The 144,179-nt window shown below is 40.3% G+C and overlaps 1 long non-coding RNA gene across 1 annotated transcript; it reads left to right on the top strand.

Moving 5' to 3' along the window:
• Positions 1-28,453: 28,453 nt before the first annotated feature.
• On the top strand, positions 28,454-105,028 carry LOC122673619. The gene is made up of 3 exons (XR_006334752.1): positions 28,454-28,562; positions 64,832-64,971; positions 104,917-105,028. It is a non-coding gene; the product is annotated as an uncharacterized LOC122673619 (long non-coding RNA).
• The last annotated feature ends 39,151 nt before the right edge of the window (positions 105,029-144,179 follow it).

Below are 144,179 nucleotides of genomic sequence, written 5' to 3'. Positions count from 1 at the left end.
TTTAAGCCAGGAGTCCCAACTTTAAACATTAGAGTTTAAAAAAAACGTCAAGCCACGTGACCACAATTTAGTTAGAATATCTGTGATGTGGATTTTTTAAATGTTCTGATTTTAAGAACAGCTTGGGTTGAAAGATGACTAATTTAATTCATCAACAAATCCAGCAGTCAGTTCTAGAAATAGGCAGGTTGCCAGCATCCTTTCACTTTGTACTGTCTTAGATTTGGAAGTTTTGTCTGATGTGGAGTACCTGTTGAGAGATACATTTCATGACTTTCTCATGCTCCTACACATCAGAAATACAAGGCCATGAGGACTGTTTAACTGGGCCATTTCTTAGGGTTTTATTTTCACGGAGTAATCTTGAGGAATAAAGTAATGTTCCTCTGAAACAAAGAGTAGCATTCCTTAACTCTTGCTATGAAAGGGTGGTTTCTCCAACTGGCTTGCTTAAGGCTCCATCTGAGCCCTCCTCCACATTGCTGTACTGAGACTGGCAAAGCAAGGCAAATGGATGCTCGTGTTGCTTCCTGTGCTATGTGTAGTAAAGTCTTTTATTCCTGACTCAGAAATCCTGTATCTCTACCAATATTTATGAAATCCTTTCAGGTGAACTTACTAAGTTGTAACTAGGGTAATATTCCAATCCCAGACCTGAAGTATGCTGTATCAATCTATTTCTATTACTCTAGCCTCTTTCAATTAGATCTTGTTCTTTAGACCGTAATCGAGTATTTCTGTCCCAATGAGTCATAGATTTCATTCTAGCCTGTATTTGGGTTTCTTCATCTTGTTATTATTCAGCTTTATCCCACTCAGGATAGTGCCCCTCTTTTGGCAACCTTACTCCAGGTCAGCATCTCCCTGGGATACAACTAAGCCTATCTAAGCTCCAGAAGAGGACCAGATTTTAATATGTTAAAGCACGTACATCTCTGTAATAGTAATAATAGCATCATGCATTTGTATAACATGTCATCACTGTCAGTGTGCTTTTATAAAAATCATTTTACATAATTTATTTTTATTTTTTGTTTAATAACTAGACTAGTACATTGCATGTAGTAGGCATTCATTATTTATTTCTTTAAACAAATGAGTGGAAATACTCATGAACTTAAAATAGATGAAGAGAAGAAAACATCCTGTTTGTAGATGTAGGTGATGTACCTTACCTTTCTGATAAAAGTGCCTGAATCATGTTAACCATTCTGATCATCATCTTCCTTGTGATTATCATCATCATCATTTGTATTAAGTAAACTCACACATTGTTTTAGTTTGATAGAATGGTTTATTTTCTTCTCCTTAAAGAACCTTGGTACTAAAAAGACAAATGTATTAGTATATTATCAAGTCAGTTAACAGTCTTTATTGACTTTCTCGTCTAATTCATGTATGGCTTGTTGTCTCATCCTTGTAGAGTGTCTTCTCAGCCTTTTAATTTGGATAGTTAATCTGTCCTATAACTTACTGTGCTGTGCTGTGTCGCTTAGTCATGTCCTACTCTTTTTGGCCCCATGGACTGTTGCCCTCCAGGCTCCTCTGTCCATGGAATTTTCCAGGCAAGAATACTGGAGTGAGTTGTCTTTTCCTACTCCAGGGAATCTTTCTGACCCAGGGATCAAACCCTGTCATTGGCTACCTGGGAAGCCTAAGTATGTTAGAAAAATGTACAAAAAGTGCATTTTGGGAACACGAATTCCATACTGTGAAGGTGAAGGGGCAGGATGAAAAAGTATTGTCCACATTACAATGAGCATAAAATAATTTCAGTGGTTGGAAGGGATATTTTATTTATGAGAATATCATGGAATCTTAATTTATTACTTATAGGGTTTGGGGAGACTCTGTTTTATGTTAAACACTTAGGAAAACAGTCTCACTAGAAATATAAGAGTTTGTATAATCTTTCTCCATTATGCAGTACAGGAGCAGATAACAAGATGAGTGGCTTCCAAAAACAAACAGAAAGATTGCACTAGCTCTTATAGAGAAACACAGAGCACCTACAGGTAGAACAAAAAGAGGAACTGAAAGTTGTGTACCTCACTGATAGAGGCAGCCTTTCTTACATGTGAGCAGCTGCCGCAAGAATTTACCACACATTCAGGGTGGGATCAGCAGAGAAATAACTCCAGAAAGAATGAAGAGATGGAGCCAAAGCAGCAACACCACGCAGTTGTGGATGTGACTGGTGATGGAAGCAAGGTCCGATGCTGTAAAGAGCAATATTGCATAGGAACCTGGAATTTTAATAAGTCCATGAATCAAGGCAAATTGGAAGTGGTCAAACAGGAGATGGCAAGACTGAATGTCGACATTCTAGGAATCAGTGAACTAAAATGGACTGGAATGGGTGAATTTAACTCAAATGGCCATTATATCAGCTACTGCGGGCAAGAATCCGTTGGAAGAAATGGAGTAGCCATCATAGTCCACAAAAGAGTCCGAAATGCAGTACTTGGATGCAGTCTCAAAAATGACAGAATGATCTCTGCTCATTTCTAAGGCAAACCATTCAATATCTCAGTAATCCAAGCCTATGCCCCAACCAGTAATGCTGAAGAAGCTGAACAGTTCTATGAAGACCCACAAGACCTTCTAGAAACACCCAAAAAAGATGTCCTTTCATTATAGGGGACTGGAGTGCAAAAGTAGGAAGTCAAGAAATACCTGGAGTAACAGGCAAATTTAGCCTTGGAGTACAGAATGAAGCAGGGTAAAGGCTAATAGAGTTTTCCAAGAGAGCACACTGGTCATAGCAAACACCCTCTTCCAACAACTCAAGAGAAGACTCTACACATGGACATCACCAGATGGTCAACACCGAAATCTGATTGATTATACTCTTTGCAGCCAAAGATGGAGAAGCTCTATACAGTCAGCAAAAACAAGACCAGGAGCTGACTGTGGCTCAGATCATGAAGTCCTTATTGCCACATTCAGACTTAAATTGAAGAAAGTTGGTAAAACCATTGGACCATTCAGGTATGACCTAAGTCAAATACCTTATGATTATACAGTGAAAGTGACAAGTAGATTCAAAGGGTTAGAACTGATAGACAGCGTGCCTGAAGAATTATGGATGGAGGTTCGTGACATTGTACAGGAGGCAGGAATCAAAACTATCCCCCCAAAAAAAGAAATGTAAAAAGGCAAAAGAGTTGTCTGAGGAGGCCTTACAAATAGCTGTGAAAAGAAGAAAAACAAAAGGCAAAGGAGAAAAGGAAAGATATACTCATTTGAATGCAGAGTTCCAAAGAATAGCAAGGAGAGAGAAGAAAGACTTCCTCAGCGATCAATAAAGAAATAGAGGAAAACAATAGAAAGGGAAAGAGTAGAGAGATAGCTTCAAGAAGATTAGAGATACCAAGGGAACATTTCCTGCAAAGATGGGCACAATAAAGGACAGAAATGGTATGAACCTAACAGAAGCAGAAGATATTAAGAAGAGGTGGCAAGAATACACAGAAGAACTATAGAAAAAAGATCTGCATGACTCAGATAACCACGGTGGTGTGATCACTCACCCAGAGCCAGACATCCTGGAATGCAAAGTCAAGTGGGCCTTAGGAAGCATTACTATGAACAAAGCTAGTGGAGGTGATAGAATTCCAGTTGAGCTATTTCAAATCCTAAAAGATGACGCTGTGAAAGTGCTATGCTCAGTATGCCAGCAAATATGGGAAACTCAGCAGTGGCCATAGGACTGGAAAAGGTGAGTTTTCATTCCAATCCCAAAGAAAGGCAATGTCAAGAAATGCTCAAAGTACCACACAATTGCACTCATCTCACACGCTAGCAAAGGAATGCTCAAAATTCTCCAAGCTAGGCTTCAATAGTACATGAACCGTGGACTTCCAGAGGTTCAAGCCAGATTTAGAAAAGGCAGAACAACCAGAGATTATGCTGCCAACATCCTTTGGATCATTGAAATAGCAAGAGAGTTTCAGGAAAAACATCTACTTCTGCTTTATTGACTATGCCAAAGCCTTTGACTATGTGGATCACAACAAACTGTGGAAAATTCTTAAAGAGATGGGAATTCCAGACCACCTGACCTGCCTCCTGAGAAATCTGTATGCAGGTCAGGAAGCAACAGTTAGAACCGGACATGAAACAATGGGCTGGTTCTAAATTGGGGAGGGAGTACATCAAGGCTGTTTATTGTCACCCTGTTTATTTAACTTATATGCAGAGTACATCATGAGAAATGCTAGACTAGATGAAGCACAAGCTGGAATCAGGATTGCCAGGAGAAATGCCAATAATCTCAGATAAGCAAATGACACCACCCTTATGGCAGAAAGCAAAGAACTAAAGAGCCTCTTGATGAAAGTGAAAGAGGAGAGTGGAACAGTTGACTTAAAACTCAACATTCAGAAAACTAAGATCATGGCATCTGGTCCCATCACTTCATGGCAAATGGTTGGTGAAACAATGGAAACTGTGACAGAGCTTGTTTTTGGGTGCTCCAAAATCACTGCAAATGGTGACTGCAGCCATTAAATTAAAAGACACTTGCTCCTTGGAAGAAAAGCTGTGACCAACCTAGATAGCATATTAAAAAGCAGAGACATTACTTTGCCAACAAAGGTCCATCTAGTCAAAGCTATGGTTTTTCTAGTAGTCATGTATGGATGTGAGAGTTGAACTATAAAGAAAGCTGAACACTGATGTATTGATGCTTTTGAACTGTGGTGCTGGAGAAGACTCTTGAGAGCCCCTTGGACTGCAAGGAGATCCAACCAGTCAATCCTAAAGGAAATAAGTCCTGAATATTCATTGGAAGGACTGATGCTAAAGCTGAAACTCCAATACTTTGGCCACGTGATGTGAAGAACTGACTTATTTGAAAAGACCCTGATCCTGGGAAAGATTGAAGGTGGGAGGAAAAGGGGACGGCAGAGGATGCAATGATAGTATGGTATCACCAACTCAATGGACATGAGTTTGAGTAAACTCCGGTAGCTGGTGATGGATAGGGAGGCCTGGCGTGCTGCCGTCCATGGGTTCGCAAAGAGTTGGACACGCCTGAGCAACTGAACTGAACTGATAGGATAGGAGGGAAGCTCTTTAACTTCTATACAATTAAGAACAGATTTCAAAAGCTATGGAATTGTTTATGGTAAACCTTAACCTAAGGATTTTTGGTTCTTATTTCAATTCATGATTTAAATAAAAATTGCAGTTTAGGAAGTCTTTTATTAGATAACAAATGGTGTGTAATGCAGAGGAAGTTGTTTATAGTAAAATCCCTGGGCAGTTAAATAAAAATTTACTTTTAAAACAATTTCTTAGCCCCTGCCTGAGATTAGATGTAAAACCTGTTCCTTAGGTTGAATTCAGGGAAAAATGGAAGAGTCACACACACAATATTCATTGTAAGATTTTGGCCTATTTGTAATCATTCAATAGCTTGGATTCAGTCAGTATGGATGTTTCAGCTTGGGATTTTTACAAAGGATAGGCAGAATTCCTTTGAGTATTTCAGATAAAGAAATTGAGTAAAACCAGTTCAATCAAGATTTGTACCCAGAGTTGTCAGAAATAGTAAGTCTTCCCCTCAGTCCTCTCCTGAAAGTTGGGAGGGGCTTGACTGTCCATTCCTGTAAGACTGTGCTGCTTCTTTGCCTAACTTTTCTCAAAGCAAGTTGTATTTGCCTGTGTTTAAAAGGCTCTTTTCAGTCTTCAAATTCTTCATATCTCATATAATTACAGATTTTTTTCTATTTTTAAAAAATTATTTATTTATTTATTTCATTTATTTTTATTAGTTGGAGGCTAATTACTTCACAACATTGCAGTGGGTTTTGTCATACATTGACATGAATCAGCCATGGAGTTACATGTATTCCCCATCTGTCAGGGAATGTTTGACGGGAGGATTCCTACATGCTGTCTCTCATGAGTCCTTTGTCCCTCTTCAAGCGGAACAGCACGCTGCTCCCAGGGTCTGAGGTCATTGTGTGAGACAAGCATGAGTCTCCTTTAGTAAACATTCTCCTTAGGACAAAACAGCTTAATCTCCTTCCCCTTTCTTGAGATACGGATTGTCTCCCGACCTTGTGACTAACATTACCCCTTGTTCCCTTGGTAACGGTTGCTGCACATTTGGTTTTCTGATCTCTGTCATTCCCGAAAGAAGTTTCTTGTACTGCAGCCTATATATACTCATAGAAAAATCATTAAAGCACCTTTGCTCCATCAGAGCTTAGGTCACTGGGTCTTTTTTGTCTCTTTCTCTCTCTTTCTCTCTCTCTCTCTTTCTGGCTGACTCTCTGGAGCGTGGAGACCCGTCGTGCTCACTTTTCTGCCCGGGCTTCTAAGACCCCCTCGAGAGGGCGCCTGGTGCCTTCGTGAGCGATGCAAGTCCTGTATCAAGGACTTTATTGGTCCTCTGCATAAACCAAGGGATATCAGCCTCTTTCTCTCTTTCACTTTCTTATCGTCGACTCTGTACCACAAGGTTCCGGTCCATTAAAGGACCCCAACACCGATCCCGATCCCCCCTCCCACCTCCCTCTTCACCTGATTCCTCTGGGTCTTCCCAGTGCACCAGGCCTGAGCACTTGTCTCATACATCCCACCTGGGCTGGTGATCTGTTTCACTTTAGATAATATACATGCTGTTCTCTCGAACCATCCCACCCTCGCCTTCTCCCACAGAGTCCAAAAGTCTGTTCTGTACATCTGTGTCTCTTTTTCTGTTTTGCATATAGGGTTATCATTACCATCTTTCTAAATTCCATATATATGTGTTAGTATGCTGTAATGATCTTTATCTTTCTGGCTTATTTCACTCTGTATAATGGGCTCCAGTTTCATCCATCTCATTAGAACTGATTCAAATGAATTCTTTTTAATGGCTGAGTAATATTCCATGGTGTATATGTACCACAGCTTCCTTATCCATTCGTCTGCTGATGGGCATCTAGGTTGCTTCCATGTCCTGGCTATTATAAACAGTGCTGCGATGAACATTGGGGTGCACGTGTCTCTTTCAGATCTGGTTTCCTCAGTGTGTATGCCCAGAAGTGGGATTGCTGGGTCATATGGCAGTTCTATTTCCAGTTTTTTAAGAAATCTCCACACTGTTCTCCATAGTGGCTGTAGTAGTTTGCATTCCCACCAACAGTGTAAGAGGGTTCCCTTTTCTCCACACCCTCTCCCGCATTTATTGCTTGTAGACTTTTGGATAGCAGCCATCCTGACTGGCATGTAATGGTACCTCATTGTGGTTTTGATTTGCATTTCTCTGATAATGAGTGATGTTGAGCATCTTTTCATGTGTTTGTTAGCCATCTGCATGTCTTCTTTGGAGAAATGTCTGTTTAGTTCTTTGGCCCATTTTTTGATTGGGTCATTGATTTTTCTGGAATTGAGCTTCAGGAGTTGCTTGTATATTTTTGAGATTAATCCTTTGTCTGTTTCTTCATTTGCTATTATTTTCTCCCAATCTGAGGGCTGTCTTTTCACCTTACTTATAGTTTCCTTTGTAGTGCAAAAGCTTTTAAGTTTCATTAGGTCCCATTTGTTTAGTTTTGCTTTTATTTCCAATATTCTGGGAGGTGGGTCATAGAGGATCTTGCTGTGATTTATGTCGGAGAGTGTTTTGCCTATGTTCTCCTCTAGGAGTTTTATAGTTTCTGGTCTTACATTTAGATCTTTAATCCATTTTGAGTTTATTTTTGTGTATGGTGTTAGAAAGTGTTCTAGTTTCATTCTTTTACAAGTGGTTGACCAGTTTTCCCAGCACCACTTGTTAAAGAGGTTGTCTTTTTTCCATTGTACATCCTTGCCTCCTTTGTCAAAGATAAGGTGTCCATAGGTTCGTGGATTTATCTCTGGGCTTTCTATTCTGTTCCATTGATCTATATTTCTGTCTTTGTGCCAGTACCATACTGTCTTGATGACTGTGGCTTTGTAGTAGAGGGTGAAGTCAGGCAGGTTGATTCTTCCAGTTCCATTCTTCTTTCTCAAGATTACTTTGGCTATTTGAGGTTTTTTGTATTTCCATACAAATTGTGAAATTATTTGTTCTAGTTCTATACTTACAGTTTTAAGCCATCAGTTTCCAATTTCACATGATGCTGTGTTATAAGGATATCTTTCACATCCTTTAAATACTTCTTGTGTCTTCAGTGAATAATTAAACATAATTTCCTGTTCAGTTTTGATGGTTGCTGGTATATTTTCATTAGAACTAAGTGATGGTAATAGTTTTTCTTAAAATTTTTGTGTAAAAATCTGTAACTTTTATAGATTAAAAAGCTGTTCAGAATATGATGCTCCATGGTGCAGTGTGCCAACTTAAAAGAAATGAGTTGGCCTCAAAGATACAAATTTTCAGGGCATCAAGATCATACTAACCATATAAAGGTGCTGTTGTATTTTACTTTCAAAAAAGTGACAGACTAGCATTTTAGAATAAGAATTGGTAAGAAACTGATATCTGAAGAAGAAGTTACTTAGTATCTTATTGTAACTGGATGTTAGGAAGAAACTTAGAGATGGTGTGGGACCAACACTTGACGTTTTCAGGTTACATACAGGAAAGTAAATTCTAACAAATATGAAAACTGTCTTTTAAAATCTTTGTTTTTGAAGCAAAGACATATATTCTTTAATACAATCTCTACTAATAATAGAAAGGAACCAAATGATATTTGGTTTAAGATTATACCTGAAGATTTATATTTGAATTAAATGTTTTATTATTTAATTTTAATAAGTAAACTTTGAAACTGTATCCTCCATTAATACCTGTTTCATTTTAATCACATCTCCTATTTATTAATAGTTTGTTTTTTAGCGTTTATTGAGTATCTATTATGCATGGTTACGGAGAAGGCAATGGCACCCCACTCCAGTACTCTTGCCTGGAAAATCCCACGGACGGAGGAGCCTGGTAGGCTGCAGTCCATGGGGTCGCGAAGAGTCAGACATGACTGAGCGACTTCACTTTCACTTTTCACTTTTATGCATTGGAGAAGGAAATGGCAACCCACTCCAGTGTCCTTGCCAGGAGAATCCCAGGGATGGGATCGCACAGAGTCGGGCACGACTGAAGGGACTTAGCAGCAGCAGTATGCATGGTTAATGCTAGTTTTTCAGGGGTCCAAAAATAAGCATGATTCCTGTCCTCCAAAGAGATAGAAAGGGACTTCCTGCCTGTCTAGTGGTTAAGACTCCATCTTTCAGTGCAGGAAGTGAGGATTCAGTACTTGGCTGTGAGGCTAAGATCCCACATATCTCAGAGCCAAAAAACCAAAGCATAAAACAGAAGCAATATTGTAACAAATTTGATAAAGACATAAAAATGTTTAAAAAAAAAGAGAGGAAAATATATGAACCTTCAATTGAGCTAATTAAGTAAATTGCTCAATTTTTAAAAATTATCAGGACTCCTTTTGACTCTTAAAAAATTGTTGAGGATCCCAAAGAACTTCTGTTTATATAGCTAATATTAGTATTTACCACATTGGAAATTAAAAATTAAAAGTGAATAAACTTAAAATACAAACATACAATAATAATACCTTTCTTTAGCTATCAGGATGATAATCTTATCTCATGTTGTTTAGCCTGTGGAAAACTCTACTGTCTGTACACTTGAAAGAAAATGAGAATGAAAAGGGCAAATAATGTCTTAGCAATATTGAGAAAATGTTCTGACTTTATGAAGCCTCTAAAATCAGGGTCTTGAGGACCCCCCAGATGCCAAACAGATAAAGAGAGGAAGAGCAATTTATGTCAAGTAGTGCTGAAAACCATTAACTAACACATTAACTTGAGTCTTCATTATTTAATATTGAGTGTAAACTTTAATAAAAAAGCAAACTAGTAGCACTGATTTTTCCAGTAAGCTTGGTTCAGAAATGAAGGCACTCCTCTGCCCCTGGTGGCAGTCTATCCCCGTTAGGGGCTGAGAGGGTTTGAGTGGTGCACAGTCACCGTGTGTCTTAGCTGGGATTGTGAGGCTCTGAATGTGGACTCTGCCTTTCAGACACTGAGATGCTATACTTGGAACCTCTGAAACATGCTAACTTATACCCTAAACATTTCCACAATGAAATAAAAGCAACTAAGTTAAAATCCATCTGTGTTTTAAAAAACCAGTAACCGTACATTGAATACAGTTGATGCTCAATATTTCAGTTGGGCAGAAAAAGGAGCTTTCTTTGTTTTTCTTGACTGCATGGTCTTATTACCTAGGGTAAATAAAGAGACAGCAAGACAGGTGTACAACCCCTACCACATTCAGTTATGCACGCCACCGCCCCCCCCACCCCATTTTAGTTTAGAACATTGTTTTTCAGCAGGAAGATTAAGAATAGATTTTATCCTTTTACCGAGGTAGTTCTGAGCTTTTGTGAATCAATAACCTAATAACTCAAGATTTTTCATTAGCTTTTAGCCTCCCTCCCAGTATTTAGAAGTACAGTATATCATGGTGTAGCGGTCATCTCCCTGGGAGAATGGGAAGACTTTCCAAGATACCTAAGCTTGAATGGTCTTATAGCAATAAATTTTCTGACACTTTATTTTCATGTGAAGTTTTCCCTGAAAACTGATGTCAGAAAACACTCCTACTTCATAAGAGCCTGTCTTTATAGAGAATATGAAATTTCCTCAGTCACCTTATTTCTTACCTGAGTGTATTGCCTGAAGAGTAAACCTCTCTGGGTATCTAACGAAGGTGAAGCCTCTGGCAATGACTAATCACAACACTATGAACCTACAGGGCTTTGAGTCTTTCCTAAATTTGCACATATTTCTCTTAAGGAGAAAGCCTAATGATAGAAACTTCTATTTCTGCCACTTAAAAATGAGGTGAATTCACACATGTGGTATAGAGGGTAAGAAACTAACACCAATTTTTATTTACTCAACTTTGCTTTTTTCATTTCCAAAGAATTCATGGCTTCCATGAAAGAGTCCATTGAGGAAAAAATATTACTAACAAATATTAAATGCTTAAAAATGATCTTTTCTGCATACTTCAATTATGGAAACCCTTTTCCGATTGTCTCAATATCATTCTTTGGTATCTGAAATCAAGTAAGAACAGTCAAAATATGGAGAAGGAAGCTTTTTAAGCAATGCAATTGTATGTTTTCTGGACATATGAAAATTTTCAAAACATATTGGAAACATTAAAAAAAACTTTAATGTGGTTTCTTTTAGATTTAATATATATCATCAACTAAAGTAATTAAAATCTATTTTTTCTAAGTCAGGTCATATAAAGTGAAAGTGAAAGTCGTTCAGTCCTGTCTGACTCTTTGTGACCCCATGGAATACACAGCCCGTGGAGTTCTCCAGGCCAGAATACTGGAGTGGGTAGCCGTTCCCTTCTCCAGGGGATCGTCCCAACCCAGGAATCGAACCCAGGTTTCCCACATTGCAGGCGGATTCTTTACCAGCTGAGCTACCAGGGAAGCCCATGTCATGTAAATTTATTCTAATTACCAGTACTCCTCACCTTGTTTGAATAAAAAATTAAATGCTTTCTATGTCCTATGACAGAAGGTAACATTGTAGACTAGCTGTTAGATCAGTTACCACCTGAGAGAAGCCAATACTCTGACACAGCAGAGAGGGGACAGGGAAGAAATTACTCTGACCTAAATCCCCTCCCTCAGACCTGAAGATGTGCCTCTCATTGGCTGAACATACTTGGATGTAAAAGGATCTTATGGGTCAAGCTCCCAGAGAATAGAAGAAAGTGAAAAATGGTTAAGTGAGAATGCAGAAGAAGATTTGGGAAACACCTAGAAATGCAGATAATGAATGACTCTAATGAACACCTGAACAACAACAGAAAATGATTGTATATCTTAGCTGGGTCCTTTAAAAAATGAATCTGAAGGCAAAGAGTAAAAGACTGCTTTTTGGCAGCTAATCATCCATGGTGTTTCTACACAACTGTGACAGCTTTTGTCCAAGATTATGTTTTGAAGGATGTTTGTGTAGCAGACAACCTTGGAAGATAGGAATGTCATGATAGTAAAGATAATTTTTAACTTATATGTTTACTTAACTTCTATGCAGAGTACATCATGAGAAATGCTGGACTGGATGAAGCACTAGCTGGAATCAAGATTGCTGGGAGAAATACCAATAACCTCAGATATGCAAATGACACCACCCTTATGGCAGAAAGCAAAGAGCTAAAGAGCCTCTTGATGAAAGTAAAAGAGGAGAGTGAAAAAGCTGACTTAAAGCTCAACATTCAGAAAACTAAGATCATGGCATCCGGTCCCATCACTTTATCGCAAATAGATTGGGGAAACAGTGACAGACTTTATTTTTTTGGTCTCCAGAATTACTGCAGATGGTGACTGCAACCATGAAATTAAAAGATGCTTGTTCCTTGGGAGAAAAGCTATGACCAACCTAGACAGCATATTAAAAAGTAGAGACATTACTTTGCCAACAAAGGCCCGTCTAGTCAAGGCTATGGATTTTCCACTGGTCATGTACGGATGTGAGAGTCGGACTATAAAGAAAGCTGAGCACCGAAGAATTGATGCTTTTGAACTGTGGTGTTGGAGAAGACTCTTGAGAGTCCCTTGGACTGCAAGGAGATCCAACCAGTCCATCCTAAAGGAGATCAGTCCTGGATGTTCATTGCAAGTACTCATGTTGAAACTGAAACTCCAATACTTTGGCCACCTGATGCAAAGAACTAACTCATTGGAAAAATCCCTGATGCTGGGAAAGATTGAGGGCAGGAGGAGAAGGGGGCAACAGAGGGTACGATGGTTGGATGGCATTACTGACTCAATGGACATGAGTTTGAGTAAACTCTGGGAGTTTGTGATGGACAGGGAAGCCTGGCGTGCTGCAGTCCTTGGGATCGCAAAGAGTCAGACACGACTGAGCAACTTGCTTTTTCTCAGCTGTGCCACAAATATTCTGTGTGCAGAGTGTCTGCATGTGGCTTGGTTGGCAAGGGGAGCATATAACCATAGAGATCCTGTTGCCTGCTGTGATAATAAAGTCTTTTGTGTCCCACCAAGGCCCTCATGCCTTCCCTCAGCATCTGTGTAACCATGGCAGGTTCACTTGTTAGCTCACAAGCAAGGTAAGACCCTTCGCAGTTCTTCGGGCTAATACTGTATTTGGGAAGTACAAGCCTAAGACAGTGGAGGTAAGGGAAAAGGAGCAGTGAGGCAAAGACATGTGTGTTGCCTTGCTCTTTCCTATAAAGAACCACAAAGGAGACATTATTAGTCACTGTTCACTCAGTGTTGTAGACTTTTCTAGAAAGATTGAAAGAAGGAACTTCCACTCAAAGTAGACCATAAGAAAAAGTGAAAGGAGGGGGACAATTTCTCCTTGACCTCTTCCCATATCCTCTTCCCCTTGGTCAAGGTTTACCTCGATTATGATCTCACTTCTTGGTTGCATTTCAGTGGCTGCTCAGAAAACCAGGTTCCATGCCTTGCAGTGTAGTATTTCATCCAAATACGAAAGTGGAGGACTGACTTTATGTAAGTAAAGTGTTGACCAAGGCATGGAAAGGAGGAAGTAGACAAGAGAATTTGAGACGGTACATATGATTTATATTTTAGTATAATGGGTAAAAGTGTATTTGCATATCAAACAGTTCCTAACATTTTGCTTTCCATAAAACTGAAGGGGAACCTAATTGAGCTTTTAGCTTATTGCTTAAAAAAAGAGGACCCTTTAGTAATAGATTATGTGATTTTTTTTTTTTTTGATCATGAAGTTAGAAGTAGTTCAAAGAAATATGAGCCAATATTCTAACAGAACTTCTATTTTTATCTACTTGTGTTGGTTTTTTAAAAATAATTTTATTTATGTATTTTCAGTTGTGCCGAGTCTTCCTTGCTGTGCATAGGCTTCCTCTAGTTGCTGTGCTAGCAGGCGCTCCTTTTGTTTCCATGCACAGGCTTCTCACTGTGCTGGCTTCTTTTGTTGCAGAGCACAGACTGTGGCATATGGGCTTCAGTAGTTGCAACATGTGGGTTCAGTAGTTGTGGCCCACAGGCTTTGTAGTTCCTGATCTAGCGATTGAACCAGCGTCCCCTGTGGCCCTTGCACTGGCAGGCACATTTTTTTTTTTTTAACCTCTGAGCCACCTGGGAAGCTGCAGCTAAGGTACTTCTTTTATGTCCACCTCCTGTTGACTAAAAGGCATTTGTAAGAGAATGAAGAAGAGACGTGACAAATGGGTTAAAGTCACAAACTTGGGAATAATGTGATTCTTTGTTACAAGCTTACTGTGGTAAGGACACGTAACATGAGACCGTAGCAGTGTTAACTGCTGACTACGGGCACTGTGTTGTACAGCGGTTCCCCAGAACCTGTTCATGCAGCACAACTCAAACTCTATCTCCCCTGAACAGTTCCCTGTTTCTGCCTCCTCCCAGCCCCTAACAACTGCCATTCTGCTCTCTGCTTCAATCACTTTAATTATTTTGGATCTCTTTTATAAATGCAACCATGAATTGTCCTTCTCCGTCTAGCTTATATAATAATATATAACTAGTATTAGTATAATATTCTCTAGGTTTGTCCACATTGTTGGATATGGCAGAATTTTCTCCTTTTTTCAGGATGAATAATATTTCATTGTATGTGTGTATATGTGTATAAACATACATACATACCACTTTTCTTTATCCATTTATCTGTTGATAGACATTTAAATTGGGCTTTCCCAGTGGCTCAGCAGTAGGGAATCAACCTGCAATGCAGGAGACGCAAGTTCGATCCCTGGGCCAGGAAGATCCCCTGGAGGATAGCACGGCAACCCACTCTGGTGTTCTTGCCTGGAGAATCTCATGGACAGAGGAGCGTGACAGGCTATAGTCCATGAGGTTGCAAGGAGTCAGACGTGAATGAAGCAACCGAGCACATACACACCCCCACATAATAGATATTTAAGTTACTTCCATCTCCTGGTTGTTATGAATAATGCTGCAGAGGACATGGGAATGTAAGTATCTCTTTAGGATGCTGATTTCAGTTCTTTTGAGTATATACCTAAAAGTGAGATTGCTGGATTGTATGGTAGTTCTATTTCTAGTTTTTTTTAGCAGCCTCTATACCATTTTACCTTCCATGATAGCTCAGTTGGTAAAGAATCTGCCTGCAATGTGGGAGACCTGGGTTCAATCCCCTGGAGAAGATCTTCCCCTGCTGGGAAGGTCCCCTGGAGAAGGGAAAGGTTACCCATTCTAGTATTCCGGCCTGGAGAACTCCATGCACTGTATAGTCCATGGGGTCATAAAGCCTGAGCGACTTTCGCTTTCACTTTCATACCAATTTACCTAGTGCTTGTACCATTTTACATTTCCACCAATAGTGAACACGGGTGCCTGTGCCTCCCCACGCTCTCTGGCACTTGGTATTTTTTTGTATTTTTGATAATAGTCATCCTAACAGGTATGAAGTGGTAACTCATTTGGTTTTGGTTTGTGTTTCCCTAATGATCAGTGATTTTGAGCATGTTTTCACACATCTGTTCATAATTTGTCTGTTTTGTTTTTAAAGTTGTTCAAGTCCTTTGTCCGTTCTTCATTCAGGTTACACTCACATGTAAGAGCTAGGGAAAAGAGAATTCAGTGAAGTACAGAGAGGCATTTCCCACAACGGGGAAAGTGTTTTAATTTGAAATCCAGCATGGAGACAGTATTGGAATCGAGGAGTTGACTTAAAGTTATTTTTTCCAGTATTTCACATGTGTTTACCCCTTACAGGTAGTAGATAAAATATTCTTCATTTTCCTGATTCCAAGTTAGAAGGTAAAATTCATTTAAGATATGCATAACTGGTTGTTTTGTGGAAGGTCTTTTATGTTTTGGGTTTTTGTTTAAATCTTTATGTCTCTATCTACCAAGGAAGGTTGTTATTTCCTCCCTTGCTTCTGAATCTGTATTTCATAACTGGATGTCTATAAATAGTACCAGGCAGTACAGTAATTATACCATTACTAAAGGTCATTGTTAGTATGAACATATTTCATTTAGATGCAGACTTTTACTGCTGTATCACAGACATTTGAGAAATACACTGATTCACACTAGAAATGGCACTACTGACTCGAAGAGTTTGAGCAAAATCCAGGAGCTGGTGATGGACAGGGAAGCCTGGCGTGCTGCCGTCCATGGGTCACAAAGAATTGGACATGACTGAGCAACTGAGGTGAACTGAACACTAGGAGTTAGCATGGATTTACCACAGGTTGATACCAGAGGTTTACAATTTGTCTAAAAATATTTCTTTGTCATTTGTTGCCAAGGGGACAATAATTGCAATCTCTGTTTCAAGAAAGACTGTGTAGTATAATCCTATACTGCATAGATGTGTTTATGTTTGGATGTAACAGAGCAGTGGACACAACAAGTTAAAGCCCTTCTTCTTCTGTTTCTTAAATATTATACTTGGGCAGGTTGATTCAGTTTATTTCAACAAATTCTTTACTGAATTCCTGCTATTACCAAGTACCAGAGAAACAAAGCTCAATGAAATACAGTCCCAGAGAAATATAGATGTACATCGAATATTTTGAAATAATGTGAGAGAAGTCTTAATATATACAGGGTACTGTGAGTTTGAAAGAGATTCTCCTTATTTGGCTTGAGCAATAAAGGGTGGGCACGGCTTCTGAAGGAGGAGATGTCTAAGATGTTCCTTAAGGGAGGAACATGTGTGGCCAGGTTTGGGTGGAGAGAAGGTAATGACTGGTCAGAAGATGGTTCCTGCCATAGAGAGCATAAAGGTAGTGCTGAATGAACAACAGGGTGAGTGGGGGGAACCCTATATTATCCTGTATTAATAGTAAAATATGAGGTGTTAGGTTTCTGGGAGCTTGAGCAGGGCTAGCTCTGGAGGGCTTCATAGGCTGCTGTATTTGAAGACTTGAAGTATGCAGAGAACAGCATTCATAGTCCAATTGACACTCATGTAACTCTGGTGGCAGTGTGGAGGGTGTATTTAAAGGAAGCAAATCCAGAGGCATTTTTAATGCTTCAGTCAGGCATGAGTGGAACTTGGCGATGATAGAGTTAGGGAGAGGGAGGGCACAATTAGGAGAGAGTAAGGAGGCATCTATTTATGACAGTGCTTTTGTTGAACCAGAAAAAGTACAGCTTGAAGGGTGAGAAAGACCTGAATTTGAACTCCAGCTTCATCACTTCAGGATTTGAGCTGTTTACAAGTTATAATGTTCTGTATTTCTGAAAGTGAGGGTGACACTTCCTCATGTTATCATGGGGATTAGACTTGACCTGAAACAGTGCTTGAATAGCATGTCAGTAAATGTTACTAGTGTTACTGTTAAAATCTTCAAGACTTAGTCTCCTCTCCTGCATTATAGATTTGTTGTGATGTTATAGCAAGACAATATGTGTTAAAGGTGCCTAATCTTTTGGATAAAGAATTTTTTCAGGAAAAATTTTATGTGTTACTTTCCCCCAATTGAAAGAAAAATAGATTTGAACCTCATTTAAAAATACTATTTTTGTAGCCAGTGCAATTTACTGTTTTATGAATAAAAGCAAACCAGTGAGACCTTTGGCCACGGAAATGCTAGTAAGGATCAACCCTGAGAATTAGCTGTATCATTGCATCATCGTGATTGAGAACATAAGAGCAACGATCAGACTGACGGCTGATTGTGTGTCTTTAAGCAAATTAGCTTGCCTCTCTGTGCCTCAGTTTCCTGATTTCTAAATGTCTATAGACCCTAAAATATGTACGAGGGTTAAGTGAGATAATCACTCATGTAAACTGCTCAGCTGTATGCTGGGTACATGCTAAAGACCTCCCAAATAATGACTATTATTTTTTGGAGGGCAGTGTTCAAAAGAATGACTTTACATGCACTGGCTCTTTGTGGATGTTACTAGCGGGCCCCACTGGCAGACGGGGAATGCAGACTGAGAGCTGAGTTATGCTGCCGCAGGTCACACAGCAGGGAGGCACTAGAGCTGAGGCTAGAATTACTTCGTCCTCTTCAGTGTTGTATTTCCCGAGTCTGTTGTGTCTCCTACTAGGGCTTAGTTGGTGACCCTTTCTTGCCACTCCAATCCAAACTAGGTCTTCCTCTCTCCAAGGTTGAAAGATAACCTCTGCTTTATCAGAATGCAACAGGAGCTCTATAACATGGGCTCTGGTTTTCTGGAAGGGTGACCACTGCTTCACTCTGCACTGACGCTGGAGGGCCCAGCCTACGGAGGGTCTCAGCTGCTGTTTGGCTCCTCCTCCTATGGGCGAAGGATACTCTTAGCGAGTCCCCAGCTTCCCACTTGCACCAGGACCTGCTAAACTTGAGTGCACCTTCCCAGAGTCAAGGAATTTTAGTGATGCTCCTCTCAGGATCCCTAGGTCTCTCCTTCCTTCCACCTGAATAGCCTCCTTCTCTGTTTTGTGTGAACGGATAGGCTAGACTTAATTGCCATTTGAGTAGCGGCATGGGTTTCTTATTGGTGGTCACTGTGAAAACATTTTCAAGCCAAGATATCGATATATTTGTTATAAACTATGATAGTTGGGAATTCCCTGTTGTACAGTGGTTAGGATCCTGTGAGTTCCCTTTTGAGGGTGTGGTTTTGATCCCTGATTGGGAGACTTAAGATCCCACAAGCTACTCAATGTGGCCAAAACAAGCAAAACATACATAATAACAATTAAGAAGCGGTCTGGTGGGCCCAGGTGGCACTCGTGGTAAAGAACTCACCTACCAATGCAAGAGACATCAGAAACAGGTTTGATCCCTGGGTCAGGAAGATCCCCTGGAGAAGGAGATAGCAACCCACCCCAGTATTCTTGCCTGGAGAATCCCATGGACAGAGGAGCCTGGTGGGCTACAGTCCATAGGGTCATAGAGTCGGATGCAGCTGAAGCAACTTGGCACACACCACACACAAGCAGTCTGGGAGATAACACCTGGAAGAATCTCATCTGTGAGTGGATATGCTCACTTAAGGGCAGACTCTACTTTTAAAGGTGTCAACTTTTCCCTTTGACAGATAAGGACAGGTAGAGAAAAACATGGAATTTGATTTGCTTTTCAGGTAATATATACATACCCACCTCATATTCAAAAATAAAACTTAGGAGAGTTGTTGAGGGCTTCATTAGAAGAAGTAACAATTTCCCGATCTCAACTTCTCCAGTGCATTTGAGCTCCTTCCTTATGTTCCATGATTTTTTTAACAGGCCTGTAGTCCAGTGAACAATGCAAAGAAATAGAGGAAAATGACAGAATGGGAAAGACTAGAGATCTCTTCAAGAAAATTAGAGATACCAAGGGAACATTTCACGCAAAGATGGGTTTGATAAAGGACAGAAATGGTATGGACCTAAGAGAAGCAGAAGATATTAAGAAAAGGTGGCAGGAGTACACAGAAGAACTGTACAAAAAAGATCTTCACGACCCAGATAATCACGATGGTGTGATCACTCACCTAGAGCCAGACGTCCTGGAGTGTGAAGTCAGGGGGGCCTTAGCAAGCACCACTATGAACAAAGCTAGTGGAGGTGATGGAATTCCAGTTGAGCTATTTCAAGTCCTGAAAGATGATGCTGTGAAAGTGCTGTACTCAATATGCCAGCAAATTTGCACAACTCAGCAGTGGCCACAGGACTGGAAAAGGTGAGTTTTCATTCCAATCCCAAAGAAAGGCAGTCCCAAAGAATGCTCAAACTAAAGCACAGTTGCACTCATCTCACACACTAGTAAAGTAATGTTCAAAATTCTCCAAGCCAGGCTTTAGCAATATGTGAACCATGAACTTCCAGATGTTCAAGCTGGTTTTAGAAAAGGCAGAGGAACCAGAGATCAAATTGCCAACATCCGCTGGATCATCAAAAAAGCAAGAGAGTTCCAGAAAAACATCTACTTCTGCTTTATTCATTATGCCAAAGCATTTGACCGTGTGGATCACAATAAACTGTGGAAAATTCTGAAAGAGATGGGCATACCAGACCACCTGACCTGCCTCTTGAGATACCTGTATGCAGATGAGGAAGCAACAGTTAGAACTGGACATGGAACACCAGACTGGTTCCAAATAGGAAAAGGAGTACGTCAAGGCTGTATATTGTCACCCTGCTTACTTAACTTATATGCAGAGTACATCATGAGAAACGCTGGGCTGGAAGAAGCACAAGCTGGAATCAAGATTGCCGAGAGAAATGTCAATAACCTCAGATACGCAGATGACACCACCCTTATGGCAGATAGTGAAGAAGAACTAAAGAGCCTCTTGATGAAAGTGAAAGAGGAGAGTGAAAAATTTGGCTTAAAGCTTAACATTCAGAAAACTAAGTGCGCGGAGCCGGCCTGACTGCTCAGGCCCCTTCTCGGCCCTGAGAGAGATCAAGAGGTCCCTCTCTGTCCCGCCACCCCTGATTTATTAAAGTGCAAATTGGCCTTTCTCACCTCCCTCAAGGAAATCGCTGCAGCCACCATTTGCCCATTTTCCTGACTCTGATAAGATTATCGGGCTCCTGTGAATGGCTTATGTCTAGGTAGTCTTTACCTGATTGTAAGACGCTGGTGCCATGCTCTGCTGGAGTTAAGATAAAACTCCTGAGCTAAAACTAGTGTCTGCAGTTCTGCACGTATGCAAGTCTTTGATCTAAAATTTGGTGAATCCTGTTAGCATATATATGTATGTTACCCCTCAATAAAGTCGTCGGAATCAGTCACAAGCTGACTCCATCCCTCTCAACCCCATCTTTCCTAGTCTTTTATTTCTCAGGTGCTCTGGTGATTGCGTCCTCGACCTGTTCGTTTTGCCGGCAGGCCCGGCAAGTGGCGCCCGAACAGGGACGTGGGCGGATCCCAGCGCACAGCCACCCGAAATATTGAAAGTGATCCCGGGAGAAAACCTCATCTATTCAGGTATCGTTGAAAAACTGTGGGTGGAGAGGGTATAGTTGAGAGTAAAAATTATGGGGCAAAGTAATAGTAGGCAGTTCTTTGTTTCTATGTTAAAAACTATGCTAAAAGCTAGAGGAATTTCTGTGTCTAAACAGAAACTAGAAAGATTTCTTGTCTTTGTGGAGGAAACTTGTCCTTGGTTCCCAGAGGAAGGAACTGTTAGCCTTGAAACTTGGGTAAAGGTGGGAGAACAAATTCGAACAGTTTATACCCTCTGTGGACCAGAGAAAGTTCCTCTTGATGCTTATTCTCTATGGACTCTAATAAGAGATTGTTTAAACCCAGAACACGAGAGTAGGAAACTTGAAACAGCCTTGAAACTTATAACACCCAAGTGTTCAGGTGCCCCCCAATGGGTAGCGGAGCACATATATGACTCCCCAATTGTTTCAGGTTCCAGAAAAAATGATAATGAGACTACTGCTTTCGAACAAGACTCAGATTCGGAACTTTCTCCTGATGAGGAAGACAATTTAAAAGAGCAGGCTTTTGAGCATGACAAAGAAGGATGGGATGCCTTTATAGTAACTCAACAAAAGAATAAAGACCAAGGCTCCCCTTTTTCTGAACTTAGAGAGATGCTAACATCCATATCTCAGAGAATGGAACAACTAGACTTATCGCCCATAAATACAACTAAGCCGTTGCATTCTAAAACGCCATCTGTTATAGCCGGTTTAGCTCCTGACCCGCTGCCGCCGCCCGTCCCACTCCCTCCCCCTCCTCTCGCAGAAGCGCCTTTGATTCCAACAGCGCCTCTATATGTTCCATCTAGCCTAAAAAGGCCAGTACTTTCACCACTACAAATGGCTGTGAAAACAGCCCGAGAACAGGGTGAAAATCTTGAGGGATATTCCATGATTTTCCCTGTCTTTCAAGATGCTAATCATCGGAGGTATCATGAGCCCCTGCCTTTTAAACAACTGAAAGAACTGAAACAAGCTTGCGCTCAATACGGGCCTACTGCGCCGTTTACTCTAGCCGTAATTGAAAGTCTTTCATCTCAATACTTGCCTCCTAATGATTGGAAGGCTGTTGCGCGAGCCTGTCTCTCAGGAGGTGATTATCTCTTGTGGCACTCAGAATACGGCGAGGTCTGTAACATCATTGAAGACCGTAACCGCCGTAATGGGCTGCAGGTTACTTTTGACATGCTAATGGAGGAAAGACAATTTAGAGACCTTAATCAACAACTGACCCTTCCTCCCCTAAAATACTAAACAATGAGGGGCGAGCTGCTCTGGCACTAGTTGAAAAGGCCCTCTCTCAACATTTTGCTACCTACTGTGATTTTTCTCAACCGTGGGGACTATATGTGTTTCCCTCTAAACATACCCCGACGGCAGTGTTATAGCAAAATGCTCCCTTACAGTGGATCCATTTACCTGTATCACCTTCAAAAGTTCTTACTCCTTTTTTTGATTTCATTAGCCTCCTCATTGCCAAAGGAAGGCGTCTTTCCAGAGAAATGTTGGGAGCCGATCCTGCTTACATTTATGTGCCCTATACCAAAGAACAGCAGGAATGGCTTTTTCAGTTTAATGACTCGTGGACTTTGGCCTTTTCCTCCTTTACAGGTCAAATTATTAATCATTTACCATCTGATAAACTTTTGCATTTTGTCAGCCAGCATTCATTTATTTTTCCAAAGAATGTTTCTAATGTTCCTATTCAAGATGCTCTTACGATCTTTACTGACGGATCCTCCAATGGAACCGCTGCCTTTGTGGTTAATGATACCCCTTTCTCCTGGCAGACAAACTATACATCGGCTCAAGAAGTAGAACTTTCAGCCGTTCATAAAGTATGCTCACGATATTCCTCACAGTCTTTTAATTTGTTTACTGATAGCAAATACATTGCTCATGCTTTGCAATATATAGAAACCATTCCCTTTATTTCTACTGTGAATTCTAACATTCAACATTTGTTACGTTCAATTCAGTCTCTGCTGCAACAGCGCACCTTACCCTGCTTCTTTGGACATTTACGTGCCCACACTGGGCTTCCTGGACCTCTATCTATGGGAAATCAGATGGCTGATTCTCACACTAGAGTTTTTCTTTCACAGGTGGAAGCAGCACAGCAGTCACATGCACTACATCACCAGAATAGTAATACTCTTCGTTTGCAATTTCAAATTCCTCAAGAGACTGCACGACAAATTGTTAAATCTTGTTCTGTTTGCCCTAAGTTTCTCCCAGTTCCACATCTTGGCGTTAATCCTCGCGGGCTTCTACCGAATTATCTTTGGCAAATGGATGTCACTCATGTCCCTTCCTTTGGTCGTTTAAAGTACATTCATGTATCTATTGACACCTTTTCAGGATATATTGTGGCATCCTTACAGACTGGTGAGGCCGCAAAACATTCTATCACATTGTCTTTATGCTTTTTCCGTTTTAGGCACGCCAAAGATTATAAAAACTGATAATGGCCCCGGCTATGTCTCCTCTGCCTTCAAAAATTTTTGTTCCTCTTTTTCTATCACCCTAAAAACAGGCATTCCTTATAATCCACAGGGTCAAGGCATCATGGAACGTGCTAATCAAACTTTAAAACTACAGCTTCAAAAAATACAGAGGGGGGAGCTCTACCCCCTTCTACCCAGAAATTACCTTAATCACGCTTTATATTTTTTAAATTTTTTAATTTTAGATAAAGAAGGACATTCAGCCACGCAGAGATTTTGGGACCCTCAGATTTCCAGCAGGAAGCCGATGGTCTTGTGGAAAGACCTGCTGGATAATAACTGGCATGGCCCAGATCCCGTGTTAATTTGGGGGAGGGGTCATGTATGTGTTTTTCCACAGGATGCCAAAGCACCGCGCTGGCTCCCGGAAAGGCTGGTACGCCAGACGGAGGAGATTACTGAATCAGCAATTAGGTCGGCTGACTTTAGAGCAGAAGAATCTTCTCCCGACAAATCAGCAGATACATGAGTGTTAATGCGTACTTATATTACAAAAATAGATCTGTTTCTTCTCCTAATGATTTTAATCGATTTGAGGGTGACTACTACCAAGTTTGGGATGAATATTTCTGGATGACCCCTGAAAAAGGACAGCTACTGACCCCTGCTGACATTTGCTGGGAGCAAAAGACTCATGTACCAACATTTGGAGGCCGAGAATTTCCAGGATATCACATGAAACATATGGGACTATTGCCTACCCACAAATGTAAGACTGTGATGGATGTAACGTTTATTGTCAACAAGTCTGTTATGTGGCCGGGGACAGATTGGGAAAATAGCCCTGGTATAAGATGGGTAGCTCCAAATAACACTCGATGGATTTGTGGATACAACCTTTGGCCCTGGCTCCCTGTAGGATGGGTGGGGAGATGTACCCTAGGGTTTGTGTTTGCCCCTGGGAGAATTCATAAGCAAAAAATTAGTCAACCTGTTAATTTACCTTATGTTAAAGCCTGGTGGTCACGCTCTGTTTTTCATTGGTATGATTATTTAGCCTCAATTTTTGTGCCCTCTTTAGGAGCCACTGATATTATGCTCAGGGTAGAGGCTCTGAACAATTTTACAAAACAAGCTTTGACAGATACTAGAAGAGCTTTAGAGGCTCTTAATGAAGAACAAACACAGATGAGAAAAGCCGTTCTACAAAATCGTATGGCTTTAGATATTCTAACAGCCTCTCAAGGGGGAACATGTGCCTTAATAAAAATGGAGTGTTGTGTATATATTCCTGATTATTCCTCAAATGTTTCTGATGCTTTAGAAGATATGAAACAACAAGTAGCCGCTATGGATTTTTCTGACTCCAGCATTTGGAGTCAGATATCTGCCTGGTTTCATAGTGATTGGTGGAAATCTGTAATTTTTATCATTATATGCATATTGTTATTGCTGTGTTTTGGCCCTTGCATTTGTCAATGCTTATCTGAGATGATAAATAAAAGATTGCTGATGTGTTCCCATTTGCAAACGCGGCCATTTCCTTCGAGGGAGATATAATGGCCATTAGTCAAAAGAAAAGGGGGAGATGCGGGGAGCCGGCCTGACTGCTCAGGCCCCTTCTCGGCCCTGAGAGAGATCAAGAGGTCCCTCTCTGTCCCGCCACCCCTGATTTATTAAAGTGCAAATTGGCCTTTCTCACCTCCCTCAAGGAAATCGCTGCAGCCACCATTTGCCCATTTTCCTGACTCTGATAAGATTATCGGGCTCCTGTGAATGGCTTATGTCTAGGTAGTCTTTACCTGATTGTAAGACGCTGGTGCCATGCTCTGCTGGAGTTAAGATAAAACTCCTGAGCTAAAACTAGTGTCTGCAGTTCTGCACGTATGCAAGTCTTTGATCTAAAATTTGGTGAATCCTGTTAGCATATATATGTATGTTACCCCTCAATAAAGTCGTCGGAATCAGTCACAAGCTGACTCCGTCCCTCTCAACCCCATCTTTCCTAGTCTTTTATTTCTCAGGTGCTCTGGTGATTGCGTCCTCGACCTGTTCGTTTTGCCGGCAGGCCCGGCAACTAAGATCATGGCATCTGGTCCCATCACTTCATTGGAAATAGGTGGGGAGACAGTGGAAACAGTGTCAGACTTTATTTTTTTGGGCTCCAAAATCACTGCAGATGGTGATTGCAGCCATGAAATTAAAAGACACTTACTCCTTGGAAGGAAAGTTATGACCAACCTAGAGAGCATATTAAAAAGCAGAGACATTACTTTGTCAACAAATGTCCATCTAGTCAAGGTTATGGTTTTTCCAGGGGTCATGTATGGATGTGAGAGTTGGACTGTGAAGAAAGCTGAGCGCCGAAGAACTGATGCTTTTGAACTGTGGTGTTGGAGAAGACTTTTGAGAGTCCCTTGGACTGCAAGGAGATCCGATCAGTCCATCCTAAAGGAGATGAGTCCTGGGTGTTCATTGGAAGGACTGATGCTGAAGGTGAGTTTACTCAAACTCATGCCCATCGAGTCAGTGATGCCATCCAGCCATCTCATCCTCTGTTGTCCCCTTCTCCTCCTGCCCCCAATCCCTCCCAGCATCAGGTCTTTTCCAGTGAGTCAACTCTTTGCATGAGGTGGCCAAAGTATTGGAGTTTCAGCTATTTCCCCACCTATTTCCAATGAAGTGATGGGACCAGATGCCATGATCTTAGTTTTCTGAATGTTAAGCTTTAAGCCAACTTTTTCACTGTCCTCTTTCACTTTCATCAATAGGCTTTTCAGTTCCTCTTCACTCTCTGCCATAAGGGTGGTGTCATTTACATATCTGAGGTTATTGATATTTCTCCCGGCAATCTTGATTCCAGCTTGTGCTTCTTCCAGCCCAGCGTTTCTCATGAACTTGTCAGTATGGTTTTATCTCCTTTCTCCTGCTCATTTTTATGAAGATATTTTGGTGAGACAAGTGTTTGTAATTGAAACAAACAAACAAAAAGTTAAATTGGCCCTGTAAGAGAATTGTTCTGTATATCCATATCTACCTTCACTTTTGGGGCTTCCCAGTTGGTGCAAGTGGTAAAGAACCTGCCTGCCAGTGCAGGAGACTTAAGAGACACGGGTTTGATCCCTGGGTCGGGAAGATCCTCTGAAGGAAGAAATAGCAACCCACCCCAGTATTATTGCCTGGAGAATCCCATGGACAGAGGAGCCTAGTGGGCTACAGTCCATGGCGTCTCACAGAGTCAGACACGACAGAAGCAACATAGCACCTTCATTTTTGGTGCAAGAGAGGTTGCTTATAGAGTTCAGATACGTCAGTGATGTTCATTATAGAAGTCACTCATCAGTTGGAATAGAAAGGGAAGTAGCTTTAAATCCAATTTAAAGGGAACTCCTTTAAATCCAATTCAGAACTGCACCAACTTATGAATAAAAATGCTTCTTGCAGAAACTATCATGTCCATAAGTGTTTTTCTGAAGGCTTTTGTATGGTGATTTTGGTTGTTATCTCAAAATCAGTTGCTATATTTTATCAAGTAACTGCCACAGGCTCCTGTCTAAGTATAGCATTTTGGGTTACTGTATTACCAATAAGCAAGAATTAAAAAGAAAACTCAACAACAAACTAGCCATCGGTCAAAAGTTTGTCATTAGTCTCCTCTTTGAAGGGGCAGCAAATGAGTTGCAGATGGACTGCTATTTACATACAGTTCCTCAGTGTACCCTGAGGGCTTGGCGGATGTTTCCTGCAGTGTCATCACCATGCAGTATTTAAAATTTACACTTAAAAGAGCCCTTGCTTAAGAGAGAATAGGCAAAAAGTGAATTATTCCTAGGTGGGCGGTCCGCAGAGTTGCAGGACTGTGGGTGGTGTGTTACACTTTTCTCTGGGCCAAGGTCATCGATCGTTGTTGTAAAGGGTGGATGCAGAGGAAGGAAAAGGTCTGTGCATTTATGTTCAGGAGTGTTGCTGGGCAGCCAGACTGGTTCGCTTTCTTTTTCTCCTTCTCCTCCCCAGAGCCCTGTCCTGCTATTGATACTCGGAGAATGAATCTTTAGATGGGGTCCACCATCTTCCCATTTCATTGGACTTGGTCCCCATGTCACTTCCTTAGAGACAGTTTTCCTGACCATCCTCTCCAAGCAAGTTCCCCTGACTGCTCTTGTTTTTTTCCCTTAAATATTTGCTTATTTGGCTGCACTGGGTATTAGTTGCATCGCACAGGATCTTTGCTCTTTGCTGTCACTTGCGGGATCTCTCAGTTGTGGCAAGTGAACTCTTACTTGCAGCATATGGAATCTACTATAGTTCCCTGACTAGGGATCGAACCTGGGCCATCTGCACTGGGAGTATGGAATTTTAGCCATTGGACCACCAGAGAAGTCCCTCCCTAACTGCTCTTTACTGTCACACTCAGTCATTTTCTTCGTATCATCTACCACAGGTTTTGTTCATGTGTTCTCAAAAAAAAGATCTGTCACCCATTTTGGGCTATAACCTCCAGAGTTTACGTATTTGTCTCATCACTCTTCTTCCACAATAGAATATTGAAAAGAGAAGGCACTTGATAGAAGTAAGGGTTTTATAGAACTAACATCCCTTAGGTTAGAACTAACAAGACCCTTAGGTCTTTATTTGCCTTATTAATGTTGTTCGTTGATAACTTCTCAAAACTGATGAAATTTAACAATAATACCATGTTACTTTAGTGGGAAAAATTCTTTTCTCAGCGTCTTCTTTTTTTTTTTTTTTAACAGCTAGCATAGAGTTCCTTTAGGAAAGAAAAATTTTCCTCTAGAAAGATGGCTATGTAGTCCACTATGGGGGGGTGGAAACATCAGGGCATGGTTTACGATAGTAAAGTGAAACAAATCGCTGGATAAAATACTTTACATAAGATGTTAATAGTAATCTGAAGTTGGAGAAGGCAGTCATGCAACATGGTGCAAATCAGGTCTCTTTAAAAAAGTGTTTAACAAGTTAAGGAGGTGTAATAGTTTCTTGTTGCAGGACTGCTGAAGTCTTTAGAGAACACAGTTGTCTAATATCTGGTGTTAAGACACTTGTTCTGACATAAATCACTTTTATAGCTTCAAACTTTGGAAGAGTCAGCTGCACTCACACACTTTGGGGAGAAGCTTGGGAAGCCCAGTGAAAGGGGGCTGTATCCGTGTGTGATTACCGTGGGACTGGGAGCTGCAGCAGCTCCAGAAGTGACAGGTGGGTATAACTGAAGTCTCAGTGGCCTCATCTATCGCTTTAAGTTGTACCTTAAGTTCACATCTTGAAAACATTCTTGACTGGTTACTTTGGGGCTTCCAGAAATATCTATCTTGCATTGAATGCTGCAGAAAGTTTCAGACGCATAATGCATACATAGAATGTAATCACTGGTTAAAAATAAAGTGTTTGGTATTTTTAGTGACATGTTAAAAAAAAGCAAATGTGTGAGTATTTCTGATTTCTGTTTTTAATGGTGGGAAATCTTGTGTTTTCTATTTCAACTATCTGTTTCTAGTTACCACAGTCAGTTTCCCAGGGGAAGGCTCAGGACTCTGTGCATCCTGTGAGGGAAACTGGCTTCGGCCGGGGTGGGAGGAGAAGGTGAAGCCGTGAGAAGCTGAGCTGGGTCCCTCCTGTAGCCGGTCTTCTGCTCAGGATTCCTGGAGGAAGGGGGCTCCTAGGTGATTCCGGGGGCTCTCTTTTGGGACCTTAATCTCTGGAGTATTGTTTCTTTATTTTTGTTATCATTGAGAGTGTGACTCAGATCTGTACCTTTTTCAAAGCCAGTCAAGTTCGGGGAGACACCTGCTAAGTACAGTATCCACACACCTGAAGGCAATTACTTTCACTATGCCAGACATGCAATTAAGGAGTGAATGTTGTGTGAATCATTAGTCTTCCTTCCTTGAGATGTAAAAATGAGCAGTGACAACTCAAACTCTTTAACCTTTTTGGTTTAAAAATTATAGGATGTTAATACATTGTTAAAATATTTAAATCCATAAATTACCAGTTACTGCCAAACCACAAGTGAAATTATGCTCTTGCTTATACAAAATGAATCTGATTGTACTTTTAGAGTTTTGTGGGCTTGATGACTTGCTCTCTTAAACCTTAGAGGGAAGAAAATTCCACTCTACAGTTTTGCAGAAAGTCTTGTTCTTTGAGATGCCTTTGGTACATGGCTGGGATATAGATTCAGGGAGACCTTTCCAAATGGATTTAGAGCAGGTTCATATCTGGTTCTTCAGCTGAGCTTATATCTTTTTGTAGCTTCTCTTAAATTACCCAGTATTGCTTTGGTTGCCCCATGTCCTAAAATGTGTTTATGCACCAGAGTCATTTCTGCTCAGTTGACCTTCAAAAAAAAAAAAGTACAGGAAGGTAGCAATGTTAGAGGTAAAGAACACAGGCTTCATGCTTTGGAATCAGACACAGTTGCCTTATTATGTTGCTTAATAGCTATGAAGATCACTTTGCATAACAGGAGAAACTTATATTTAGGATGACTTCTACATTAGCCCCTGTGGCTTAAATGGCAATTATGGATACATTTTGGAAGTTGAATAGTTACAGTAGGCAATTTAGCTTTTAGGATATTAGTTTACTACTCTTTCTTTATCTGCAGCTCTGTCTACAATGGCAACCCACTCCAGTGTTCTTGGCTGGAGAATCCCAGGGGCGGGGGAGCCTGGTGGGCTGCCATCTATGGGGTTGCAGAGAGTCGGACACGACTGAAGCGACTTAGCAGCAGCAGCAGCAGCTGTCTACATAAAACATCTTTCTCTTTCTAGTTTATTTGCCTAGATCATCTCTCATTCCTTCAAGCTGCATTTTAACATGCTGGTTTGCAAGGAGCTTTTCCTGACTTTCTGGTCTCTACTATATGCCTGTTTTATCATGCCCAGTTTCATGCCCTAACATATGGTGCTGCAATTGTTTCTTGACGTGCAACTTCCTCCAGTTATCTCTGAACTTGTGAGCACAGAGATTATTATTATCATTTTATTTTTATCATTGCATCCTCCATGTCAATCACAGGCATCATTCTGGTCTTCTGGTACAGAGTCAGCTCTTGATAAGTATTGATTTAATAAAATTACTTATTGGTTCTTCAGGTAGCATTTACATCTCCAAGGGGAATAATCACCCTTTATTTAAGCAACTTACCAGTGCAAATCACATCTTTACTTCCAGCTTTATGATATGCTTTTAATAGAGGAATTATGAATGTTAGATAAGAAAGAGGATTTGGAATTCATGTAATTCAGTAAAGGAATTTTACATAGAAAGAGACCAAAGTCCAGAGAAATCAATCAATTTATCTGACATCATAGAGCTTGTTAATGGCAGAACCAGTATTTTAGAGAGGGAGGCAGTGTTCAAAGGTGAATGCTTATGGCTTTGAGGTCACACCTGTGTTGAACTCTGTTTTAGCTCCTTTACATTGTTGGCACTGTTGGCATTGGCTAAGATACTGACTTGCAAACCTTGGTTTCTTCACCTCTGATTTGAAGAGGGTGTTTAGGAAAGAGAGTGAGGACAGAAAACTTCTTATGGGGATTATATGAGTTAACATATGAGAATGTGTTGCACAAATTGTGTAGAACTATATAGTAATAGCCATGACTACTTAGACTTAGGATTCTTTAACAATCATTGATGCTGCCTCTGACTCTGAGGGAAACACTTCAAGTCTTTGAACTACTGTTTAGTTCCCAGTAAATAGGTGTGAAGAGCCTTTCTTGTTTTAATAAAGACCTTTGCTGTTAAGTTAGAAGTGCTCCTTACAAACACCTAATAAGGAAACAGCTACCAGTTTAACTTGTATCGAGTCTCTCTCTCCTTCCCATCAGTTTAATTTTCTGACCTCCACATTGTTAAATAGTATGTGCTGTCTCGATTCTGACCTGTAAATAACAAGCTGTCATTTATGAATTCCTTCCTAAATTAAGGATAATTACAAATACTCATTTTCTTGTGTTTACTGTTTACAAGTAACTGGAACATAGATTATTTTTGGACTATTACTTTGCCATACTAAAATAAAGCTGACATTTGATTATCATGCTAAGCTATTCTGAACACCGCTTAGCCATCAGACCTCTCATGCGTGGGAGCTGTGCTAATACATAAATATTGAGGACTGGCATTCCAAGTTAAGGCTCATATTTGCTCCGTGGCAGATGTGATAATAAGGGGAGGAAAAAAGGAAGGCATAAATGGAGTGGAGAGTCTGGCCTGAGGCAAAGCTGTAAAGCAGGTCAGGTTAATCTTCACATGTTTCTCAGCTGTCTTTACCCTTCTATCCCTTGAACACCCTCTCTGAAGAATTTTTTCTCCTAGATTCCTGTAGCCACGCTGCCCTGGTTACTCAAAGCTTGTTACAGCTCTTTATAAAAGCAGCTGGTTCTTTTCTGCCTGGCAAATGGAAGACTGCTCCCCCTCTGCGCTGGGCTCACCTTCACTTTTCAGGCAAGGTATTGATTGTAACAGTGTTCTTTCTGCGTACATGCTGCTACTTTTGCTATCAAGTACAAAGCAAAGCAGAAGTATTAACAGTTCAGAACTCTTCTGGTCCTTTACTCCCCAGAAGGTTCAGGATTGTTTTTTAATTAATGTATCTAATGTTATGGAAACTCTAGAGAATATAAATCTGCTTCCTTTTAGTTGATACTTTTCGTTTTAATTCTTTACTACAGAGGCAAAAATTTAGCCTAATCTTTCTGCCAATTGATGAAAGTGTGAAAGTGTGAGTTGCTCAGTCGTGACCAACTCTGTGTGACCCCATGAACTGTAGCCCGCCAGGCTTCTCTGTCCATGGGATTCTCCAGGGAAGAATACTGGAGTGGGTTGCCATTTCCTCCCACAGGGGATCTTCTCAACTCAGGGATGGAACCTGTCTCCCGCATTGCAGGCAGATTTTGTACAGCCTGAGCCACTAGGGAAGCCGATTAATGTATCTGATGTTAAGGAAACTCACGAGAATATAAAGCTGCTTCCTTTTAGTTGATACTTTAGTTTTTAATTCGTTACTCCAGAGGCAAAAAATTAAGCCTAATCTCTCTGCCAATTGATGAATGTTCATTTATTTGCAGGAGGAGGTGGCTACAGTCTTTCATAAGGCTTCTTAGCTCATTTTTAAATATCAACTTGTTTTTCCTTAGCCAGTAAGGAATAAGTGGCTAGCAGTTCCTTAGCTAGCCTGTTTCTTTCCTTTTGGAGGGTTTCCTCAATGTGTTTCTAGTAATACAATGGCTAGAGACACATTTATTTTTGAAGCCCTTGCCCTTGAATTATTTGTGCAAGAAGCTGATGTTTCTCTTTCACTTTTGCTGACTCTCTGTGTGTCCTTATCTCTTTTTTGCCTTCTCCATTGCTTTCTTTTCCTACTGAATCTTCTTTTTGTTTATTTTTAGTCATTCTCAGAGAGCCAAGCAAAATTTCCCTTAAATAATTTTCTTCACATGTACTTTTTTGTTCTTTCTGTTCATTGTTAATTATACTTTCATAAAAGCAATGCAACTCTATTGAATAAATAAATTAAAAATATATGAACATTAAAAAAGTTTCTAAGAAAAATCTTAATGTCTCCTATTGACTTCCTATTATAACTCCCTAAGATAAACTCTGTTGACTGTTTCTTGTGTGTCCTGCCAGACCTTTATTATATCAATCAAGTAATACATACTGAATCCAAATTTCAAATAAAAACCTCTGGTTATGAAAATATCTCACTTGAACTTTTGTACCTCAGTTTAACTTCTTCATGGAGCTCCCATTGTCCTGCTTATCCCTGAGTTCTGGGAGGCTGAATAGTGTTAAGGGCATTTCATCTGGATCACAGTCATCTTTCTATACTGGTCCCTACCTTTTCATTCTTTTTATTTCTTTGGTTATCAGCATGGCTCTATCTGGTCATTTCTTCTCATAAAATGTTTGCCTTATACTTGGGCTTTTGCATTGAATACAAAAAGCCAAAAAATTGACATTTTTTTATTCCTGTAGATTCTTCTGCATTATCCTCTTCTGGAGACATAGAACACTCCAGCTGCTGCCTAAAGGGGGATAAATGTCAGAGAGTAAAAGCAAATATAAGAAAAAAATATTACCTAATAAGTGTAAATATGTTCACTGACCATTCAATGGGAATTTTCCTGATGCTTTCTCAGTATATTGAGAAAGATTAGGATAATAAACCATGATGTAATGGCACATTCCACTAGCCTGTGGACCTCCCTCTCAGCATCCAGTCCACATAAGCAAAATGCCGAAATTCACCGGAGAATTTATTGAAGAAAGGAAATTTATAAGAATAACAAGTACTTTGGCTTCTGTAGGGAAAATATATTTGTTCTCTGGAGTCTTTCAAGATGTTTTCTTTGTTTTTTTGTCTTTGGCTTTCTATACTTTGAGTATGTTGTGCCTGGGAGGAGATTTTTTTTTTTTTAGTATTTATTCTGCTTGGTGTTCTCTGAGCTTCATGTGTGTGTTCTTTAGTGTATGCCATTAGTTTGGGAACATTCTCAGCCATTATTACTTCAAATATTTCTTGTTTCTTTTCATGTAAGTATCATGTACAGGCCTTCATATCATGCACAATTTACATCTCTTGTTAATTATCACATAGTTCCTGGATATACTATTCTGTTTCTTTTTCCATTAATTTTTATGTTTGCATTTCTGTTTGGGAAGCTTCTGTTGACATGTCTTTTATGAGACTGGTTCTATCACTATTCTACTAATGAGCAAAGACATTCTTTTGTCGTTGTTCATCTTCAGTCCCTCAGTTGTGTCCAACTCTGTGACCCCATGGACTGTAGCACTCCAGGCTTCCCTGTCTTTCACCATCCCCCGGAGTTTACTTAAACTCACATGCATTGAGTCAGTGATGCCATCCAACCATCTCATCCTCTGTCGTCCCCTTCTCCTCCTGCTTTCAGTCTTGCCCAGCATCAGGGTCTTTTCCAATGACTTGGCTCTTCATATCGGGTAGCCAAAATATTGGAGTATTAGCTTCAACATCAGTACTTCCAGTAAATATTCAGGGTTGATTTCCTTTAGGATTGACTGGTTTGATCTCCTTGTTGTCCAAGGGACTCTCAAGAGTTTTCTCCAACACCACAGTTCAAAAGCATCAGTTCTTCAGCACTCAGCCTGCTCTAATAATTACAAAATAGCTGATCCTTATTCTGATGCCTGCTGAGTCTCTTCAGACTGTTTTCTCTTGCCTTAGCATTCCTTGTAATTTTTTGTTGAAAACTGGACATGGTCTAGCAAGTATTAGGATCTAACGGGTAACTAGGCGTTTAGTGTTAGGTTTTGTGTTAATCTGGCTAGGTGCTGACTGTGTTTAATTTTTCTTAGCTCTAAGTGCCAGAGGTTTCAGTTCCCTTTAGTTTCTTTGTCCTTCACCCCCCACCTAGTTCTCTTTGGATTTCCCCAAGAATTCCTTTTTAAATGTAGTCTGTGTCCTGCAACTCTCTCGGTTGTAATTCCGTTTTATTGTACTGAAATCCTGTTGATGCACTGACAGGTTTTGGAGAGGGGCAGCGGTTACGCTTGTGGCTCAGCTGGTGAAGAATCGGCCTGCAACGCAGTAGACCTGGGTTTGATGCCTGGTTTGGGAAGACCCCCTGAAGAAGGGAAAAGCTACCCTCTCCAGTACTCTGGCCTGGAGAATTCCATGGACTGTATGTATAGTCCAGTTCATTTTAGTTCAGTCACTCAGTTGTATCTGACTCTTTGTGACCTTATGGACTTCAGCACGCCAGGCCTCCCTGTCCATTACCAACCCCGGAGTTTACTCAAACTCATGTCCATTGAGTCGGTGATGCCATCCAACCATCTCATCCTCTGTCGTCCCCTTCTCCTCCTGCCTTCAATCTTTCCCAGCATCAGGGTCTTTTCAAATGAGTCAGCTCTTCGCATCAGGTGGCCAAAGTGTTGGAGTTTCAGTTTTAGCATCAGTCCTTCCAGTGAATGTTGAGGACTGATTTCCTTGAGGATGGACTAGTTGGATCTCCTTGCATTCCAAGGGACTCTCAAGAGTCTTCTCCAATACAACAGGTCGACAACATTTCTTCTGTGCTCAGCTTTCTTTATAGTCCGACTCTCACAGCCATACACAACTACTGGAAAAACCATATCTTTGACTACCTGGACCTTTGTCAGCAAAGTAATGTCTCTGCTTTGTAATATGCCATCTAGATTTGTCATAGCTTTTCTCCCAAGGAGGAAGTGTCTTTTAATTTCATGACTGCAGTCACCATCTGCAGTGATTTTGGAGCCCAAGAAAATAAATTCTGTCACTGTTTCCCTTGTTTCCCCACCTGTTTGCCACGAAGTGATGGGACTGGATGCCATGATCTTTGTTTTCTGAATGTTGACTTTTAAGCCAACTTTTTCACTCTCCTCTTTCACTTTCGTCCAGAGGCTCTTTAGTTCTTCACTTTCTGCCCTAAGGGTGGTGTCATCTGCGTATCTGAGTTATTGGTATTCCTCCCCGCAATCTTGGTTCCAGCTTATGCTGCATCCAGCCTGGCACTTCTCATGATATACTCTGCATATAATTTAAATAGGCAGGGTGACACTATGCAACCTTAACGCACTCCTTTCCTGATTTGGAACCAGTCTATTGTTCCATGTCTGGTTCTAACTGTTGGTTCTTGACCAGAATACAGATTTCTCAGGAGGCAAGTCAAGTGGTCTGGAATTCCCATCTCCTGAAGAATGTTCCACAGTTTGTTTTGATCCACAGAGTCAAAGGCTTTGGCATAGTCAATAAAGCAGAAGTAGGTGTTTTTCTGGAACTCTCTTGCTTTTTTGATGCTCCAGAGGATGTTGGCAATTTGATCTCTAGTTCCTCTGTCATTTCTAAATCCAGCTTGAACCTCTGGAAGTTCACGGTTCATGTACTGTTGAAGCCTGGCTTGGAGAATTTTGATCATTCCTTTGCTCGTGTGTGAGATAAGTGCAATTTTGCAGTAGTTTGAACATTCTTTGACATTGTCTTTCTTTGGGATTGGAATGAAAACTCACCTTTTCCAGTCTTGTAGCCACTGCTGAGTTTTCCAAGTTTGCTGGCATATTGAGCACAGCACTTTCACAGCATCATCTTTTAAGTTTTGAAATAGCTCAACTGGAATTCCATCACCTCCACCAGCTTTGTGCATAGTGATGCTTCTTAAGGCCCACTTCACTTCACATTCCAGGATGTCTGGCTCTAGGTGAGTGACCACATCATCATGGTTATCTGGGTCATGAAGATCTCTTTTGTATAGTTCTTCTGTGTATTCTTGCCACCTCTTCTTAATATCTTCTGCTTCTGTTAGGTCCATACCATTTCTGTCCTTTATCAAACCCATCTTTGCCTGAAATGTTCCCTTGGTACCTCTAATTTTCTTGAAGAGATCTCTAGTCTTTCCCAGTCTATTGTTTCCTATTTGTCTGCATTGATCACTGAGGAAGGATTTCTTATCTCTCCTTGCTATTCTTTGGAACTCTGCATTCAGCTAGGTACATCTTTCCTTTTCTCCTTTGCCTTTCACTTCTCTTCTTTTATCAGCTATTTGTAAGGCCTCCTCAGACAACCTTTTGTCTTTCTGCATTTCTTTTTCTTGAGTATAGTCATAATCACTGCCTGCTAAACAGTGTCCCAAACCTCAGTCCATAGTTCTTCAGGCATTCAGTTCTATTAGATATAATCCCTTAAATCTATTTTCACTTCCACTGTATAATCGTAAGGGATTTTATTTAGGTCATACCTGGATGGTCTAGTGATTTTCCCTGCTTTCTTCAATTTAAATATGAAGTTAAGACTGGGTGCTGACTGTGGCTCAGATCATGAACTCCTTATTGCCTAGTCTCTTAGCAACTTTCAAATATGAATACAATATTGTTAACTATAGTCAACATGCTGTACATTGCATCCCCATGACTTATTTCTTTTGCAACTGGAATTTGTGCCTTTTGACTCCCTCCACCCAGTTTTGCCCCCCTCACAAACCCTGTCTCTGGCAACTGCCATCTGTTTTTCTGTTCATTTATTTTGGCCACATCGAGTGACATGTGGAACTTCCCCAACCAGGGATGAAGCTGTCCCTCTTGCAGTGAAAGTGATGATTCTTAACCACTGGGCCACTGGGGAAGTTCCAATCTATTTTTTTTTAATCTGGGACTCTTAAACTTTGATCCTGAAGCTTACCTCTGACATCTGGGGATCCCTGGTTATCTACTAATTTATTATAATTAAGCAATAAAATGTGCTGATGGGACTTCTGTTCATTTTGTAAGAAATTTGTCCACAGCATGGGCTTGGCTTAGGGTGTAGATGGTCAGGCAGGAAGGCTGGTATTAAATGAAACCTCTAAATTACAATTGACAGATTTAGCAAGTAAAAATATGGGACATGCAGTTGTTTGAATTTTAGTTTATATAGCCAATAAAAGAAAAAACCACAGGCCTAATACAGTATCACTTGTTCTGCCTTCACCATAAGTGTAATCTTTTTTTTTTAAAAATATTTGTTCATTTATTTGGCTGTGCTGAGCCCCCATTTCAGCACCCAGGGTCTTCAGCTGTGGTGTGTGTGACCCTTAGCTGCATCATGCAGACTCTCAGTTCTGGCGTGTAGGATCTAGTTCCCTGATCAGGGGTCGAATCTGGGGCTACTGCATTGGGAGCATGGGGTCTTAGTCAGTGGACCACCAGGGAAATCTCTAGAATTGTAACCTTAACCAGTTTGGAATTTTCTGGTCAACACTAATGTGATGATCTGTCACATGGGTGCTTTTCCATCTCAGAGGAAGAAGAGGCCATCTGCATGGTAAAACCCTGCTGGTTCTTTCCCCCTAATAATATGTCCTGGCCTAAAAATAACTCTTTCTTTTGTCTAGTAGCTCCTTTACCCTACCCTTCTTCATATAAAAACTTTAGATTTTGTACAACCCCTTTGAGTGTCCTTCTAGTTGCTAGATGGGATGCTGCTTGATCCATGAATTGTTGAATAAAGCCAATTAGATCTTCAAATTTACTGGGTTGAATTTTATTTTTTTAACACAATAAATGTATTTTTAGTGTAAGTATTTTTTTTACAACCCTACTCTGTCATTATGTGGAGGTATTTGCTTAGGATCAGTTCTTTGAGAGGAACCCTCTAATTCTTTGCATGGAAACAGAAATATAACTCTTGTATTTATGTGTCTACAAGGGGAGGAGGAGTAGAGTTGGGAGTTGATTTTTTTGTATATCCAAATTTTCAGATAGTTTGCTGATTTTTCAGTGCCGTGTCTCACTTTCACTTTCTGCAGTACCTCACATTCCCAAGTACCTTATGTCGCTGTGATTCTATGGCCTTGATAGGCTCCCATTGCAACTGAGTTCCTCTCAGCGCATCTTGTAGGCCAAAGCTTCTGAACCAGAGTGTCATGTGGATTGCAAAGATTTAGCAACATATTGATAATTTTACACTTCTTATCATGACAAAAACTTTAAAGCATTTTTTTTTTGCTATCCTTTAAAAAAATATAGGAGCTTCCTTGGTGTCTCATTGGTAAAGAATCTGCCTGCCAATGCAGGAGACGTGAGTTTGATCCCTGATCTGGGAAGATCCCACATCTGATCCCACATTCAGAGCAACAAAGCGTGTGTGCCACAATTACTGAGTCTGTGCTCTAGAGCTGAGGCTGCAATGAAGCCTGTGCGCCCTAGAGCCCATGCCCTGAAACAGGAGAAGCCCCTGCAATTAGCAGCCTGTGCACTGCAACAAAGAGTAGCCCTGGCCCCCCACAACTAGAGAAAAGCCTGCACATCAGCAAAGACCCAGCACAGCCAAAAAGAAGTAAATGTTTCTAAAACTTACAGCAATTACATTTTTGGTTTACATTTTTGGCTTCCCAGTTTCAGTAATTATTATTTTAATGCATAGGACTCTGTGCAGAGTACATATTCTCAGAGAGCAGAAGTATGTCCCAGTTTTTCTATTCTTTTGGGGTTTTTTTTGTCTTCAATGATATTCAGTGTTTTGAGTGTGAGCATAAAATATTTAATGCTTCAGGAGATCACTCTGGTTAGTGTGGTGTATCATGCAGAACCTCCTATAGACCAGGCTCAGCTTTTTCCTTCCTGAGTCAGCTGGCCCTGGAGAAATCCCTAGGAGTCTGTAAGTGGTATCACTGAGAGGAGAAGTAACAGTCCAGCAGGAACCGGCAGGGCCCACATGTTCCTACAGTCTGCTGCTGCTGCTGCTAACTCGCGTCAGTCATGTCCGAGTCTGTGTGACCCCATAGACGGCAGCCCACCAGGCTCCCCCGTCCCTGGGATTCTCCGGGCAAGAACACTGGAGTGGGTTGCCATTTCCTTCTCCAGTGCATGAAAGTGAAAAGTGGAAGTGAAGTCGTTTACTTGTGCCTTTAGTTTCTGCTAGTCCAATCTTGTACATGTCGTTTTCACATGCCAGCTTTATGGCTTCCTGGATTAGATAATACCCAGTTCTTGATGAACAGTCACATCTCCTGTTACTTGGTATCCCAGAGTTAAGTCTCAGCCTGCACCAAGGAGCCAAGTGGCAAGAGAACATCTGTTTTATAAACGGAGAGTGTTTATCCTCTTTAAGTGCGCTGGCATGTCTCCTAAATCCTAGAGGTTTGTCTGTAAATCTTCAATCAGGGCTTGCTGTTGGGTCCTTGCAACAGTTTGTTTGCTACAGATGTTTTGATCAACAGTCATTCTTCCAGATTCCCACTTCAATTGGTCGGTTATGAAATTGCTCATGCTGCAGAGTGGGTTAGCTGCAATATCTTATTGTATTCTGGCATCAACTTAAGATTGTCAACCTGGCAAATTATTTATTTAGTAAGTTGGTGGAGGAAGCATATAGAAAATCTCCCTGAAATGTTACATCTCTGCCTTAGTGATAAGCAAGCAAAATCCAGCACCTTGTCTTTCATTTGGAGGAGACAGTCATATACTGATATGTCGTGGACTCTGGACTCCCTAAAACTTCAGAGTTGGAAGGATGCTGACTTTCCTAGGAATAATCTCTCTATATGTCTAAAGTTCCTGTTTACACTCCTGCTAGCCAGATTCTGTCAGAATTATGTCATCAATATGTGGGATCAGCAAGATGGCCTTTGGAATGGTGTGATGATATGAGTGTTTGCAGACTAAACTGTGGCACAGAGCCAAGCATTGAGGAGAAACAACTATGATCCTAATCTCCTGCCCTTGCTGGCTGACGGAGAATACTTCTGTACCTCTGTGTGTGTGTGTGTGTGTGTGTGTGTGTGTGTGTGTGTGTGTGTGTAAAAGAGAGAGAGAGAGACTTGGAGTATACAGGGTACCAGGGGTCATATTGCTTTGTTCTAGTGAAGAATCTTCATGAAGATCAGCAACCATGGTTAGATTAACAACAGTCTTTTTTGATTTTTTCTAAGGAGTCAGTCTGTTATATACATGGGACAAATGGGCCAGTTAAATAGGAATGGAAGATTTACAATCTCAGTATTTTTCAAGTATTCAATGGAGGTAGTACTGTGAAATTTCCTCAGGAGTACAGAACTGATACTAACTTACTACTTTGGGAGAAAGGCTTTGTCCCTGAGACTTACACTTTGCTGTTTCTGTCATTATATCCTTTACTTCATAGTTCAGGATTCCAGTGTTATAACCCTGTCAGTTGCTGAGTATCCCTGTTCCAACTGAGCTTTCACAACTGAGGAAATGACCACAGGCATGTTCTCAGATGTACTAGGCCTATGCTGAGATGGAGTTGAGCCAAAGATCCAGTTATAAATCATCCCCTAAGTAAATCCTTTCTAACTTCTAGAAAACAGTGGCATCCTGGATCCGTGGGGGTTTATGTCATCTCAGAGGCACTATCCAGATGTTACTGGTAGGTATGTGTAGCTTCTTTCTTAGCACATTGTATCCCTGTGTGTTAGGGTTCTCCGGAGAAACAAAGGAACTCCATCCTGAATATCCATGATGATGAAGCTGAAGCTCCAATACTTTGACCACCTTATGCAGAGAGCTGGACTCATTTGAAAAGATGCTGGGAAGTTCAGTTCAGTTCAGTCCGTCAGTCATGTCCGACTCTTTGCGACCCCATGGACTGCAGCATGCCAGGCTTCCCTGTCCATCACCAACTCTTGGAGCTTACTCAAACTCATGTCCATCCCATCGGTGATGCCATCGAACCATCTCATCCTCTGTCATCCCTTTCTCCTCCCGCCTTCAATCTTTCCCAGAATCAGGGTCTTTTCAAATGAGTCGGTTCTTTACACCAGGTGGCCAAAGTATTGGAGTTTCAGCTTCAACATCAGTCCTTCCCAATAATATTGAGGACTGATTTCCTTTAGGATGGCCTGGTTGGATCTCCTTGCAGTCCAAGGGACTCTCAAGAGTCTTCTCCAACACCACAGTTCAAAAGCATCAATTCTTTGGCACTCAACTTTCTTTATAGTCCAGCTCTCACATCCATACATGACCACTGGAAAAACCGTAACTTTGGTTAGATGGACCATCATTGGCAAAGTAGTGTCTGTATTTTTTAATATGCTGTCTAGGTTGGTCAAAGCTTTTTTTCCAAGCTTTCTTCTTTCCAAGGAACAAGTTTCTTTTAATCTTATGGCTGCCGTCACCATCAGCAATGATTTTGGAGCCCCCCAAAATAAAATCTGTCACTGTTTCCATTGTTTCCCCATCTATTTGCCATGAAGTGATGGGACCGGATGCCATGCTCTTAGTTTTCTAAATGTTGAGCTTTAAGCCAACTTTTTCACTCTCTACTTTCACTTTCATCAAGAGGCTCTTTAGTTCTTCTTCACTTTCTGCCATGAGGGTGGTGTCATCTGCATATCTGAGGTTATTGATATTTCTCCTGACAATCTTGATTCCAGCTTGTGCTTCATCTAGCCTGGCATTTCTCATTATATACTCTGCATATAAGTTAAATAAGCAGGGTGACAGTATACAACCTTGATGTACTCCTTTCCTGATTTGGAACCAGTCTGTCATTCCATGTCCAGTTCTAACTGTTGCTTCTTGATCTGCATGCAGATTTCTCAGGAGGCAGGTCAGGTGGTCTGGTATTCCCATCTCTTTCAGAATGTTCTAAAACAACAGTTTGTTGTGACCCACACAGTCAAAGGCTTTCGCATAGTCAATAAAGCAGAAGTAGATGTTTTTCTGTAACTCTCTTGCTTTTTTGATGATCCAGCAGATGTTGACAATTTGATCTCTGGTTCCTCTGTCATTTCTAAATCCTGTCATTTCTAAATCTGGAAGTTCACGGTTCACGTACTGTTGAAGCCTGGCTTGGAGAATTTTGAGCATTCTTTTGCTCAAATGTGACATGGGTGTAATTTTGCAGTAGGTTGAACATTCTTTGATATTACCTTTCTTTGGGATTGGAATGAAAATTGACCTTTTCCAGTCCTGTGGCCACTGCTGAGTTTTCCAAATGTGCTGGCATATTGAGTGCAGCACTTTCACAGCATCATCTTTCAGGATTTGAAATAGCTCAACTGGAATTCCATCACCTCCACTAGCTTTGTTCGTAGTGATGCTGGGAAAGATTGAAGCAAAAAGAGAAGATGGTGGCAGAGGATAAGATGGTTAGATAGCATCACCGACTCAATGGACATGAATTTGAGAAAACTCTGGAAGATGGTGAAGGACAGGGGAGCCTGGCATGCTGTAGTCCATGGGGTCACAAAGAGTCAGACATGACTAAGTGACTGAACAATGACAGCAACTGCAAAAGAAACAGAACCAATAGGAGGTACAGAGATAGGTATATACAATGAGGTTTATTATGGGAATTGGCTCACATGGTTATGGGCCTGAGATACGCCACAGTCTGCCATCTGCAAGCTGGAGCGCCAGGGAAGTCAGTAGTATATCTCTGTGTCCAGCGATCCTGGCTAACGGCTTGAGAACCAATAATACACTGGCATTCAGTCCTGGAGTCTGAAAGCCTGAAAAACAAGAACTCCAGTGTCCAAGGGCAGGAGAAGATAGATGTCACAGCTCAAGAAGAAAGAGAATTAACCCTCTGTTGACGTTTTTGTTTCTGTTTGGTCTTTCAACAGACTGGATGATGCCAGCCCTCATTGGTTAGGGCAGATCTTTTTTACTCAGTCTGTATGATTCAAATGCTTAACTCTTCTGGAAATATCCTCACAGAAACACCTGGAAAAATAATATTTTATCAGCTATCTGGGGATTCCTTAGCCCAGTCATCTTTAGATGTAAAATTAAGCATCACATCCTAACAAATGGTCCTATTCCCTTGGGAGTAGGCTCCTAGGAATCTTCTAAGAACATTTATACTTGTGGAATTATTCCAGGAAAGTGAAAGTGAAGTCGCTCAGTCATGTCCGACTCTTTGCGGCTCCATGGATTATAGCCCATGGAATTTTCCAGGCAAGAGTACTGGAGTGGGTTGCCATTTCCTCCTCCAGGGGATCTTCCTGACCTAGGGATCAAACCCAGGTCTCCTGCATTGCAGGCAGAGGCTTTACCTCTGAGCCACCAGGGAAGCCCCATTATTCCAGGGTCCCTCCTGAAATATAGCTGGCCTCACCTTCATTCAGGGGCTGTGGTTGTGTTTGCTGACTCAGGCCTAAAATTGGATGAAAGACCTTAAGTCTTTTATGTTGACTGAAGTCAGGTCTCTGTTTGCCAGATATTGGTTTTGTATTAATGTCACATAAATCAAGCAGAACCTTACTAAAACTAGCCATTTATCTCAGTTCTTCACTCATTAGCCTATACCAAAGGTCCTTGGAGGTCAAACCATTTTGATAGTCACCCTGGCCCTACTGTCCATCATGTCATCTTGCCCGTCTTGCTTTTCCTGGTTAAGTGACATGCTTTATCAGCTCATTGAAATCAGAAAGACTAAATAGCAGCATCTTTTTATCTAGAAGGACAACTACTACAGAACTACAGACGTTTTTGGGGAAGATGGTGCTTCAGTCTTGACTGAATATTGTCTAAAGCAGTATATTTCTCAATAGTTTGGTATGGGCCTTATACTCTGAGCCATCTCAGGGGATTTAGTTAGGAGTTGATTATACTTAATTAGTCTATCTCTTCCAACATTTCTGTCTTCTTAATCTTTGGATTTCTTGCTGAACAGTGTCTCAAGGATATTTTTTGCACACCAAGTTCATTTAATGAAAGTGTGACCTTATCTATAAATTCATCCTGGTCTATAATTTTGTTCCTCTCTCCATGGTCTAACACTTGTAGAATCTATTTCCCCAGGTTAACCACAATGTAGAATTAATAACAACATATTTTAATTACTTTGGTGTGTAACTTGTTCACTTTCTGAATTAGATTTTGTACCATCCTCACCATGACGTGTTTGAATTTAATTCTAGCTAACAATCTTGAGACAATGAAAGATGCAAGGAGTGGAACACAAGGAAATTTGTCATGCTTTTGAAAGGTTTTCTGCTCAGATGAAGCCATAGAGGATCATAGGTCTGGTAGCTCTCTACTCATCAGACAGGGAAGAAGGAATTGCTTCCGCTGACCAGGGTAGCTCCCCAGGAGTTAGGGATCTGGCATATGCAGAGTTATCTGAGTCTGTCCAAGTGTCTCCCTTCGAATTACCAAGCTACCACTCTGTCCCAGACAATGTCCTGAATTTTCCAGAACACTCAATGAGGTTAAAATTTGACATATATTCACCATAACTTGAACTGGGAACTTAAAATCCTGCACTGGTTATTTTCCTTTTTATTAACCTCAGCAATGTAGTCAGAAGACATTATTGATGGTCCCCATGAACTTCACATTTGTAATTTTTGCCATCCTATTTTATTATAGCAGCCACTTGGGGCTTCCCTGGTGGCTCAGAGGTAAAGCGTCTGCCTGCAATGTGGGAGACCTGGGTTCGATCCCTGGGTTGGGAAGATCCCCTGGAGAAGGAAATGGCAACCCACTTGAGTATTCTTACCTGGAAAGTCCCATGGACGGAGGAGCCTGGTAGGCCACAGCCCATGGGGTCACAAAGAGTCCGACATGACTGAGCAACTTTGCTTGCTTGCTTGCTTGGTTTGTCCAAGCATTGACTCCAAAATGTGCCTCATTCTGAGTGATCACAGGTGATAATCTAAATAACTATTTTACCTCTGCATATCATGGATTTTCCTATGAAAGTCGCTCAGTCATGTCTAACTCTTTGTGACCCCATGGACTATACAGTCCATGGAATTCTCCAGGCCAGAATACTGGAGTGGGTAGCTGTTCCCTTCTCCAGGGGATCTTCCCAACCCAGGGATTGAACCTAGGTCTCCCGCATTGCGGGTGGATTCTTTACCATCTGAGCCACAAGGGAAGCCAGATTTTCCTAGATTCCACCATTTAGTTCTTGTAGGATATTTTCTCTGTTGAGATCTATTTAGATCATATAGCCCTGGATTTTCGTTTCTTTGATACTATGTTGTGGCGATACATAGTTGTAGAGGGCAGAATGTAGCCTGATTAATAAAGAGATGTATGTATATACGACAGGACTCAAGTGACTTAGTGTGCAGACACATACGTGGGTTACAGAAATATTGGAGGGGTTGAAGAAGCAAGTTTCAGGATGAACTTCCAGAAACAATTCCCAAAGCCACAGAATGCAAATGGTTGCCAGCATAGTTGGCTGTTGTTTAGTCAGTAAGTTGTGTTGAACTCTTCTGTGACTCTGTGGGCTTAGCCTGCCTGGCTCCTCAGTCCGCGTGATTTCTCAGGCAAGAATACTGGAGTGGGTTGTCATTTCCTTCTCCAGAAGATCTTCCTGATCCAGGGATTGAAGCCATGTCTCCTGGGTCAGCATATTCTTGTTGAAATGAGGATGCTGGGAAACTGTTGCTATGGTTGCTCGCTCCAGAGCCATGCTGCAGCTGGTATGACCCACACCAGCAGAAGATGTGCTTCATTCTGTGATTCTCTTCTCACTTCCTCAGTTCTGAATTCATTTCACACACACACACACACACTCATGCTCACACACACACAAATGCCTCAGCTGGTGGAACCTAAATCATACTGGAACTTCCTCTGTAAGTTCATCTGGGAAGTATAGCTGTTATTTTTCCAGACTCTGTTGTACACTAGAGAAAGATCCAAATAGAGGTTGAGTGGATCAATCTACTATTAGTATGTTTTTCAATGGAGTTTTAATTGCCACACACTTTTCTTTCTCCTACTTTTTCTCTTTGTTGTTGTTGTTTGTATCTGTAATTAGATATTGTTATGGTTTCTATTTGTCTGTTACTCTGTTTTGAATGTATAAGCTGTTTACTAAGAAAATCTGTGGAGACACGCGGGTAGCATGAGCTAGGGCAGCTGCCAGGGTCAGTCTGTGAGCATCATCCTGAGACATTTCTCACACAGTCCCTGCCTGCTCCTGGGGCACGCTCTCCTTCACTTGGACAAACAAGACAGAGAGATGCTATATCTATATCTATATATATCTCAGTGGCTTTCCAAATTGTGAATTTGTCTTTAGTTCTCTTATTAGCTGACTCTGTTATCTGCTGTAAATATGATTATACTTTTTGCTTCATCCCCACTCTAACTTCTGAGTTAGGAGGCTATATCTCAGGAAATATATGTGGCAAGTATTAATGGTTTCTCCTTTGGTCCCTTCAATTCTATGGTTCTATGTGTGTAGAACTGGGTGCCTGTAGAACTTTTTAAAGCAAGTAAACAATTGTTGATGAGGCTTCCTGGGCTCTGTCACTTACATTTCAAGAACTCCTTTTCCTGCAGGAACTCTGGAGAGGTGTAAGTTAGCTGTACATCCTCTCTGGATTTGGCAAATAGCCTTCACAATTTATGGCTTGGGATTATGACCATTCCTAGTTTTATCAGATTTTTCTATTCTGCGTTTTGTTCTTTGTTGTTTTGTAGGCTTAGCTAGCATAGTGTAATAAAAACAGCTTTATCAAAGAATTTCACAATTTGTATGGAAATACAAAAAACCTCGAATAGCCAAAGTAATCTTGAGAAAGAAGAATGGAACTGGAGGAATCAACCTGCCTGACTTCAGACTCTACTACAAAGCCACAGTCATCAAGACAGTATGGTACTGGCACAAAGACAGAAATATAGATCAATGGAACAGAATAGAAAGCCCAGAGATAAATCCATGAACCTATGGACACCTTATGTTTGACAAAGGAGGCAAGGATATACAATGGAAAAAAGACAACCTCTTTAACAAGTGGTGCTGGGAAAACTGGTCAACCACTTGTAAAAGAATGAAACTAGAACACTTTCTAACACCATACACAAAAATAAACTCAAAATGGATTAAAGATCTAAATGTAAGACCAGAAACTATAAAACTCCTAGAGGAGAACATAGGCAAAACACTCTCTGACATAAATCACAGCAAGATCCTCTATGACCCACCTCCCAGAATATTGGAAATAAAAGCAAAACTAAACAAATGGGATCTAATGAAACTTAAAAGCTTTTGCACTACAAAGGAAACTATAAGTAAGGTGAAAAGACAGCCGTCAGATTGGGAGAAAATAATAGCAAATGAAGAAACAGACAAAGGATTAATCTCAAAAATATACAAGCAACTCCTGAAGCTCAATTCCAGAAAAATCAATGACCCAATCAAAAAATGGGCCAAAGAACTAAGCAGACATTTCTCCAAAGAAGACATACAGATGGCTAACAAACACATGAAAAGGTGCTCAACATCACTCATTATTAGAGAAATGCAAATCAAAACCACAATGAGGTACCATTACACGCCAGTCAGGATGGCTGCTATCCAAAAGACTACAAGCAATAAATGCTGGAGAGGGTGTGGAGAAAAGGGAACCCTCTTACACTGTTGGTGGGAATGCAAACTAGTACAGCCACTATGGAAAACAGTGTGGAGATTCCTTAAAAAACTGGAAATAGAACTGCCATATGACCCAGCAATCCCACTTTTGGGCATACACACTGAGGAAACCAGATCTGAAAGAGACACGTGCACCCCAATGTTCATTGCAGCACTGTTTATAATAGCCAGGACATGGAAGCAACCTAGATGCCCATCAGCAGATGAATGGATAAGGGAGCTGTGGTACATATACACCATGGAATATTACTCAGCTGTCAAAAAGAATTCATTTGAATCAGTCCTAATGAGATGGATGAAACTGGAGCCCATTATACAGAGTGAAGTAAGCCAGAAAGATAAAGAACATTACAGCATACTAACACATATATATGGAATTTAGAAAGATGGTAATGATAACCCTATATGCAAAACAGAAAAAGAGACACAGAAATACAGAACAGACTTTTGAACTCTGTGGGAGAATGTGAGGGTGGGATGTTTCAAAAGAACAGCATGTATACTATCTATGGTGAAACAGATCACCAGCCCAGGTGGGATGCATGAGACAAGTGCTCGGGACTGGTGCACTGGGAAGACCCAGAGGAGTCGGGTGAAGAGGGAGGTGGGAGGGGGGATCGGGATGGGGAATAAGTGTAAATCTATGGCTGATTCATATCAATGTATGACAAAACCCACTGAAATGTTGTGAAGTAATTAGCCTCCAACTAATAAAAAAATTAAAAAAAAAAAAAAAAACCAAAAAAAAAAACCAAAAAACAGCTTTATCATGACATGTCTTGGCAGAAGTTTGGGAATAGGAGAGAGAATGGAAGGAATATTTTAGATTTTTCTCTCTTTTAGAGTAGTGATAATAAAAGTCAAGTTCCTTTTTTAAATTGGACTGACTGCGCTGTGCAGCCTGCAGGCTCCCAGTGCCCGGAGCAGGAGCTGAGCCCAGGCCACGGCAGTGAAAGGGCTAGTCCCAACCATGAGGCCTCAGGGAACTCCCCTCAGGTTCCTTTTTCCTAATGTGCTTTTGACTCCTTTTGCATGTTAGTGCAAATAACATTTGCCTAATAACAACAACATAAAGAGAATAAATTTGGTAACTAAATGGATGATGATCTAGTTTGGGATCTAATTAATGGAAAATGGCATTAAGTTGCAACTGACAACTTAAACCACTTTGTATAATTCTCCCGAAGAAACTTCTTATCTGGGGATCCATTGAAAACGGTGAAATTTTGCTTCTTTGTTGACCAATCTTCCCTTCAAAACACCTTTGGATACTTAGAGACTCAACAGTATATTAAGAATAATTGGGTTCCCCCCGGCTGTGGAAGGGAAACAAAAGTATTATGGGTTTTAAGCCAGAGTAAAACTAGTAATATTTAGGTCATAAATGGAAATGTCACAGTGTTCTGGCAAGGTTTGCTTTGCATATTTATGATTTTAGTTATTTATACCCTACTTTGTTTTGAAAAGGATTTCAGGCAACTTACAAAAACACACAAAATAAAAACAAGTAAGTGGGGAAATTGAGATAAAGGGAAAATATTTTGGAAAAACAAGATGAAGCACAGGGGGAAAGAATTTAACAAATGCTTGCTGCAGAATTCTGTCTACTTGCTTAAAGAGGGCTAGCTGTTTGGCTCAGATTTTCTAGTAGCCAGTGGAAAGAAGCAAATGTAATTAGCTGCAAGATTCACAAACTTATTAAGATATAAATAAAGCCACTGCTCAGGAGACCTGTATAATATTCCTGGTACTAGAAAAACCTGATTAAAATGTAATGACTTGTTTTCCTAACAGCATTTGTAATGTAAGTAAAATAATTTTCACAGAGAAAATTTTGTGTAGCTTCTTTTAATAAAATTCTGTGGCATAACACCAAAAAGTAATCATATAAAATTTATTCCAGCAGGGGCTAGAATGAAGCAGTTCAGGTGCAGGCTCTTACTGGTTTGTAAAATTTGAGTATTCAGATAAATAGTATTTGTTGCAAAATATATTTCTTTCCATTTTAATAATTGTTTTAAATTTATATATGATATATGTATATAAAAAATTCAAGTAGTAAATTAAAACAAAACCCACTTCCTCTTTCCAGGAGGACTCATTGTTAAAAATTTGGATTTTTAAAATATAGAGTCAAATGTATCAATGTACTTGTAGTATGTTCATACACACACTTACAGACACATGAACAGAGTTACATCCTGATATCCACCACTCATAAATCCAGGTTTGTTACTTTTAAGTCATATGCTTTGGTGTAGGGTCCAGCTGATGGTCCATGTGGACTAATGGAATAATTTCATTTGGGAGGAGTGCTCTTCATGGTGCCAGGAACAGAAGCCAGGAGCAGATGTGTTCTGAAGGATATCTGCCAGGCCAGTTACCCAGGGATGTGCTGTGGAGTGGCCATGCAGGCAAGCTTTGGGTCTCTGCCTCCCACCACCCATTCCCTCTAGCCAGGCAGTGAACATCACATATCTTCTTCCAGGTCAGAGAAGTGTAAGTGAAAACTCAAGTAGAAAAGAAAAGCTCTTATCCTCAGTTCCTGCAGATGTCCTGGTGACAAAGAGCCAGTCAGGTCCCACAGACCACTGGTTACATGAAAGGGAGGTTGCAAACTCAAAGGGAAAGAGATTTAATAGAAATACTAGTTCAGGGAACTAAAATAATACCACATATGTCCTAAGAGTGATAAACAAAGCTATCACAGCCAAAGAATATGATTAGGGATTTACTGAAACAAGAGTAGATGGTAACAATAATGTTATATGTCAATTACATATCAATAAAAAAGAATAAATAGTAATGGCAAAATCAGAAAATATGACTTAAGGAGTATGGTATAATTATTAACATTAAAATCTCTTTACTTCCGGAAGAGCACAAAATCAAGCGAAGAAGAAATTAATGAGCTGGAAATGTGAGAAATGACATAAAATGGCACACAGCTAAAAGGGTTAAAGGAGCAAAAATGTAAGAGAAAAGTTGAGATAGGGATGATATTAAATATTCCAGGATCTATCAAAATGAGTGCCAGATGGAGAAAATAAAATAGACATGATATTTAGGGGAAGGGAAAGAGAATTTCCAGACAGAAAGATATGGTTACTGAAATAAAGAAAAACCCCAACCAATACAATGTTGTAAAGTAAAATAAATAAATAATTTTTAAAAATTAAATTAAAAAATATATATACTGACAGGGCCTACATGGGGGCTCATTGTTAAAATGACTTATTATGCTGACCTCTCAAACAAAGAATAAAATCACAGTGATCCTTGAGATTGAAAAGAAAAAAGAATTATTGTGAGGAGTAAATGAAATAATACATGGAACGCATTCTACACAGTGCTGAGCACACAGTAAACACTCAGTAAATGTTAGCTGTACACATGTAAAAAGAAAGAAAAAACCCAAATCCTAAGCAGGATGTATTCAAAACACACACACACACACACACACACACACACACAGATACATGGTAGAGAGGGTTTAGTACATGAGGAACAAAAAACCCTAAAACTTTCTGTAAGGAAAACAGACGATTTACAAGGAAATGAGGGTCTGATTGATACGAACCTTCTTACTAGCCACATAAGGCTGTTAAAAGGTTGATAAAATCAGAGGTGAAGAATGGAGACTGGAAAAAAAAGTTGGGGGGTAAAAATAAATAGATACCAAATTGTAGGTATAAAATGTTTTCAAAGTAAACTAGCAAGAAAATCGGAGAAGGCAATGGCACCCTACTCCAGTGCTCTTGCCTGGAAAATCCCATGGACGGAGGAGCCTGGTGGGCTGCAGTCCATGGGGTCGCTAAGAGTCGGACACGACTGAGCAACTTTCACCTTTCACTTTCATGCACTGGAGAAGGAAATGGCAACCCACTCCAGTGTTCTTGCCTGGAGAATCCCAGGGATGGGGGAGCCTGGTGGGCTGCCGTCTGTGGGGTCGCACAGAGTCGGACATGACTGAAGTGACATAGCAGCAGCAGCAAGAAAATAAAGATTAAATAGGTAAACTAATAACTTTTTAGCTAAACAATCTTGAGTTATGGAAAGCAAAACAGAAACAAAGCTGAATTTGTTTATTGGATGGAAAATATCTTCAGTCAGGAAAGAAAAGGGAAAGAGCGAAGGAGAGGACAGACAGACAGATGATTATATGTAGGGAATTCATGTCTTAACAAAATTTTGAGGTGGCTCTCCTGTTAGCGCTCCTGTGGAAGGAGCCAAGACTGCCGACTCTTGCGTGACGGCCTTATGCTGTAGCCCTTTCCTTTAAACCTGCAGGAAACATGTCTTTATTCATAATCTCAGTGGTAGTGTGGTTTTTGCTTTTTTAAATTTCAGACAGGTGCTAGTCGGGTGTGGTGTCTTGCATGACCTGTGCAGCTGTTAACGTCACCTCTAACACTTCCACACAACTTGAGTATCAGCGTGTTATAGGAAGTTAAAGAAAATCACAAGTATCCTTAGAACTTTGTAATTCAGGACAGAGGATTTCAATTCACCAGTGAGTGTAACAATGTATTAATTGGAGTTGTCTCTAAAGTGAACACTAGGGCAATCTGATTTGAATTTCTTACTTTAAAAATGGTTATTACTTTTTCTATATGTTAAAAAATTAAAAATTAAAAAAATTAAAATTTTTACTATATTATATTTTAATGTATAGAAGAAAGATAAGAATGAAAGAAAAGGAAATGAAGAGAGGAAAGGAAGTATTGGGCAATATCTCTTTAAGGCTTTGGTTCAAATCTATACATCTCTGTAGATAGTAAATTCCAATTTTTCTTCATGATATTCAGATTTGGAGACAACATTCTTGGGGTTATAATTATAACAGTATGCCGATGTTACTGCAAAATTCAGTAAACAACTGAAACCGCTATCTATGCTTGCTTCTATGAGTATCTGCTTCTTTTTCTTAAGAATTGTACGAAATAACACGAGAGAGTATTACACGAAAACCACTTCTTCTGGACTTGAATGCTGTAAAACTGGATAAGCTGCTTCAGTGAAATTTGTCGTAAGTTGGGCAAACCTAAGTAAATTACATCTGCAATTAAAAATGACACTTGATCATGCATGTTTGTGGAGCTCCCACCTGGGTATGATCATGTTTTATGATCATTTGTACTTTTAGCAACAAATGTTATATCTACTTTCCCATAGCTTTCCCTTCCTGTTAATGGAGTGAGAAATGAAATATGCTTTCTTAACTTCCCTTGGGCTTTAAGCAAAGTTAGACCATGACTAGGCAACCAGCAATGGGAAACAATGAGAAATAAATGACAAATTCTCACAAATCAAATCCTTTCTTAAGGTCAGCTATGCACATGTGTTGCACTGCAGCTAATAATAATACAGAAGAAATAAACAAAGACTTGTAACCTTATTGCTGTTTTCTCCTTCTTCTCCTTTCCACACCCCAAACCTAATCTCTGGTGTGTAGGTGACTGTCAGTGTCAACCTTATTTCGTAGGTAGAAACATGAAAACTAACATCAACATAAACTAATTTACTTAATTGTGAGTTCTTTGAGGACAGAAATTGTATCCTAATGGTACTTTGAATGCACAGGTAGAGAACAATGCCTAGCTTATGTCTGTTGCCCAAGAACAACATAATGTCACTTCACACATGTTTATGGCACACACAAAGGCAGTTCTGCCAGCTTCTGTCATGGAAAAGATAAAAATAGTGCCGTGAATACAGAACTCTGAACCCTTCATAAAACATATAGCTCTGCCAAGATGGTCTTGATTATTCGGGTTTATCTTTTTCACTTTATCGCTAGGGTGCGGAAACGTCTTGATTTTCAAGTGGCATAAGAAACCAGAAAGGTTTGTATGGAAACCGTGACATGGGACCATAAAATATCGAGTCAGGACATTTTGTTCTTATTATTTTATCTTTAACAGTATTTTGAGAATTAATGAGAACAATTTTTTTCAGTGCAGTTAATGGTCCATGAAAGGCAATGTAGAGAGTGAAAAAAGTTGGGAGTCATCTAATCAACTGATATTTACTGGATTGTCTATTATATGTCAAATCTTTGCTAAACTTTCACTGTCTCAAAGGAGTTAGACAGATATGGTTCCCTGTTCTCATTGAGCTGACATTTTAGAGAAAGTGTTAGGCAGAAAACTAACCAGCTAAACAAACGGCCGAGTGAACAAGTGTGCACTGGAGTGTGGGATGCCGGGGGAGCTGACTTCCCATTGGAGAGGGCACCAGTTAGGCAACACTGGCTGAGGTCAGGAGGAGAGTCCAGACCCGGAAGAGGGGTCTTTCAGACCGATAAACCACGGAAGCAAAAGCTCTGATTTGGGAAAGAATCTGCACCTGAGATCTAGGCTTGAATACACACACACTGATTTCTAAACACAAGTGGGTAAACCGTTTTACCTAATTTCACATTCATAAAATCAAAATAACAATGCGTGTGTTGAAAGTCAGGGCTTCCCAGGTGGCTCCAGTGGTAAAGAACCCTCCCGCCAATGCAAGAAATGTGGGTTTGATCCTGGATTGGGAAGAGCCCCTGGAGGAGGGCATGGCAACCGTCCAGTATTCTTTCCTGGAGAGTCCCCATGGAGAGAGGAGCCTGGTGGGCTACAGGTCACAGGTTGCCTACCTATGAGTTAGACATGACCGGAGCAACTTAGCATGCACTCACGCAAGCTGAAACCCGGTGTGAAAGTTAAAACTCTTCATGGCAAAGCACTCTAGACATTGTAGACCTTCAGAAAAGGCTGCTTCCCTTTTCTACCAACATTTTATAGCTTTAGCTGAATTATTTACAGAAGTCACAACAACAAAATGTTAACATTTCTGAAGAATAAGTGTCATTTTGTTCCAAGCAGCGCTTACTGGAAAAAAATTTTTAAAAACTCTTTTGGAAGCTTTAAACAAGATCCAGCAGTACCCTAACAACTGTGACAGTCACAGATTACCATACATACTTTTGATCCAAGTGTGTTTCAGTGACTGCAAAAAAATCACTATTGAAATGTAACAGACTGAAGTTCTTACTTGTTGAGTTTTCAGTGATAGATTAGAGTGTATTTAATCACCTTTTCAGCATGAGTTAATTTAATCTCTTTTACATTAAACAGACTCTTAAACAAGACTTTGAAATGCTGCTGTATTACACTAGGATTATTTTACTATATATAGACATTTTGGAGTTTTAAAAGCCCTACCCTAAAATGTATCTGTTTAGATGACCTTTCGTAACCAATTCCAGTTGGCTGATACAATTTTATCAGCCAATTGTAATGCTTGCTTTCTTAATAGACAAGTAACCTTCCCTTTCTTGGAGCAAGAATACTTGATACACTAAATGACTAGAGAAATTTAAGTCCTTAGTAAACTCTACTCACTAAAATATGTCCCTTTGAGACCAAACCACACCCATAAAATGAGTCACAATAAAATAATCCCTGGGATTAATATCTGATCTGTATAACCTATGTGTTCTGATGAAGAACAAGTTGATGTAGTTGTTCAGTTGTTATGTCCAACTCTTTGTGACCTTGTGGACTGCAGCATGCCAGGTTTCCCTGTCCTTCACTATCTCCCTGAATTTGCTCAAACTCACACCCATTGTGTCAGTGATGCCATCCAACCATCTCATTCTCTGTTGCCCCCTTTTCCTCCTTCCCTTAGTCTTCCCCAGCATCTGGGTCTTTTCCAGTGGGTTGGCTCTTCACATCAGGTGGACAAAGTATTGGAGCTTTAGCATCAGTCCTTCCAGTGAATATTCAAGGTTGATTTCCTTCAGGATTGACTAGTTTGATCTCCATGCTGTTTAAGGGATTTTCAAGAGTCTCCACCACCATCAATTTGAAAGCATCAACTCTTTGGCGCTCAGCCTTCTTTATGGTCCAGATCTCACATCCATACATGACCACTGGAAAAACCATAACTTAGACTATATGGACCTTTGTCAGCAAAGTGATGTCTCTACTTTTTAATATACTATCTAAGTTTGTCATAGCTTTTCTTCCAAGGAGCAAGCATCTTTTCTCTTCATGGCTGCAGTCAGCTTTCACAGTGATTTTGGAGCCTAAGAAAATAAAATCTGTCACTGCTTCCACTTTTTCTCTGTTTGCCATGAAGCGATGAGATGCTATGATCTTCGTTTTTCGAATATTGAGTTTTAAGACAACTTTTTCATTCTCCTCTTTCATTTTCATCAAGAAGCTCTTTAGTTCCACTTTGTTTTCTGCCATTTGAGTGATGTTATCTGCATATATGAGGTTGTTGATATTTCTTCCAGCAATCTTGATTCCATCTTGTGATTCATCCAGCCTGGTATTTCACATGATTCATTCTGTATAGATGTTAGGTAAGCATTGTGACAATATACAGCCTTGAGGTACTCCTTGCCCAATTTTGAACCAGTCCATTTGTTCCATGTTCCAGGTTCTCATTGTTGCTTTTGGGCCTTCATACAGGTTTCTCAGGAGGCAGGAAAAGTGGTCTGGTATTCCCATCTCTTTAAGAATATTCCAGTTTGTTGTGATCCACACAGTCAAAGGTTTTTAGCATACTCAATGAAGCCAAAGTAGAGGTTTTTCTGGAATTCCCTTGCTTTCTCTATGATCCAATGGATGTTGGCAATTTGATCTCTGGTTTGTCTGCCTTTTCTAAATCCAGCTTATATATCTGAAAGTTCTCAGTTCACATACCGTTGGAGCCTAGCTTGAAGGATTTAGAACACTACCTTGCTAGCATGTGAAATCTGGAACATTTCCTTCATCTCTCTTCAGGTGGCGTAGACCTCTTCAGGTTCCATTTCCCTCTCTTCTGGTGGCATAGACCTCAACCTGTTTGGTGGCTGTCATGATTGCATCAAGGATGCAATTCCATCAAGGATGGAAACCAGCTCTGAATTTGCAGTGGCTTGGATCCTTGGGCATTTACTCTAGCTTGTACAAGTAACCTGAGATGTGGCGAAAAGACATGTTTCTTCCCAGATATGGTCCACCTGCCTTGAGTGTGAATAGCAGGTGGCTTGTTTGTCCTGCTGCCACTGAGACCTCTAGTAGCAAGACAAGTGGCTAGGAAGAGCTAATGTGGGCGGGGCGGGGGGGGGGACATTTTCTACTCCATACAGGTTTTCAGAGAGGTGGAAAGAGCCATGTGGAGCTTATGATAGTGCTCATAAGGAAAAAAAAGAAAAACAAGTTTTCCTGAGGGAGGGCATAGAAACTCATCAGAAAAAAAAATTGTGGCATAGGTGAAGTGAAGCAAAGTGAAGTTATTATTGTAGAGAAAACTGCTGTGAGTCATCTGGGTTAAAAATTAAACCAACCAACCAACAAACAAAAAATTCTAATTGTAAGAGAATGAGACAGGAATATTTTTTAGTTTTTTAATCTAAATTATTCCCAGGAGTGTAGACTTTCTTTCTGAGAATAAAAGCAGTGAAAGGAGATTTCTGTGGGTTGAGTTAATTTCTTCTACTGGATACCCCTGAAAAATCATAACAACTGACTGAAATGAATCTTAGCTTTGCCTTTGTTCAGCCAAATTCATGTCTCTCTTTTCTCTTTATTAGTGGCCTAGAATACCTCCCATCTCTCCATTTACTTAAATCCCACAATATCTTGTTAAAAACATATCTTTTTTGTTAAGTTTCTCTCTCTGACCTTTTTTTCAGTAAGCTCTCCCTTCTCTAACTTTCCTGAACTACTCTTTTTAGCTTAACCCGAATAGGGCTTCTCCAATGGCTCAGTGGTAAAGAATCTGCCTGCAGTGTGGAACCCTTGGGTTTAATCCCTGGGTTGGGAAGATCTCTTGGAGAAGGAAATGGCAACCCACTCCAGTATTCTTGCCTGGGAAATCCCATGGACACAGGAGCCTGGCAGGCTATAGCCCGTGGGGTCGCAAAGTCGGACACAACAGAGCAACAGAAACACACACACAGAGAAGGGGAAATAGAGTGAGGCTGTTTGTGGAACTGGTAGACTGATGATCATTTCAGGGTCTATATGCAGGAATTGAATTGTCAGTCTTTTTTGGGGGTGGCGAGGGGTAAGAAGGAGGCAAGTGTTTGTGGAACTTGGATAGTAAAAATATGATGCCAGTGTAGGGGATGAGGTTGAATTTTTTCTTTATTAGCTTTTAGGGTAGGTTTTGAGCTCCAGGGAGAGAGAGGTGAAGGCTGGAGGAATCATAGTTATAAAAGACTCAGTAAGACATTGAATAGAAGCAGTGCTGCTTCAGGACCCATGAGAATGCTAGCACAGATCTGATGAGAAGAACATCCCCAGCCCTACGTCTTCCCCCTCCCTTTTCACCCTAAGATTCGGGAGGCCATTGCTGTGAAACTTTTGAGCATGCCAGGCTGTGTTCCCACACATGGTTCCAGAAACAGAATCAATGAAGACGTACCTAGATGAAGAGGCCAGAGAGGAGGGGCACAAACAGAGTGATCACAGGAAAATGCAAGATAACACCCAAGACTCAGAGATACATCAGGGAGATTGTGAGACGGAGAAGGGGGTTAGGGAGGGGCTTAATTTCTGCATGAGCAGATGTAGGTCAGTATTCCTAACAGTCTGGCATAAATGTCAATATGGTTTTATTCCTGCTCATAACATAGCATAGTCCCTTCCAGCTCTTTCGTTTATAGTGGTACTAAGTAATGCATTTCTTTAAAAGCTACTGGCTATAATCAAAAGTAGCCAGTGTGCATTTCTTTAAAAACATTGTATTTATGCCCAAGTTTTCACTACAGGTTCGTTGAAACTAATTAGTGTATTTATTTGCCAGGGCTGTTATTATAAAATACCACAAATTGAGTGGCTTAACAACAGAAATTTATTGTCTCATGGTTCTGGAAGCTAAAAAACCAAGATGAAGGTGTTGGTAAGGCTAATTCCTCCTAAGGACTGTAAGGGAGAGTCTGTTCCATGTCTCTCTCTAGCTTCAAGTGGGTGGTTGTCCATCTTTGGCATTGTTTGGTTTGTAGGTCTCTGCCCTCATATTCACATGGTGTTCTTCCTGTATGTATGTCTGTCCAGATATCCCTTTTTATAAGTTTATCAGTCATATTGGAGTAGAGACTCACTCTAGTAAATTGGGGTATATAGTCCCTTTGCCGGGCTTCCCAGGTGGTGCTAGTAGTAAAGAACCTGCCTGCCAGTGCAGGAGATGGAAGAGACATGGATTTGATCCCTGGGTTTGGAATATTCCCTAGAGAAGGGCATGGCAACCCACTCCAGTATTCTTGCCTGAAAGTTCCATGGACAGAGGAGCCTGGCGGGCTACAGTCCATAGGATCGAAAAGAGTCGAATATGACTGAAGTGACTAAGCACAGTCCCTACACCAATTCCCTGGTGGCTCAGATCCGGTGAAGCGTCTGCCTACAGTGCGGGAGACCCAGGTTCAATCCCTGGGTTGGGAAGATCTCCTGGAGAAGGAAATGGCAACCCACTCCAGTATTGTTGCCTGGAAAATCCTAGGAATGGTGGAACCTGGTAGACTACAGTCCATGGGGTGGCAGAGAGTCGGACACGACTGAGCAACTTCACTTCTATGCCAATTATGACCTCATCCTAACTAATCACACTTACAGTGACCCTATTTGCAAGTAAGACCACATAATGAGGGACTGGGAATTAGGACTTCAACATAAGAACTTTGTAGGACACAATTCAATCCATAACAGTTGGACATGTTGAAGACCTAGAGATGAATTAGAATTCTTGGTCTGAGAATCTGGGGCTATGGTGGGGGTAGTACAGCGCTGTCTTTGAAGATGAAGTGCTCTAGGATAATTAAGTTTTTGTCTCTTAATTAGCTCTGCTCTAGATATTCCTTTAACTAGTGGTGAGGGGAAAGAGTGATCACGAAGTGAACAGATGCTCCCCAGTTATAGTCATCATATATGTGACATCATATAATATATATATATATATATTAATCCAAATGAGAGCACATGGTTTATAACAGACTAAGTGATGATTGATAAAGTATACAAAATTGGGGCCAGTCTTGGCCTCATTTGTGGTAGGCTATTCATGTGAAAGGATTGCTTTTGATCCATGGTATGGTAGGTGATCAGTACCTCAAAACATCTAACAACCTAAGTTTGTGAATGTATTTCACAGCAAAATGAATTTTTCAGATGTAATTAGGATTAGGGACCTTAAAATAAGGAGATTATGCTGGATTACCCATGTGACCCAGATGAGAACTTTATCTCAGTTCAATTCAGTTCAGTCGCTAAGTCTTGTCTGACTCTTTGCGACCCCATGGACCACAGTACGCCAGGACTGCGGCACGCCAGGCTTCCCTGTCCATCAACTCCCGGAGCCTACTCAAACTCATGTCCATCGTGTCAGTGATGCCATCAACCATCTCATCCTCTGTCATCCCCTTCTCCTCCCACCTTCAATCTTTCCCAGCATCAGGGTTTTTTTCAGATGAGTCGGTTCTTTTCATCAGGTGGCCAATGTATTGGAGTTTCAGTTTCAGCATCAGTCCTTCCAATGAATATTAAGGACTGATTTCCTTTAGGATTGTCAGGTTGGATCTCCTTGCAGTCCAAGGGACTCTCAAGAGTCTTTTCCAACACCACAGTTCAAAGGCATCAATTCTTCAGCGCTCAGCTTTCTTTATAGTCCAACTCTCACATCCATATATGACTACTGGAAAACCATAGCTTTGACTAGACGGACCTTTGTTGGTAAAGTAATGTATCTACTTTTTAATATGCTGTCTAGGTTGGTCATAGCTATTCTTCCAAGAAGCAAGAGTCTTTTAATTTCATGGCTGCAGTCACCATCTGCAGTGATTTTGGAGCCCAAGAAAATAAAGTCATTGTTTTCATTGTTTCCCCATCTATTTGCCATGAAGTGATGGGACCAGATGCCATGATCTTCGTTTTCTGAATGTTGAGTTTTAAGCCAACTTTTTCACTCTCCTCTTTCACTTTCATCAAGAGGCTCTTTAATTCTTCTTCACTTTCTGCCATAAGGGTGGTGTCATCTGCGTATCTGAGTTTATTGATATTTCTCCCAGCAATCTTGATTCCAGCTTGTGCTTCATTCAGCCCGGCATTTCGCATGATGTACTCTGCATATAAGATAAATAAACAGGGAGACAATATACAGCCTTGACATACTCCTTTTCCGATTTGGAACTGTCTGTTGTTCCATGTCCAATTCTAACTGTTGCTTCCTGACCTGCATACAGGTTTCTCAAGAAGCAGGTCAGGTGGTCTGGTATTCCCATCTCTTTAAGAATATTCCACAGTTTGTTGTGATCCACACAGTCAAAGGCTTTGGCGTAGTCAATAAAGCAAAAGTAGATGTTTCTCTGGGGCTCTTTGGCTTTTTCAGTGACCCAGCGATTGTTGGCAATTTGATCTCTGGTTCTTCTGCCTTTTCTAAATCCAGCTTGAATATCTGGAAGTTCACAAGAACTTTATCTAGCTGGAGGTAGTAGAGGTAAACCAAAGGATAAGGTCAGAGAAACTCAGATAATGGGAAGGACTCAATCCACTGTAGCTCACTTTGAAGATGAAGGAAGGTAGGTGGCCTCTGGATACTGAAAGTAACCGCTAGCTAACAGAGCAAAGACCTTAGTCTTAAAGCCACGAGGAACTCGATTCTGCTGATAACCTGAATGACCTTGGAAAGGAACATTTCCTAGAGCAACCTAGAAACTAGCTAGTCAGCACTTTGATTTTGACCTTGTGAAACCAGAACAGAGGAACCAGTAGGACCAACCAGACTTCTGACCTACAGAACTGTGAGATAATATCTTTGTGTTGTTAAATTGTTGTTAAGCTCCTAAACTCGTGGCAATTTGTTATAGCAGCAACAGAAAACTAATACAGTAGGTGTTAGCTGGAATTTCTCTGCCTTTAAGGTCAAGATAAGCCTGGAGTCCTCTTGTTTATGGTGACAAGGACAAATCACAAATTGTCAGGTTTATAAGGACAGATCTCTTGTCCTCACCAAGATTTCTGCAGGGCCTCAGGTCACGGAGGATAATGTATACTGTCGTGATTTTCTCTTGTTCAGACTTCCTGTTTCTACTGGAGAGTCTTGTAAAATTCTTGTGCAGTTGAGCTTGGTCACCTGCCTTCTTCTATTGTGACGAAAAGAATATGCTGGTCTGGTCTGCTGGAAAATGCGATGTTAGCTTACTTTAGCTGCGGCAGCCAAGGTCATTGTATATCAGGTGACAGCCAGCCTATCCTCAGATACCTTGTGAGCACGACTAGGAAAGATCAGTAGAACTGCCTGATTCCCACTTGTGCAAATAGTAAAATACTTATTTTATGTCACTGAGGTTTTGTGATTATTTGTTACATATTATTATTATGGTTTTATTAGATACCTCACACTTACCTGAGGGAGTTTTGTTCCCTTGGTAGCACATCCTTTTTTACTCTTTCTCCTCCTCCTATGCCTGAACCATACCATTTCCAGCCTCGTTTTGGTATGTTTTATCTCTGTCTGTCTCCCATTTTTTCCTGTTGATATAAATTTCTTAGTTTTAAAATAATAGCTTCTTTCAACAGTCTGTTATCAGAGGCAAACTTCTTGTGTGGTAGTCTTCTAGGGAGTTAGATAAGAGGATTCTTTCATAAGGAGTGAATCGTAGCAGAAGGTTAATTCTGCGGATGTCCTGAATGATGTCCTTGGGGGTCTGAGTGACCACAGAGTTGTCAGGGAACCAGAACAGTCTCCAAAAGGGAAGAGTAATATCTCTGATCATGGTTTCTTAGATTAGAGAACATGATTCAAGTTCAAGGGTATTCAAGGGGTCTTAACACCTGTCTTTCGGACATCCAGCCCCAAATTACCTTGTATTGTTATCTTAAATCTGTATGTCACATGTCCTCAACAAAATTGTAAAGCTTTTGAATGTAGGCTTTGCTTTCTATGTTTTTGAAATCATGACATGTTGTCCACTGTGCCCTGCATATAGTGGGCCTTAAGTCAGTGTACATTACTAATGATAAAGAAAAATTAGACCCTAAAAGAAGAAGAGAGACTTTGTGAGGAATATCTCTGATTAGTTTCACCATCTCTAAATTTTTAAAAATCTTAATCTGGGAAGATATTCTAGATTTAAGAAAAAAAAAGTCAAGTTTAAAATTGAATTCTTAGAAGAGAGAAATAAGTGTTAAATTGAATCACAGATTACAAAGAGGAGGTTTTGAAATTACCAAAATCAAGAAGTGCAGATCCAACAGCTATCTATTGATTACTAAGTTGCTGAAGATTATAATTCATTGACATAAGCACTGGCTCCGTATGTCTAAGACAGGAAGCTTTTGGAAGGCAGCTGCTGATGTGAAAGTCATTGCTTAATGTTAAATTTTCTTGTAATAACTCCTTGGCAGAATCCTACTAGCAATTATAATACAAAGCAAAATATGTTGCAACAATATGTGTGAAAATATCAAATCCAAAATTCATTTTATATAGAACACTCATCCTTTGCCTTATACTTGAAATTTCCACTGATTCTTACATTCATTTAAAATTTACATTATTTCCCCAGACTATTAATAAAGATTAGCTATAGATTGAGAAAGGAGTGTTAGTTGCTCAGTCATGTCCCACTCTTTGCGACCCCATGGACTGTAGCCCACCAGGCTCCTCTGTCCTTGGGATTCTCCAGGCAAGAATGCTGGAGTGGGTACCCATTCCCTTCTGCAGGGGATCTTCCTGACCCAGGGATTGAACTCTGATCTCCTGCATTCTAGACAGATTCATTCCCACCTTAGCCATAGGAGAAGCCCTATAGATTCAGCCCTACTTTAAAAAATGACGCTTTTCCTTAATACAAAAGTAATATATACTGAAAATAGTAGCCCAGATACTATGCTTTAAATTCCTAACACCTACATACACAAGTTTGATGTTTGCCATTTTTAGATGATAAGCATAACACCGTGACCTTGGATGGCATCACTGACTCAATGGACATGTGAAAGTGAAAGTTGCTCAGTCGTGTCCGACTCTTTGCAACCCCAAGGACTGTATAGTCCATGGAATTCTCTAGGCCAGAATACTGGAGTGGGTAGCCTTTCCCTTCTCCAGGGGATTTTCCCAACCCAGGGATCGAACCCAGGTCTCCTGCATTGCAGGCTGATTCTTCACCAGCTGAGCCACAAGGGAAGAATTTGAGCAAACTAGGGGAGATAGTGAAGGACAGGGAAGCCTGGGTGCTGCAGTCTATGGGATTGCAAACAGTTGGACATGACAGCAACAATTGACCTTAATCAAATGGCAATATAATGGCCTCTGAATAGATAAACAAAACATTTGATTGAGAGTCCAAATAGCTATTGAGGTGTGTGTCTAAACCAAAAAATAAAGAAGAGGGATGCACACTTGCCTTTAAACTCTCAATCTTATCAGCTTAACTGTTTGTGTTCATGTATGGTTCTTGTGATACCAACTATGAAAGATTCAACATGGTTGCAAATTGATTTCAGCTCTTCCCGTTGAGGAAAGTTCCTCTCTGGGAATTTTAGATAGTTTTATTGACTTGCTTAACTGATAGAACATGATAAAGAATACTTTCTGGGACTTTTGAGGCTAGATCCTAAGAAGCTCTGTAACTGTTATGCAGTCCTACAGAGCACCCTCTGGAACCTCTGAGCTGCCACCTAAGAAGTTTGCCTCAGCCGAGTCTGCCATGCTGCAGGAGTGCTCCAGCTGACAGTCCCAGCTAGCCCTGCTTCCAGCCATAGCTTCCAGGATGTCAGACACGTAAGTGAAGCTGGCTTGAACTCTTCAAAGCAGAGTATTAGCTAGCTGACTATCACTGAGTACCTCAGTCAACGCTATGAGGAGTAGAACCCTCACCTGACTGAAGTCGTCTTAAATTCTTGGTCCATAAAATTGACAGTTATATGTAAGTGACTGTGTTCTTAAGTCACCTAGTTTGGGAAAGTGTCTCACTTCTCTATTCCTGAATGGCAAATAATCCCTGTACTTAGTGACTTAAAATGACAGCAACCATTATCTTTCTGTGTCTGTTTGGGTCAGGAAGTTGAAAGGCCACAGCTGGACTGACTTCTCACTGCTCTACAATGTCTGAACTGGGAATACTTGAAAGCCGGGAGTGACTTGATGGCTGAGGGCTTGAGTCATATGAAAACTTATGCTTTTGGTGGTTGATTTGGACTGTTAGCCAGGACCTCAGCTGATCTGTTGACTGGCATCTGTGTAGCTTTGTGATCTTTCCATGAGGTCTCTTCACGTGGGCTGGTTTGGGCTTCCTCAGAGCTTGGTACCAGGTTCCAAGTGAGTGAATGCTCTGTTGTCTCTATGTCTTAGTTTTGTAAATCACGCATGTTCTTTTTGATGTAGTCATAGGCTGTCTAGATCAAGGGGAGGAAAGACAAATCTCAGGTGACCAAGGCCTCAGGTTTGTTTTTTGTTTGTCTGTTTGTTTTGCATGGGTTAAAGGATTTCTTGGGCACAAGGCTTTCAGTGGTAAAACCAGACAAATTCCAGGCAGACCAGGATGAATTGGTCACCCTACTAAACCTCCTGTTCTGGAGGAGTATCAGAGTCACATTTTATTAAAAGTGGGAGACAGCGTTGGAGCCATCTTTGAAAAATAAATCCTCCCACAGGTGTTTTATTTATTCCAGAATGTATAGTTGGAACACCAGTTGATATTGCTAGGGGAATGAACCGTTCATCAGAGTACAAATTCTGTGAGAACAGAGATTTTTCTTCTGTTGTCTATCAGTGAGTTTCAGGATTTAGTATAGTGATTGGCACAAAGTCATTGTCAATAAATTTTTATGGAATGACTGAATGGATAAATGTTAAGTTCTGTAACATTCCATTGCATAAAATCCAGGTAATATATGACTTTACCACACTTTTCTTGCTTGCTAGTAACCAGAGGAGAAATTATTTAAATTTTTTTTTTTAACGAAATGACAACCTTTCAGGGCAGTAGAAAGTAGAAAGCTAATCAAAACCAATGGACTTTAGAGACTATCACTTCATCCTATGAGACCAGCCTCTGAGTTCTCTCCCTTAAGTATGCTTCACAGGCAGAATCTTGGATGACTGTAGCAGGGATGTAGCAAGATGAAAAGGTGCAAAGGTTCCTTATATTTGTCTGACACGCAGGGTATTTCTGTTGTGATAGGGTCCTTTTGGTCAAAAGTCATACCCTTTCTCTCATTTAAGCAAGTGGTGGTTAAGAATATTACTTTTGCTTTGGAAAACCCGTAAGTTGGAGAAGGGTGAATAGGGAAGATTCTATAGTAAGAACCTAAGGCTTTGGGAGAGGAAGAGATGTTAAGAAAAATTAAGGGAGAAGGTCCATACTTTAAATCAGATTCCTTTAAAGGATGTAACATGAACCGATGTAGAAAATTGGAAGACCATTTTGGCAGCTGGCTATGCTCTGTGTTCATTTTCTCATCCTTCACATCAAGGGATTTGTTAATACTTTCCAGAGTTTAAACATGGGGTTACATTATTTAACAACTCCAAAATTTTAATAAATTGTTTTTCATTTATTTTTATTAGTTGGAGGCTAATTACTTGACATTATTGTAGTGGTTTTTGCCGTACATTGACATGAGTCAACCATGGTTTTACATGTGTTCCCCATCCTGATAAATAGCATGTTTCTGACAGAAGGACATTGATCTCAAAGAATGAAGACCTCTTTTGGGAAAAAATGGGAAATGTGATGGGATGATAGGATCCATGTAGAGAATGGAAGAGTTCAGATGTCAGACAAAGGGAATTTTTTTCATACTGCAGAAGAGTGACTTTTCCTTTTCCTATTTTTGCCTTGACATGTCAGTGCCCTAAATTATTTCCACACATTCTCCATAATTGTAAGTTTCTTAATCTTAAAGTTTGTAAAATAGATTTTAAAGATTTATCATTCTTCACATTGATGCTAAAATAAAAGACTAGATATTATATTTATAAAACAAGATTAATTTCCATAGAGAAATTCTATAATATGTCACATCATTCCATAAAAACCATACAATTTACTGAGACAACTTGTTACAGTATCAAATAACTTTGGTATAAATTATTGATAAATGACACAAATGATTCTGATTTAGTTACCAAAATGAATTACATACACTTGAAAATAAGCCTCTTTATTAATTCCTGGCTATTTAAAAACTATTTTAAATTTGGGGTTGTTATAATGTAACCTCCTGCTTCAACTTTGGACACTATTAATAAATTCCCTGTTCTGAAAGATGAGGAAATGAACACATAATGTAGCCAGCTGCCAACATGGCCTCCAATGATTCTCACTCCCTTGCATTTCCACACTTGTTTAGTTCCCTCTCTCACTGAATAAGACATATGTGACTCAGAAATTGTGTGAGGTAATGGATGTTAGCTTTTTTCAGCAGTTAAGTTTTGAGGTAATTTAATACATAGCAGTAGGTAACTGGTTCACATATATAATTCCCACTTTCCCACTCATCTGTTTCCACTTTCCTCAGCGTCCGTTATTTGCATGACTTCCGTTTTCTTGTTCGCTTGGCCAGAAAGAGCTAAATTCTGTCCGCTGGCAGCTGTCCTGTTATGAGATGCTCAGATAGCTTCTTGATAACGGACCAGAAAAGTGGAAATTTTCTGGGTGTAGCTTCTCTCTCCTCCTTCGGGTGCTTATATAGCACAAGAGTCTCTGTCCTGTTCGTTCTCAGTGCCTTCAGATAATTGCTTTCTGTAGGGTTTTACAGTTGTTTTCTGAGAAGATCGCCTGCTAGGGTCTTACTCTATTAATAAGACAGTCAGAAATTCCTCCCTTATTTTTAAAAAATTTGTTCTTTGTTTCAACTGGGCTTTGAATGAAATAATTGTTGATAGCTGCTTTTTCATCCAACCTTTCTAACCAGAAGTTCTTCCAATTTGGTTTCTTTTAGTAAAAGACAAAAACATACTTGGTTTACAATTCTGTCTTACTCTTTGTAACTCTCTGATAGCAAACCCAAGCACTGAAATATAGGGTAGATTTTGTTGAACCCTTATTTAAAAGCACAGACTTTCTGTTATCATGTATTTCAAACTCTATCTCCAGGAACCAGTGAGAAGTTTAATAATCAGGGAGAACTAGGCAACTTGACAACTGGGTGACATTGGGTAAGTTGTTGGGTCACTGTGTGCCTCAGTTTGTGAATTTGGGACAAAAGTATCTATCAAAAGTATGGTGTCAAGGATTAAATGTGGTGATAAATATAAAGTCCCAATAAAGAGTAGGTAATAAGAAAATGTTGATGGTTTGTTTAACTCTTGATTTTACATTTTTCTCACTCCTAAATTAAATTAGGACTCTTAATTATTTTTAATCGTTCCCTATTTTTTTTTCCAATATGCCATTTTATTTATAAGTTTCTACCCTGGTGGCTCAGAGGTTAAAGTGTCTGCCTGCAATGCAGAAGACCTGGGTTCAATCCCTAGGTCGAGAAGATCCCCTGGAGAAGGAAATGGAAACCCACTCCAGTATTCTTGCCTGGAGAATCCCATGGATGGAGGAGCCTGGTGGGCTACAGTCTATGGGATTGCAGAGTCGGACACGACTGAGCGACTTCACTTTCACTTTCATGATTATTTGAGACTCTAGTTTATACTTCTCATTATGTTTTAAGTGTTTCAAGAGACAGCTTTTGCTTATTTGTAGTGCCTTGTATAGATTAAAAGTATTCAGTGAGAATCTGCAGAATTTATTTTCTTGAGTTGCCATTTCATCATCATTATAGCAGTTTCCTTGTGAGATATTATAAAACCCAATATCTGTTCTTAAAATGCATGAAACACTCTTAGTAACACTGATTTTCCCTTTTTTTTCAGTGTTTAAAAATAAACCTAAAGATTTGACTTAAAATTTTCAAATTCAAAAGCACACACTAATCAGTTTGATCCAGGATCCATAATGGCAAATGTCTCTCCATCTTAACTTCAAATGTTTAGGGAGATTTATAATCAAGGACTAAAGATGTCAACAAAACACTTCTCTGTCTTTAGTCAAATATTTTTAACAGTTGACTAGATGGTATGACTATACATCCACGTTTTGCTTTTGTTTTTTTTCGGATACACTTGAATTTGTGTACAAGCATGTTGTCTTTCTCTCCCTTCAGTACGTGGGTGGGAGCTCTTGTTTTTGTTTGCCTAGCATAAAACATGCCCCACCATCACATCATAGGAATGGATAAATGACCTCATCAATGCCAACAAAATGATTCTTCACTTTAAAAATATGAATCTCTAGTGGATACGCACAAGAAAGAAAGTAGCTAAAACGGAGTAATTTATGACAGTGTGACTCTGATTAAGACTTCATAAACACCTTCTACTAAGGTCCCCTCTTATTTTTTTTCAAGATTTCCTTTTTGATGAGGACCATTTTTTAAAGTCTTTATTGTTACAATATTATTTCTGTTTTATGTTTTGGTTTTTTGACCTTGCATCGTGCGGGATCTTAGCTCCCCAACCAGAGACTGAACCCATACCCCCTGCATTAGAAAACAAAGTCTTAACCATTGTACCACCAGGAAAATCCCCCCTCTTCTTGAAGTTTGTTGAGCTCTACCTCTGGTATAGTGAGATAAGATTCTTTCCTTTTCTTTTGTTGTGTGGGAGGGGGAGCATAAGTTAATCAGAATTTTTTTTTTTCTTTTGAACGATAAAAAAGTACAGAATATATCTTTTTGGAATTGCTTTATATACTCTTGGACACAAAGAAAATATCATAATAGTAATTATTTTTGATTCTCTACTTGAAGCAAAGTCCTGTTCTTCTTTTCCCCTTTTCCATTTCATGTTCCTGTGAGAGAAATTAAACCAATTGCTCAAAGACCATTGTAGAAAAGGCTTTAACTATCACTGCTCTAAAACAGAAACCCAAAGAAAGAAGAGGACTAGAGAGAAATCACAGTCTGGATATTAGGTGATACTGGTGCTTGAAGGAAAATGTTCAGGTACTGTGTCGGGAAGCAGAATGCTCAGTGTAGGCCTTCTATGACTAAATGCTCTGTAAACAGCTGTGACTAAACACATAGTATGGATTTCTGAAAGTTAAATGACTTCAGGAAAATTCTGCTTGCTTTTGAGGGCATCAGTGTACAGTTTCTTTTTGTGATTTGTCAAGCTATTTATAAGTTTTTGTTTGTTTGTTTGTTTGTTTTCAGTGGGTTTTGTCATACATTGACATGAATCAGCAATAGATTTACACGTATTCCCCATCCCGATCCCCCCTCCCACCTCCCTCTCCACCCGATTCCTCTGGGTCTTCCCAGTGCACCAGGTTCGAGCACTTGTCTCATGCATCCCACCTGGGCTGGTGACCTGTTTCACCATAGATAATATACATGCTGTTCTTTCGAAACATCCCACCCTCACCTTCTCCCACAGAGTTCAAAAGTCTGTTCTGTACTTCTGTGTCTCTTTTTCTGTTTTGCATATAGGGTTGTCGTTACCATCTTTCTAAATTCCATATATATATGTTAGTATGCTGTAATGTTCTTTATCTTTCTGGCTTACTTCACTCTGTATAATGGGCTCCAGTTTCATCCATCTCATTAGAACTGATTCAAATGAATTCTTTTTAACGGCTGAGTAATATTCCATGGTGTATATGTACCACAGCTTCTTTATCCATTCATCTGCTGATGGGCATCTAGGTTGCTTCCATGTCCTGGCTATTATAAACAGCCTATAGCGTAAGGGAAAGTGTTTCTATGTAGGTATTCTATCCTTAACTTAAAACCCATTTGTGGATTTCGAACAGTCTATAATGCATAGATCTGTTGCTCTCCTTTACTCCTTTCACTGTCCCCTCCTATATTGTGCGTGCTGTCTTCATTCATAGTTTATGTGCAAAATTAAGGCTACGGAGGCCCCTGAACTCCCACTTAACATGTTGTCTTTACTGCTGAAAACCTTTACACCTTCATAAGTAGTGCTTAGTTGCTAGAGCCTCTCTATGTGTTAGTTCGTAGCTTCTCATAGAAGCTTAAGAAGTGAGTCTTATGAAAGCTTCCACTGCTGGAACTATATTGATGCAAACAGAATTGACAGAGTTCAGTTATTAAGTCTCCTTTAGAACACACTGATAACTGTCAGAAAGTTTTTGGTGAGGTGATGTTCAGCTTTTTCCCCCTGACCTCATTACTGAATTTGGAGAAGGCAATGGCACCCCACTCCAGTACTCTTGCCTGGAAATCCCCATGGACGGAGGAGCCTGGTAGGCTGCAATCCATGGGGTCGCTACGAGTCGGACAGGACTGAGTGACTTCACTTTCACTCCAGTGTTCTTGCCTGGAGAATCCCAGGGACAGGGGAGCCTGGTGGGCTGCCGTCTATGGGGTCCCACAGAGTCGGACATGACTGAAGCCACTTAGCAGCAGCAGCATTACTGAATTATAGTGAATGCAAATCTTAAACTAAATTATTGAACAGATATAGATTACCACGTGTGAACAAAACTGTATATACAGCATTTTCTGTCAGTTTGATTATGTTCCTGCTCTCTTTTTTAGGTGTCCTAATGGCAACCCACTCCAGTATTCTTGCCTGGAGAGTTCCATGGACAGAGGAGCCTGGTAGGCTGCAGCCCATGGGGTCACGACTGAGTGACTAACACTCTCACTTTCAAGACCATCTTCAATAAAGCATTTCAGTTCAGTTCAGCTCAGTTGCTCAGTCGTGTCCGACTCTTTGTGACCAGGGACTGCAGCACACCTGGCTTCCCTCCATCACCAACTCCTGGAGCTTACTCAAACTCATGTTCATCGAGTTGGTGATGCCATCCAACCATCTCATCCCCTGTTATCCCCTTCTCCTCCTGCCTTCAATCTTCCCCATCATCAGGGTCTTTTCAAATGAGTCATTTGCTTAAAACAGTTGCAAGAATGTGCCGAAGGTAGGATTTGGCTGATTTTATATCTGATGAAAGGAAAACAGAATTCTTCACTCTAGGGTCTGGATCCCAGAGCAATTAATAACTAAGCCTTAAGCTCTGTATCCCAAGATTCAGGTACTAGGGCTTCCTAGATTACTATACTTTTATGCAAGTGCAGGAGTGTCTTAAAACTTTAGGTAACCCACATGTCTGGAATACCACTATTGTTACCATTGAAAACACATTTTTAATATCTATCATGCTGACAACACAAGGATTCATTTCACAAATGAGACCCTGCTTTGTTACTCATTATTTTAATCATTAAAAATCTAGTATTGGTCACAAAGAAAGAAAGCTGAAGTTTGTAGAATAGCTGTCTCTAAAGTGTGATCTTTCTCATATAATGCTAGGTGACTATCCCTGGAATGTGAATTTTCAATTAGATAATTGATTAAATTTAAGGTGTAATTGGGCTTCCCTCATAGCTCAGTTGGTAAATCATCTGCCTGCAATGCAGGAGACCTGGGTTCGATTCCTGGGTTGGAAAGATCCCCTGGAGAAGGAAATGGCAACCCACTCCAATATTCTTGCCTGGAGAATCCCATGGACAGAGGAGCCTGGCAGGCTACAGGCCACGGAATCACAAGAGTTGGATATGACTTAGTGGCTAAACCACCACCAAGGTATAATTGAAGCTAAATAACACATATTATATATTATTTCTGTTTAAATACTTTAATGCAAATTTAAGGTGTTTTGTTATTCTGAAATTTTCAGGGATTATAAATGTTCATGGTTTTAGAAGTTCAGGCTCAGGAATTCTGTGATTCAAATATTAGTTAAGTTTAAGCAATATCAATAATTAAATATAGTTTTGTATCAGAGTTGGAAAGCAAAACGACTGTGAAATAGTAGCTCCAGAATTTCTGAGTCTATTTGGTCTAACTGTTTGGTCTGAGTATATTTGAAAGGAGAGTCTAGTAATGAATTTACTAGACTTCGTATTTACATAACAAGGTCACTGTTTTATGTTTGTTTGGATGGCTTTGAATCTGAGATTATGTAGGACCCTGCTTGGATATTTTCACTGGGCAGACTTATGCAATATAACTTTCAAAAGTTGAGATGGCATATATTTTTAATAATTCATTTGTAATGTATGTGAGGCATTTATGCTTAAATTTTAAAATTTTGAATGTTTGATTATTCTGATCTATAAGAGAGACAAAATTATCTAGTGGATGGGAAGCTTTACTGCAGAATTTGATTTGAGTTTCACAAATGACAATAAAATAGTAGAAGTTCCTTTTCTATAATATTAAGCATTAGTATATACTTCCAGGGTCTAAACATAATGGCAGGTCTAACAAGAAACAGGTTTATGGTCTAAAAAAAGGTATCATTTTATCTTCATTATACTTGTTTTCCTAAGAAATAGTTATCGTATTATGCTCCAGTTTACTAAATCTGTGTTGCATCATGCATATAGTTTCATGGACCAATTGCAATTTTTAATGTGATTCTTGAAAATTATTCACAAAGGTGCTTTAACCACTCTAAGACCTCACTTTTTCATTTATAAAACTATGATTCTCTCCTTAAAAGGAAATTATATTTCTAAATCATATGATGATTAAGGAATCTGTATAAAATTTGTGAGTGATTCCTTATAATAAAAATTATGGTGAAATTTTTAAAGAGATGATTTTCAATTAGTATGAACTATTTTTTCCTCTGCCCTAAAATCTTACTCTTTACAGTTCTTCAGAAACTGGAGTCATTTATTCTGTGGTCTTTAAAGTCTCTAATCTGAAAAGCTATTCTGTGTTTCAGAAAGGCTTAAAGCTATTATGTGGTCCCTCAACTTAGGCAGAGAATGTCTTTTGGGATCACGAATGGATGAGAGTCAATAAGATCATTCTGAGAGAGAAAAGATAATGAGAAAAGGATAGGGTAGAAGAAAGAGCCCTGAGGAATAACAACATTAGGAAAAGTGAAAAGTACGGGCAAAGGAAAATTTGAATATTTTCATCAATTGACATCGTATGTGCTAGGAAAGATGAGTAAGTGGTCAAGTGTATCAAACACTGTTTTACATTTCTGATGAGGTTGTAGAGGGTTTAAAAGACCACTGATTTCACCATATAGGTGAGAATGGATAAACTAAAAATTAGTGTTTGTATTTTAAGCTATCAAAAAGTTGTAGAGTCAAGTAAGTCTAAATAAATTCCAAACATAGACAGACCTTCTCTGTCTTTGACAAGTCAGTGCCAGCTTGCATTTCTGGGTTAGTCTGTGAATTGCTAGCAAATGTAATAGGCTTGTCATGGTCAAAGAAAAACTGTGAGGACAAGGGTAAAACAGCCACACTGGGGTGGACATGTTACATCTGAATCTGAAGGAGAATTCCACTCTCCCCGGTTCTCCTCTGTGGGAATTTTACTGAATAAGCTCAGTTTTGCTGTGAACTTAAAACTGCCCTAGAAAACAAAGTTTATTAATTTAAGAGAAGTGACATGCAGAATTAATTGGATTGGATTTACACCAGGGTAACTGAAACAGAAGAAAGCATTAGTAACAGATCAATAGAAATAATCTAAAGCATGTAGGATAAGACAACTAAAAAATTACTGAATAGAAAAGCAAGATCTGGGAGGAAAATATAACCTGGCCTAGTGTGCATGTAATTTATGTCCCAAGAAAGAAGGAGAATGGGCAGGAAAATAAAATATGAAGAGAAAATAGCCTAGACGTTTTCAAAGCTGATTAAAGTCTCACACCCCAGAATTAAGAAGCCTGCTGAATACCAGGCAGGATAAACACAAAGAAAATCTTGCCAAGGTAAATCATAGTCAAGCTGTTGAAAACTAAAGATAAAGAGAAAAACCCTAGAAATAGTCCTGATTAAGAAAGATGGATGATTGACTAAATACACAGAAGCTAGAGAAATGGAATAACATCTTTTAAATGCTAAAAGGATGTCAATTCACAATTCTTTACCTAATAAAAATATCTACTACAATTAAAATGAAGTAAAAATGGCTTCAGAAAAATTACGAGGTTATTCTTCACTAGCAGACATGCCTGAACAGTAGGTTAAAGAAGTTTTTTTTAGAATGAAGAGAATTTTCCCAGTTGGAAAGTTGGATATTTAGTAAGAAAACAAAGAACACAGAAAAGGATGAACACGTGGATAAATATAAAAATGAAAGTCATAAATCAGTTATATCAATAATTATATAAATATTGATAGATTATAATTATAATTTTATAATTATACAAATATCGAGGCTTAGTTTCTCCATAGCATGTGGAATCTTCTTAGACCAGGGATCAAACTGCTGTCCCCTGCATTGGCAGGTGCATTCTTATCAACTGCACTACCAGGGAAGTCCTCTGCATCGTAATTTTTAATGGCTTAATGTCAGGTTGCTTATAAAACAAGACCCAATTATAAATTGTATTACTGGGTCTTGCTTTTAAGTCCAAGCTGACATTTTCTGCATTTTGCAGTTTATTCCGTCAATAAACTGACTGAACTGAACTGTAATGTTTAAACATACACATACCTTTGACTTGTTAGTTCCCTTTGTGACTCAGACAGTAAAGCGTCTGCCTACAGTGCCTACAATGAAGGAGACCCGGGTTCAATCCCTGGGTCGGGAAGACCTCCTGGAGAAGGAAATGGCAATCCGCTCCAGTATTCTTGCCTGGAAAATCCCATGGATGGTGGAACCTGGTAGGCACCAGGCCATGGGGTCGCAGAGTCAAACACGACTGAGCGACTTCAGTTTCACCTTTGACTTTGCAAGTGTACATCTAGGTATATCCCCACCCCATCCCCCAAATTAGTTCACAAGTTCACAAAAAGTTTTGTATAAAAAGAACGCTTACATTAGTTTTGTTCCAGTAGAGCATCAGGCAAAGCACGGAAGTTGAGAATATAATGATTTCAGTAGAAAGGGTGATTAAATTGACGCTAGCGGTAAAGAGTCCTGACAATGCAGGAGATGGAGAAGACGCAGGTTTGATCTTTGGGTCAGGAAGATCCCCTGGAGGAGGGCATGGCAACCCATTCCAGTATTGTTGCCCAGAGAATCCCATGGACAGAGGATCCTAGTGGGCTAAAGTCCATGGGGTCACAAAGAGTTGGACATGACTGAAGTGACTTAGCATGCCATCTGAGAAAGAAGCACCCTTGGAACTGAAGTTTGTCCACCTTTGGCCCGACAGTGGAACCACTTCCTTTAACAATGTGAACTGCAAGTACAGCTCAGATAGCCCTCTGGTCTCCAAGGATCTGAGAGCAAGCACTGACTCAAGAGAAAAGGTTGACATTGTGGGAAGAACAGGAACTGGAAAAAGTTCCCTCACCCCTGCCTCTTCTAGATAGTCAGAACACAGTGGTACAATTCTGATTGATAACAATTCAACAACCCAAATCGGACTTCACAATTTAAGGAAGAAAATGTCAGACTACAAACAACTCATAAAAGACTGGAAATAACCCAAAAGTTCATCAACAGGAAATGTGAAAACAAATTGTAGTTAATTTCATATAATGAGACACTATGGGCGTAGTGAAAGTAGTAATAAACCACAGACACAATCACATTAGCGAATCTTTGAAATATTATTTGTGTGAAAAAAGCTAAACACAAAGAATACATACCATATGACTTCATTAAAAAAAATCATTGGAGTATCAGTTCAGTTCGGTCGCTCAGTTGTGTCTGATTCTTTGCAACCCCATGGACTGCAGCGTGCCAGTTTCCCTGTCCATCACCAACTCTCAGAGCTTACTCATACTCATGTGCATTGAGCTGGTGATGTCATCCAACCATCTCATCCTCTGTCATCCTCTTTTCCTCTCACCCTCAATCTTTCCCAGCATCAGGATATTTTCAAATGAGTTCTTTGCATCACATGGCCAAAGTATTAGAGCTTCAGCTTCAGCATCAGTCCTTCCAATGAATATTCAGGACTGATTTCCTTTAGGATGGACTGGTTGGATCTCCTTACAGTCCAAGGGAGTCTTAAGAGTCTTCTCCAACACCACAGTTTCAAAAGCATCAGTTCTTTGGCACTCAGCTTTCTTTTTTTTTTTTTAAACGCCAAACAGGGACTCTTATTTATTCTGGTTTCTTAAAAATAAAACCTCAAGGGCAAAAATACTACCTTAAGAAGCATAAATATTCAGTGATTTAAGACTTTTGTAGACTTGATTATTTTAATAGTATCCACACAATCTCTTTTCATATCATTTACATATTCGGTATGACCCATAAAAATATTACATATTCTCATGTGTTCTATAAGCAACTCTATCAGTCTAATTTGAAAGTAGATTTATGTACACCAATAAGATATGCAGGCATTCCTTGGGTGATATATACACAATAATCACATAAAACTGATTCTGATTTCCCAATACACTGTTGTCAATGTGTAGCTAGGGAAAAGCAAAACTGGTTATCAGGTCCAAATGAAGAAGACACCTCAACTCCTCTAGCACATTTCATTATTTACACATTTCACTGGGCAATTGCCATCCTTGACCAACCATGTAAGCTTCTTTCCATCAGAGGAAACTTTACAAATCTGCTAATATTGTGGAAAATCCTCTGTGGCTAGCTACTCAGATATCACAAGCAGGAGGAGCTTCAGTGGGACATTCATGGCTATATATGAATTACTACACGATTTACCAAAGCCTATATTTTTTGCCATTAATATTACCAAGTTGTAGTGGAGAAAGTCATTATCTTCTACGCTATAGCTTAGATGATGGTGTTGATCTTTCAAGCCTAACAAAATAATACTTTTATAAATCAAGTATAGTCTAGAAATGACACCAACTATTGAATTATAGATGTTCACCAGTTCACCAGTCGCTCAGTCATGGCCAACTCTTTGCGACCCCATGGACTGCAACATGCCAGGCTTCCCTGTCCATCACCAACTCCTGGAGCCTACTCAAACTCATGTCCATTGAGTTGGTGATGCCATCCAACCATCTCATCCTCTGCCATCCCCCTCTCCTCCCACCTTCAGTCTTTCCCAGCATCAGGGTCCCCTCCAATGAGTCGGCTCTTTGCATCAGGTGGCCAAAGTACCGGAGTTTCAGCTTCAGCATCAGTCCTTCCAATGAACATTCAGGACTGATTTCCTTTAGGATTGACAGGTTGGATCTCCTCACAGTCCAAGAGACTCTCAAGAGTCCTCTCCAACACCACAGTTCAAAAGCATCAATTCTTTGGTGCCCAGCTTTCTTGATAGTCCAACTCTCCCATCCATACATGACTACTGGAAAAGCCATAGCTTTGACTAGACGGACCTTTGTTGGCAAAGTCATGTCGCTGCTTTTTATGCTTTATGTGCTATCTAGGTCGGTCATAGCTTGTCTTCCAAGAAGCAGGGTGCTTTCCATTTCATGGCTGCAGTCACCATCTGCAGTGACTTTGGAGCCCCCAAAAATGAAGTATGTCACTGTTCCCACTGTTTCCCCATCTATTTGCCATGAAGTGATGGGACCAGATGCCATGATCTTCATTTCCTGAATGCTGAGTCTTTTTTTTTTTCTTTTTTTTTTCTTTTTCATTGGTTCTCTCATGCAGTCCTTTATAATAACCCTTCAAGGAAGGCACAGTCATTGCCATTTATAGATAAGGAACCTGTGGCATGTAATAGGAGAGTAATCAAGGCCAAGGTTTCACAGGATTAAATGGCAGTATTGGGATTTGAACTGGGATCGGCCTGATTCTTGAGCCTGCACTCTTACCACTTTTCAAGAATATTAAGTCAAGGTTCTGGCAAGTTTTGCATGTCGAGTTGTTCGGTCTGGATATTATCTTCTAGGCAGACCTTTTTCAAAACTTGTTCTATAAGATCACCTTGAGATTTTTTTTTTTTTTTTTGAGGTCATCAATTTGTGATAGTTTATTTATTTATTTATTTATTTATTTTTTAATTTTTATTAGTTGGAGGCTAATTACTTCACAACATTTCAGTGGGTTTTGTCATACATTGATATGAATCAGCCATAGATTTACACGTATTCCCCATCCCAATCCCCTCTCCCACCTCCCTCTCCACCCGATTCCTCTGGGTCTTCCCAGTGCACCAGGCCCGAGCACTTGTCTCATGCATCCCACCTGGGCTGGTGATCTGTTTCACCATAGATAGTATACATGCTGTTCTTTCGAAACATCCCACCCTCACCTTCTCCCACAGAGTTCAAAAGTCTGTTCTGTATTTCTGTGTCTCTTTTTCTGTTTTGCATATAGGGTTATCGTTACCATCTTTCTAAATTCCATATATATGTGTTAGTATGCTGTAATGTTCTTTATCTTTCTGGCTTACTTCACTCTGTATAATGGGCTCCAGTTTCATCCATCTCATTGGAACTGACTCAAATGAATTCTTTTTAACGACTGAGTAATATTCCATGGTGTATATGTACCACAGCTTCCTTATCCATTCATCTGCTGATGGGCATCTAGGTTGCTTCCATGTCCTGGCTATTATAAACAGTGCTGCGATGAACATTGGGGTGCACGTGTCTCTTTCAGATCTGGTTTCCTCAGTGTGTATGCCCAGAAGTGGGATTGCTGGGTCATATGGCAGTTCTATTTCCAGTTTTTTAAGAAATCTCCACACTGTTCTCCATAGCGGCTGTACTAGTTTGCATTCCCACCAACAATGTAAGGGGGTTCCCTTTTCTCCACACCGTCTCTAGCATTTATTGCTTGTAGACTTTTGGATAGCAGCCATCCTGACTGGCGTGTAATGGTACCTCATTGTGGTTTTGATTTGCATTTCTCTGATAATGAGTGATGTTGAGCATCTTTTCATGTATTTGTTAGCCATCTGTATGTCTTCCTTGGAGAAATGTCTGTTTAGTTCTTTGGCCCATTTTTTGATTGGGTCATTGATTTTTCTGGGATTGAGCTTCAGGAGTTGCTTGTATATTTTTGAGATTAATCCTTTGTCTGTTTCTTCATTTGCTGTTATTTTCTCCCAATCTGAGGGCTGTCTTTTCACCTTACTTATAGTTTCCTTTGTTGTGCAAAAGCTTTTAAGTTTCATTAGGTCCCATTTGTTTAGTTTTGCTTTTATTTCCAATATTCTGGGAGGTGGGTCATAGAGGATCTTGCTGTGATTTATGTTGGAGAGTGTTTTGCCTATGTTCTCCTCTAGGAGTTTTATAGTTTCTGGTCTTACATTTAGATCTTTAATCCATTTTGAGTTTATTTTTGTGTATGGTGTTAGAAAGTGTTCTAGTTTCATTCTTTTACAAGTGGTTGACCAGTTTTCCCAGCACCAGTTGTTAAAGAGGTTGTCTTTTTTCCATTGTATATCCTTGCCTCCTTTGTCAAAGATAAGGTGTCCATAGGTTCGTGGATTTATCTCTGGGCTTTCTATTCTGTTCCATTGATCTATATTTCTGTCTTTGTGCCAGTACCATACTGTCTTGATGACTGTGGCTTTGTAGTAGAGTCTGAAGTCAGGCAGGTTGATTCCTCCAGTTCCATTCTTCTTTCTCAAGATTACTTTGGCTATTCGAGGTTTTTTGTATTTCTATACAAATTGTGAAATTATTTGGTCTAGTTCTGTGAAAAATACCATTGGTAGCTTGATAGGGATTGCATTGAATCTATAGATTGCTTTGGGTAGAATAGCCATTTTGACAATATTGATTCTTCCAATCAATGAACACGGTATATTTCTCCATCTGTTTGTGTCCTCTTTGATTTCTTTCATCAGTGTTTTATAGTTTTCTATGTATAGGTCTTTTGTTTCTTTAGGTAGATATACTCCTAAGTATTTTATTCTTTTTGTTGCAATGGTGAATGGTATTGTTTCCTTAATTTCTCTTTCTGTTTTTTCATAGTTAGTATATAGGAATGCAAGGGATTTCTGTGTGTTAATTTTATATCCTGCAACTTTACTATATTCATTGATTAGCTCTAGTAATTTTCTGGTACAGTCTTTAGGGCTTTCTATGTAGAGGATCATGTCATCTGCAAACAGCGAGAGTTTCACTTCTTTTCCTATCTGGATTCCTTTTACTTCTTTTTCTGCTCTGATTGCTGTGGCCAAAACTTCCAACACTATGTTGAGTAGTAGTGGTGAGAGTGGGCACCCTTGTCTTGTTCCTGATTTCAGGGGAAATGCTTTCAGTTTTTCACCATTGAGGGTGATGCTTGCTGTGGGTTTGTCATATATAGCTTTTATTATGTTGAGGTATGTTCCTTCTATTCCTGCTTTCTGGAGAGTTTTAATCATAAATGAGTGTTCAATTTTGTCAAAGGCTTTCTCTGCATCTATTGAGATAATCATATGGTTTTTATCTTTCAATTTGTTAATGTGGTGTAGTACATTGATTGATTTGCGGATATTAAAGAATCCTTGCATTCCTGGGATAAAGCCCACTTGGTCATGGTGTATGATTTTTTTAATATGTTGCTGGATTCTGTTTGCTAGAATTTTGTTAAGGATTTTTGCATCTATGTTCATCCGTGATATTGGCCTGTAGTTTTCTTTTTTTGTGGCATCTTTGTCCGGTTTTGGAATTAGGGTGATGGTGGCCTCACAGAATGAGTTTGGAAGCTTACCTTCATCTGCAATTTTCTGAAAGAGTTTGAATAAGATAGGTGTTAGCTCTTCTCTAAATTTTTGGTAGAATTCAGCTGTGAAGCCATCTGGTCCTGGGCTTTTGTTTGCTGGAAAATTTTTGATTACAGTTTCGATTTCCTTGCTTGTGATGGGTCTGTTAAGATCTTCTATTTCTTCCTGGTTCAGTTTTGGAAAGTTATACTTTTCTAAGAATTTGTCCATTTCATCCAAGTTGTCCATTTTATTGGCATAGAGCTGCTGGTAGTAGTCTCTTATGATCCTTTGTATTTCAGTGTTGTCTGTTGTGATCTCTCCATTTTCATTTCTAATTTTGTTAATTTGGTTCTTCTCTCTTTGCTTCTTAATGAGTCTTGCTAATGGTTTGTCAATTTTGTTTATTTTTTCAAAAAACCAGCTTTTAGCTTTGTTGATTTTTGCTATGGTCTCTTTAGTTTCTTTTGCATTTATTTCTGCCCTGAGTTTTACGATTTCTTTCCTTCTGCTAACCCTGGGGTTCTTCATTTCTTCCTTCTCTAATTGCTTTAGGTGTAGACTTAGGTTATTTATTTGGCTTTTTTCTTGTTTCTTGATGTAAGCCTGTAATGCTATGAACCTTCCCCTTAGCACTGCTTTTACAGTGTCCCATAGGTTTTGGGTTGTTGTGTTTTCATTTTCATTCATTTCTATACATATTTTGACTTCTTTTTTGATTTCTTCTATGACTTGTTGGTTATTCAGAAGCGTGTTATTTAGCCTCCATATGTTTGAATTTTTAACAATTTTTTTCCTGTAGTTGAGATCTAATCTTACTGCACTGTGGTCAGAAAAGATGACTGGAATGATTGCAATTTTTTTGAATTTTCCAAGACCAGATTTATGGCCCAGGATGTGATCTATTCTGGAGAAGGTTCCGTGTGCACTTAAGAAAAAGGTGAAGTTGATTGTTTTGGAGTGAAATGTCCTATAGATATCAATTAGGTCTAGCTGGTCCATTGTGTCATTTAAGGTTTGTGTTTCCTTGTTAATTTTCTGTTTAGTTGATCTATCCATAGTTGTGAGTGGGGTATTAAAGTCTCCCACTATTATTGTGTTACTATTAATTTCCTCTTTCATACCCATTAGCGTTTGCAGCACATATTGCGGTGCTCCTATGTTGGGTGCATATATATTTATAATTGTTATATCTTCTTCTTTGATTGATCCTTTGATCATTATGTAGTGTCCTTCTTTGTCTCTTTTCACATCCTTTATTTGGGTAAAGGAACATGAAAAATGCCCACCAAGTCAAACAAAAGAGGAGGAGATAGGAAATCTACCTGAAAAAGAATTTAGAATAATGATAATAAAAATGATCCAAAATCTTGAAAACAGATAAATACCCTGGAGACAAAGATTGAAAAGATGCAAGAAATGTTTAATAAAGACCTAGAAGAAATAAAAAAGAATCAATTAAAAATGAATAATGCAATGAATGAGATCAAAAACACTCTGGAGGGAACCAAGAGTAGAATAACAGAGACAGAAGATAGGATAAGTGAGGTAGAAGATAAAATGGTGGAAATAAATGAAGCAGAGAGGAAAAAAGAAAAAAGGATCAAAAGAAATGAGGACAACCTCAGGGACCTCTGGGACACTGTGAAATGCCCCAACATTCGAATCATAGGAGTCCCAGAAGAAGAAGACAAAAAGAAAGGCCATGAGAAAATACTCGAGGAGATAATAGCTGAAAACTTCCCTAAAATGGGGAAGGAAATAGCCACCCAAGTCCAAGAAACCCAGAGAGTCCCAAACAGGATAAACCCAAGGCGAAACACCCCAAGACACATATTAATCAAATTAACAAAGATCAAACACAAAGAACAAATACTAAAAGCAGCAAGGGAGAAACAACAAATGACACACAAAGGGATTCCCATAAGGATAACAGCTGATCTATCAATAGAAACCCTCCAGGCCAGAAGGGAATGGCAGGACATACTTAAAGTAATGAAAGAGAATAACCTACAACCTAGATTACTGTACCCAGCAAGGATCTCATTCAGATATGAAGGAGAATTCAAAAGCTTTACAGACAAGCAAAAGCTGAGAGAATTCAGCACCACCAAACCAGCTCTTCAACAAATGCTAAAGGATCTTCTCTGGACAGGAAACACAGAAAGGCTGTATAAACGTGAACCCAAAACAGCAAAGTAAATGGCAACGGGACCACACCTATCAATAATTACCTTAAATGTAAATGGGTTGAATGCCCCAACCAAAAGACAAAGATTGGCTGAATGGATACAAAAACAAGACCCCTATATATGCTGTCTACAAGAGACCCACCTCAAAACAAGAGACACATACAGACTAAAAGTGGAAAAAATATTTCACGCAAATGGAGACCAAAAGAAAGCAGGAGTCGCAATACTCGTATCAGAATGCTGAGTTTTAAGCCAACTTTTTCCCTCTCCTCTTTCACGTTCATCAAGAGGCTCTTTAGCTCCTCTTCACTTTCTGCCATAAGGGTGGTGTCGTCTGCATATCTGAGGTTATTGATATTTCTCCTGGCAATCTTGATTCCAGGTTGTGCTTCATCCTGTCTGGCATTTCTCATGAGGTGCTCTGCATATAAGTTAAATAAGCAGGGTATCAGTATACAGCCTTGACTGTATATTGGACTGTCAGGGATTTGGAACAGATTTGGAACCAGTCTGTTGTTCCATGTCCAGTTCTAATTGTAGCTTCTTGACCTGCATACAGGTTTCTCAGGAGGCACAGTTGATTTATAAAGTTGTGTTGGTTTCAGGTGTACAGGAAAGTGAATCAGTTATATATCCTCTTGTTCAGGTTACTTTCCCACATGGGCCATCATGGGGAACAACTCCAGTCCCCTGTGCTGTGCAGCAGGCCCTTATTAGTTTCCTGTTTTAGATACAGCAGCATGCACGTGTCACTCTCAATTTCCCACTTTATCCCCCATCAAACCTTTCACCACTTGTAACCATGAATTTGTTTTCTGCACCTGTGACTCTTTTCTGTTTTGTAAATAAGTTCCTTTACGTCTTTTTTTTTTTTTTTAGATTCCACATTTAAGCAATATCCTATATTTGTCTCTCTCCATCTGACTTCACTCAGTATGATAATCTCTAGGCCCATCACGTTGCTATAAATGGCATTATTTCATTCTTTTTTATGGCTGAGTAATATTCTGTTGTGTATGTGTACCACATCTTTGTTACCCACTCCTTCGTTCTGTTCGGTCTTTGTTATCCAGGTGTTAGCTATTTTGCCCTTGTTCTCTAATTTTCTCTGTTTTTCCTTGTTTTCTATTTCTTTGTCATTTTGTTTCCTTTTTTGGAGACTTTTTAAACTGCATTTTCAGCCTTTCTATTGAATTTTCCATTTCAGGATATTTATTTTAAAAACTTCTTTTATGTCTCTGATTTTTTTTTAATCCATCCCTTTCTTGTTTCATGGTTGTAACATGTTTTCTTGTTTATTAATGATAGACTTTGAAATTTTGTTCTTCTGTAATGTCAGTTTCTTAAAAATTACTTTGTTTGAAATCATGTGGAAGACTTTACTCAGATTTCTGGTGTCTTTAGTATTACCCTCATAATTAAAAGCTTTGGGTGAAAATGGTCATTGGAAACTCTGAAAATACAGGTGGAAGTTACTGTCTTCTCTAGAATGATCTAAATGGGATTTTTTTCTGGAGAACCCCAGTATCCCAATACTTTAAGATTTTCCTAAGACTGTGGATTTCTAAGAGAGTTTTCTTTTATAGCACAGATTACTTTTTGGAATGCAAAGCTCAGTGCTCTGGTGGTCAAGTGGGAAAACAGGTTATGTGTCTCAACTTTCAACATTTAATCCAGTTAATCTGAGTCATTCAGTCCTTCACTTCTCCAGAGAAGAATTCTCCAGTATTCAGTCAGTACTGAGGAAGGGTAGCTATCAGATTATGAAGAGGAAAGTGTGTCTAGGGAAACCCTAATTTGTTACACATCTTTTACCCAGTCCTCCTTATTTTAACCTCGAAACCCTTTAGGTTTCCGTGGTGGCTCAGATGGTAAAGAATCTGCCTGCAGTGCAGGAGACCAGGCTTTGATCCCCTGGAGAAGGCTGTGGCAACACACCAGATATTCTTCCGTGGAGAACTCCATGGACGCAGGCTCCTGGCAGGTCATGATCCATGGGGTTGCAAAGAGTCGGCATGTCTGAGTGACTAACGTTTGCACTATAAATTTCAGAAAAACCTGTTGTTACAAATGTTGAACCTTCTGAGGATTCTTCTTTGTAAACTAAAACCTAAGTCTCAGATTTTGCTACTGCTTATTTTAGATTAGGTATTCTAACTCCCATCTGTTTTTCTGGGTTCCAAAAGTTTGTTGCTGTTGTTACCTCTCTTGTTTGTCTTGTAATTTTTTTGTCTTTAAAATATGCAGTTAGAGTGAGGTTTCTGAAGGCAGATAATTGAATTGTTTATTAAGTGTACTCTTTTAATTCAGAAGACTTTTTTAAAATTGACTTTAGAGGGTAAGAAATGAAGCCTTGTCCTTCAATTTATGAGAGTACTTATTACTATGACTACTTGAGTGTGTAAAATTAGAATATATTTAATAAGCTTCCCACAATTATTTTAAGCATTATTTTTATGAATGCAGAATGTTTTCATGACAGCAAGCAATTATCTTTGACAATAAAATTTAAATGTATTAATGACTAGTAGTTATTCTAGTGTGTTTGGTTATTAGCAGTTATTTAGAATTTAGTCACAGTAAATTCACGCTATACATAATCCTTTTATGCATTTTCCAGACTCCTCTCCTAATTGATTATTACCTTCATAAGAAAAATTTATCTTTATCACAACTCTTAAACTCTAGAACCTACAGTGTCTTGTATGTCTGATGAGAGCACTAACTTTATGTTGTGTGCATTTAAGAGAGGGGAAACCAACAGGACTGAAGTACATCATACTCTAATTACTCATATTTCAGTTTAACAATTGATAGGTGGATCCAGAGAATCCATGTAACATTTTTAAAGCTAGTGAAATTTTATAGAACCTTAAAAGAACTTATGTTTTTGTGTGTGGAATTCTTATTAGAATAATCCCGCTGATTATCATCTGTGCACTTAGGCAGAATGAAAGCTTACTGGCACTGCATGTGACACAGTCAGTTCTGCACTTCAGTTTCTCCAGTTGTTGTGCCAAAACTATTTTAAAATGGTACCTGAGCCTAGCCTTGCTTAAATGTTCCTTGGACCTTACTTGGTAAAAGATAAGTTTATGTTTTCAAAACTATCCTGTGATTTCTGTTTTTAGTTCAGTTTAATATGGATGTTTTAAATTTGCATGATTCTGACAAGAATACAGTGTTAAAACCTGAGGACTTTTGGTTTTACAAATGAAATCAAAATAAAGAAGGAGGAAACTGACTTTACTATTCAAATAGCTTTGTATAATTTTTAGCAATTAGACTTGAGATCATTCAGTCTATGTTTGAGAAAAGTTTTCAGTTAACTTTTGCAAGGCACTATTTAAAACTTCTTTTCAAAGTAGTATAGATGGATATTGTAACTGTGTGTTGCAACTCAATCTTGTAACTATGTTTTTTTTTTTTTCATTGAACCTAATTTGTATGGTCTGAATAAATAACTCCCAGAAGAATTCCCTTACTCAAAGGGAGGTCTGAAAATTATAGCAAGTTACCTGCTTTTCTCACTAATTTGAAGTAAGATGAGTTTGATTTATACATGATGGATTAAGTTGTTTTTGTTGTTCCTCAGAAGAGTGTGTCCCTTCTGAAAGAGCAAGTTACTGATCTTTCCCAAGAACTGTAGCTATGAGAAGGAGCTGAGAGCAGTGCTAGTAACGACGGTGCTGCTCGTTTGAAAGCAACTAAAATGAGTGCGAGTCTAGGCTGAGCTTCTCCTTTCACTGGCGTATGAGGGTCAAAGAAAGAACGAGTAATGAACATTAGGGGTACTTACTCTGTGTCAGACCCACTTTCATAAGCTGTATGGTATTAATTCATCTTCAGAGCAGCTCTGTAAAGTAAATACAATTATTATCATCCCCATTTCATAGAAGAAGGAATAGAGGCAAGTCATGGGGCTGATAAATTATAGAACTGGGCTTTGCATCCAGACAGTCTGGTTCTGGAGTCCATAAGCTTAACTACCACTCTAAATTGTTGCTACTATAAGAGAATTCTGCAGAAAAATATGAAATTGCTCTCAAATAAAAGAAGAAAAAGAAGTGAGGATAAAAGAACATAGCCAAACCAAGTGATTCAAGGTCATGGGGCTCTGATTTATTGACATGGATCAGTATTATTGTCAGATTTTAACTTATTTGGCTTATATAGAGAAAAGAGTAAAATAAAGATGACTAAAGGGGTTTCCTGGATGGCTCAGCGGTAAAGAATCTGCCTGCAACACAGGAGACTCAGGTTCGATCCCTGGGTCAGGAAGATCCGTCTGAAGGAAGAAATGGCAACCCACTTCAATATTCTTGCCTGGAGAGTCCCATGGACAGAGGAGCCTGGCCGGATACAGTGCAAAAGGTCAAAAAAAGTCAGACACAATTGAGTGACTAAGCATGCAGGAAGTAAATTTATCACATTAAAATCAGGAAGAAACACAATATACCTTGTAAATTCAGTAATTTTTCTTCTCAGTTACTTATTCTACTGACATTATTGTAATTCCAAAGGGAGGATGGAAGTGAGAATCACATTAACATGTACATGTATAACTGAATCACTTTGTTGTACACCTAGAACAAACACAACATTGTTAATCAACTATACACCAAAGTAAAATAAAGATAAATAACTTAACTGAAAAAATGTTTTGAGGTGCCAATTTGACATTCAGTGATCAATGCTAAGTAAGCTGTTGGATAAATGTAACTTAAGCTCAGAAGTTTGGGCTGAAGATACAAATTGGAGATCATTAAGACATAATAATATTTAAAGTCATGAAATTGCTTGGTATTATCTAGGAAGAGGATAGACAGAGAGAAGGAAATCTCATGTTAGGGTAAGAGGAGAAGTCAATAAAGGAGCCTGGGAAAGAGCAGTTCATAGAACAAGAGGAAATGCAGGAATGTGTGACGCAGGAAAGCCAGGAAACTAAGCAAGGTAGAACGTGCCTAAGCCTGCTGAGGATTAGATTATGTGCAAGAAAAGTTTCACTGGGTTTGGCAATGTGGAAGGCACTGATGAATTTAGCAAAAGTAGTTTCAATGGACTGTGGACAGGGAGGCTAGATTGAGACGGATGGAAAAATTAAGAGGAAGTAAGCATGGGTAAACTAATATAGGGAAAGGCTTAGTAGACTAATTCTACTATGCTTCTTAAAATTGTTCTCATGTGCAACTCTATGAGACCCCATGGACTGTAGCCCGCCAGGCTCCTCTGTCCATTGACTTCTCCAAGCAAGAACACTGGAGTGGATAGCCATTCCCTTCTCTAGGGGATTTTCCCCACCCAGGGATCGAACCCGGTCTGCTGCTTTCAGGCGGACTCTTTCCCATCTGAGCCACCAGGGAGGCCCTCATCAGACAAAGCCCAGTTTTAATCACTGCCCTCCTCAACTCTATGGAACCGTCATTCACATGATTCTATCATCTTTTCTCTGTATTTGTTTACCTCTTATTTATCCTTCCACCTCATCTTTCCCTTTAAAATTCCATTACTGTATCTTAGGGAATTCATTTTTTCTGGTTAAAAGTCTTCAGCCATATCTTTCAGTGTTATCTCTGCTTGCTTGCTTTGTCTTTGCCTTGACAGGGGACACTGACTCCCCTTACGTACCGTACAGGCCGGGAGTGGGAGCGTTATCCTTGTTGACTACTGCTATTTTCAGGCAATACCCCTGCTCTTCTGAGTTTTCCCAGAGTGGGATGGAGTTTTAGTTATCTTAAAAGTAGCAGGGCTCTCAGAGAGTCTTGCATATAGTATTCATTGTACTGCATATTCCATTTTATATAAGACTTTAGCAACCATGGATTTTGGTAACCATAGCCCAGGGCTATTAAGGGGTGACTGTAGTTTCTTTCTGTTAAAACTCTTGCCTGTATTTGTTTTTTTTTTTTTTTCCTCTAGAACTCTTTCCTGGGACCAGAATATAACTCAAAGAAACATTGTTCCAAGCAGTCTTTAAAATAAGCAGAGAATCTTTAATTTCTTCAAACTTTCCACTCTCCATTTTTAAATGTTAGGCTGCACGTACAGATTTACTCCTTTTGCTAAGTGTTCTGCTTCTTCATCTGTTTTCTAATCATCATTACATTCAAGGAATTCTCTATCATTTTTGTATTATTAGAAGAAATAAAAATGTATTTGCCTAAGAAAAAAAAAGAAACATTGTTCCAGATATATCAGAGAGTAAGGATTTTGATTATGAAGTTTTCAGCTTTACGTCCTCTGAATGTTATACCTGAAAAACATGAAACTAACATAGTTCTTCTAAATATTAAATATCAAAATAGTCATTTTAGAAGGATAATGTGAAATAATGTGGTTGCTAAGAACACTTCGGAGCTAATGTAGTGCACAAGAAAGTAGATGAAAACTCATAATTTTTTATGTAAAAATATTTCATATACTTGTTTTCATTTCTAGATTACAGTGTATTGGCAAAGCAGTAGTTTTCTCTGAATTTATAATTTGGTTTGTCTTCATGAAATGTTTATCTCTTTCTAACTCAACCTTTAACCCTAAGAGACATTTGAGCCCTAGGAAAATTATCCCTTTGGCACAGGAATTTTTCACTTTGAATGACTTATTATTCAGTTTTGGTTAAAAGAATTTGATTAAAAAGATTAAGTACCCAAGAAAATGTATAATCTGCAATTTTAGAAAAAAAATTTAATAATCAAACATTCCTTTTTCATATGCTCGTAATTAAACCCATGGTCACCATAATTTCTAAATATATGTCATTCATCCATCATCTCAAATCTCTAAAGTAGCTTCTTGGTAAGAATAAATGATATATTGAATCATGACCAGTTTTATTATTTAGCATAACAGCTTAGAAATGAATCTATCGTCAGAATTTTTTTTTAACCTATTTATATACCCAAATATGGCTTCCCAGGTAGCACAATGGTAAAGAATCTACCTGCCAGTGGAGGAGATGCAAGAGACGTGGATTCAATCCCTTGGTTGGAAAGATCCCATGGAGAAGGAAATGGTAACCCACTCCAGTATTCTTTCATGGAAAATTCCATAGACAGAGGAAGCTGGCTGACTGCAGTCCATGGGGTCACAAAGAATCAGACATGACTGAGTGACTGAGCATGCACACATGCATATCCCAATATAGAAAACAAACCTCTGGATAACAGAAAGATTAATGAGCAATATGGTCTCTAGAGGCCCTCACTATCAGTTCTCAGTCCTGTCTTGTGAAAAAAATCTTCTAAGCTAAAACCTTCTCTTCTTTGTGAATGTAATGTGGTTTTTCTTATAGAAAGTGATCACATATTCCAAGAGTCTAATATAATGTATTTGGTTGTCTATTTCACTTCTCTTTTTGAGTATAAGACAGTTCAAGCCAGAGATTCGGCTCTTTGGTTGGATCTCCTCAAAGTAATGGGGTTTCGCTAATAGCTCAGTAAAGAATCTTTCTGCAATGCAGGAGACCTGAGTTTGATTTTTGGGTTGGGAAGATATGCTGGAGAAGGAAATAGCAACCCACTCCAGTATTCTCTCCTGGAGAATCCCATGGACAGAGGAGCCTGGCAGGCTACAGTCCACGGGGTCGCAAAGAGTCAGACATGACTTAGCCACTGAGCTACCACCACATACCTCAAACTGATGATGCTACCATTAAAACAACAATAATTACAAAATGTGAAATCTGTGGTTACGTAGACTCTAAACTTCGCTGTTACAAGTAGAACATGATTGTGAAAGTGGATTATTTTCCAAATTTTACAGTAATAGACATGACTTTTTTTTTTAAGTTGCAGTTGCCGATCCCCAGAAAATACCATTGACTCTATTGAAACCATTTATTGGTGTTACAGTAAATACACATACTTTATTGTTGTTGTTGTTCAGTTGCTAAGTTGTGTCTGACTCTTTATGACTGCTTGAACTGCAGCCCACCAGGCCTCCCCGGTCCTTCACTATCTCCCGGAGTTTGCTCAAACGCAAGTGCATTGAGTTGGTGATGCCATCCAACCATCTCATCCTCTGTTGTTCCCTTCTCCTCTTGCCCTCAGTTTTTTCCAACATCAGTATCTTTTTTTTCCCAATGCGTCAGCTCTTCACATCAGGTGGCCAATGTATTGGAGCTTCAGCTTCAGTATCAGTCCTTCCAATGAATATTTAGGGTTGATTTCCTTTAAGATTGACTGATTTGATCTCTTTGCTGTCCGAGGGACTCTCAAGAGTCTTCTCCAGCCCTGCAGTTCAAAAACATCAATTCTTTGTCATTCAGCTTTCTTTATGGTCCAACTCTCACATCCGTACCTGACTACTGGAAAAACCATAGCTTTGACTATATAGATGTTTGTCAGCAAAGTGATGTCTTTGCTTTGTAATATGCTATCTAGGTTTGTCATAGTTTTTCTTCCCAGGAGTAAGTGTCTTTTAATTTCATGGCTGCAGTCACTGCCGTGATTTTGTGAAGTTGCTCAGTCATGTCTGACTCTTTGTGATCCCGTGGACTGTAGCCTACCAAGCTCTTCTGTCCGTGGAATTCTCCAGGCAAGAATACTGGGGTGGGTAACCTTTCCCTTCTCCAGGGGATCTTCCCAACCCTGGGATCGAACCCAAGTCTCCCTCATTGCAGGCAGACACTTTACTCTCTGAGCCACCAGGGAAGCCCTGATTTTGGAGCCCAGGAAAATAAAATCTGTCACTGTTTTCACTTTTTATCCATCTGTTTGCCATGAAGTGATGGGACCAGAGGCTATGATCTTAGTTTTTTGAATTTTGTGTTTTAAGCCAGCTTTTCCACTCTCCTCCTTTACCCTCAGCAAGAGACTGTTTAGTTCCTCTTTACTTTCTGTCATTAAAGTGGTATCATTTGCGTATCTGAGGTTCTTGATATTTCTCCTGGCAATCTTGATTCCAGCTTGTGATTCACCTGACCTTTGTAGACCTTTACTTTTTCACATAAGTAATACATATTTGCCCCTTCCTTTTTCCTTCCTGTTTAACAGAATCACACAGCTTTTCTTACAGTGAATATGAATTATTTTCCTTTTTTGACTTGAGCAACCACCAAGCAGTATAGATTTGGGGAGAAATAAAGGGATCTCATCTAAAGTTTCTTTTTTTTAATATGAAGACAGAATTTGTAGGTCAGAGTTGTTTAAGTATTATGCCTTAGTTTATAAGTTTAGGCAAGTCATTAAACTTCTCAGGACTTCATTTACCTCACCTGTGAAATGAAAATCATGGACTAAATTACAAATTCTTGCAATGCTAAAAATTTCAGTTATTATTTGATTGATGTAAATCTGTCTAAGATTAAAAATTGAAAGTGGAACAATAGCTTTTTAACAATCATAAAAGAATTATTAAGCACTAAATTATGCATGGCAATATTTTTCTATAAAATTTAAAAAATTAAGTGTCTTCTTTGAACCAGCTTACATTTAAAAATGAAAAGTCAAATAGGTCACCAGATCCATTAAAGAAGACATTCAATATATCTTGACATTTCTTCATTCAACCTAGTCATTTACATCTCTTAGCTAGACCTTGTGCAGGCAACAGAGGATTCAGAGATGAATAAAACATGGCCTCTAACCTCGAGGAGTTTACAGTTTAACATGTTTAAAAGTCACTGCTAAATTATGACCATAAAGACCTGAATAGCAAATTTGTAAATTGGGATTTTGCTTATTCTTTAGAACTGACATTATCTTCCTTTACTAAATTAGTCAGGGAGTTATTAAGTTAGTCAGTGTAAGTGTAACTGTAGGCTTGATAAAGGAAGGTACAGGTCTTATTTGAAGCTGTAATGCAGTATAATCACTTAGTCCAGTGATTAGAATGGAGAGATACTTGATATGTTTGGTGAAGTGAATTAAGGGCATAAGATACATTGACATTTCTTACTATGATATCATTTTTGCTTGTTTACTTTGGAATATACACATACAGACTACTGCACAAAATACTGTTGTGTTGCTCAATGAGTTATGGTAAAGTAAGCACCTGTATAACTACTACGGAGGTTAATAAAAAGATCATTGCCCCCTTTTAACTCCTACTCCTTCCCTTCTTCCAAAAATCACACTGATTTCTTGTGCTATCCACATGGCCCAAGAGGCTGCCAAAAGCATTACTCAGCTTGTCATCACCTCTGGTGGGATTAGGAGACACTAAGTGGGACTTTCTAGGCACGCTTCTCTGCGTGTCTTTCTTCTGACTCTCGGTCCTTGTAATTTGGTCTGCCATAATGGATCACATTATTGTTACTATCACATTTTATTATCATATTATCACATATTATCATTATATTATATTATATACTATATCATATCATATTATCACATATCATTATATTATCACATTATTATTATTATCATCATTATTATTGGAAGATGACAATATTTTAAGCCAAGGCACAGAGGTCATATTGAAAAGAAATACTAACTTTAAACAATTATAAATATATAATCTTCCTGCCACTGCAGGAGATGCAAGTGACATGGGTTTGATCCCTGGTCAGGAAGGTCTCCTGGAGTAGGAAATGGCAACCCACTCCAGTATTCTTGCCTGGAAAATTCCATGGACAGAGGAGCCTGGCGGGCTACAGTCCATGGGGTCGCAGAGTCAGACACAGCTGAGCAACTGAGCATGTGCTATTTACCATTATTTGGTCTTCAGTTTTGAACTTTATAGTTAAATACACAGGTATTGTTCAGTTCAGTCACTCAGCCGTGTCCAACTTTTTGCGACCCCATGGACTGCAGCATGCCAGGTTCCCTGTCCATCACCAGCTCCCAGAGCTTATTCAAACTCATGTTCATCGAGTCGGTGATGCCATCCAACCATCTCATCCTCTGTTGTCCCCTTCTCCTCCCGCCTTCAAACTTTCCCAGCATCAGAGTCTTTTCCAATGAGTCAGTTCTTTGCACCAGGTGGCCAAAGTATTGGAGTTTCAGTTTCAACATCAGTCCTTTCAATGAATATTCAGGACTGTTTCCTTTAGGATGGACTGGTTGGATCTCCTTGCAGTCCAAGGGACTCTCAAGAGTCTTCTCCAACACCACAGTTCAAAAGCATCAAATCTTTGGCACTCAGCTTTTTTTATAGTCCAACTCTCACATCCATACATGACTAGCGGAAAAACCATAGCCTTGACTAGATGGACCTTTGTTGGCAAAGTAATGTCTCTGCTTTTTAATATGTTGTCTAGGTTGGTCATAGCTTTCCTTCCAAGGAGTAAGCATCTTTTTATTTCATGGCTGCAGTCACCATCTGCAGTGATTTTGGAGCCCCCCAAAATAAAGTCTGACACTCTTTCCACTGTTTCCCCATCTATTTCCCATGAAGTGATGGGACCAGATGCCATGATCTTAGTTTTCTGAATGTTGAGCTTTAAGCCAACTTTTTCACTCTCCTCTTTCACTCTCATCAAGAGGCTCTTCAGTTCTTTGCTCTCTGCCATAAGGGTGGTGTCATCTGCATATCTGAGGTTATTGATATTTCTCCCAGCAATCTTGAATCCAGCTTGTGCTTCATCCAGCCTGACTCACTGGAGAAGGCCCTGATGCTGGGAAAGATTGAAGGCAGGAGGAGATGGTTGGATGGCATCACTGACTCAATGGGCATTAGTTTGAGTAAGCTCCAGGAGTTGGTGATGGACAGGGAAGCCTGGTGTGCTGCAGTCCATGGGGTCACAAAGAGTCAGACACAACTGAGCGACTGAGCTGAACTGAACTGATAATGGCATGTATCCACCATTGTAGGATCACACAAAGTATTTTCACTACCCCCAAAATCCTCTGTGTTCTGCCTCCCCACAACACTGGCAACCACTGATCTTTTTGCCGTCTCCATAGTTTTACCTTTTCCAGAATTTGAGTAGTTGGAATCATATGGTATGTAGGTAGCCCTTTCACACTGGCTTATTTCACCTAGTAATATGTGCTTAAGGTTTCTTCGTGTCTTCTCATGGATTGATAGCTCATTTTTAGCTCTGAATAATACTCCATTGTCTATTTACACCACAGTGTATTTATCCTTTCACTTTCTAAAGGATATCTTGAATGCTTCCAAATTTTGGCAGTTACAAATTAAGTTGATATAAGCTTCCATGTTCAGATTTTCATGTGGACATAGATATCAACATTTGAGTAAATACCAAGGATTGTGATTACTAGATTGTATTGTAAGAGTACAGTTTGTTTTGTATGAAACTGCCAGACCATCTTCCAAAGTGGCTATATCATCTTAACATTCCCGTTTGCAGTGTGTGAATTTGGGTTGCTCTGCATCCTCTCCAGCTTTTGTTGTCAGTATTTTGGATTCTGGCCATTCTAATGGATATATAATGGTATCTCTTTGTTTTAATTCTCAGTTTGCTAATGACATATGATGTTGAACATCTTTTCATATGTTTACTTGCCATCTGTATGTCTTCTTTAGTGAGGTGTCTGTTAAGACCTTTCGCCCATTTTTAAACATGAGATTATTGATTTTCTTTTTGAGTTTTAAGAATTCTTGTAAATGGATGATAGTCCTTTATCAGATATGTCTTTTCTAAGTATTTTCTCCCAATCTGTTGGTTATCTTCTCCTTCTTTTGACATTGTCTGTTGCAGAGCAAAATTATTTTTAAATTGGAGGGTAATTATTTTACAGTGTTGTGTTGGTTTCTGCCATGCAACAAATCAAATCGGCCTTAAGTGTGTATATATATACCCCTCCCTCCAGAGCAGAAGTTCTTAATTATAATGAAGTCCAAGTATCAGTTGTTTCTTTCAAGCACAGTACTTTGGGTATTGTATTTAAAATATCATCACCATGTCTGTCGTCTAGATTTTCTTCTATGTTTTTCTGGGAGTTCTATAGTTTCTTTTTTAAAGCACTACAGATTTTTTAAGCTGTATTCAGACAAGTTGGTATACAAAATTTAGCATGAACAGCATAATGAGTCTGCTTTCTTTGGCTGGGCTGCACAGAATGCAGGGTCTTGGTTTCCCCCCCAGGTACTGAACCTGCACCCTCGGCAGTGGAGGTGCAGAGTCTAAGCCTTGGACCACCAGGGAAGTCCCAGGAGTTCTGTAGTTTCGCATTTTTAATTTATATCTAGGATCTGTTTGAGTTAATCTTTTTGGACGGTGTAAAGTCTGCAAAGATTCTTTTTTTTTTTTTTTTTCATGTGGATGTCTAGTTGTTCTAGCACCATTTATTGAAAAGATTATCTTTTTTCCACTGATTTGCCTTTGCTCCTTGTCAAAGATTAATTGACTGTGTTTGTCTGGGTCTATTTCTTGGTTCTCTATTCTGTTTCATAGATCTGTTTGTTTCTTCTCTTGCCAATATCTTACTGTCTTGATCACTGCAACTTTATAGTAAGTTTTGAAGGCAGATAGTGTCAGTCCTCTGACATGCTTTTCTTTACTTAAATGTTCCTTCCTAGTTGCTCCAGTACCTCTGCAACTACTATATTTCAATGAGTGTGCCTGTCTGTGTTTTAATCCTTCTTGCTCTTTTATGGTCTGTCCTGATCAGCTTACCACTTTGCTTTCTTTATTTAATAATCCATATTGAAATTTATAGCTAATTGTTTTTAAATTTACATGTGGCAAGCTTCTTCCCTGAACCCCTCTGATTCTCATCAGAAAGAAGTTCCACTGAAAGTAAGGAAGATCAACAGATCTCCACAATAATTGCCTCAAGTTCCCATATATCCCCCTGGCTTGCACTGTCATACTTGCCCATGTATTTCATAATACCTTATGTCATATCTCTGCATATCCCAAGACAGAATGTTCTTCTTTCTGCCAGCCCTTGAATTGACTAGTTGCTCCTCAGGCCTGATTTCTCCTTCTACCTACAAGCAGGCTGAGGTCTCCCTGAACTGTACTCCAGCTTTATTCATTTCTATTGTATTTCCTCTACAGTACTGAGCTCAGTTGTTGTAATAGATTTCTCAGTTTTCTGAGGAAAAGGAGAATTTCTTATTAATTTTGATACTCACAAACAACTATCCCAGTGACCAGTATATAGCAGTTGCTCCATTATGTATGTATGTTGAATTCCTGATTAAAACTAAAGCTACTGAGCCCCTGCTTATTGCAACTAGAGAAAGCCCACACAGCATGAATTTTAGTCATCTGTGATAATGAAATTTATAAAAATTTAAACAGTGCAAAAGCTAGCATCAGTTCCTCATTGGTAGTTAAGTTGTTTTAATAGATCCCCCTGAGGACTTTTCCCATTCAAGTATTTTGTGATTTAAAAAATGTTCAGTTTTGTTCACACTTTGAAACAGTTAACTGACAGAGATATGAGTAGATGGTAGGAAAAAAATTCAGAAGAATCTAGGAATTCCTAGATTTCTAGATAAATTCCATAATTTGTAAACTGAAAAATCAGTCCTTTAGTAGATAATAAACTGTGTAATTTCTTGTGAAGTTATTTCCATTCCTTTGGTGAAAGTGAAAGTCACTCAGCTGTGTCCAACTCTTTGCAACCCCGTGGACTATACAGTCCATGGAATTCTCCAGGCTAGAATACTGGAGTGGGTAGCCTTTCCCTTCTCCAGGGGATCTTTCCAACCCAGGGATCGAACCCAGGTCTCCTTCATTGCAGGCAGTCTTTACCAGCTGAGCCACAAGGAAAGTCCAAGAATACTGGAGTGGGTACCCTATCCCTTCTCCAGGGGATCTTCCCGACCCAGGAATCAAACCATGGTCTACTGCATTGCAGGCAGATTCTTTACCACTGAGCTATCAGGTATTTACATGTATTTTAATGGTTCTTTGTTTTTATATTTCTGAGCAATTTCAATCATATAAAACTTTAAAGATTTTTATTCACAGAAGTATTGCATTTTTTTAGCATGTTCTGTGAAAAACTTCATTCAGAACTGGAATTATTAAAATTAATATTAATCTCTAGAGATATATTTTTCAGCAGATGAGAGAATACTTAGGCTATTAAACCTAATTCATAAATCACTATGTAGGGTAACGAGACTTTAATGTTCTCTTCAATTTTTCCATTAACTTGAAGTGTCCAGGGCTTTTAAATAAGTTATTTTGGTACAATCACTATGGGACAAATATGACTCTGTTGCTATGGAAAACTTACTCCTTAAATGTGCATTTTCCCTTCTATATTGAGATCTCTTAATTCCTTTTCCATACTCCCATAATATAACATATCAAAGACTATAAGTATTCTAACACTTTTCTGTTATGATTATTGATATGTAAAATATGTATCAGAGATTATGGTAATTAAAATTAAAAATGAAGAAGAAGTAAAAGTTTAGCTTTTTAAAGGTAACAGTATTGTAGCTACCAAGAATCAGAGCCCACCATTAATTCTATAAACTACTAAAACATTTGTATGTCATAATCCAAATATAATAATGGCCTGATTTATATAACTTGATAGAAAAATTGGAAGTTTGAATTTTAAATGTGTAAATCAAAGTTCCCAGAAGTGATATGTCTGAATATTTAGTACCACATAATGCTCCAAGAAGATAAATTTGAGAAATGCATTCTTAGAAATTCAGCTTGTATGTTATATATGTCTTATAGTTATGAAAGCTGTTTAATCTAGTTTAACACTTTACTAACTTGATATTGAAACAGTTATTTTAATAATTAACATATTAGTTGATTTTGGAAATCATTTAACCAAACTCACTGTAAGAAATATTGCAGTATGTCAGTAATCTAAAGCTAATGTAGTAATATGTACTTATTTATTAATTTTTGGCTGTGCTGGGTCTTCATTGCTTTATGGGTCTTTCATAGCTGTGGTGAGAAGGGGCTATCTGATTGCAGTGCACAGTGGTGGCTTCCCTTGCTGTGGAGCGTGGATTATAGGGTACATGGGCCTCAGTATTTGTGACGCGTGGGCTCAGTAGTTGCAGCTTGTGGGCTCTGGGGCACAGGCTCTAGCTAATTGTGATCTACAGGCTTAGTTTCTCTTAGGCATGTGGGATCTTCCCAGACCAGGGACTGAACCCATGTCTCTAGCATTGGGATTCTTCACCACTGAGCCACCAGGGAAGCCCAATAATATGAACTTTTATCATGATATAACTTCCAATTTACTTCTATGGATTTGCAAATATTTGCATCAGACAATTGAACATAACTTTAAAAGGTGAACAGGTAGAATTATTTCCGAATTTTTTTATTCTCCAATCACGTAGTAAGATTAGCTTCTAAAAATAAAGCCTGAAGATGGAATGTAATATTTTGGAGGATATTTTAACAATAGGTAGATTAGGTAATCTGAAAATCCTCCCAATAAAAATGCCAAATTTAAAGCAAAATAAGATGAATATATTTGAAAGAATAGCTGGAATTACAGTAAAGTGAGGGAAGTCCTTTTGGGTCACAGAGAAAGGTGGCATGTGAAGCAGGCTTTCCTGGATTGAGGTTGTAGATAGGTGAAACCTAGGAGACAATCTGAGAGCTGATTTTGTTGGAGCGCTGGAAAAGGAGGGCTAAGGGAAAAGTAGGGAGTTAGTTTGGGTTTTAATGGTGATCCAGCTATAGGTTCTTCTCATGATGAGTGTATAGAATCATACTCTGTGTATATCAGGGCTTTTGGAGGTCTACCCTTCAGGGAAATGGTGGCTGAGAGAAATCTACTCACTTGGACAGTGTGATGATAGGAAGCTTGTTGGGGTAGTCATAGGCCCTGTATGGAAATAACCTGATTTGCTGAGGATTTGTTAACATGGATCAACCCATACAAGTTTAGGTTTCGAGTACCTGTGAGGTCCAGGAAACCCCAAGCTAACAAATTAACAAAACAAGTGGTCTTTACTTCACACCTACTAGGATGGCTGTAATCAATAAAACAGAAAGTAACAACTGTTAGCCAGGATGTGGAGAAATTGGAAGCCTCATGTATTGTAGTGGGGATGTAAAATGATGGAGCTGCTAAGGTAAACTGTGTGTTGGTTCCTCAAAAAGTTAAACACAACATTGCCATATGGCCCAGCAATTCCCTTCCTAGGTATGCATCTAAACAAATGAAAAGCCGGGACATAAGTATTTGTACACCAATTTTCATAACAGTTCAGTTCAGTCGCTCAGTCGTGTCCAACTCTTTGTGACCCCATGGACTGCAGCACGCCAGGCCTCCTTGTCCATCACCAACTCCCGGAGTTGAATCAGACTCATGTCCATTGAGTTGGTGATGCCATCCAACCATCTCATCCTCTGTCATCCCCTTCTCTTCCTTCTTTCTTTCCCAGCATCAGAGTCTTTTCAAATGAGTTAGTTCTTCTCATCAGGTGGCCAAAGTATTGGAGTTTCAGCTTCAACATCAGTCCTTCAAATGAATATTCAGGACTGATTCCTTGAGGATGGACTAGTTGGATCTCCTTGCAGTGCAAGGAACTCTTAAGAGTCTGCTCCAACATCACAGTTCAAAACGCATCAATTCTTCGGCGCTCAGCTTTCTTTATAGTCCAACTCTCACATCCGTACATGACTACTAGAAAAACCATAGCCTTGACTAGACGGAGCTTTGTTGGCAAAGTAATGTCTCTGCTTTTTAATAAGATGTCTAGGTTGGTCATAACTTTTCTTCCAAGGAGTAAGCATCCTTTTATTTCATGGCTGCAATCACCATCTGCAGTGATTTTGGGGCCCCCCAAAATAAAGTCTGTCACTGTTTCCACGGTTTCCCCATTATTTGCCAGGAAGTGATGGGACTGGATGCCATGATCTTAGTTTCCTGAATGTTGAGCCTTAAGCCAACTTTTTCACTCTCCTCTTCCACTTTCATCAAGAGGCTCTTTAGTTCTTCTTCACTTTCTGTGATAAGGGTGGTATCATCTGCATATCTGAGGTTATTGATATTTCTCCTGGCAATCTAGATTCCAGCTTGTGCTTCTTCCAGCCCAGCTTTTCTCATGATGTACTCTGCATGTAAGTTAAATAAGCAGGGAGACAATATACAGCCTTGACATACTCCTTTTCCTATTTGGAACTAGTCTGTTGTTCCATGTCTAGTTCTAACTGTTGCTTCCTGACCTGCATACAGGTTTCTCAAGAGGCAGGTCAGGTGGTCTGGTATTCCCATCTCTTTCAGAATTTTCCACAGTTTATTGTGATCCACACAGTCAAAAGCTTTGGCATAGTCAATAAAGCAGAAGTAGATGTTTTTCTGGAACTCTCTTGCTCTTTTGATGATCCAGCAGATGTTGGCAATTTGATCTCTGTTTCCTCTGCCTTTTCTAAAACCAGCTTGAACATCTGGAAGTTCACAGTTCACGTATTGCTGAAGCCTGGCTTGGAGAATTTTGAACATACTTTGCTAGTGTGTGAGATGAGTGTAATTCTGTGGTAGTTTGAGCATTCTTTGGCATTGCCTTTCTTTGGGATTGGAATGACAACTGACCTTTTCCAGTCCTGTGGCCACTGCTGAGTTTTCCAAATTTGCTGGCATATTGAGTGCAGCACTTTCACAGCATCATCTTTTAGGATTTGAAATAGCTCAACTGGAATTCCATCACCCCCACTAGCTTTCTTCATAGTGATACAGCATTGTGCAAAACAGCTGAAAGGTAGAAACCACCCAAGTGTCTATCAACAAATGGATGGATAAACAAAATGTGATTTATACTCCACTATGGAAAGGGATGAAATCTTGATATATGCTACAACATGGATAGACACTGATAATATTTTAAGTGTAATAAGCCATACATAGAAAGGCAAATATTGTATGATTTCTCCATTTATACCTCCATTTATAAGAAGTATCTAGAATAGGCAAATTCATTGAGATAGGAAGTAAAATAGAGGTTAACAGAGGTTGCGGGAGTAGGAAAGGGAGAGTTATTGTTTAATGGATACAGAATGGCTGGAGGCAAAATGTTTTGAGCATAACAGTAGTTCACCCAACACTGAGAATTTATGTCATGCCACTGCACTGTTGTTGGAAATATAAGTGGGTACTGCCATTACAGAAAGACTCTACTATGGAGGTTCCTCAAAAAAAAAAAAATTTTGGTAAAGAAAGATAGAACTACCACATGATCCAGCAGTTTCACTTCTGGGTATTTATTCAAAGGAAATGAAAGCACTCTTTTAGATATCTGAACTCCCATGTATATTGCAGCATTATTCACAATTATTCCAAGACACGGAAACAACCTGTGTCCTTAAATGGAGTAATGCTTAAATAAAATGTGGTATGTGTATTCAACAGAATATTATTCAGCTGTTAAAAAAGGAGATCTTGCCATTTGTGACTGTGTAGATGAAACTTGAGGGCATTAAGCTAAGTGAAATAATTCAGACGAAAACAAATGCTGTATGAGGTCACTTACATGTGGCATCTAAAGAGGTTGAAGTCGTAGAAATGGAGAATAGAGTGGTGGCTGCCAAGGGCTGGGGTTGGGGGAAATGAGGGGATATTGGTTAAAGAGTGTGAACTTCCCATTGTAAGAGGGGTACATTCTGAGGCTGTAATGTGCAACATGGTGACTATGGTTTCCAATACTGTATTGTATGCCTGAAATTTGCCAAGAAAGCATATCTTAAATGTTCTCATCATCACCACCACCACAACAACAAAATGGTACTTATGTGAGGCGAAGGATGTGTTAGTTAATCTTATTGTGATGAACATTTTGCAATGCATGTGTATTAAATGTGATGGTTATCACATTGTACACTCTAAAATTATCCATTGTTAAGTATCAATTATATCTCAGAAAAGTTGGAGAAAAGAATGTAATTTTAATTTCACCTACCTTACTGTTATGGACTGAATGTTTGTCTCCCCCAAATTTACATGTTGACATTCTAACCCAATGTGATGGTATTAAGAGCTTTTAGCTTTGAAAGGTGATTAAATCGTCAGCATGGAGTCCTGATGAATGGGATTAGCGCTCTTATAAAGGATACCTCAGAAAGCTCTATACCATGCAGGACACAGCAAGTGAGCTCTCGCCCGACACTAAATCTTTTGGGACATTGATCTTGGACTTCCAGACTCCATAACTGTGGGAAATAAATGTTTGCTATTAAAGCCATCTGTCTATGGTATTTTTGTTACAGCAGTTCAAATGGACCAAGATACCGATAACCAAAGTTTCTTGGGTACTCTCAGGGGTTCAGACTACAATTTGAAAATCATACTTTGAGAATAAGATTATATGACTAGATTAAAAGCACAGTTATATGCCATTCATAAGAAAAATGTCTAAAGTGTAAGTTGAAAGTATTTACTAGGGTGACAGAAAATAGACCAAAAAATATGCATGTGTTGTTAGAATCAGGCTAGGTAGGCTTTAAGGCAAAATGCATTACTAAATATAAAGAGAGCAACAATATTATGGTTAATATTCTTCAGGAATGTCTAATAATCCTAAATTTATAATGAACCTAATAAACTATCATCTCAATATATAAAGACAAATTTAACAAAGACATAATGATAGTGAAATGTATTACCATAAGGGCTTCCCAGTGGCACTAGTGGTAAAGAACCTGCCTGCCAAAACAGGAGACGTAAGAGATGCAGGTTCAATTTCTGGATCGGGAAGATCCCCTGAAGGAGGGCATGGCAACTCACTCCAGTATTCTTGCCTGGAGAATCTCATGGACAGAAAAGCCTGGCAGGCTACAGTCCAAAGGGTTGCAAAAAGTCAGTCATAACCAAAGCAACTTAGCACACACTCACATATTACCACATAGTGTAATATGTTGACATGTATCTGTAATTACTAGCTTCTCAGAGAAATGAACAACAAAGTAAACAAGCTTGTTCTAATTGACCTACAGATATGCTGACACTGTAACTGATGCCAGATATTTCATAAAGTGTGTGAGTTTAACCTCTGTATGCTGAAGGTTAAAACTGTGGCTCTCAGAACCTTATGTTCCCATTGAGATGCTTCCTAATAAAGATTGAATTAATTTAAGGGGAAATAATTTAGGCTCTAGGATTCTTAATTAACTCTTTTGAGTATTGAGACATTTTATTGCACTTTTAGGAAATACTGCTTGAAGTGACTACTGAAAAGATGCTGCTGCTGCTGCTGCTGCTGCTAAGTCGCTTCAGTTGTGTCCGACTCTGTTTGACCCCATAGACGAAAGCCCACCAGGCTCCACCATCCCTGGGATTCTCCAGGTAAGAATACTGGAGTGGGTTGCCGTTTCCTTCTCCAGTGCATGCATGCATGCTTAGTCGCTTCAGTCGTGTCCGACTCTGTGCGACCCCATGGACTGCAGCCTGCCAGGCTCCTCTCTCCATGGGATTTTCCAGGCTTGAGTACTGGAGTGGGTCTCCATTGCCTTCTTCAAAAAGATGCTACAGCTACTCAAAATAAGTATAGCTTTCCCTACTCAGAATAAGTATAGCTTTCTTCTAATAAAGAATAGTGAGGAAACTTCTCTATGCTCAAGAACGTGGAAGTAAAGAAATAAGATTGCCTCTCAGAGATAAACTATTAAATCAGTTCATACCGGATCAGAAAAAGAGATATTCAAGAATTCACTTCTCCCTGTTCTGCCTGTAGTCCGAGTCCCCGGTCGGGAAAGAAGACTCCTCGAAACAATGCAACTCGCAATAGGGGAATTTATTACTGACTCGAGCCAGGGCCTCCTGCTCTCACCAGGTGTGTGAGGACGAAAGGCCCCGAGCCCCAGTTCTCTCGGGTATTTATTAGGTCAAAATAAGCAGCAGGTAGTTGGCGCAATCGGATTGGTTACACAGTGGGTGGTTGGCGTAAGTGGATTGGTTACACAGTTGGAAGGTAATTTTTGTTGGCCCAACGTGGGGCTTTCAGCTTTCCCCTGATAGGTTCCCTTTTTTCTGGCTAGGCATATGTTGCTTGGCTGGCTCCAGGAGGCCTGATAATTATGTTACCCTGGGAAACCAGGCCTACTCCTAATCTAGGCTGCCTGCCATGGCATTAGCCGTGACAGCCTCACATTTCCCCCTGTCTGTTGTTCAAGTAGAGGAATCTTCTTCTTTGCCCTGTGAAATTGACTGATATTGTTGTCTCAATATCATAATGTGGATGGTATTTAGGCGCTCCCTAATAAATGAGATCAGACGGTTTAAAATGCATGGACCAAAGGTCAGTAAGAATATTAATATTATGAGTGGACCCAGGAGGGTGGAAATCAAACTGGTCAACCAGGGGGAGCGCTGAAACCAAGATTTAAACCAACCTTGTTGGGCTTTTTGTTCTCTCTTTCGCTGGGCTAGTCCCTCTCTTACTTTCTGGAGAGATTTTTGTACCACCCCTGAATGGTCGATATAGAAACAGCATTTTTTTCCCAGTGCTGCACATAATCTTTCTTGTAGAAACAACAAATTTAAACCTCTCTTATTCTGTAACACTACTTCAGCAAAGGAGCTCAAGGATTCTTGGAGGTGCGAAATGGACTGTTTCCGTGGTTTCGCAACCCCAAGCGGCGCAATAAAAAGAGTCAACTCCCCCACATTTTTCAATTTGGTTTCGATCTCTTTTTCCCCCCAGGCAGACATAGACAGGCACCTGTTCGTAGTACTGTGGGCCTTTTTGCTCACAGTTACAGGTGAACAGACCGAAAGAGCCGTGGGCAAAGAACTTGGTCAGTTGGTGGGGACCAAACCCACTACCGTCAGCCGCCAGCACGCACAAATCAAAGGTCAGTACTGGCCACCATGTCCCTTTGGGGGCCACTTTGGAGCTCGAATTAAGCACTTCTCCAGTCTCAGGATTGTAGATCATCTAAGTCAGGTTAGCCGGCTGATGGGGGTTGTGGCTGGTTCCTCCTGGGCCGATGAAAACTGTTATTAGCAGGAGAGTTAAGAGGGCTCTCGTCGTACGAGTTTCAGTTTTAAAGGATGTGACGGGTGAGGTCTTGCCTCCCCTTCTGCTTGCATCCTCTCTTGTTCTTCCGGGGTGGCTTGCCACAAGTGATTGCAGTGAACCCAGGGCCCGATCCCATCGACCTTAACAGCAGTAGGAGTGGTAAGGAGAACAACATAAGGGCCTTTCCATCTAGGTTCTAATGCTTTAGACTGGTGTCGTTTTACCTAAACCCAATCACCCGGGCCAATATTATGTGAGGGGATGGTTCCCTTGCTTGTTCCCTCGTGTATCTCTCGAATTAATTTTTAAACATGGCTATGCACCTTGCTTAATGCCATCAGTGTTTGCTGGAATTGTCCCAAGGTAGGGGGTGGTAGGCATTTTCTCTCGAATATAGGACACACAGGAGGGGGTCTTCCATACAGAATCTCAAAAGGGGTAAGATTCAGCTTATAAGGGGGTGTTACGCGCTCTAAAGAGTGCGTAGGGAAGGAGGGTCACCCAGTCCCCACCAGTCTCTATTGCCAACTTTGTCAAAGTTTTTTTTAGGGTCCGATTCATTCTTTTAACCTGTCTTGAGCTCTGGGGATTATATTCACAATGTAACTTCCATTTTGTCCCCAGAGCTTGGGCTAGCCCTTGTACAATCTGGCTCACAAAGGCAGGTCCGTTATCAGAGCCCATAGTCACTGGCAGCCTGTACCTAGGCACTATCTCTTCTAAGATCTTTTTTAGCAACCACTGTTGCTGTCTCTCCCTTAGTGGGGAAGGCTTTTACCCACCCCGAGAAGGTATCTACAAGAACCAACAGATAGCGATACCCGTACTTGCCTGGCCCTACCTCAGTGAAATCTATCTCCCAGTGTTGCCCTGGCTCTTCCCCTCAGTACCTCGTTCCAGTGTGCTGCCTTTTCTGTCCTCATCAGCTGGCACACTTTGCAAGCCTGGATTATCTCTCATACAGTTGTATTTTGTCGAGGGAACCTCAGGCAGGCCATCTGGAGAAGAGTCAAGGTCTTTTTTTTTCCTCAAGTGTGTAGTTGTGTGCAGGTGTTCACATAGGTGATGATCCAGGATGGCAGGCAATATCAGGTTGTTGTTTTGATCTCGGTACCATCCATCTTTGTCATCTTTCTGGAGGGTGGTATCCTCATTGATCCAAATGAGGTCAGGGAGGGAATAGTCGGGGACTGAGGCAGACTCCCCATACCAGGAGGTGGAAGTCCCATGGCTAATGTGGGGGTGGCGTAGTCCCAGCTGGCCGCTTTTAGTAGGGCCCGTCTGAGTGTCTGGAAAGCCTGTTTTATTGGCTCAGTCCAAGTCCAGTTTGGGGTCTCTTTACTTCCCTCATACAAGGGCCGGGCCTTCTCAGCAAACCCCATGATCCACAGTCTACAATATCTAACAGTCTCCAGAAACTCTCTCATCTGGCGGGGGGTCTTGGGCTCTGGTATCTGCAATATTGTTTCCTTCATGGCCTGAGTTAGCCACCTTTGCCCCTGCCTGATCTTATACCCCAAATAGGTGACCTCTTGCCGAGATATTTGCACCTTCTTTGCGCTAGCACGATATCCCAAGGTGCCTAGAGTCTGTAAGAGGTCACCGGTGGCACGGCTGCATGCCTCCTCTGTGGTTCCAGCCAACATAAGGTCATCCACATATTGCAGCAGGATGACCTCTGGGTGGCGAGTCCGATATTCATAGAGGTCTTCACTCAAAGCCTCATTAAACAAGGTAGGGGAGTTTTTTTTTTTTGAACCCTTGTGGGAGGCGGGTCCAAGTTTGTTGTACTACCATTTGGCCTTCCCCCTCAGTCCACTCAAAGGCAAATATCTCCTGGCTCTGGGCCGCCAGGGGTAGGCTGAAAAAAGCATCTTTCAAGTCCAACACAGTGTACCAAGTGTACTCAGGCAGCAGACTGCTCAGGAGGGTATACGGGTTGGGGACAGTAGGGTGTATGTCACTCACCCGCTTGTTGACTTCTCATAGGTCCTGGACAGGTCTGTAATCCGTACTCCCTGGCTTCTTCACCGGTAGTAAGGGGGTGTTCCAAGGGGATTGGCACCGCTTGAGAATTCCGGCATCCATGAGCCGCCGAATGTGGGGAGTGATCTCCCGCCAAGCCTCCTGGCTCATAGGATATTGTTTCACCCTCACAGGAGTCGCCTCGGCTTTTAGTTTGATAACGACCGGATGTCTCTGTTTAGCCAGTCCCATTCCTGCTGTTTTTGCCCATGCCAACGGGTATTTGTGGACCCACGGTTGTATATCTGGTGTTATAACCTCTGAGGGCTCAGGCACAAAAAGTCTGTATTCATCTCTTAAAGCTAGAGACAAGACATGTATCGGCTGTCCAAGTCCATCCGTGACTGACATTCTCCCAGGGTCAAAATGGATCTGAGCATTAACTTTAGTCAACAAGTCCCGTCCAAGTAGAGGGGCTGGGCATTCTGGTATCACCAAAAACGAATGGGACACCTGATGGGTCCCCAAATTTACTTTCCGTTCTGTGGTCCAACAATATTTTTTTTGTCCCCGTGACTCTCTGCACCAAGCTGGTTTTCTTAGACACTGGTCCCAGTTTTTGATTTAAAACAGAGTGTTGGGCGCCAGTGTCCACCATGAAGCCAACGGGTTTCCCCTCCACATGTATGGTTACCCAGGACTTGGGGAGGGGTGCCGAGTCTTGACTCCCCTAGTCACTGTCTTCTCCCACATATAGAACTCGAGTTCCAGGGGAAATTCTCTCTCTTTGGGTTGTTCCTCTCTTCAGGTCCCTCTTAGGGCACTCCTTTTTCTAGTGCCCCCATTCTTTGCAGTAAGCGCACTGATCTTTCTTTAGGGCCTGCCTTTTTGGTCTCTCTTTTTCTCCCATCTGGGGGCCTTGAGGCTCCCTCAGTTCTGTTCCGGCCTTTATCCCTGCAGAAAGAATCTTGGCTAGCTATCTCTGGTTCTTCCGGTTTTCTTTCGCCCTATGTTCCCTATCTTTTTTTCTGATCTTCTCAGCTAGTTCCCTTTCTTCCTGACGAAGTCGTTCTTCCCTTTCTTCTGGGGTCTCCCTATTATTAAATACCTTTTCAGCTGCTTTCAGTAAGTCTTGTATTGTCTGTTTTCTTAACCCCTCTATCTTTTGTAATTTTCTCTTAATATCTGGGGCTGCCTGATTCACAAACACTAGTAGAACTGTAGCACGTGATTCCTCAGCCTGGGGGTCCATGGGTGTATATTGCCTGAAGGCTTCCATTAGCCTCTCTAAGAAGGCTGACGGGCTCTCAGTGGGCTCTTGCCTTACTAAATTTACCTTTGCCAAATTTGTCGGCTTCTTAGCTGCGGCCTGCAGGCCAGCCATTAGAGTCTGGCGGTACACTCGGAGATGCTCCCTACCTTCCACTCGCTCAAAATCCCAGTTAGGCCGCAACAGAGGAAACCCCTCGTCCACGAGAAGAGGCTGGGCGGTTGGTCTCCCGTCGACCCCCGGGACCCGTTTCTGCTCCTCTGCCAGGATTCGCTCCCATTCTTCCATGGTGAAGAGCACCTGTAGCAGCTGCTGGCAATCATCCCAGGTGGGGTTATGAGTGAACACAATGGAATCTAAGAGGTTAATGAGGCCTTGGGATTTCTCCGAAAAAGGAGGATTTTGGGTTTTCTAATTATACAGATCACTCGTGGAAAAGGGCCAGTACTGATAGGTTTGCTCTCTGTCTGGGCTAGCTGGTCCCACCCGGACGGGGAGTGCCTGTACAGTAGATGAAGGTAACTCTGGGTCCCCATGATCTTGCTCACCCCTATTTTTTCTATTTTTTCTCCGGGGTTGGGATTCCCTTGTCCCTTCTGATTCATCGGGGTGGGGGGGGGCTCTTCCCCCCGGGGGGCTCCTGCAATGGAGGAGGGGCATATGGTGGGGGCCTAATTTCCGTCTCCAAGTCAATCAGGTTCCGGTCCGAGGATTCCTGCAAGACCGGTTTTGGGCCCTTATTCTTGGCTTCCTCTGGGGGAGTGGGAGTTTTTATAACCAGGGCCTGTACATTAGGAGAATCAGGGAGTTTGTGAACAAAAAGTTTTAACCATTCGGGCGGATCTTTTGCTAGATCTTGCCAGACCATAACATATGGGACTTGGCTCGGGTGGCCCCAGGGATCAGGAGCCATAACTTTTTTTTTTCACCGCCCGAATAATAGAAGGTTGAAAAGTTCCCTCTGGAGGCCATCTAACTTGGAAGGTGGGCCACTCTGCAGAGCAAAAGGTTATTAATTTACTCTTTGTAACTAGTAGCGACAGATCATATGCTCTAGCCCTGACATCCGAGAAATGATCAGTCATGAGAGAGAGTGAGGTAGATTTTCTTTGCCCCATAGCGAGAGTCAGAAGAAGTCATCGAGAATTACCACCAATAATTCCTATCAGGAGTGGTGGCGGCCAGGAGGTTGGGCTTGTGGTATGCTTCGTGGAACTATTTGAGTGCCTTAGTCGCTGCACAGAAGTTTTCTTGCTGGGGGCGGGCACCCTAAGGGTTTCTAACCCGTTCCGTGACCCCCTTATCCTTTCACGGGAGTCTTCCAGTGGCAGGCGCCCTATTGGCTCTTAAGTGCCTGTCCCGTGCCCACACAGACGGGTTTTTATTTGGCCAGATTCTCGGTTTAGAATACGAGAAAAAAAAGAAAGGAGTTTCACCCTCTCGGGCTCCCGTTACTGGGGCTGACTTGTTGGGAGGCCTTCAGAATCCGCCAGGGAGTAGCCCTGGCCGGGACTCATCAGTTGCCCCAACAACTGTCTGCCCGTTCACTGAAACTCCCAGAAACAGAAATGAGGCTCCAAGGCTTTATAGGACGAAGTAGACAACGACACATCAGAGAACGAGACAGGAGACAATGCCGGCAGTTATACAGAAAAACACACAGACAGACACACATCGGCCGACAACACAGATCCTCTGGAACAAGGGTCACCTTACCGTATGGCGTCCACTGTTCCCCAGATTCGGGCTTAGGAGAGGAGGTCTCCTTCCCGCAGAGCTGGCTGCCTCCCAGCGCGCTCGCTGGCCTTGGCCTCATGCCAGCCGGAACGGCCAGTCCGTTCCCTCATGGAAAGCTTTCCCTAACGCCAGACAGCTTCCTGCTTCACAGCAGGGTCTTGGCTTTACTCTGGTCTTTTTGCACTAGACACCTTCCTGCTTCACAGCAGGGCCTCGGCTTTACTCTGGTCTTTTTGCGCCAGACACCTTCCTGCTTCACAGCAGGGCCTCGGCTTTACTCTGAACTTTTCTAGACCTGCCTGAGCACCGGTGCTATTACCTGTCTTTTTTCCCCTTTGTTCCAAAGAGCGTTCTTCCCCGGTCAAGGGATCCCGGACGAGCCCCCAAATGTTCTGCCCGTAGTCCGAGTCCCCGGTCGGGAAAGAAGACTCCTCAAAACAATGCAACTCGCAATAGGGGAATTTATTACTGACTCGAGCCAGGGCCTCCCGCCCTCACCAGGTGTGTGAGGATGAAAGGCCCCGAGCCCCAGTTCTCTCGGGTATTTATTAGGTCAAAATAAGCAGCAGGTAGTTGGCGCAATCGGATTGGTTACACAGTGGGTAGTTGGCGTAAGCGGATTGGTTACACAGTTGGAAGGTAATTTTTGTTGGCCCAACGTGGGGCTTTCAGCTTTCCCCTGATAGGTTCCCTTTTTTCTGGCTAGGCATATGTTGCTTGGCTGGCTCCAGGAGGCCTGATAATTTTGTTACCCTGGGAAACCAGGCCTACTCCTAATCTAGGCTGCCTGCCATGGCATTAGCCATGACAGCCTCACACTCCCATACTAGGGAAGTTTTCAGCTATTATCTCTTCAAATATTTTCTCAAATCCCTTCTCTCTCTCTTCTCCTTCTGGGACCCCATAATGATAATGTTGCTACATTTAATGTTGTCCCAGTGGTCTCTTAGGCTGTCTTTGTTTTTTTTCACTCTTACATCTGTATTCTGTTTTGTGGCAGTGGTTTCCACCTTTCTGTCTTCCAGGTCACTTATCCATTCTTCTGCCTCAGTTATTCTGTTATTGATTCGTTCTAGATTATTGTTCATCTCTGTTTGTTCCTTAGTTCTTCTAGGTCTTTGGTAAACATTTCTTGCATCTTCTCCATTATTTTCCTGAGATCCTGGATCATCTTCACTATCATTATTCTGAATTCTTTTTCTGAAAGGTTGCCTATCTCCCCTTCATTTAGTTGTTTTTCTGGGATTTTATCTTGTCCCTTCATCTGGGACATAATTCTCTGTATTTACATTTTAACTCTAACAATTTAATAACTTTCTGTGATGTGGTTTTCATTCTGGAGGCTGCAGGATTGTAGTTTTTCTTGCTTTTTCTGTCTGCCCTCTGGTAGATGAGGCTAAGAGTCTTGTGTATGCTCCCTGATGGAAGGGACTGGTGCTGGGGAAAACGGGGTTTTGCTCTGGTGAGCAGAGCTGTGCTCAGTAAAACTATAATTGAATTGTCTGCCGATGAGTGGGGCTGCACTCCCTCCCCCTTTTAGTTGCTTGGCCTGAGGCAACCCAGTCCTGGCGTCTACAGGTTCTGTGGTTTCAAGAGGGCTTATACCAAGGGGGAACTCCCAGGATTGCTGCTGCCAGTATTCACCTCCCTGCAGCGAGCCACTGTCAACTGTGGCTCCATAGGAAACCCTCCAGTATCAGCAGATAGGTCTGATTCAGTCTCCTGTCTGGTCACTGCTCCTTTCCCCCAGGTCCTAGAGCACGCAAGATTTTCTTTGTACCCTCCAAGAGTGGAGTCTCTGTTTCCCCTAGTCCTGTGAAAGCCCTGAGATCAAATCACTGGCCTTCAAAGTCAGATTTCCTGGAGATTCCTAGTCCCTTTAGCAGATCCCCAGACTGGGAAGCTTGACATGTGGCTAAGACCCTTCACAACAGTGGGAGAACTTCTTTGGTATTGTTGTTCTCCAGTTTGTGGGTCACCCACCTGGCAGGTATGGGATTTGATTTTACTGTGATTGCATCTGTCCTACTGTCTCATTAAGGCTTCTTCTTTGTCTTTGGACGTGGGGCATCCATTTTTCGTGGGTTCCAGCATCTTTCTCTTGATGGTGGTTCAATAGCTAGTTGCGATTTTGATGCTCTCTCAGGGAGATGAACACATGTCCTTCCACTCCACAATCTTGAACCAATCTGCCTTTGCTAACAATTGTGGTGATGTGGCCCTTGTTACATACCTAGTGGGACAGCTTGGTAACTCTGGCCATTCAGAGGAGACAATTAACTTATTTTTCTCTGATTCTTTTGCTTTACTGCCTATGATTTGGTTTCCTGGGCATTTTCACCTAAAATACATTCACCAATCTACCAATCAGTGAACACAAGTCGTAACTGGTTTTTGTAAATGAAAGTAGCATCTTAAAAAAAAAAAATTCTGCATTAGGTTACAGTGAGTTAGCTCCCCAGAGTCTGATTCCCTTGCATGTACCAGAAATCAAAGTCCCAGACACCCAGAGCTTAACTGAAATGAGATGATGGCCTGAGGTCCTCTTGACTGTGGGTCTGTTGGGAGGACAGCAGACCTCTCATGAGAGATAACCGACCTCACTGCCTTACGCTCCCTTCTCACTGCAACACTTATGACCCCAGGTAAGGGCGTGCTCTGGCTCATTATCCTGAGTTTGAGCGTCAGGCGAGTGTACACTCCATGGTTCTGTTTCTTCACAACAAAGATTTGGAGTGACGGACATTAAAGCTCTCGGCATGTCACAGCTCTCGGGTCTTGGACAGACGATGTTATAGCTCTCAGGTCTCGAACAGACCATGTTATAGCTCTTAGACAAATCAGTGTTACAGCTCCGTGTTACAGTTCTATTTTATTTAAAAAATAGCAGGAAAATCCATCTTCGAGGCGTGAGGGCATGTCGACCCACAGACGCCAAGAGAAGAGTGCCGCAGCGCGTGGGGGAGAGAGAGAGACCCCCAGCCTGTTGGCTCCTCTTTTTATATATTTTTTTCTCCCCCTGGGCCTGCCCTATGTAAATTGGGCTAGCCAGGAGTGTTGTTTGTTCTACCTGAGGTCCTCACTCCTGTCCTCAGACCTTCTTTTGTTCTATTTTTGCAGGCTTTTTTCTTCCTTGTCTTTTAGCCACCGCCATTCTGTACTCTTGTTTTCTATTCTAACTACCTAACATTCCCCCCCCTCAAGAGATGGGAGGCCCAATTCTTTGGGAATAGGGGCGTCAAGGTCTTTCTTACTTCCTGCTGAACTGGGATGGCGAGGGGCATTGGGCCTTCCCCTCTTGCTAGTCTCAAGACTCAGAGTCTTATAGCAGAGTCCATCTAAGGGTAAGTGGTATTTTCCGTGGTCGACTGTAGCTTTGTATCTTTGTTGAACTGGCGCTGCATGTCGTAGCTTGACCTGGGCAGAGACAAGACAGGTTAGACAATTGACAGTACATGGAACAATCATAAGCAGCATCAATATGGCGTAACAAGGACTAGCAGGGGCATTAACCAATTCCAAATTCACATCACCAGGATGGCTCAAGTCCCTTCTTGTTCAGGGATCAGAAGATCTATCTCCTGTCTGTCTTGGAGTACGATCCCTACCAAGCTGTGTAGGCTCTTTAGAGTTATCCTGAGAAATCTTATCTCCAGAAACTTAATATTTGGGATGTTCATTAGATGGCACTCATTTGTCATCCTGAATAGGCATCTGAGATCTCCCAGGTGCTCACAGGTGTACTGAGTGTCCTCTTCTGTTTTCTTCCACAGCTTGACTCGTGAGTAGTGAATCCAGGAGTCATGTTCTGGTACCTTGACTGCTTTGGGGGTAGAAAGTATTACAAGGTAGGGGCCCCTCCATGTGGGCTGGAGTTGAGCCTTTGGGGACCCATCTTTCCATACTTTAATTAGGACTTGAGTCCCTGGAGCATATAGTGGTGACTCCTTAGAATCTTTGGGGTTCTGGTTGACACCCCGTAAGTGTATATCCTGTTGGAATTGCCCAAAGGCCATGGTATAAGACTGGAGGGTCTGCACCTCTGGATCTAGGAAGAGGTCATTGATATAAACAAAAGGTCTCCCATATAGCATCTCATAAGGACTAAGACCAACCTGTTCCTTAGGGGCAATACGAGTGCAGAGGAGAGCTATTGGTAAAGCCTCCTTCCACCCAGGGAGTTCTCCTGGGTTATCTTTTTTATTGCTGATTTTAAGAATTGGTTGGCTCTTTCTACTTTTCCTGAAGACTGAAGCCTCCAAGCACAATGGAGATAATAAGTAATGACCAATGCTTTAGAGACCCTTTGGGTGACCTTAGAAATAAATGATGTCCCATTGTCACTTTGTAATGATCTGGGCAGACCAAATCTTGGAATGATTTCATGGAACAGCTTTTTTACCACCTCCTCACCCTTCTCAGTTCAGGTGGGAAAGCCTTCAATCCATCCTGTGAATGTATCTATCATGGCTAATAGGTATTTATATCCTTGAGAAACTGGCATCTGGGTGAAGTCCATCTGCCAGTCCTCTCCTGGGCAGGCCCCACGTCTTTGGATGGGCTGGGCTAGCTGGAGTCTTCAAGCTCCTTGGGGGCTGTTTAATTGGCAAGTGGGACAAAAGGAGACCACTTGCCTTATAATTGTTTGAAGGCCTGTTCGTTTTAAGGAACTTTCTAGTAATCTTTGGAGGGCCTTTTACCCTAAATGAGTAGTGGCAGGTAAGGAGTTAACCAACTTCCATTGGAGGTTTCCAGGCAGAAAAAGGAGTCCCTCCTTTTGGAACAACCCCATATGATCTTCTTGAAAGCCCTCACTCTTAGCTTTAAGAGTCTCACCTTCAGTATATGAAGGAGTTTCTGGCAAATTAGTCTGTGGAACTAAGGTCATGGTTCTGTAACGCTGCTCTCTTAGCTGCCTGATCAGCTGCCTTGATTCCCTCGTGCCACTTCAGTGCTCCCTTTTTGGTGCCCTGTAGTGTGGGAGACTGAAACCTCAGTGGGCAGATGGACTGCCTCCAAGAGTCTAAGAATTTGATCACCATATTTGATTGGGGACCCTCAGGTGGTCAAGTGGCCCCTTTCCAAATAGCAGCACGTGCATGTAGCACCAGAAAGGCATACTTGGAGTCAGGGTAAATGGTTACTCTTTTTCCTTTTCCCAGCTCTAAAGCTCGAGTCAGGGCTATGAGCTCAGCCAATTGGGCTGAAGTACCTGGTGGCAGATGCTTAACCTCTATGATTTCAAAATTGGAGACTACTGCATATCCGGCTCTTCTTTTTCCATCCAAGACAAAGCTGCTTCCATCAATGTACCAGATTTCCTCAGGATTGGCCAGAGGATCTTCCGACAATCCCTCTCGGGGTTTTGTCCAGTGGTCCAAGGTTTCTAGGCAAGAGTGAAAGGGAAGAGAGCCCTTGGGGGTAGGCAGGAGGGTGGCTGGGTTAAGAACCTCACAAGGGGATACAGTGAGGCCTGGATTTTCCATCATTTCTTGATATCTGAAGATTCTTTGATCAGACATCCATAAATGGCCTTTCCCATTTAGGAGTTGTTTTACTTGGTGGCTGGTAAAAATAGTTAGTTTGTCCCCAGAGGAGAGTTTTAAAGCCTCTTCTATCATGATTGCAACAGCTGCAAGATTTCGAAGGCAGGGGGGCCAGCCTCGGGCGGTTGGATTGAGCCTCTTGGCTAAGTAAGCTATAGGCTGGGGCTCAGATCCCAACGTTTGAGTGAACACTCTCAAGGCTGTTCCCTCTCTTTCATGGACATAAAGTTGGAATGCTTTTTCTGGTTCTGGCAACCTCAAGGCAGGTGCCTGAGTTAAGGCCTGTTTTAGTATAGCCTCTGCCTTCTTTTGAGGAGTTCCCCACATCAGTGGGATTGAATCATCTCATCCCTTTAAGCTTTCATATAAGGACTGGGCAATTAGACCATAGTTGGGTATCCAGTTTCTACAATACCCAGTTAGCCCAAGGAAAGCTGGCAATTGTTTTCGAGTCGTGGGGGAGGGCAACTAGAGGATTCCTTGTACCCAATCAGAGGACAGCCTCCTGGACCCGTGTGTAACCTGAACTCCCAGGTAAGTGACCTTTGTCTCAACCATCTGTGCCTTAGCACGGGAGACTTTATATCCCCTTTCTGCCAAAAAGTTTAGAACCTGAATTTTATGTTGTTGGGCATTTTTTTTTCATCTGGAGAGCAGATTAGTAGGTTATCTATGTATTGTAATATTTTCCCATTAGGTCCCAGGTCCAGATCTAGGAGATCCCAGCTAAAGGCCTGTCCAAACAAGTGGGGGCTATCTCTGAAACCCTGAGGTAATATTGTCCAAGTCATCTGTTGGTGTTTTTCTCCTGGGGCCTCCCACTCAAAGGCAAAAAGATATTGGGATTCTTTAGCCAGTGGTATGCAAAAAAATGCATCTTTGAGAGCCAAGACTGTAAACGACTTGGCGCTGGGTGGTATTTCTCCCAAGATTACATAGGGATTGGGTACTGTGGGATGGAGGGGGACTACAACTTCATATATGATATAGAGATCTTGAACCATTTGCCAGGTTCCATCTTTTTTCTTTACTGAGAGGATTGGGGTGTTGCATGGCGAATTGGTGGGGACCAATAGCCCACAAGCAAGGAATTTATTTATTGAAGGCTGTAGTCCCTCCCGAGCCTCCCTTTTGAGGGGATATTGTTTCTGGCTAGGAAACCGAGTGGGATCTCAGAGGACAATGATAACCAGTTCAGCTTGATGGGCTCGTCCAGGAATTCCCTGGTCCCACACCTGGGGGTTAATTTTGTCTTCCCATAGTTTTTGGCCCCTCTCTATTGGAGAAGGTGTAATGGGTTCTTCAGTACTAACCAGAAGCTGTGGGGCCCTAGGGGCTGAAAAGCTTCCCGTCACAAGGGTGGTCCCCAGTTTAGTGAGTATGTCTCTTCCCATTAAGGGAGTAGGACAGTCAGGGACCACCAGGAACTGATGGGAAATTATCTGTCCATCCCAGCAACAAAGAAGTGCTTGGGTGAATCTTCTAGTAGTTGCTTTTCCTGTAGCACCCAAAATGGTACAAGTTTGGGAGGAGAAGGCTCCGGAGTAGGAGATCAAGACAGAGCAGGTAGCCCCTGTGTCAACCAAGAAATTCTCGGACCTACCTGCCACATCCAGTTGCACCCTTGGCTCCAGCCCCGTGATGGTTATCTGTGACAGGCGGGCTGGCTGGAGAGGGCCGCTTCAGTCCTCTTGAACCATCGTGAGGGAAGGCTTGGCCCTTGATCTTGAGGCTCTTGGGTCCCGAGGGCAGAGTGCCGCCCAGTGTCCCAGTTGATGGCATTTGTAGTAAGCCATTTTAGGAGACTTGTCACGGTTTGGACACTCTTTGGCCCAATGCCCCACCTGTCTACAGATTAGGCATTTGCCTCGTGCCTTGTCATTCAAGGCCTTGGGGTTTGCCATAGGGCTTCCCTGGAGGGTGGCCAGCATCTGGGCATGCCTTGTCTCCTTCTCTCCCTCTCCTGGGCCTTGGCCTCTTTCTCCTGTTCTCTGTTATAAAAGGTATTGGTGGCTGTCTGGACCATCTCATCTAAAGAGGAAGCAGGGTCCTGCTGCTGTAGCTGTTGTAACTTAATTCTGATATCTGATGCACATTGGGATAGGAATTTGTCCTTTAAAATCACCTATCCCTCCTAAGAGTCTAAGTCCAGATTGGTAAACTTTTGGAGGGCCTCTTTTAGCCTTTCCAGAAAGGCAGTGGGGTTCTCATTGGGCTCCTGAGCTTTTGCTGAGACTGGGCACAGTCCCACGAGTAATAGGCTTCCCTCTATTTCCATGGGTGGACTTCCTTAGGGGTGAGTCTTTCTGAAGCTTATCCTATGCAGCACTGTTGCAACCAGAGAGCCAGGCGTCCCTGGGTCAGGGTGCAGATCCCCAGGCAGGCTGAGGCATGACAGCTTCCTAGAGATTGAATCCCCAGGCAGGTTGAGGCATGATGGCCTCCTGAGAATTGGGTCCCTGGGCAGGTCGAGGTATGACGACCTCCTGGGATCCCTGGACTGGCGGATCCTGAGCAGGTTGAGGCGTGACAACCTTTCGAGGACCAGATCCCTAGGTAGGTCAAGGCAGGTTGACCTCCTAGGACCCCTGGGCTGGAGGTGGGCATCCCCAAGATCTCCAGCATGACCAGTGCTGGGTAGGATTGAGGGGTTGTAATCTTAACTCATTGATGGTTTGTCCACCATGGATGGGAATAGATATCATGATGTAAAGCACTCCAGTCCTGTACCCTGAGACTGAGGAACAGTGTAACAGTCATAAGCCTTATCCTCTTACTCTAAGGGATTGTAAGTCACTGATTTCTTCCTTAGTCCTCCATAAGAGCAGGTTAGGGTGTCTCCAGTGGTAAACATTTCCTTGCCATAGACCCACTTTAGGTAATAACAGAAGTACCGATAAAGGAGCGGGTTATCTGGCCCTATTAGGGACATTAAGGTATTTTAATAATAGGCTGGGTGGAGCAGTGTTGCCTACAAGAGGGCAGAGTCCTGGTTGTAGGGGTTAGTAAGTGGCTTAAGAACAAATTTGTTAAGAGGCAACAGACCAGATGTTCCATAAAAGTGGAGTGGAGATTTGATCCAGGGGTGCATTTGTAGCTTTAGGAGAAGGGTGGTAAGGGTTTGGACCCAAACGGCCTTCAGGGCTAACTCCCAAAGTGGCAAACATTATCCCTGGAAGCCAAATTGCCTTTGAAGGGATGCCACCAACAGAGGGACTTCTCGCAGGCATTGTGTGCCTGTCACCTGCCTTAGTGGGTCCCCTGAGGTATACTGCTGTTGCACGTGTTGTAGGGAATATGGAAGGTGAAGGCCTGAATATCTGGAGGGGTTGAATATTATACAGTATTTCCCTCCTAAGGGCCAGCTATTTTCTGGTTGTCTCTCTAGAAGATTGTAGAGGCGACACTGTGGGCCTGGATGTGGCTCAGGAAGAAGCATGAAACAGGAGGGAGAGGTCAGAGCACAACCTTTGAAAGAAAGGCGTAGCCCGAGGGCTTAGCGTGTACCAGTTAAAGTCAGCTGGGTCCAGATGACACGTCAGACTCAAGGAAACCTTACTCCCCAATCTGTGAGCCGGAAGACGCACCCAGAGGAGGCAGGACAGCTCTAGTTCAGTCGCTCAGTCGTGTCCGACTCTTCACGACCCCATGAATCGCAGCATGCCAGGCCTCCCTGTCCATCACCAACTCCCGGAGTTTACTCAAACTCATGTCCGTCGAATCGGTGATGCCATCCAGCCATTTCATCCTGTGTCGTCCCCTTCTCCTCCTTCCCCCAATCCCTCGCAGCATCAGGGTCTTTTCCAAAGAGTCAACTCTTTGCATGAGGTGGCCAAAGTATTGGAGTTTCAGCTTCAGCATCAGTCTTTCCAATGAACATCCAGGACTGATCTCTTTTAGGATGGACTGGTTGGATCTCCTTGCAGTCCAAGGGACTCTCAAGAGTCTTCTCCAACACCACAGTTCAAAAGCATCAATTCTTCAGCGCTCAGCTTTCTTCGCAGTCCAACTCTCACATCCATACATGACCACTGGAAAAACCATAGCCTTGACTAGACGGGCACTTGTTGGCAAACTAATCGCTCTGCTTTTTAATACGCTATCTACGTTGGTCATAACTTTCCTTCCGAAGAGTAAGCGTCTTTTAATTTCACGGCTACAATCACCATCTGCAGTGATTTTGGAGCCCAAAAAAATAAAGTCTGACAGTGTTTCCACTGTCTCCCCGTCTATTTGCTATGAAGTGATAGGACAAGATGCCATGATCTTAGTTTTCTGAATGTTGAGCTTTAAGCCAACTTTTCCACTCTCCTCTTTCACTTTCATCAAGAGGCTTTTTAGTTCCTCTTCACTTTCTGCCATAAGGATGGTGTCATCCGCATATCTGAGGTTATTAATATTTCTCCCGGCAATCTTGATTCCAGCTAGTGCTTCCTCCAGCCCAGCATTTCTCACGATGTACTCTGCATGTAAGTTAAATAAGCAGGGTGACAATATATCAGCCTTGACATACTCCTTTTCCTATTTGGAACCAGTCTGTTGTTCCGTGTCTAGTTCTAACTGTTGCTTCCTGACCTGCATATCGGTTTCTCAAGAGGCAGGTCAGGTGGTCTGGTATTCCCATCTCTTTCAGAATTTTCCAGAGTGTCTTGTGATCCACACAGTCAAAGGCTTTGGCATAGTCAATAAAGCAGAAGCAGATGTTTTTCTGGAACTCTCTTGCTCTTTTGATGATCCAGCAGATGTTGGCAATTTGATCTCTGGTTCCTCTGCCTTTTCTAAAACCAGCTTGTGCATCTGGAAGTTCACAGTTCACGTATTGCTGAAGCCTGGCTTGGAGAATTTTGAGCATTACTTTACTAGCGTGTGAGATGAGTGCAGTTGTGCAGTAGTTTGAGCATTCTTTGGGATTGCCTTTCTTAGGTACTGGAATGACAACTGACCTTTTCCAGTCCTGTGGCCACTGCTGAGTTTTCCAAATTTGCTGGCATATTTAGTGCAGCGCTTTCACAGCATCATCTTTCAGGATTTGAAATAGCTCAACTGGAATTCCATCACCTTCACTAGCTTTGCTTGTAGTGATGCTTTCTAAGGCCCACTTGGCTTCACATTCCAGGATGTCTGGCTCTAGTTGAGTGATCACATCATCAGGATTATCTGGGTGATGAAGATCTTTTTAGTATAGCTCTTCTGTGCATTCCTTCCACCTCTTCGTAATATCTTTTTCTTCTGTTAGGTCCATACCGTTTCTGTCCTTTATTGAGCCCATCTTTGCATGAAATGTTTCTTTGGTACCTCTAATTTTCTTGAAGAGGTCTCTTGTTTCCCGTTGTATTGTTTTCCTCTATTTCTTTGCACTGATCTCTGAGGAAGGCTTTCTTATCTCTCCTTGCCATTCTTTGGAACTCTGTATTCACATGAGTCTATCTTTCCTTCTCTCCTTTGCCTTTCCCTTCTCTTCTATTCACAGCTATTTGTTAGGCCTTCTGAGACAACCATTTTTCCTTTTTGCATTTCTTTTTCTTGGGGATGGTCTTGATCCCTGTCTCCTGTATAATGTCATGAACCTCCATCCATAGTTCATCAGGGACTCTGTCTATCAGATCTAGTCCCTTAAATCTATTGCTCACTTCTACTGTATAGTCATAAGGGATATGATTTAGGTCATACCTGAATGGTCTAGTGGTTTTCTCTACTTTCTTCAATTTAAGTCTGAATTTGGCAATAATGAGTTCATGATCTGAGCCACAGTCAGCTCCTGGTCTTGTTTTTGCTGACTGTATAGAGCTTCTCCATCTCCGGCTGCAAAGAATATAATCAATCTGATTTCGGTGTTGCCCATCTGGTGATGTCCATGTGTAGAGTCTTCTCTTGTGTTGTTGGAAGAAGGTGTTTGCTATGACCAGTGAGTTCTCTTGGCAAAACTCTATTAGCCTTTGCCTGCTTCTTTCTGTACTCCAAGGCCAAATTTGCCTGTTACTCCAGGTGTTTCTTGACTTCCTTCTTTTGTATTCCAGTCCCCTATAATGAAAAGGACATCTTTTTTGACTGTTAGTTCTAGAAGGTCTTGTAGGTCTTCATAGAACCATTCAACTTCAGCTTCTTCAGCCTTACTGATTGAGGCATAGGCTTGGATTACCGTGATATTGAATGGTTTGCCTTGGAAACGAACAGAAATCATTCTGTCGTTTTTGAGATTGCATCCAAGTACTGCATTTCAGACTCTTTTGTTGACCATGATGGCTACTCCATTTCTTCTAAGGTATTCCTGCCCACAGTAGTATATATAATGGTCATCTGAGTTAAATTCACCCATTCCAGTCCATTTTATTTCGCTGATTCCTAAAATGTTGACACTCACTCTTGCCATCTGCTGTTTGACCACTTCCAATTTGCCTTGATTCATGGACCTAACATTCCAGATTCCTATGCAATATTGCTCTTTACAGCATGGGACCTTGCTTCTATCACTAGTCACATCCACAACTGGGCATTGTTTTTGCTTTGGCTCCATCCCTTCATTCTTTCTGGAGTTATTTCTCCACTGATGTCAATGCACTGTCAAAAGACAGAGAAGTGGGTGGTTCCCCAGTGTCTGGGATGATCCTGCCACTCATCAGCATATGAATTCACCCTGCCAGCAAAACCTAGCCAGGCAGCATTCCATGGTCTGCACCCTTCAGAGTGTGCTTCTTTCTGAATCCTAACCAAGCTACCTCTTACCTGTAGCTTTGTCTTTCACTGAATTTTTGCAATGAGACATCAGATCCTGAGCTTCATTAGGTCCTGAAGCTGGGCATCCTGGGTTTTTGTGGGGCTTGAGTCCCGGTAGAGAGAGCTGAAGGACAGGAGGAAAAAGCAGTGGGACAAACGTGCCAAGGAATTGCCTTCATAGCCTCCTGGAAAATTTGCTAAATATCTCACTGGTGCTCACAGTTTTCATTGGCCTGATCCTTGGCACAGAGAAGAGTAAGGACAGAAGAACCCCCACCAGCTTGGGTAACAGCTACTGGAGCTCAGCAGATAGTGCCTTTGGGACATACCAAAGAGTAGCCTCTCCAGAGTCCCTCAGTTGCACCCACTGCTGCCCGCCTGTTTGCAGGGGATTCGAGGAAACAAGAAACAAGAGATTGTAAAGGAATTAAGATTTCGTTAGGCATATGTCCCTCCAGCCATAGGAGCGAGGACCCCTCCTACCTTAACAGGAGGTCTTCTGGAATCTGAGACTGAGTCCCGTGAGCTTTCTGCTGAGTTTGTTTTTCGCTGTCCCAGTTTCCAGCACGACGGGCACTTCCCCTGTGCTGGGTTTTCTTCGAGTTCTGCTTCTGTCCGATGAGCTTTGCCGAGTTGGGCTCCTGCTGTGCTTGGCCTCTTCCTTGTGGGGGCCGCGCGGAGGTGGTTTCAGCCAGGTTAAATCCGAGTCACGGCACCATAGATGTCAGGGGAGTGTAATCTCCTCAGTTCTGTCTCGTCACAACAAAGATTTGGCATGACGGACGTTAAAGCTCTCGGCATGTCACAGCTCTCGGGTCTTGGACAGACTGTGTTATAGCTCTCGGGTCTTGAACAGACCATGTTATAGCTCTTAGACAAATCAGTGTTACAGCTCCGTGTTACAGTTCTATTTTATTTAGAAAATAGCAGGAAAATCCATCTTCGAGGCATGAGGGCATATTGACCCAAAGACGCGAAGAGAAGAGTGCCCCAGCACGCGGGGGGAGAGAGAGAGAGACCCAGCCCTTTGGCTCCTCTTTTTACATGTTTTTTCCTCCCCCTAGGCCTGCCCTATGTAAATTGGGCTAGTCAGGAGTGTTGCTTGTTCTACTTGAGGTCCTCACTCTGGTCCTCGGACCTTCTTTTGTTCTATTTTTGCAGGCTTTTTTCTTCCTTGTCTTTTAGCCACCACCATTCTGGACTCTTGTTTTCTATTCTAACTACCTAACATGAGCATCAGATAAGAATAAGCCAGTACATCTCTCCCTACTGTTTTTCATAGATTTGACAACAAATACATTGGACCCCTCGTATACTGTTAGGACAGTGAAGTATTAAGGTGATAGAATTCTCAGACTTGGAACATTTTATGGTGTAGAGATAAGTGAAAGTGAAAGTGTTAGTCACTCAGCTGTGTCTGACTCGTGACTCCATGGACTGTGTGGACTGTAGCCCTTCAGGCTTCTCTTTCTATGGAATTCTCCAGGCAAGAATACAGGACTGCATAGCCATTCCCTTCTCCAGGGGATTTCCTGACCCAGTGATCAAACTCAAGTCTCCTGAGGTGCAGGCAGATTCTTTACCTTCTGAGCCACCAGAGATAAGAAACAAGTAAGCAATAGTACAAGACTGGTGTAAGTGTTACAGAAGTAAGGGATACAGAAAATGTCTGTGGGTATTCAGAGGAAAGAGAAATCGCCTCTGCTTGAGGGAGAAGACTTAATGGAGGAGGTAGTAGGTAAAATGGCTCAGTAGTAAAGAATCCTCTTGCCAATGCAGGAGATGCAAGTTTGATACCTGGGTTGGGAGAATCCCCTGGAGAAGGAGATAGCAACCTACTCCAGTATTCTTGCTTGGGAAGTCTCATGGAGAGAGGAGCCTGGCAGGCTACAGTTTATGGGGTCTCAAAAGAGTCAGACATGACTTTGTGGCTAAACACCACCAACAAAGTATGTAAAACAACCTTGAAGAAGTGTGACTGATAAAGTGATATTTTCGAATCTATTTAAAAATTCTTGCTTATCCCCACACATATGCTTAAATCCCCTGGGTGGCTTCCTGCTGGTAGAGACAAAGACTGAAATACCCAGCATGTCTGCTTATCCAGCTTTATCTTACCCTGCACTCTCTGCTCACCTGTACTCTGGCCTTCTCTGGGTTCCTGTGTGATGCTGGGCTCCCTCCAGGTCTAGCGGCTTTGGACATGCCACTCTCTCTGCCTGAAACCCACCCACACACCATCTCATCTGTATTTCCTAATTTGCACCTACAAAGTCTCTTGATTTCAGTTAAAAGTGAATCTCATCTAAGTCTGCTTGTTACAGTGTAAATGCCATCCGCTGGTTAAATGCTGTCATGTACTGCTTCACTTTTATTCCAGTACCTGCATTGTGCTGTTTCACAGATCTAATGACACATGTCCCTGTGTGATTATTTGATTTGTCTGAACCCAGATACTCCAGACTGTAAACTCAAAGAAAGATGAGACATTATCTGTTTTTTTCCCATTGGATGCTTACCACCCTGCATACACTCACCCACCACCTGACCCATGCATGGTTGCTGTGCAATAAATATTTGTTGAATGAATGAGAAATGCAAAAATGGAGAAGTTGTTTTAGATTGTGGGCAAAATGCAAATCAAAATACAGAGGTGAAAACTGCCCAAGCTCAAGGACATAGGAAATTATGCTTTAATGGCAGAGATTTATTACTTAACTGCGGGATATGCAGAGATGAGTTAGTTAATGCCTCAGGAAAGGACTAACCCTCACTAAAAGCACTTCTTGCTACCAACCAGATTCTTGACAGAAAGAAAAAGTTGTTATTCATCAAGTGGTAGAAAAATGTGACAAAAGTCAAATAATTTAGGGAAACAATTAGTAATGTTTCAAAAACATTTGTTAATGGATTGTACAAAATATGGTTAAGGTCAGGTACCAGTGCAAAACCAAAGCCTTGAAAGAAATGAACAAAGCACCTTGTCTGAGCCTGCAGTGACACTGTTAGTTTTTCAGAAAGAACTGGTCTTAGAGCAAATCAAGCATAGACAAAATTTCCTTTTTTAAAATTATATTAATGCAAAATTTACACACAGTGAAATGCAAAAAAATCTTAAGGGTATAATTTGAAGATTTTGAAAAATTCACATGAATCTAATCTACAACATTTTCCAGATGATAGAATTTTCCCTTCCTCCCAGACAGTTCCTTCTTGTCCATCCCCAGTTGGCTCCCTCTCCCACAGGAAGCTACTGCTGTGAAATCTAAATCCATAAAGTAGTTTTGCCTGTTTTGGATCTTCATAGAAATTAAATTATACAGTAAGCATAATTTGGTGTCTGGTTTCTGTTGCTCAGCATATTTTGGGGATTCATCCATGTTGTTGCATATTGCAGTGGTTCACGCCTTCATGTCACTTCAGAGTAGTCTGTTGTCCAAATATACCATAATTTATTTACTCATTTTCATTTCGACATGCATTTGGATTGTTTCCATTTAAGACTTATTAATACTATAAATAAATAATACAAATTATTAACTTCATATCAACTTATGAATAAATTTACTATGAACTTTCTTGTACAAATATTTGTGGATATACATTTATTTTTTATATAATTTTATTTATCTATTTGTTTTTGGCTGTGCTTGGTCTTCGTTGCTGCGAGGGCTTTTCTCTAGTTGCAGCGAGTGGGGGCTACTCTTTGTTGGCAGTACATGGTCTTCTCATTGTGGTGACTTCTGTCGTTGTGGAGCATGGGTTTGAGTAATTGTGGCACATGGGCTTGTAGGATCTTCCTGGATCAGGGATTGAACCCGTGTCTCTTGCATTGGCAGGCAGGTGGACTCTTTACCACTGAGCCACTAGGGAAGCCTGGACATATGTTTACTTTAATCTCAGGTATATACCTAGGTGGTGCAGTGGTAAAGAATCCACTTGCCAAAGCAGCATGCAAGAGCCATGGGTTTGATTGGGAAAATCCCCTGGGGTAGGAAATGGCAACCTGCTCCAATATTCCTACCTGGAGAATTCCGTGGACAGTGGAGCCTGGCAGGCTACAGTCTATGGGGTTGCAAAGAATAGGACACAACTGAGTGCACGTGCACACGTGTGCGTGCCCACACACACACATACACGCTCCCCCCGCCCTCCCACCAGGAAATTGATGGGGCATCGGTTCAGTTCAGTTTAGTCCCTGAGTCATGTCTGACTCTTTGCGACCCCATGGACTGCAGCACGCCAGGCTGCCCTGTCCATCACCAGCTCCCAGAGCTTACTCAAATTCATGTCCACTGAGTCGGTGATGCCATCCAACCGTCTCATCCTTTGTTGTCCCCTTCTCCTCCTGCCTTCAGTCTTTCACAGCATCAGGGTCTTTTCCAGTGAAGCAGTTCTTCACATCTGGTGCCCAAAGTATTGGAGTTTCATCTTCAGCATTAGTCCTTCCAGTGAAATCTAAGTTGTCATTTTTTTTTATATAGCTAGTGATTTCTGTTTGCTAAGAAGTGTTTGCCTAACTCAAGTTGGCAAAGAAATTATCCTCAAATTTCCCTAGATGTATTAACATTTTAGCCTTCGCTTTTAGGTTTATGATCTTAAGTCAGTGTGGGTTTATTTCTGAAATTTCTGTGCTTTTTGGTTGATCAGCTTATCTGTCCTTTTGCCAGTACTACCCTAGCTTGATTACTATAAAGTTATGCTATTTCTTGAAATCAAGTAGTGTAAACTCTCCAATCTATTTCTCCTTTTTCAAGATTAGTTTTCTAGGTATTTTGTATTTTCATATACATTTTGGAATCAACTTACCAGTTTCTAAAAGCAAAACAAACTTTAAAAATCCTGCTGAGATCGTGATTGGGGTTGCATTCAATTTACAGATCAATTTGGGAAAACATAACATTTTAACAATATTAAGTTTTCCAATTTATTGATGTATATTTCTCTTAGTTCAGGTGTTCTTTAATTTTTTCTCAGCTATGATTAATAGTTTAGTGAAGAGCTCTTACACTTATGCTATTGCTATTCTCTGAGTACCATACTTTTCATATTATTATTTAGGATGGTTTTATGTTTCATTTTCTAAGTACTCATTGCTAAAATCTGGAAAAAAACAATTGATTTTTGTATTTGACTTGTGTTGGTATCCTGTAAATCTTTCTAAAAGTACTTAATAATTCTAGGAGTTGTTTTGTAGATTTTTTGGTATTTTCAGTGTAAATAATTTATTATATTTAAATATGGAAGAGTTTTAGTTTTTTTCCAGTACTTACATATTTTTGTTTTGCATTGTCTCATTGACTAGAATCTCAAGAAAAATGTTGACTAGAAGTGGTGAGTGAACATCCTTGCTTGTTCCCAATATTAAGAAAGCATTCAGTTTTTTACCAGCAAACATAATTTTAACTGTAGGTTTTCTACAAATGTCTCTTATTAGAGTCTGTTCCTAATGTACTAGTTTTTAAAAGTCACGTCTTTAATTCTGGGCTCTTCTGGGTCACTGTTGCTGTGTAGGCTTTTCCTTGGCTGGGGCAAGCAGGGGCTGCTCAATAGCGGTGGCCCGGGCCTCTAGTTTGGCGGCTTCTCTCTCGCTGCAGAGCGCAGGTGCGTGGGCTCCGGTGGCCGTGACCCGTGGGCTCAGGACTTGTGGCTCCCTGGCCGAGAGCACAGGCTCAGTAGTTGTGGCACACAGACTCAGTTGCCCCACAGCATGTGACGTCTTTGCCCATCATCCAACCCGTGTCTCCTGCATTGGCTCTTTACCTCTGACTCTTTACCACTGAGCCATCAGGGAAACCCTGTTAATTTGTTTTTTTTTTTTAAATCATGAAGATGTGTTGATTTTTTTTTTAAGTGATTTTATTGAAGTGATCATATAATTTTCTCTTTTCATGCTTATGTGGTTAACTGTATCCATTGATTTTTAAATGTTGAACTAACTGTGCCTTCCTGTGAAAAATTTCACTTGGCTGTATTTCTTTTTTATACATTATTAGATTTAAACTACTAATAGTTTGTTAGGGAATTTTATGTCTATATTCATGAGAGATATTGGTTTGTAAATTTATTTTTGTAATGTCCTTATCTGGTTTTGGGATCAAGATTGTCGTAACCTTATAAAATGTATTGCAAAGTGTTTTTCTCCTATTTTCTGAAAAAAATTGTGCAGAATTAGTATTATTTCTTCTTTATTTGCTAGGAGCATTCATTAGACACTCCAGATTAGCCTGGAATTTCCCTTGAGGGAAAGCTTCTGATTACAAATTGAAAGAAATATTGTAATAGTCAGATTTTCTAACTTCTTATATCTGTTTTGGCAGTTTGTGTCTCCTTCCCCCAATTATTTTCTTGCATTTTCCCCGAGTTGTCCAGTTTTTGCTTGTCTTTTAGTATTATTTATTTATTGTTGGACGTATTGGATCTTGGTTGTGACACACGGGATCTTCCATGCATCATGTGGAATCTTTTGTCGTGGCAAGTGGGCTCAGCAGTTCAGGCATGCTGGTTTGGTCACCCCATAGCATGTAGGATTTTATTTCCCCAAGCAGGGAAACCTGTGTCCCCTGCATTGGAAGGTGGATTCTTAACCACTGGACTACTAGGGAAGTCCCTGTCCAGTTTAAAAAAATAACATAAAAATTTTAATGATACTATCTTTTTGAAATTTAATGTCTGCAGTTTCCCTAGTGATACCCTCTTTCATTCTTTATACTAATATTTTCCCCTCTTTTATTGTTGATCAGTCTAGTTACAGGTTTATCAATTTTATTAATCCTTTCAAGGAATCCACTTTTGACTTTGACTTTAATGTTTATATTCCATTTTACTTTTTGTTTATATTCTGATTGCTGCTTTTATATTTATTATTTTATTCCTTTTATTTATTTGAATTTAATTTAATCTTTTTATAGCTTTAGTTGAAACTTAGTTTAGTTCTTCTTTTCCAATATAGAGCTGCAAAGCTCCCTTTAAACACCACTTTTACAGTATCACACAAACTTATATCTGTTGTGATTTCATTATTATTTAGTTAAAAGTGTTTCCTAATTAGTCTATGTTTTCTTTTTGGACCTATCAATTATTTATAAATGTATTGCTTTACTTTCAAACATTTCGATATTTTCAAATATTTGATATTTTTTGTTCATTGACTTTTACTTTAATTTTTATTATGATCAAAAAACATAATTCACATGATTTTAATCCTGTTACATTTTGAGACTCCTTTTTTGTTGTTGTTCAGTACATGATTTATCTTGGTGACTATTACATGTGCATTTTAAAAGAGTAAGTATTCTCTAGGTGCTGGGTGTAGTATCCATAAAAACAAGCAGTTAGATTAAATTGCTTGGCAGTGTTAAGTCTTACATTCTTCCGGATTTCTCAGTTTGTTTATTCTAACAGTGACTGAGAAAGGAGTGTTAAAATATCCAACTATAATTGTGGCTTTGTCAGTTCTTCTCTTTAATTTTTTCAGGTTTTTCTTTATGTAGTTTGAAACCCTGTTATTAGGTACATTGGAAGAGGATTATGACTTCTTAATAACTGACTCTTTAGCATCTTGGAATATACATTTTTAATCTTTTGTATGTTTACAATGGCTACTTTAAAGACTTTATTTCCCAGTGCCAGCATGTGTCATCTTTGAGATTATTTCTTTCGTCTATTTTTCTTCATGGTTACATGTTATATGTTCTTGTATCTTCACACATTTAGTCATTTTTGATAGTCTGCAGAGTATTGTAGATGCTTTGTTTTTGAAAATTTAGGTTTTCTTTGTTTCCCTAAAGATCATTGCGTTTTATACTAATGGACAGTTAATTTACTAGAGTATCAGCTTGGTCCTGTTGAGCACTGGTTTAAGACTTAATTTGGTTGTGTTTAGGATGGCCTTTCTGTGATTCTTCTGAAGCAAATCCTTTTTAGGCTCTCAACTAGATGCCCAGAATGTTCAACAAGTTCTCTCCACTGTAGATGATTGAAATTCCAGTTTTTCCTAGCACCATATTATCTCCAGAATTATTATTCAACTCACTGTCACCCAGTAACTGTTCTGTTCTAGTCCTTGTAAAATTTTGTCCTGTATGTAGTACAAAGTAGTATTTGGTCCAAAGTCTGTGGAATCCTGTGAAGATTTCTGTTGTTTCTTTTCTGAACATCTTTCTGGTACCTTTCCAGCAAATTCCAGTTACTACAGCAGCCCCAAACATTGATTTCTGTTTCCTTCAGTCAGAATGATCATGCCTTGCTTTTTTTGGACTCTACTTGTCTCCACTTCATTTTGGAAAGAGGACAAAATAAGGATGAATGTATAGCTTACCTCATGAATTTCTCTTTTCAGAGGGATTACATCTAGTTCTTTCTGTTGTACATTGCCTGAAAACAATTGCTTTACATAGTTTTTCAAGTTCTGTTGTTGTCTCTGGTTGTAGTCTATCGTGATCAGAACTTAAAGTTCACATAGATGTTAAAAAATTGTCCCCAGTACATCTTGTCTTTTTTGAAAAATGTGGAGGGGTATTGGGTTTCCCAGGTGACACAGTGGTAAAGAATCCACCCACAATGCAGGAAACACAAGAGATGCAGGTTTTATCCCTGGGTTGGGGAGATGCCCTGGAATAGGAAATGGCAACCCACTCTGGTATTCTTGCCTGGAAAAATTCAATGGAAGAGAAGCCTGGCAAGCTGCAGTCTATGGGGGTCGCAAAGAGTTTGACATGACTGAGTGACAAGCATCACGTGCAGAGGGGCTATTTTAGTAACATTTTCAGAAGTGGTTTGTCAAAATGATAAACCTCTACTAATTTTCCTATATACATATTACCTGTGAAATATTTTATCTTAAAAAGAAAGCAAGAATTAACAAAAGTCTCTCTAACATATGCATAATTTACTTTGTTTTTCTTAGCTCCCCCTGTCATCATCATCTTTCTCTCTCTCTCCAAAATTTTTCATTTGTTTATCATTCTTCCATCTCTCAAGCTATTTTCTTAGAGTTGGTCCAGTTTGTTTCCTTCCACACTCAGGGACATTAAGCCTCTAGGGAGTTGTGTCTTTAGGAGTTCTTTGCTACTCGTTGCAAATAGTCTAACTTGCTTTTCGAAAAAAATCTGTTTTTTACCCATTTTTTTTCTAAAAAGGGGAAAAACAAATTGCCATCTGTCTGACTTGTCTTGTGTGTGTACACACATGCAGAGAAACAACATCAGGGAGGGGCTAACTTGGTTTTAAATTATCCTGGTCTAGACAATTGACACAATCTTCCAGAGACAATGGGTTCGAGGAGTTTTCTATCATTTCTCTATCTCTTTTCTGTGCTATGAAGGAATAATTCTCTATTAAAGGATGCTGTTGGTATCAACTGGGTACCCTCCAACTGCTTCCAGTGTATTGACTGAGCTCCTAGAACTGTTGAATGACTCCTTTAATTTTACTTAAAGTATACACAAATAAAATGTAGATTTTCGTTATCAACAAGTTTTTCACAGATGCATCAATAGACTGGGAGTGTGGAAATCAGCGTTAAGAAATCCAAAATGCTTATTTAAAGACTTGCAGAGTGTTGAGATGACATGGTATTTCCAGACAGATCTAATGTTTAAGTGTACACAATGTATCTTGCTTTAGAAAATTGCTAGTTTCTGTAGTCCCTTACGTCTCAAGGATAGACTTAAAAATATTTATTTAGCTCATGCTCTGTGTCTTACACTAGGCTGGGGCAGAATAATTTTTTTTTCCATTTATTTTTATTCATTGGAGGCTAATTACTTTACAATATTGTAGTGGTTTTTGCCATACATTGACATGAATCAGCCATGAATTTACATGTGTTCCCCATCCCAATCCCCCCTCCCGCCTCCTTCCCCATCCCATCTCTCTGGGTCTTCCCAGTGCACCAGCCCTGAGCACTTGTCTCATGCATCCAATCTGGGCTGGTGATCTGTTTCACCCTTGATAGTATACTTGTTTCAATGTTATTCTCTCAGAACATCCCACCCTTGCCTTCTCCCACAGAGTCTAAAAGTCTGTTCTATACATCTGTGTCTCTTTTTCTGTTTTGCATATAGGGTTATCGTTATCATCTTTTAAAATTCCATATATATGTGTTAGTATACTGTATTGGTCTTTATCTTTACCTGGCTTACTTCACTCTGTATAATGGGCTCCAGTTTCATCCATCTCATTAGAACTGATTCAAATGAATTCTTTTTAATGGCTAAGTAATATTCCATTGTGTATATGTACCACAGCTTCCTTATCCGTTCGTCTGCTGATGGGCATCTAGGTTGCTTCCATGTCCTGGCTATTATAAACAGTGCTTCGATGAACATTGGGGTACATGTGTCTCTTTTGATTCTAGTTTCCTTGGTATGTATGCCCAGGAATAATTTCTTTTAGATAATTGACCAGAAGGAAAATAGTCCCAGCAAAAGGGGCTTCCCAGGTAGATCAGTGGGTAAAGAACCTGTCTGCAATGCAGGAGACACAGACGATTTGGTTTCTTCCTGGGTCGGGAAGATATCCTGGAGGAGGGTACTGCAACTCACTCCAGTATTCTTGCTGGAGATTCCCATGGACAGAGGCACCTGGCGGGCTATAGTCCGTAGGTCGCAGAGTCGGACACGACTGAAGTGACTGAGCGTGCATGCACACAGGATGCAAGAAGGTGATTCTTTGAGTATTTGAAAACTATTTCAGTTGACTGATGTGAGTTTGAGTGGAGCCTAAATGACATGAGAGAGGGAGGACAAACCTCTCCTAGCTGCATGGCAGAAGCCATAGAGAAGGGGGAAAGGACACCTGCAAATTTGACTAGTGATTTGACTTTGAATGCACTTTGCACCTGTGCTTTTGATCTTCACTTGTTCACTTCACAAGTTTGTCCATTAAACCCAAAGTGAGCACAAGTGTTTGAAAAATTAAATTACTGTTCCACTGACTCTAAAAAGAATCAGTCTAAGACAACAAAATTTTATGTCACTATGAAAAAATTACTTTTTTCCAAAAGTTTATGTTTACAATTGGTAGGCTGTATTAAATAGTTTTATAGTAGATTCATCCTGGACCAATATGAAAATCTTCAGTTATATGAGAAAATTCACAGTAAATGTTAATAGAAGAAATAAACAGCACTAACTTAAATTGACAGTAAAAACTGCACACAACAAAACTACAAAATTTGAGTGGAGAAATTGGATTTAATAGGTTTATGACTGCAAAAAACACTCAAAAAGGCAAAAGCTATAAAGTGTAAAAGTGGACATGAAAAATAAATAGGCTGATTACTCAGAGGAAAATGTGATATGAAATGTTTATATAAAGTAGTTGATACCTGGTGAATATTTTCAAATAAATTTCCAATGTAGACAAAAATTCTTATTTAAATATTTACATTTATTAAAAATAATGTCAAAGCATCCTCAGGATTAAAACAGTGAGATAAAAAAGGAAACAGGTGAAGCATCTTCTTCATGTACAAGATACATCTAAAACAAGTTACATTGTTTACAGAAGAGTGTAACAATTTTTCTAACATTTTATTATAATACTTGGTTAGTCTGCTCAGTGATAGTTAAAATTATAGATACTGAGACAGATACTGTTAAATCTGAAAAAGTTGAAACTCAATTTACAAATATTCTGATAATTATTAATATATCAAAGTGTACTGCAATTCATGATTTAAAGTTTTTCCATATGTAGTGTAACTCTGTATATTATGGAGTCATTCATATTTGCAAATACTCACTTGCAAAATGTATTTGAATCCAAATCAAACTTACCTGACAGTTCTTCATCAGAGAATACCTAGGTCCCTTCAATGCAAGTGGGACTCGGTAAGTTTTCAGGATGCTTTGGTATGTTCCAAGGTGCAAGATAAACTTGAATCCATTTTGGAAAAGATATTTTTCACATCTCCTGTCCCCTCCCCCACTCTACTAGAGAGAATATTAAATCATCTTCTTTTCTACAAAATTAAAGTCACATGGTTACAAAGTACAAACATTCAGGGTAAAAATTAACCTCCTGTAAGCTGTTTAGTGGGAGAGGTAGGACATGAGTCGTACAGTGATAACAAAAATGAATAAATATATGCGTGTCTTAGATTTAAGCTGAGAAACCATACTTTGCACATTTTTAATGACAGGGCCATGAAACTGGAAAGATTCTGGAGGGTATGATGTACAATCACTTCTTAATGCATGTGTTGAAAATGGAATGCGATTCTCTGCCTTCAGTTTAGTACTTCCCCTGAAAAGTTAAGCACCAGCAAGAAGTCTGTTTAAAAAGGCATTTATCATCGTATCATCCACTGGATCACCCATTTGAGTGTTTAAATAGCTCTTAGTCCTGTGTAACAAAAGAGAAATAAAACTATATCAATATATCAAAGGATATATGTTTAATTTTTCTAAACCTCTTGTGCCAACTCCTTCATAAAGAAATGAAATAAAAATTTTATTTAAAAGTACTTTTTAAAAAAGACCAAATCATTCTATTGTTATACTGACCTGAAGAGAAACTATTGACAGAGAAAAATAGCAAAATGTATATATGAAGCCTCCTGTCTATTAAGAAAAAAAAAAAAAAAAACAAAAAAACAGGAAAAAGGACACAAAAAAGTGTGCAGAGGTCTTTTTTTACAAAAAATATAAAATAGCCAAAAGTTTATACACAACATTAACTTTGAAGAGTGTTCAGTTCAGTTCAGTCACTCAGTCGTGTCTGACTCTTTGTGACCCCATGAACCGCAGCACGCCAGGCCTCCCTGTCCATCACCAACTCCCGGAGTCCACCCAAACCCATGTCCATTGTGTTGGTGATGCCATCCAACCATCTCATCCTCTGTCGTCCCCTTCTCCTCCCGCCTTCAATCTTTCCCAGCATCAGGGTCTTTTCAAATGAGTCAGCTCTCCACATCAGGTGGCCAAAGTATTGGAGTTTCAGCTTCAACATCAGTCCCTCCAATGAACATCTAGGACTGATCTCCTTTAGGAGATGAAGAGTGTAGATAAAAGAAAATGGAACATGTCATTTTGTTCAGTCCATTTACCACTTCACAATATGGGCTAAACCATTTGTTTACACATGCTGTTAGTATTTTAAATTTCTATACATTATTTTTTTTTTTACTTTTTATGTGTTTGTTTTTCCTTACACTCATAAATAATTATTTCTCCAAGTGTGAAACTTTATGTTTAATTTGTCTATAATAGTGCTTCCATCAGTAAAGAGCTTGATGTTGATTATCTAGTTTCTTTACTGTACATGTAGAAAGAAAATTCTACACATATATTAAGAGCTCTGTAGTTTTAGCAGAAACGGTGTTCCTAGCAACTCTTGAGAAACAGCAACTGAGAGATCCTAAAAGTAAATCAAGTGAAATTAAAGCACCTGTAGGTTGTTGGGCACAAGTAGGCAACTGTCACGTTAGCTTTTTCTTTCTTAGGTAATGGAATTGGTTACGTAATGCTTTATAATTCCAGTGCAGTACTGTTTGGTCTTCTGAAATCTAAACTTCCAAGATTTAAGACAGTGATGAAAGGCAAATGGTAACTTGGCTGACTTCTTGGCTGTTTAGTGTGGTGTTTGGTGTTTTGTGATGAGAACACACTAATAAGGATCTTTTATCAAGATTGGCTCTGTCAGAGCAACGAAGGGAGTGAGATGGAGAGGTGAGAGCTCAAGCCCCTTGTTCGGTGACACTCGGGATCCTTGAGTGTGTGTGGGATTGGGAAGTTCTGGGAAGAGCAAAGTACCATTTAATTTCAGAGCTTATACAAGCAAGTCTACTTGCCTTGGCTTCTAGTTTTATGTCATAAAATTTTCAATAATTGCTATTAAATATGATAAAATAAAACTTAAAGGAAATAGTTTTCTGAATCAAGAAATTGTTATTATTATGGCTGTTAACATGAAAATCTGAAACAGGCAAGTCAGTTTCTTGTGGACGCTGTATGTTCTTTCACATGGCCTATCTTTAGAGCAGGAGTGGGGGTAATTATAAAGGATAGTATTATGCAGGTCTAAGGTGACAGACAGGGAGGCCTGGCATGCTGCAGTCCATGGGATTGCGAAGAGTCAGACACGACTGAGTGACTGAACTGACTGACAGAAGTAGGTGCTAGTGGTAAAGAATCTGCCTGCCCTAGCAGAAGATGTAGGAGATGCAGGTTTGATGCCTGGTTTGGGAAGATCCTCTGGAGTAGGAAATGGCAACCCACTCCAGTATTCTTGCCTGGGAAATCCCATTGACAGAGGAGCCTGGTGGGCTGTAGTCCACAGGATCGCAAAGAGTTGGACACAACTGAGCACTGAGAAAGATCTGCACCCCCAAAAGCAAGCATTCATTTTGCACTGTATGCAGCCCATTTCCCAGAGTCCTGAGCAGAGTCTGACCAAGTGGTCTGAGTGAAATGCATACTCATCTGAAGAAAATGTTTATTTCAGTAGAAGCAGAGCATAACCAGGGACACATATTACAGTCAAAGACCTTCTTCTGCAGAATCTTTTAAAAACAATTAGATGAGAAGATGCAATTTTTTGGACTTAATTCATGCCAAGATGATGCATGTACTTGGGAGCAAATACTTGCATATGTGTCATTATAAACAAACACAGCAAATATTGCTACCCAATCTTTTTCCACACAACTTTTCAGACAGCTAATACCAATAAACCAGAGGGTCCTGCAATTTAAAATCTTCTATTTTTGATGTAGTCCAGTAAACCTGATGCCAAAATAGGATGGCCCTAGAGATCAACTTAACATAAATTCACTGAAGAATTTACTCATCAGAATACTTTGTATGGTTACATGAGATCACAGTGAGGCATAAAATGTGGTGTACACTCTTGAGGACCTTTGAGTCTTGTAGGAGAGAGAAGACACAGATTGTAATCCTGAGGTATTAAGTGACAGTTGGGCAAGATGGTCAAGAGGGTCCTACAGGAAATCTAGATGAGAGGAGAGAGCTGGAAGATCTAAAATGTTTAAGCAACAATCGGGGAATTTGGCTGAGGTAGGGAGGAGCAGAGAAAAAGAAGGTAGGATCCAGAGAGGAAGCGAGTTGCTCAGAAGGGCTCCAGGATACATGATCACTGATCCTGAAAAACAAGTCTTTACTGTCTGCTGCATTCTGCACTGTCTACAGCATGTAGGTGCCTCGAGTTAGAAAGGATTGTTGGAGCCACAGATGCCTCAGTGTTTCCAGAATGCCTAATAATATAAGGAATATGTTTGGATTGTTTGACCTTCTTCTTTTTTTTAAACATGGAGAACAAACAGTGAAATCAAACCAATTCTTGAATACTAAGTTTTATAAGATTGGAGAACACTAAGTCATTTTTATACTACTAAATTAGTTACTAGACATAGAAATGTATCTGTAAAGTATACTGTATACTTAATCAAATATTTGGGCTTCCCTGGTGGCTCAGATGGTAAAGCGTCTGCCTACAATGCAGGAGACACAGGTTCGATCCCTGGGTCAGGAAGATCCCCTGGAGAAGGAAATGGCAGCCCACTCTAGTACTCTTGCCTGGAAAATCCCATGGACAGAGGAGCCTGGTAGGCTACAGTCCATGGGGTCGCAAAGAGTCGGACATGACTGAGCAACTTTACTTTACTTTAATCAAATATTTAATGGACAGCCTTTGTGTGTGTCTTTGACAACTTAAACCAACTATTTTCACTGTACATTTATGAGAGGAAACTGTTAGTTCTTTCTGTGATTTGTGGAAATTAATTTTGCCATGGAACTCTTTACAAAGTTATCTTCTAATTTTATTTTCCCTAGCACATTCTACTTAGGCTAGCAATACATTATAAGTGCTCTATTTAATAATGCTGCATAGGAAGCTTTATTTCTGTTCCAGTGATTAAATTTACTGAAAGTAACTATGTAAACTTAATTTTTTATCTAATATTATATCCAAAAAGATATTTATCCAATGAATATGCCAAAGTCAGTGTCTGTATTTGTGGAACATAACTTTTTACAAATCCTGTTTACTGATATCTCCAACTAATCTTATATTTTTCCAAAAAATGCACAGTGTCTAATTGCATGCAACTGGATATAAACTTCAAATGTGCTTACTTGGATCATTCTCTGTTTGGAAAAGAAATATCTACCATTATAACCAAGGTTTCTCTTTTTATTTAGTTTTAAAACAGTTGAAAACATAACGCAGTGAACCCATCTTTTTTTTATATGGTTTTAAAATATTTCCCCAGAAGCTTTATTTTTTGTTGGTTTTTTTTCATTTATTTATATTAGTTGGAGGCTAATTACTTTACAATATTGTAGTGTTTTTTTCCATACATTGATATGAATCAGCCATGGATTTACGTGTGTTCCCCATCCTGAACCCCCCTCGCACCTCCCTCCCCATCCCTTCCCTCTGGGTCATCCTAGTGCACCAGGTTTGATGCATGAACCCATCTTTAAAGAGGTTTCCTGGTGGGATCTCAGAGCTAAATACTGCTAGCAGAATTGCAGATGGTCCGTCTATATGATACAGCCTATCAAATGACTGATCTCTTACATGGGCAGATGGCAGAGGGACCTGACAGCAGCTCAGTTTCCAAGTTGTGAGAGAGAGAGAGAGAGAGTGTGTGTGTGTATAACTGCTGAAGAACAAAGCTCCTTTACTCTGAAAGGCAAAAATAATTGTATATGTTACCTAGGCCATATTTGTCAGCGCAACACTGAAAACTAACTCTTGAGTTTTGGAGTTATGCATGAAAAGAATAGTTTACCTAACTAAAACAAAGCAAAACAAAAAGTTGTAAGGCTGCTGATTTACCTAAACTATGGTTCTAAATTTTCTATAAAATAAAAACTCAGAGAACTCTGCTCAGTATTATGTAACAACCTAAATAGGAAAATAATGTGAAATAGAGAAGGTACATGTGCATGTATAACTGAGTCACTTTGCTGCACACCTGAGACTGTCACAATATCATTAATCAGCTATACTCCAAAAAATAAAAAAATAAAACCTGAAATCGTTGAAGAATGGTGAGCATCTGAAATAGTTGAAGAATGATTCAGTTGAAGAATGCTTCAGAAAATTTTAAATTTAATGTTAATCTTTACTCTTTGATAATTTGAAATTTAAGAAAAATAATTTGCATCTTTTCATCTACAAGAATCTAAAATACTTTTTTTCATAACCTCCTGTTCTCTGTATTTTCAAAAAAAAGTACAATTCTATATTCAATTTGAACTCATCTCTTCTGAGAAATAAATGAAAAGTTTCAAAACATTGTTAGCTGCAGAGCAGGCCCTGGGCTAGTGGTACTCTTTGCTGTCTCTGTGAAGGACACAGTTGTTTCATTAACTTCCAGAGCTAGTTGATCTGAAAAATCTCAGTTGTTTTCCTTTCAAATTATTCTGTCATCTGACACAGCTCAATCATTTATCATGAGAACAGTCAGAAATGAGGGATTTTTTTTTTCTTCTCTTTTTTTCTGATCTAAGATGTAGTAAGTAAGCAAACAAATTTCCAGTCTAATTTCTGGTGCAGCCTTTCCCAGGAAACAAGATATTTTGAGAAGAAAATGAGTTGGTTCCTGCCTGGAGCCTAGATGCGGTAAACCATCTATCTCCTCAGGAGATGGAAGGCAGCCACACATTTGGCAGCAAATACTCAGACAACTGACAGAGCAGGCAATTGACGGCACAGGAAAAGCGCATCTGTTGCATTATTAAGTATCAAGATGACAAACAGAGGTCGTAATTAAGCTTGTACTTAACAGTTCATTGCCTTGAGTAATAACAACTACGATTTTCTAAAGGCACCCTCCTATCCCTTCTCTTATGTCCTCCCAGAGAAATGTAATGATGTCAGAGTTGTCATCACTAGGACAATTTATCAGCACTCTCCTTAATTAAAACCTTTCCTCTAGTCTTCTTGTTAACATTTTTATATTTTCCAGCTTTTAAAATTACTTCAGTTGCTCTTTGGAGACAAATCAGTGTATAAATCCCCAAACACAAATAAATAAGTCAGCCCAATTACATTTTGTCTAAGGCAATTACTTCATTTATATATGTCTATTCAAAAGGAGAAAGAAAAGTATTAGAGAAACTTCAGATGAATACTGTATTTTGATAAATAAAAGCACTGAAATGGATTATGCAATGAAATGGCAAGGTATTCTATAAAACCTATATTACATATGTTCCATATTACATCTTTGCATAAAGATTGAGTTTTTTCTGTTAGAGGTGAAAGAAAAGAAAGGAAGTATACTTAGCAGGTAATTAGAAATAATATTTTTACAGAGCTAATGTGTCCTAACTTATTTTTAAAAAGAGTAAAATAATGAATTAGATTTCCCTATTCAAGAGAAATAAAATGCACTAATTTTGAGTATACAAGAAACCAAAAGACACCAAAAAAAAAAAAAAAAGCAGCTGTTCAAAGAATGATTATAATATGGCAATTAGTACCTGATCAAATGTATAATTAAAAAACTGAGGATTCTAGTTAATAAGGATTATTCTGAGATGTTTCAAATTTGGTATGTTGAGCCAGGTACAAGTAAATAAAAATATAACTTGTTAATTTCTCCAACCATATGTACATTATAAGTGATGTTTGAGGTCCCTGCATAATACAGTGTTGTATGGATGTGAAGGCTGGACTGTAAAGAAAGCAGAGTGCAGAAGATTTGATGCTTTTGAACTGTGTTGTTGGAGAAGACTCTTGAGAGTCCCTTGGGCTTCAAGGAGATCAAACCAGTCAGTCTTAAAGGAAATCAATCCTGTATATTCATTGGAAGGACTGATGCTAAAGCTGAAACTCCAATAATTTGGCCATGTCATGCGAAGAACTGACTCATTGAAAAAGACCCTGATGCTGGGGAAGATTGAGGGCAAGGGGAGAAGGGGAGGACAGAGGATGAGATAGTTGAATGGTATCACCGACTCGATGGACATGAGTTTGAGTAAGCTCTGGGAGTTGGTGATGGACAGGGAAACTTGGTGTGCTGCAGTCCATGGGGTCGCAAAGAGTTGGATTCAACTGAGCAACTGAATTGAATGTTGAAAGTCAAGTAAGAAGGAATAAAGTATGGCTTTTAGGTTATACTAAAAGTATGGATCGTTAGGTTCTGTTAAGAAAAAAAGAACAACTGAGAGGTCTGTGAATTTACTGTACATAAATTTCTCATGAGTTTTCAGTAAAGAGTTTTTGGTCTATAGGTACCATAGAAGACCAGGCATTGGACAATAAGACACACCAGTACTGCGGTCCTCACATTCCTGAGCAATCCAGTAGGCAAATCCACAGTGGTTAATATGGGGTTTTTTTTTGCCATTATTCTTCCTGTTTTGTTATTATTGCTCGGCTGATACTCCAGTAAAGCTGTTCCTTCTGTAGTCAGCGTAATTTATTTGCTATAGGACAATGCCAATCAAGTAAGCACAGGATGCAGAAGATTGAGTAGGCTGTTCTCCCCTGATTATTTCTAGTCCTCTTACAGGGATAACAGGTATGAGGGAAGAACACTAGTTTCACTTGCCATTTTCAGTGCTCACTTTTCTCTTCCTTTTTATTTTTTAAAAGTTATCCCCACCATTGCTGAAAAGTTTGCTGGTAGATAAAAGAATCCCTGGAGGGCTCCCACAATCCTGCAATGGGGAATTTTTTATTTCAGTATAATGGACTTAGATGAACATGTGAACGAGAAGGTGGAAGCTAGAGTATTCTTCTATTTCGCATGGATTGTATCAGTCCCCTCCTGCTTTCCAGTGCATATTCTTGGCCTAAGCGTGTGAATCAGTTTAAGAGCAAGGATTTTGGAAAAAGTTCTAGGTTTAAGTACTGGCTTCTACCTCTATGGGTCATGTGATTCTGGGCAGGTCAGTTATACTTTGCTGGCTTTGGTTGCCTCATATGTGAAAATATAGTCGTGATGATACCTATTTCAGAGACATTTTGAGATAAATAAATGAGACTATGTAGGGAATTTAGTGTAGTCAGACATATAAACAATTAACAAATGATATGCTTGTACAACATGAAAAGAGTTTCCCACTCAAAATGATTCACTCTTCCAATTAAGAGTGTGTATGGAAAAGATAAAATATGCATCCTCAAGGGCAAACGATAGGAAAAGAACTGTTTTGGGGGTACTTCTCTTTTGTCTCAGAAGAGAACAGACTTGTGAGCAACCCTGTCAAATACACAGCTACGGGAACCCT

The sequence above is a fragment of the Cervus elaphus genome, chromosome 17, assembly GCF_910594005.1.
Source record: "Cervus elaphus chromosome 17, mCerEla1.1, whole genome shotgun sequence".
NCBI classification, from domain to species: domain Eukaryota; kingdom Metazoa; phylum Chordata; class Mammalia; order Artiodactyla; family Cervidae; genus Cervus; species Cervus elaphus.
This window is presented reverse-complemented; position numbering and strand designations above follow the sequence as displayed.